The sequence below is a fragment of the Drosophila biarmipes genome, chromosome X, assembly GCF_025231255.1.
Source record: "Drosophila biarmipes strain raj3 chromosome X, RU_DBia_V1.1, whole genome shotgun sequence".
NCBI lineage: Eukaryota > Metazoa > Arthropoda > Insecta > Diptera > Drosophilidae > Drosophila > Drosophila biarmipes.
Window position 1 is genome coordinate 13,060,047 of NC_066611.1, and position 144,179 is coordinate 13,204,225.

General features: G+C 38.8%; 6 protein-coding genes and 1 long non-coding RNA gene across 7 annotated transcripts; 3 read left to right on the forward strand and 4 right to left on the reverse strand.

Annotated features, from left to right (window-relative positions):
• Window positions 1-9,330: 9,330 nt before the first annotated feature.
• Window positions 9,331-11,346, reverse strand: LOC108025604 (thioredoxin domain-containing protein 17). The gene is made up of 2 exons (XM_017096139.3): window positions 10,893-11,346; window positions 9,331-9,622 (listed from the first exon to the last, which is right to left on the reverse strand). Exons 1-2 carry the CDS (start codon window positions 11,035-11,037, stop codon window positions 9,366-9,368), a joined length of 402 nt encoding a protein of 133 aa, XP_016951628.1. The 5' UTR covers window positions 11,038-11,346; the 3' UTR covers window positions 9,331-9,365.
• Window positions 11,347-12,492: 1,146 nt separating this feature from the next.
• Window positions 12,493-13,253, reverse strand: LOC127012507 (uncharacterized). The gene is made up of 3 exons (XR_007766003.1): window positions 13,159-13,253; window positions 12,673-12,844; window positions 12,493-12,615 (listed from the first exon to the last, which is right to left on the reverse strand). It is a non-coding gene; the product is annotated as an uncharacterized LOC127012507 (long non-coding RNA).
• Window positions 13,254-14,222: 969 nt separating this feature from the next.
• On the forward strand, window positions 14,223-15,771 carry LOC108025678 (follicle cell protein 3C-1). The gene is made up of 3 exons (XM_017096215.3): window positions 14,223-14,267; window positions 14,373-14,983; window positions 15,547-15,771. Exons 1-3 carry the CDS (start codon window positions 14,264-14,266, stop codon window positions 15,730-15,732), a joined length of 801 nt encoding a protein of 266 aa, XP_016951704.3. The 5' UTR covers window positions 14,223-14,263; the 3' UTR covers window positions 15,733-15,771.
• A 403-nt stretch (window positions 15,772-16,174) lies between these two features.
• Window positions 16,175-17,146, forward strand: LOC108025737 (UPF0729 protein CG18508). The gene is made up of 2 exons (XM_017096325.3): window positions 16,175-16,300; window positions 16,362-17,146. The coding sequence occupies exon 2, from the start codon at window positions 16,385-16,387 to the stop codon at window positions 16,676-16,678; it is 294 nt and encodes a 97-aa protein (XP_016951814.1). The 5' UTR covers window positions 16,175-16,300; window positions 16,362-16,384; the 3' UTR covers window positions 16,679-17,146.
• A 274-nt stretch (window positions 17,147-17,420) lies between these two features.
• On the reverse strand, window positions 17,421-59,579 carry LOC108025736 (neurogenic locus Notch protein). The gene is made up of 9 exons (XM_017096324.3): window positions 58,813-59,579; window positions 44,505-44,595; window positions 34,912-35,174; window positions 34,632-34,836; window positions 31,883-32,013; window positions 20,491-26,642; window positions 19,374-19,683; window positions 18,837-19,301; window positions 17,421-18,707 (listed from the first exon to the last, which is right to left on the reverse strand). The coding sequence occupies exons 1-9, from the start codon at window positions 58,970-58,972 to the stop codon at window positions 18,361-18,363; spliced, it is 8,124 nt and encodes a 2,707-aa protein (XP_016951813.2). The 5' UTR covers window positions 58,973-59,579; the 3' UTR covers window positions 17,421-18,360.
• A 2,387-nt stretch (window positions 59,580-61,966) lies between these two features.
• Window positions 61,967-108,118, reverse strand: LOC108025854 (irregular chiasm C-roughest protein). The gene is made up of 6 exons (XM_017096522.2): window positions 107,317-108,118; window positions 67,348-68,380; window positions 67,184-67,286; window positions 66,981-67,108; window positions 65,165-66,272; window positions 61,967-64,393 (listed from the first exon to the last, which is right to left on the reverse strand). Exons 2-6 carry the CDS (start codon window positions 68,353-68,355, stop codon window positions 63,906-63,908), a joined length of 2,835 nt encoding a protein of 944 aa, XP_016952011.2. The 5' UTR covers window positions 68,356-68,380; window positions 107,317-108,118; the 3' UTR covers window positions 61,967-63,905.
• LOC108025579 (uncharacterized) lies at window positions 82,364-83,548 on the forward strand. Its single transcript, XM_017096108.2, has one exon. It carries the CDS (start codon window positions 82,406-82,408, stop codon window positions 83,363-83,365), a length of 960 nt encoding a protein of 319 aa, XP_016951597.1. The 5' UTR covers window positions 82,364-82,405; the 3' UTR covers window positions 83,366-83,548.
• Window positions 108,119-144,179: the final 36,061 nt, after the last annotated feature.

The following is a 144,179-nucleotide window of genomic DNA, read 5'->3' on the forward strand; positions in this document are numbered from 1 at the left end:
AGCCGATGGTTAAGTAACCAGGAGAGGCGAAATGTGGGTGGGAGCCGCTTTTTCCCACTTTTCGAATCCGCCAGATACAACACACAAACGTGATACGGCAGGAATGCGGCTAAGAGCGGCCGAAAACGTCTAAAAAGCGGTCCTGTCCGTGTGTCTGTGTGGTAGGCCACGACCAAAAGTCTGCACAAAAGCGGCTCAAGCCCGGAAAAACGGCTCGGAAAAGCGTCTCCCAATCCCGCTTGGCTCGGTCACTCAGATTTCGGGGAAAACTCAAGCTGAAACGTGCTCGAAAATCACTCAACTCAAGGGTGGCGGGTGGAAAACTGTGACTGAAGCACAACAAAAATACGAAACTATTAATTTAAAAAAGAGTACAAAAAATATTGATTAAAAAACAACATAGATTTCAAAAATATTAATCATCATTTAATAAATTATATACCATTTTTAAATCATGGGTTTATTATTGTTCTAAAAATGCTAAATTTTTTTATAATAAATTAATAATATTAAACTAATTATATTTCTTTAAGATTTTCTTTTTTGTTTTTTATACACATTTACTCAAATTTATACCATTTACAAAAATATTTGCAAATTAAAATCCTGAATATCACAAAAATATCATAGCTCAAAAATGTTTAACTATTTCGAAAAATATAGTTTAAATTTATATTTTTCTAATTCAGCACAAGAAAATAATTCGAGAATAATTACTTAAAAGAACTTTGTTAACCACATACTTACAAAATCACTTTAAAAAATATTCATTCTATTGAAAAATGTGTCATAACAAGTTTTAGTACAACTTATTTGCTTAGTCAGTGTCAGAGAAATAATATAGTATATATTTAATAAATAAAACCCTATTAATGCCAATTCCCAAAAAATCAGAGTCACTTAATAATGTAAGTTCTCCTAAAAAGTGACTGATAAGTGAGCGAAATTCCGCCAGTTCTCCGGGTTAAAAACTCAGAGAAAGAGAGCAGCGTTGAATTCCTCTCCCGCGAGAGCATTCTCCCTCGGCTCCCGATGACCGGCTCAATGTTGAGTAATGGCCAAGGGAAATCTCTCTCGCAGTTTTCCCAACGCAGGCGCCTTTTTCTCCAGCGGCAGAACAATAAAATTCAATAAAAAATAAGGCAGGAAAATGTTTGCCGACAGCGGCCAGCCTCTGGCCTTTATTTGGCCCAGGAAAATTCAACGCCCACAAAAAAAAAAACACACAAAAAAAAAAACACAAAATACCACCTCCCATTTTTCCGCCTCCTCGAAAGAAGGCAATTTTTTATGGCATTTTCATATATTTTTTTACTCGCTCTCCAAACGGCAACGAGCTGAGAATTTTTAATTGCTTTGAATTCGGGAGTTTGTTGTTTTTCTCCAGGGGGAGGGGCGGGCGAAAGTGGGTGGTGGTGGGTGGCGGGTAGTGTGGGTGTTGTGGGTGGTGCAAGAGAAGGTCACTTACCTTTTGTCTCCTCGGATTCTGCTCTGCTTCTTCCTGCTCTGTGCCAAACGCCGCCTATGATATTTTGTTGTTTATTTTTGTTTGCCAGCGATTTTCCTCGTTTTAAGTGTATATTTAAATTTATTCACGACACTTTATTCATTTATATTTGGTTTTTCGACACTTTGTTAATTTATTTGCTTGGTTTTGGTTTTCTTTTTTTTATAGGTAACTTTTGGCACTTAATGTTTTAGAATTTGTAACTTCACAGCTTGTGGCTTATTTTGGCTTTGTTGATTTATCTGAGCACACACACACTTTAGGCACTCGAAAAAAAAAACAGGATTTAACAAATTGTGGCAGCCTATTTATAGGGATTTTCCAGATATTGCTCTTGATTATTGCTCTGCGCGGTGAGTTTTCCATTAAATCATATTTATTCTGCGGTCTTGCGGATGATTTTTCCGCATGCTGCTGCTGCTGCGGCCAAGGAAAACTGCCTTTTCCGCGTTACATTTGTTGTTGTTTGGGCTGGCGCTTTTGGTTGTTGTCGCTTTCTATTTTCCTGCCACATTTTCCCTCGTCGGTTTCTTGTTCTACTGCATTTGTTGTTGTTTCGTCTCTTTTCCGCCTTTTTGCTCATTTGACAGTATTTTTGCAGCAGCAGCAGCAGCACGACCCCCCTTTGGTGCGGGAAAAGCCCGCGATGAAAAGTGCGCAGCCGCCGCTCTTTCACTCGACTTTCACACTCAAAGACTCACCTCAGACCCTCGAGCTATATTATCTTCCAGATGCCGCCGCTTCTTGGTTGTTTATCAGCTGCCGTGGGCTTATCGCCGCAGAAATTTTGGATTTTCGATTTTTGATTTCTGATTAGCACAGTAACCGAAAAAAAAATGTAACAAAAAATTCGAATTTTACCTTATGTTCAACGTGTTATTTTTACTATACTTTTTTACTATTAAATCTGATTTATTTTTCAGCACGCGCGTAATTTTCAATCAGCGTCTTTATCAACCGCAGACTGTAAACAAATATAATGATTGTATATATTACATATATGGCCTGTATATATGCAGAATCACACACGACCGCACAGATAAGTGGGCTTATCGGCTGCCTGGAACCCAGTTTTACTATTATTATTTTCTGTATATTTTTTTCTACTATTTTTTTGTAATCTGTTTAGCATTTGTTTTGCCTTTTTATTCGCTTTTTTATTCGTTTTCCAGACCAAAATCGGGGATCGCGCTTCGCGTCGCTTGCGGGCTGATCGCTCAAGCACAACGCGCCAAAATCAACTGAAAGCCAAGTGAAATTGAATAAAGCGAACAGCCTCTGAATTGGAAATAGAAAAAATAAAAAGAAAAGTGGAAAAAAGCTGGGAAAAAATGGAAATGTAGAAAATAGAATGTGGAGGAGGAGGACGGGCGATTTTAATCGCGCACGCAAAAGAGTCATAATAAAATTGAAAATGGAAATGAAAATGGAAAAATAGAAAAATAAAAATGGAAAGCCAGAACCTCATCAAACGTGAGAGAAAATTAAGCGGAGGAAATGGGAAATCACGAAGCGGAGAAATCTAAATTAGAATTGAAACAAATCAAAAAGATCACGAAGCGAATTTCAAATTAACCCTTTAAAACCGCCCCTATATCATTTCTATCGCTTTAAAGATTAAATAAATGATGAATTTTAAATCCCCGCCTATTACACCTATATATTTTTAAGCTATCTATTTTATATTTAGACTATTTTTCAAGTAAAACATTTTTTATATAAGCCCATAAAGGGTATAACTACTACAAATAAATTCCATTAAATTCTGGGTAGTGCCTATGATCAATAAACAAATAGGTCAATAAATATATCTATTAAGAAAACAAACCATATCAAAAAAGTCTTTAGATCAAAGGAGATCTCTTGGTAAATCAACAGATCGCAGGAAGTAAAAGATCACGATGCGAGAACATCATCATCAAAGGCTGTGCGAGATCTCTGGACCAAAAATTTTCCCAATCAATTTGAAGAGTCAACGAATAAAACTTAAATATTGACACAATCCAAGTTCACCGATCAATCAAAAAGCTCCAACTACTTAAGCAAACACACTTCATAAGTGATTGATTTCCTAGAGAGTGGAGCTACGCAAGTGAAGTGGGTGGAAAGTATGAATGATACCCAATCTCAAAGATCATTAATGATGCTTGGGAAATATCATTAACCTAGCAGTTCCATTAGGAAGATAAGTGCTCATCTAATGATCATTACAGAACATTATAAAACTTGTTTAGATAACTTTATCACAGCTGCTGGAAAGATAAGATACATGCAGAGCAAGATCCTCAAGATACTTTTTTGCATCTATACATCTATACATATTGGAAAATGTTCTGGAATTTGGAACAAACTTTCCTAGCTGCTATAAATTATTTTATAATATTTTAGGATATTAAATAGATCTATGAAAAATCTATAATATATTTTTTGGAATTTTTGCTACACAACTAGCTGCAAAATCAATTGATCATCTAATCGAGAGAGTCACATGCAGAAGTAGGGCAACCACTTGACTGTCGTCTGCCGTTGCGGATGTTCAATGATGATCACAGCACAATCACACTCTCAATCACACTCTCAATCACGATCACGATCACGAGCTTCTTTCTTATTTGATTTTATACTGCTGTGACAAAATAAATTCGTTTATGGCCGCTGTCGCCGTCGTTATTGTTATTTTTATTATTTTTGTTATGGTTATTGCCCCTGCTATTGGCATTACTTATTATAATTGCAATTGAAGAGGCACGAAATCTAATTGGAATCGCCACCGAAATCGACTTGGAATCTACTTGGAATCGAGTTCGAATTCCGAATTCCGAGTTCCGAGCAGAACGAGCAGCGTAGCCCGACTGAATCTGAGTCTCGACCGCCGTTGCCTTCGAACCGCATCGGAAAAAGGTCGCCAAGTGTTAAGCGAACGTCACCAAAAATCGGCTGGGGGGCGGTGTGGGGTTAACAGGGGGTGCCAAGAGCCCAAAGAAATTATAGATAATAGCAGGAAACGGAAGCTAGCTAGAGTAAATAAAAACCAAAATGGCGCCTAATGATTAAAATATTAGCTGTATAAATATATCCACCAAAATGATATAAAAATGCCGAGCTGATCAATAAAATAAACAAGTATTAAATAATATTCCAGAGGCATCCCTTTACACGAAAAAAATTCCATTGACATTTTTTTCAATTCATTAGTAGGGACTTAATTGATATAAAAGAAATAAATTACCTACCATATCTTATCAACTTTCTAAAGCACTTGCTATCGCCCTGTTATTAAGTGGTATTAACTGAAAAGCTATAAAGTGATAAATAAATAAATTAAAGTAATTATTTTCGCCCTTGTTTGCCTAGGACTTCTCTAGGTAAAATATAAAAATAACTTGATTAACCAAAAATAATAACAAGATATTCTAAAAAAAAAATTAAATAAATAAAAGGAAAAGCCTTGGTGGTTTTACCACTTTTCCCCCGCGTGCAGCCGGGAAAATGTGCTGCACTTTTGTTGCCATTGACGTTGTTAACGATTTTCAAATAGCGCGCGGCAGTTGACACCCCTGGCGACCCCTCTCGACCCGCGCCCCTGGCCACAGCCCCCCCTTTTTCAGTGTCGTCATTAGCAACGTTGCCGGCAAAAAATTGTTATTTCTGTTGTTTGTTTGACTTTCGCCTCGTTCGGTTTTCGTTTTGGTTTTTGTTTGCCCCAACGCCCTATCAGTTGGAACTTCTGCACATTCTGATAAGAGTGCCACCCCCACCCCCACCCCCTTTTAGGGTTTTTTGTTTTAGGTAGTACACGTTAATTTATCGCAATCGTTTTGGGGAAATCGGTCAGTTAATGGCCGGGGGCTGACCACATGGCTCATTACCAAATTGGAGCAAGTGCTGCCGGCCCGGGGGCACTATACGGCTAAAATGGGGGCGGGTAGGGGGCCTTGATAAGTAATAATATGGGTAATATGCTAGGAATTTCCACGTCTCGCATTCCAATGGAAGGGTCAGGTTTTTGGTTTTTTACTGCAGTAATCAAGTCATTATTCATAAGTACTTTGATCTACTTTTTGGTCTGAAATCTATTAAATAAAATAAAAAATCTCTAAAAAGGCTTACGAAAAAAGATCATTAATTTTTAAGAAAAAAGAAGTAATTAAGGTATTCAAGTTACTATTAATAAAATATAGGATACATATATTTATTTACTTAATGGTCTTGAATTCATTAATTACATTTATTTTTTGATACAAAAATAAAAAATACCATAAATATGCGCAATAAATGGTTATATTTAATAAAACTTAAGATATTTTTATTTACTTTATGGCCTGGAATTTATTAAATACATTTACTTGTTTAATGAAAAATTAAAGATCCCAAAAAAAGGTAGAGGACAAAAAAGTCTTTAATTTTTAAGTTATTTTTGAATGGTCTACACATATTTGTTGATATAAAATTAAAGGTCCCCAAAAAAGGTATAAAATTTTTACAAAGAAAAAGTGATTTTCTCCTACTGTAATATTTTTTAAAAAATTGTAAGCACTATTTTTCCAATTGGAACCAAGATTTTGAACTGAATTTCCCAATTTCTAGCCCAATTTCCCCCATATCCACCCCCACCTTCCCCCAAACACACTTCAGCCCCATCAGATCCAAGCGAGTGTGACATTTGATTTGATTTCTGCGTCCATTTCACTGGGTTGTTGTTATTTTCGATTTCGATTCGCTTATAAGAATTCAATACATACAGGCATGTGGGGCTATATGCCTATATGCAAAGCTCTGCGCCGCAGATATAAAGTATGTGCACCGTGTGTATCCGTGGCTGTAGATATAATTTCCACATATCGATGATATATGCGCTACACGTTCGTTGTTGCTGTTCCTATGGACTAAATGCGTCAATTAAATCTAAAGAGTAATAATAAATAAAATCCACAAAGCGGCGTGAGCGATACAGATCGCCAGAATCTCATCTCCGGCACCGGGAATTATAAATAAATTATGATACCCAATGACACTAGAAATCGAAATACCTGCAGGTGCATACGGAAGGCGAAAGCAAAATAAATACGAGGAATGGCAGCGTTAAAAGATTTAGGGCCCAAAGAAAAACTCAGTGCTTGGAAAAGAATTTTCGCATCTTTAATCCACCGATCTTAGGGGGAAGGTATCTACACAATCCACAGAGATACATATGCATTTTTATTTATTTGCAATTTGGCTTTCGGATTTTTACGAGCTTCTTTAATGACATTTGCCTGAATTCGGTCGATCGGTGGATCAGGGGACTCTCAGCTGTCTGGCTTGTTACGTGCCTCATTAAGAATTTTCTGGCTTTAATTGACAGAACAACGAAATCCGCACAGAAATAAGACATAAAATCTGAATTTGATTTCGCGCATTATGAGCTTTCAATGCTTTTTGACTGCTCATTAAATTAGATTTTTCGCCACAGCAAATATGCCAGGGTCAGGCCGTGGGGAAATATATTTTATTCGAGAATTTTATGGAGGAATTAGCGGCATGGTTGCAAACAAGCTTGTGAAATATGTGGGAACTTTATTTTCAGGATCTGGGAAGAGTCATTTTTGTATCCTTTAGATATTAAAAACTATTAGTCAATATGTGGGAACTTTATTTTCGGGATCTGGGAAGAGTCATTTTCGTATCCTTTAGATATTAAAAAATATTCTGAAATATGTGGGAACTTTATTTTCAGGATCCGGGAAGAGTCATTTTCGTATCCTTTAGATATTAAAAAATATTGTGCAATATGTGGGAACTTTATTTTTGGGATCTGGGAAGAGTCATTTTCGTATCCTTTAGATATTAAAAAATATTCTGAAATATGTGGGAACTTTATTTTCAGGATCCGGGAAGAGTCATTTTTGTATCCTTTAGATATTAAAAACTATTAGTCAATATGTGGGAACTTTATTTTCGGGATCTGGGAAGAGTCATTTTCGTATCCTTTAGATATTAAAAAATATTCTGAAATATGTGGGAACTTTATTTTCAGGATCCGGGAAGAGTCATTTTTGTATCCTTTAGATATTAAAAAATATTAGGCAATATGTGGGAAGTTTATTTTTGGGATCTGGGAAGAGTCATTTTCGTATCCTTTAGATATTAAAAAATATTGTGAAATATGTGGGATTTGATTTTTTTAGATAATAGAAAAATTTTTTTGCTTTATTATATTTAAAATATATTTTAAGAAATTAAAACTTATAAAAAAAAAATTGCTACAATTCAACAAAAACAATATACTATAAACTATATAATGATCTTTTTGTAAAATCCATTAAAATGAAAGCAAAATTTTTACTTGCTAGATATACTTTTCAAAACCAATTAGCAACAAGTAAATGCATATTTTTAGGCTTCATCTTTTAAACAAATTTCTGGTATTAAAAAAAAATTAATTTTTGGAATTCCAAAAGAACTATTTATTTATTATATAAAAATAAAAATAAAATAAAACATTAAACGCTCGCGAACAAAATTTAGTTGAGCCTCAAAGAACTAATACCATAAAATAGTATACCAACCTTCACTAAATATATGTTCTTTTCGTTTTCTCCCCGTTCGATCGCTGCCAATTTAATTTAATTTATTTGTTTTTTTACTTTTCCATTTACCCATTCGCTGCGAGTTGTTCAAATAATTTTGTTGTCATCTTGGCTTTTTTATTAGCACCATTACGCCAAGTGGCCGTGCCGCCTCTCTTTCTATCCCGCCTTTGCCGTCTCTCTCTGTCTTTGGTTGCTTCGTTTTTATTTATTCATTTATTTATCAATGATTTAACATAGAATTTGCCAAACAAATCGGCCAAGAAGTAGCAGTCTTGTCACAAAAAAATGAGGCAGCCGAAGCAACAGGGTTTTTTAGTTAAGAAGTTAAAAATTTGATTTATTTTCTTTAATTTTTTCATTGTGCAAATCTAAAATATATTTGCATTATATTTCCTTTATTTCTATATTTGATCAGTAATTCTGTTTTGAAATGGGGAAAAGCAACAGGGCTTATAAAGCTATTTTTTAAGTTTTAAAGGCCTACAAAATTCACTTCTTTTACTTTTGGCCTAATTTTTTTATACATTTACTAAGTTTGTAAATTTTTAAATTCTGTTATTTTTTATACATTTTTTTAACTTATTTAATAAGTTTATTTTGGATATTTTTTTTTGCCTTTTCAACATCGAAAAACTGAAGTAAAAAACCCAGAAAACTCTTTAGATATTTAACCTTTTTTAGGGCCGTTGTAAACCAAAATTTTACGTTTTTTGATTTACCTAATTCGTTTTTAAGTTATATTGATAATTATTTGTGCGGTCGTGTGTTATATACATTTTGGCATATTTTCAGTTAGTTTTAACTTGTATTTTTACCTATTTTTTAGGCGCGGTTACAGGTTTTTGTTTGTATTTTATTTCTTGTTAGTACACTGGCAAAAAAAGAATAAAACCAAAACCGCGGCATTGGCGCGTGCGAGCGAGATGGCGCGTGGGCGCGCGTGTTTACCGTTAGACGCGTGTGCCGCTAGTACCGTTACTGCTGCGCTTCCGTTTCCCCTAGCTTCAGCCGCGTGCTGCCAAACGACTCGTCCTGGTCGACGACATGCGTGCAAATAAACGAGAAAACGCCGAGCGATGCGCTGCGGGCTCCGGCTCACTCGACTCACTCGGCTCACTCGACTCACTCTGGTGTCCCCATGCCCAGCCCCACGTGCCCCCACGTGCCCCCACCAGTGCCCCGCATTTCACTCGTGCTTTTCTCCGAGCGAGCGCTCGTCCTCTCTCTCTCTGGGGGGAGAAACAGAGTGGCTGAGTTTCGGCTCAAATCGCATTTTATTGAGTGTGCTACACGGTGCTCTTTTTCGTCGTGTCCGTCTCCTCGAAGAAGAGCTCCAGCAGGTTCTTCTTCAGCAGCTGATCGCCGTCCAGGCGCTCGGGCCCCTTCCAGTGCAGCAGCGCCGGAATGCCGTCCACCGAGTAGGGCGGACTGCGGAACGGGTTGTCCTTGGCCATCCAGAACTCCCGGTTGCCCACGTCCACCACCAGGATGATGCTGTCCGCCGGGGCGTTGGAGCGGAAGGCGGTCATTATCGTGTCCTCGGCTGGAAGGCGGGATTACATATTGGGTTTTTTAGTATTTTAGAACATTTTAATAGCTATAAGAAGTACTCGTCACCTGGATAATTGGGTCTATGCAAGTTATAGATTTAAACAAAAATACTCCAATAACACGGCAGGAAAGTCCATGTTCTTTTGGGTAAATAACAACATTTAAAAAAAAAATATACATAGGATAAACTATACTCTGAACACTCGTTACCTATATAAAGTAGCTTTGCAGAGGAGTTCGTCACCTAGCCGTCTTAAGAAAAAGGAGTTTTAAAAATATACATTTAATTTCTTTGGTCTGGTACCTTTGGGAATCCACATCATCCCATGTTTAAGAAACACATTTTAAAACATGCTGTTATTTTAAAGAAATCTTTACATAAAATTATACATTATTATATTACATACTCAATGGAATTCGTCACCTAACAAAAATGTATACAAAAATTATGTACAGTCTAGTGGGAACTCGTCTCCCATAGGAACTAGCAGTGCAGGGGACTTCGTCACCAATATGTCACCTACTTATTAACAAAAATTTGTATCACATAAGATGTAGGGGAATTTGTCACTAAAAGAAGCTAGGAATGGGTCACAATTATACATTTATAAAATAACCTTCTAAGGAAATGGTCACCTATGGAAACTACACTGCAGGGGAATAAGTAACCTATACAAGTTGAATTACAGGGGAATTCGTCACTGCAGGGGAGTTCGTAACCTAGTTTTTAACAAAAAATGCATATAAAAATTCGGCATCTACATAAATGAGCTGAAAGTTCGTTCGACTGTAACCCTAAGGGACCTTCGTCACTTATATAAACTATCACTGCAGGGGAGTTCGTCACCAATTAACAATAATACTCTCTACATAAATGAGCTGAAAGTGCAGGGGAGTTCGTTACCTTTCGTCTGTAACCCTAAGGGACCTTCGTCACTTATATAAACTATCACTGCAGGCGAGTTCGTCACCCATTAACAATAATTTATGTAAAGTAACCCATGCTCTGGACCCTAAGGTGAGTTCGGCACCTACATAAATGAGCTGGAAGAGCGGGGAAGTCCGTCACATTTCGACTGTAACCCTAAGGGACCTTCGTCACTTATATAAACTATCACTGCATGGGAGTTCGCCACCAATTAACAATAATACTCTCTACATAAATGAGCTGGCAGTGCAGGAGAGTTCGTCACCTAAAGACCGTCACCCTAAGGGGCATTCGTCACCTATAGACTACCACTGCTGGGCAATTCGGCACGTACCCGCCACGCAGTCCGGGCACCAGCTGCGGCCCTGCTTGTCCTTCTCGCCGTAGAAGTAGATGTAGATGGGGCAGCGCTTGCTGTCGTAGAGCTTGAGGAGGTTCTCCATCTCCTTGAAGCCGCGTGCCGGCACGTATTCGGGCATTTCGATGCTGTGTCCCTGGGTCTAGGTCCTACTTCCGGAGTCTCGGGCGGCGGAGTGGCCGGTGTGCGCGTGAGTGGAGCTCCGGGAGATGGCGATTCGTGGCCACTGCGATTCCAATCTCCGATTGCGATTCCAATCTTATCTGGATCTTATCGCCGGCTCTTGTGCGTTGCTTAGCCGCCGCTTATCGGCCACCGGCGGGTATATCGGGCAATTGGGGCGCACAAAATCGCTGTTTTCAGTCTTTTTATGTTTTTTGTTGTTCTCTTTGTTTGCGGCTATCTCCGGCAGTGGCGGCATCCGGTTGTTTCAAAAATACCAAAGGAAACTCCGCAAGCGGTCACGCTGAACTATCAGGTGGGTGTCTCCGCTAATCCAGAAAATACCATGCCCTATATTACCTCGAAAAAATACCAGATTACACCGCTAGTGGTTTAACCTACTACACAGCGCTCTGAAAACAAGGTGAGTTCCCCATTTAAACGTCTCCTTGCAATCACTGAATCCCAAAAAATTCTGATGCACCCCCTTGCAAAAAATGAAAATTTTTTTCAAAGATTTAATTTTCCCCAAAGTGATGGGGATCGATAGCAGAGGTCGCCAGCTGCTCAAAACAGCAAGTCTTTTTGCTGTACGCCTTGATTTGGATAAAAAACCACTAAAAAATTACCATTTTTCGACAAACTCTGAATTTCAAAAAATTCTGATGCACCCCCTTGCAAAAAATGAAAAAATTTTTCAAAAATTAAATTTTCTCCAAAGTGATGGGGATCGATAGCAGAGGTCGCCAGCTGCTCAAAACAGTTTTTAGCTGTGCGCCTTATTTGGCTAAACTACGACTGAAAAACCGGAAGAAAAATCGTATTTTTGACAAAAATCTGGATATTGTATTTTTCGAAAAACTCTGAAAATTGCTTACATTTCAAATTTTTTGCCCTAACAAAAAATTGTACCCCTTTTTTGGAAATGGCATTTTTAAATGTTTCACAAGGAGGAAAGCTTATTTCGGCAAGCCGAAAATTTCACGCTCTGGTTCCCACTTTTCCAAATCCTCAGTTCTTAATACAACTATAACATATAACTTACCAATACTAAATATTAAATTATGTTACCAATACACATCCTAAGCTAAATGTATTATATATAACTTATATACTATTTAAAATATAAAGAAAATTGTTGTGAATGCTGACAGATTAGTTTGTTTTTATTGGCTCGCAAGGGAAGATGATCTACAATATATACTTGTGTACATATATGCATTGCATAATCAATTAAGAGAGGATTAAACAATGCTTTTAATTGTCCGATAAGTACGCAAAAAACAACATGATTAGAAGATAAAACATTTCTTTATTTTACTAAATTAAATTGTTATTATATCATCCTTATAAAACGATATAACAAAAAATTAGTAAACGAAAGAGAAGGTCAAGATCCTCCTGGTGAATTTCTATAAAATTTTTGAATGGTGGTGTGTTTGCATCAGTTTACAGAAATATATGCACATAAGGATATCGGAAAACATTGCCAACAGTACATAAAAAGAAATTAGCCAATTTACATTTCACCGTTCCACTAGAGACACTAAACTTAAGGGGTAACTAAAAATATTTAATTCACTAGGGTACTTACCTGAATAAGTTTTCGATGCTCTGAAGTCTTGAACGATGATCTCCGTATATACATCCTCCATATCTATCCATACATATCCTGTGATCTGTCCAAAAGCACCAACACACTCACAAACACTCGCTGGAACTTCCGGTCAACTGGTTTTTCGAGTGACCATAGCATACATTTTTATCTAGAAGTAGAAGAAGAAATCAATTTGTTATTAGCATTAGCAATGACGTGGCCAACTGTAAACTTTATAAATTTGCATAACAATCACGTGTTCAAGGTTATTTATACAACATAAAACATATCTTGTATGTTGTATGTTGAATGTTTTATGTTGAATGTTACATGTTGAATGTTACATGTTGAATGTTGTATGTTACATGTTGATTGTTACATGTTGATTGTTACATGTTGATTGTTACATGTTGAATGTTACACGTTGATTTATATATTGTGGCGACTTTAAATATTCAACTAACACCTAAATAAGGTTCCTACCTGGTCAGGATCACGATGCACTGCATCCTGGAGTCCAGTGCCACCTCCATATTGTCCATTGGTCTGTCCAAGAGCACTAACACACACACAAACACTCGTCGGAACTTCCGGTCAACTGACTTTTGGAGTGCCCATAGCCCACAGGTCATGCATTTTCGAGCTAGAACTAGTTGGGAATTATAAGCACCCACAGAAGAAATTAATTTGTAATTAATATTTTCGATGACGTGGCCATTGTAAAATTTTAATATTTCTCAATAATTGCTTATTTAAGGTTTTTTTACAACATCAGGCACTTAACATGTCTTAAGTTGTTAGTTGAATGTTTTATGTTGAATGTTGCATGTTACATAATAAATATAAATAGTTTAATTTTGCATATAAATATTACTTAATTGCATAATTTAATGTTATTTTTACAAGATCAATCATTTAACATTTCTTACTCTGTTAGTTGTATGTTTCATGTTGAATGTTCCATGTTAAATATACCTTAGTGGTGAAATACAAATATTCAATTGAACTCAAATAAGGTACAGTCCTGGAGAGGTTATCGATGCTCTGCATTCTGAAGACCAGTTCCTTCTCCGTATATATTCTTGATTTGGCTTAACTACCATGGAAAAGTCACTAAAACAAAAGTGAATTTTTCGTTAAAATCGAAATAAAAAAAATACTATGTACCCCCTTTCAAAAAATGAAATAATATCTCAAAAAATAAATTTTTCTTAAAGTAATTTTTGCCAAAATCGGAATCCTAAAAAGTTTTGGTTAATCCCCCAACAATAAAATGTGAGTTTTAAAAACCAAAAACAAAAGCCTAAAACTTCCAATAATATTTTTTCATTTCGGAAGTAGTCTGTTTTTCTTGTAGTTCTCTTTTGTCTCCAAGTGAATGAATTGCAATGGTGGGGTGAAAATTCTGCCTAATCAGAACTTACCCTGACACAATTTGCCGGTTCTCACAACTTGAACTTCGTTGGGGGTCGCTTTAGAGTTTGAGCGTAAAAAATGAGATCTTGAAAAAGTGCAAGTCAAGTGAAAAGTGGCCTATAAAATGGATGGTGCAAAAAGCGAAAGTATTCAGTGTGTTGGAGATAACAAGATGGGTAAGATCTGGGGTTTTACAATTTTGTTTTTCAAAAAGTGAAAAAAAAACAAACTTAATAAACATATTTTTTAATATTTTTCATAATATTACCTGTATATTTAAGCTACCTTTAAGTATTCCCTGCTGCTTTTCACGCTTCTGCTGGCCATCCATTTGGAGGCCTCGAAAATAGTCTACAAGAAGCCGCTCTACGGAAACGGAAATGCCATCAAGGATAAGCGTGTGAAAAGTAAGGCCATTAAACCGGAAACCACCACCATGAGCAGCACCAACACAACCACTCAGGAGAACATGCCCACCGCCGTGGAGTTCGTGATCATAACCACGCCCAAAAGCGAGTTGGAAACCCCTTCGGAACTGATGAGTAATGGTAGCAGTGGTATGACCACCACAGAATCGGGTGTCTTGGAGGTGGCCTACCCGGGGTCCGTGGAGGAATCCACGAGAGCCGGAGAATCATCCACCACACCGCCGATCACAACCACTACGAGCGGCAGTCTGGTCAGCACAATTCCCTCGCCGCCGATTCCAGGATCCTCGGCGGTGCCTTTCCAGCAGGACAATCAGCCGGTTCCCTGCACTTGTGGCGTCTTCCTCTCCTCGCAGATCCTCAATGGACTGCCCACGAAACCGCTGATCCACCAGGAACTGGATCGCGTGTTCCCCTGCAATGCCATCGGTAGCAAGCAGTGCCAGACTAAGTGTCTGGAGGCGGTGAGTACTGTTCAGTAAACAACTCCGAAAAAAGGTTGAAAAAATTTTAATTAATGTAGAATTATTTAATTAATTTGTCTTATAACTTAATTTTAAATTCTTGAAAACGTTTAATAATCAAGTAGAGCTTAAAAATCAACCAAAAACAGGTTCTTCAAATATTTTCCGAAACATTTATCTACTCCGAAAAATCTTTCGATATTTTAAACAGTCTCTAGTCCCAATTCTTTGTGTCAAAAAACGTTGGAAAGTCAATTAGGCGATTTAAAATCAACCAAAGAAGAGCATCTTAAATTCACTCCGAACACACATATTTACTCCTAAAAAAAATATAAATTCTTTGTGTCAAAAAACGTTAGGGAGTCAATTAGGCTATTTAAAATCAACCAAAGAAGAGTTCCTAAAATTTACTCCGAAACATATATTTACTCCTAAAAAATTATAAGCTTTGTGACACCGAAAAATGCATTATAGCAGTTCCTAAGCGATTTTCGTATCACGAATGCTGGTATACATTTTTTCTTATACAGTAAACACTCCCTAAACCTACCTATCACTTCCAGATCGTCCAGCATCTGCCCAACTCCGCAAATATCGTTTGCTCCGCCTTGGGTCACGACTGCCACAAGGAGCGCGCCTATTTGTTCATCAAGAACTGTCACAACCAGTGGGTTAACACCAACCTGCAGGCGGGCAGGGAGTACTGCTGTCGCGCTGGAGTGCCCTACCGGTGTCCTTTGATAGGTTAATGCTGTGGGTTTTCAATAAATGATTGATATGAAAAAAAAACATTATAATTTTTAAAAAAAGCGGCTGGGAAATGGTTGCACTACTAGTTATTTAAGTCAACATGTTACTTTTATTTAAAAAAAATCCCTTTTTTCTATGGGTGTCCTTCAATGGGTTAATTCTAGGGAGAGATAATAAATTATTGTTATTAAAAGTTAGAAGGTAAATTGGGAAATATTTTCAAGGCCAGCTATGAAGGGGTTTGGAAGGGCACAATTTAATTTTTTACATATATTTTTAAAAAAAATTTAGGATAACTTAATAAAAATATTTCCATATTTTTTGTTTTTGGTAAATGGTTTGGTTCCATGCTGAATTCTACTGTAAAGTATTTGTCCTGGCTAACCTGCACAAAAGTATTTTTATTCTGGTATTTTTTGAAGATAACAGTTCATTGGTGTTCTTTAGGGTATGCGTAATCAAAAAACCTGGTAACTCTGCGCACTCCAAAATAAATTATTTTATTAAATTGATAAAAATTAAGGAAACAAAGCCCCCCTTGGAAGACAACTCAGCCCCAGCAAGCAGGTAAGACACACAACCGACAGTGCGAAAATCCTTAAATCTAAATCAAATCCAAAATCGGCAGGTTTCTCCCCCAAAACTACCACTATGGTGTGCGTACCTTGCTTTATCATTCCACTGCTGCTGTACATCTGGCACAAGTTCATCCAGCCCATCGTGCTGCGCTACTGGAATCCCTGGGAGAAGAAGGACGCCGAGGGCAATGTGATCAAGAAGGGTCCCGACTTCCCCTTCGAGTGCAAGGGCGGCGTGTGTCCCTTCGTGCCGGGCTCCAAGAAGACCCCAGCCGCCGACAGTGATGCCAAGCAACCAGACGATCCTCACTCGACAACGAGTACAGTCGCAGCATCGGAGGCTGAAGAAACCAAAAAGGAAATCTAGTCGAAATTCCAGAAACACAAAACAATATCCTAATATGTAGTCTTTTTTTTTTGCTTGTCTGTAAGGAAAACCACGCACACAGCACACAAAAACCAATTCAACATCATGCGATGTGTGGTGGGCGGCGATGGGCTGGGGGGCGTGGCCCCGAGGGAACACTAAAAGCACTCAACGAGTAATTATCTTTAATTAAATGTACACCTTGACCACGCGAAAATGATGTTCTTTCCTTTGGGTTTACGTAGAGGTCAAAGGTTAACTTCACAGAGTTCCACTAGTTGAATTAGAAATATTTTATTTAACTCTATAAAATAGTATATTTTGTGTACTGCTTGGAGACCAACAGGTAAATCAATAAATTCTAAGGAATCTAAAGAATTCGCTGCTATTTCTGTTTAACCTCTAAGTATCTTTTGTAAACCAATCCCAAATGATTGTGCAAATAAAAACACCTTGTTTTTAAAATAATTATTTAATATTTATTGTTTATCTCAAAAAAGTTGGATTTTTGTTTTGCTGTCTTGCTGTTTAAGTTAGGAAAACAAATAATTTTACAATTTACACATTAAAAACTTACACGAAATATAGACGAAAGAAAGCATACCGTTCGAACTATAAATAGGGCAATCGCACAGGAAAGCCGCATCTGCGGACTTCCCAGTGTCCTTTTCTGTTGCATATTTTTTGAAAATATCTATTTATCAACTTAGATCTTAAGCGGGGCCTTATATATATAGAAAACTTGGCTGGTTACTGTCCTTTTTATTGTTTTTTCTTGTTTTTTTTTTTTATTTAGCATTATACTTTTCGTTGATTTTTGCATAATTTTTGCAATTTCTTTTGTTTTTGTCAACTTAATTCAAACAGTTATGAGAATCTTTTTACAGTTTAGCTTAGTCAATATGTAATAATACATAATAGTCATAATAATAATAATAAAAAAAAAAATGTTGGTGTAAAAAAAAGGTTTGATGCGGTGTACGTCTAACAATTTTGTTTATATAAGCACTTCAGTTTCGAAACCTACAGAACTACGAAATATATATATATTTGTATAGCATGTCGATAAAAACTTAGCCTGGACTTAGGGCCTAGTGATATAATGGTCGCTTACAACTACAAACTACAAATGTCCCACCAACGTTTGATCGATCGATCAGAATTTGCGCTAAGTTTAGTTTCTCGTCTCTCTGATTATGTTATATTATTTGTTGCGATTTTTGTTTTCTTTCTCTCTTTTCTTTTTTACTGGAAGCTCCGATGACGTTACGACAATAAAATAAAATGCGCCACAAAACGAGCTCTTAACTGGTATATCTATGAGTAGATATATATATATCTATAATATATATATGCGATCGGCGCACTGTACAACAAGCATTAAAATAATTTAAGTTACTACAATTTATGACGCTTCTTCCGCTAGAATTGCGTGCTTCGAACTAACATCTAAAACTTATAGACACACAAAAAAAATGTATAATAATAAGGTAAAAGTCGCGTGGAAAAATACATAATCGTAGGGATTAGAGAATTACATAATATAGCATTTTAGATAGAACGTAGCCGCGGACTCTTTAAGAGTCCCTCTGCTCCCATCCTTGGCAAACCATCCACAGTGTATACCCACTATCCACTATCCATTATCCACTATATGTCCAGACTCCGATCTAGGCCTATGGTCAAATGTAGATGGCCTCGGATCCCTTGTTGGCCTGATGGCCACCGGAGATGTAGAGATTGTTGGCCGCCGGCGACTGGACGCCCTCGCTCCAATCGGAATTCGATCGTGGCGAGGAGGAGGACCAGTGGCCGGGCGACTCCGGCGAAGGCGTCGGGTAGCTGTCCAGCGTCTGGACCAAATGCTGCGGCGTATGGCCGCCGGAATGCTGGCTCGGTGGCGTTAGGTACTGGTAGAAGGCCTGCTGGTTGTGCTGCGACGACGGCGACAGCATGTTGGTCGACGGCGACGAGCCGGACATCGAACTTTGTATCGAGGGCGGATTCATTTGACCCGAGTGAAATGAGTCTGTGGGCGGGAAAAGCAAAGGGGATTAGTATTTATACAGAGAGCAAGGGGAATTTCAAATCAATATCATCAAAATAGTTATAATGTTCTTTAAGATGAGCATTATATCAGTATTGCCTGGTTACCCACCCGGAGATCCACAAAATCCATTCAGGTCCAAGCCCGCTGAACCGAACTCCAGGCCTCCGAGCTGCTGCTGTTGCTGCTGCTGTTGCTGTTGCTGATGTTGCTGCTGCTGCTGTTGCTGCTGTTGCTGCTGCTGCTGCTGCTGCTGCTGGGGGGATAGCGTCTGCATTATTGCACTGCCTTTCGAGGATTGCGGCGGGGCGAGCATGATGCCCATGTCGCTGCCCGTCGGCGAGATGATGCCCAGGCTCACGGGCGAGTTCTGTGGCCCCTGGCCACCACCACCACCGCCGCCGCCGCCTCCTCCTCCTCCTGCGCCGCCGACGACGCCCCCTCCGTTGGCGCCGCCCAGCAGGCTGTTGAGATTGCTGCCACCGAACTGCTTCTGCTGGGTGGCATGCCTCATCGCCTGGATGTGGGTGGGCGAGGTGGGCAAACTGGGTCGCGACTTGGCAGGCGATGGAGAGCCTGAAATGGGGGAATACAAATAGAAATATTAATTAACAAAGAAACGGTATGGACATCTGATGGCAAACTCACCCAGGTAGGCGTGGGGCGAAAGCGCCAGGCTGCTCTGCACCGAGTGCGGCGGCGATTGGTTCGAGTACGGCGGACTGAGTCCCTGCTCGTGGCTGTTTCCGTTGCCGGCTCCGGTCAGTCCGCCCATTCCGCAGAGGCCGCCGGGCAGGACGCCGGGCCCGACTCCGTTCCGCTGGCCATTCCCATTCATCCCGAGTCCTTGGCCGTTGAGCAGCTCCTGCTGAAATGGCGAGCCCATCGAGTAGCCGTAGTTGTCCAGCTTGATCATGTCCAGGCCGTTGCCCTGCAGCGATTGCAGCGACTGCGCATTCTGGAATTTGAATAATAAAACATATTGTTAGTCACTAATGGTAATGGTACACAAAAATATGGAATATGATGTATGCATGTTGTACAAAGAACGCTTTAATCCCTGCAAATAAAATAAACCTGAAGAATTCGCGGTTTGCAGAAATAAAATATTTAAGTATATATAATAGAAAAAAATATTTTAATATATACAATATAAAAGAAAATATTGAAATATACATAAAAATATTTAAATACATATCAAAATGTAAAAAAAGTCATAATAATCCGAAAAAAACCTTCAGTCCCTGCAGCTACTTAGGTACAAGAAAATCTCAAGAATTCGCGGTTAGAATAAATAAAATAAAATAAATATATATAATATAAAAAAATATACATTTAAATTTATTTAATAAAATATAAAATATGTAAAAAAAAAACGTATTATACTAAAAGGCTTTAAAGTATTGTAAAAAAATTTCTTTCAGTCCCTGCAGTTACTTAGGTACAAGAAAATCTCAAGAAATCGCGGTTCGAATGGAAAGCAAAGGTTGTATTATCGTTTAGATATGAAAGTAAATAAAAAATATATATTATACATGTATATAAGAAATATTATGCTCTATAAAAATTGGGTCAGTTCTAATAGTACGAGAAAACCCCAAGAATTCGCGTTTAGAAGGAAAATCAAAATAGGTAACCTCTGGGTTTTCAAAACAAATCCCTCATATAATAAGCTTAACCTAACCCTTACTCAACATGCTTATTTCGTAAAAAACTAAAAAATGATGCTGAAGAATTCGCGTTTTACGTAATCACAGCCGCTTACCTTGATGCAATCCTCATAGCTCGGCGGCTGCTTGGCGCCCGTGTTCGGATTGCCGTTCGCCAGCGGGGCGGCCATCGCGTTCGAGTACATGGAGCTGGTGTCGTACGGACTGGGCAGACTGCCGCCCATGCCCACGCCCACCGGCGAGCCCTCCAGCTCGTGGGACATGGCCGCCACGGCTGCCGCTGCTGCCGCCGCCGCCGCGGCCGCTTGGGCCGCCGCATTCGATGGCGGCACTCCGGGCACTCCGGGCACACCCTGGACTCCCGTCAGCTGGCCGGGATTGAGGCCATTCAGATTGGCGGCCTTTTTTGAGGCCGCACTTGTCTTTTTTGAACTGGCCTTGCGTCGCAGACTGCCCGTGGCGTCGAGCCCGTTGTCGGGACTGCCCTCGATCAGCTTGGCCTTCTTGGCCGCCTTCTGCTTGGCCGTCTGGCTGCTCTGCTTGGCGCCGGGATTGCTGTTACCGTTGCCATTGCCCGCGGAGATTACGGTGGGCTGGGTGATCAGCTGCGGCTGCTGCTGGCCCGGCGGCGGGGATCCGATCATGGCCTGCGGCGTCATGCTCAGCATTTGCGGCGAGCGCGGCACATGCTCGTCCAGGAGGCGCACGATGTCGTGATGCAGTCGCTCGCTGGCCACGTCGCGTGGCAGTCGGTCCATGTGGTCGGTGATCTCGCGATTGGCAAAGTTGTCCAGCAGCGCCTTGCAGGCCTCGTAGCTGCCCTCGCGGGCGGCCAGGAACAGGGGCGTCTCATCCTTGTCGTCCTGGGCATCCCGATTGGCATGGTGCATCAGCAGGATGTTCACCGCCTCCGTGTTGTTCACGGCCGCTGCCCAGTGCAAAGCCGTCTTGCCCGAGTTGTCAGCCGCATTGATGTCCGCATCGGCGGTTATCAGGTCCTCCACCATGCCCTCGATGGCCAGACGAGCGGCCAGGATCAGTGGGGTGGTGCCGTCGTGCATCCTGGCATTCAGATTGGTGGCCCTGTTCCTCAGGAGAATCTGGAACACGCCCATGGCATCGGCCGCCACGGCGGCGTGCAGTGGTGTCCTGCCCGTGTTGTCCTGGCAATTGGCATCCGCTCCGGCATCCAGTAACCTCTTGGCCGCATCCGCTCGAGCGAAGCGCGCCGCCAGATGCAGCGATGTCTCGCCCGTCTTGTCCATGGTGGCATTCAGCTCGGCTCCCTGGGCCAGCAGATCCGAGATCACCTGCGCCGTGCTGTCCTCATTGTTCTCGATGTCCTCGCCGGTGTCCAGGCCGCCACCGCGCACGGCGGCAATCATGAGGGGCGTCAGGCCACAGGGTCCGCGGGCATCCACGTCGTGCTTGCCGCCATCCTGGTGAGCCGGCGGCGTCATAATTGCCCTCACATCGGCCACATCCAGATGGGCCTGCGACCACACCCGCTGATCCGCCTCCTCGTACTCGCTGACCATGGTGTGATCACTGGCATAGCCACCGTTGTTGCCCAGGCCCACCACCGAGACGGGATCACTGCGCTGCCGCTTGGGCAGCGGCATGTCCGACTCGTCATCCGACCAATGGGCACCGGGCTGACCCACGCCCTGCGACTGCAGGGCCACCTGCTTGTTGAGGTTCCTCATCTCCTGGCCGTGGGGGTCTCGCCTCCTGCGCGACATCACCGCCGCCGGTGCTCGGAATCCCTCGGGGAACCAGGTCACGCCATGGGCCCGCTTCCGCTGCGTGCTCAGCACCATGCCCAGGAAGGCCAGTGCCAGGATGACCAGTATGATGCCGGTGATGACGTACTTCACATTCGCCGGCGGCTCACCCGTATCGCCGGGATTCTCCACGGCCCGCACACTGTGTATCTGGAAGTCGTTCCGCAGCTGATGCTTGGCCGCCGTGGCAGCCAGGAATTCGGCCGCCTCCACGGCATGGGTGAAGCACTCCGTGCACTTCCGGTTGTCGATCTCCAGATGCACTTGGATGCCCGTCTGGTAGGCCTGCGTGGTGTAGATGATCTTGTTCTTGCGCGCAAAGTCCGTGTCCTCGATCTCCGGCACCGGCTGGTTGTCCTTCCACTTGAAGATCATGTCATTGCCCAGGGCGTCCTTCTTCAGCCGGACCGTCGTCCGCAGCATGTGGCTCATGTTGCGCAGAAACTGCGCCTGAATCTCACGGAACGCCTCCACGTTCATCAGCATCACCACGGACATGGCACCCTCGGCCAGCACCGGCGACTGGGTCTTGTTCTCGCAGTCCAGGCCATCCCAGCTGCACTCGGCGTTGTTGCAGCCGTAGTCGCAGTAGCCATCGCCGTAGTGCTTCTGGCAGTAGGCGTCGAAGAGGCTGTCGCAGCTCTTCAGCTTCCGCTCGCAGTCGTGGCCATCGTAGTGGCAGGCGGCGTTGTTGCACTCCTCGTTGCACTTGCCGTTCTTGAACTTGTTCCAGCACTCGTTGGCCGTGCAGTTGGCCCACGGATTGATGCCCAGGGAGCAGTCGTTGCCATCGAAGTTGCACGCATAGGTGTTGCAGTCCGCATCGCAGATGCCATTGCCCTGCTTCTCGGTGCAGCCGCGCTTGTCGCACATGGCCCTCTGCTGCTCCAGGTCGACGGCATAGCGATCGTTGCCCGCCCCCGAGCCACCGTTCCAGCCCGGGTAGCTGGCATCGTAGATGTCGCATCGCTTGCCCTTCCACTTGCTCGGGCAGAGGCACTCGTAGTCGCCCAGCAGATCCTCACAGGCGGCGCCCTGGGCACAGGGATTGGGGGAGCACTCGTCCAGGGTATCGATCTCGCAGTGCTCGCCTAGGGTGCCCCGGGGGCACTCGCACCTGTAGCCGAAGCCCTCGTCGGCCACCACACAGTTGCCCACCCGGCAGGGATTCGAGTCGCAGTCCTGGCCGCTCAGCTCACAGTTCTTGCCGTAGAAGCCATTGTTGCAGATGCAGTGGTGGCCGCTCTGGCGGATGTTGCAGTTGCCGCCGTTCTGGCACGGGCTCTGGGCGCAAAAGTCCACTTTGTGCTCGCAGTGGCGTCCCATGTGGCCGGGCCGGCAGTTGCAGTGATAGTTGTTGACCAACTGGACGCAGTCCAGGGTGCCGGCATTGGAGCACGGGTTGCTCAGGCACTCGTTGATGTCACCCTCGCAGCGGGCACCCACGAAACCAGGCTGGCAGACGCACTCGAAGCCCCCAACGCGATCGATGCAACTGCCATTGTTGTGGCAGGCTCCGGGCTTGCAGTCGTCCTTGTTGATCTCACAGATGATGCCCACCGTGCCGGGGGGACAGCTGCAGCTGAAGTTCATCACGCGGTCGTGGCAGGTGCCGCCGTTCTGGCAGGGATTCGGGGCACAATCGTCGATGTTCAGTTCGCAGTTCTGGCCCTGGAAGCCCTGGCGACAGATGCACTCGTAGGCGCCGATCAGATCCCGGCAGGTGCCGCCATTCTGACACGGTTGCGACTGGCACTCGTCGATCTCCTTCTGGCAGTAGCTGCCCGCATATCCCTGCGAGCAGTAGCACACATGGCTGTTGCCGTAGTCCTTGCACGTACCATTGTTGCACAGCTGCCGCAGGCTCAGACCCTTCCGATCAGCCGCATCCTGGCAGGAGATGGTCTGCACATCGCACAGCTTGCCCGTCCATCCGGCGGAGCACTTGCAGCTGAACTGATGCTTCATCTGGCTGCAGGTGGCTCCGTTCTCGCAGGGCGATTGGCCGCACCAGTCCACGTACTCGGAGCACTGCTTGCCCGTGAAGCCGCTGGGACAGTGGCAGGTGTACTCATCCCGCTGCTCATGGCAGGTGGCCCCATTCAGGCAGGGATTCGAGTCGCACTTATTCAACTTGTACTGGCAATTGGCGCCGGAGAAGCCGGCCAGGCAGCTACAGTTGTAGCCATTGATGCCGTCAATGCAACTGCCGCCGTTCAGGCAGGAGCTCTCCGTGCAGTCCTCGTCGTTCGTCTGGCAATTGATGCCGGAGAAGCCCAGCGGGCAGGTGCAGGTGTAGCTGTTCACATACTGGCTGCACGTGGCCCCATTCTGGCAGGGCTGGCTGAGGCACTCGTTGATGTCCGTCTCGCAGTGCTTGCCATCGAATCCGTCCACGCACAGGCAGCTGTAGTCACCGATCCCGTCCAGGCAGGTGCCGCCATTCTGGCACGGAAAGGAGGCGCAGTCGTCCGTGTTGATGGCACAGTCCCTGCCCTCGTAGCCCTTGGTGCAGAGGCACCTGTACGAGCCGGGCACATTCAGGCAGCTGGCCCCGTTGCGGCAGGGCGAGCTCAGGGAGCACTCGTCGATGTCCTCGTCGCAGTAGCGACCCGTGTAGCCCAGCTTGCAGGTGCACGAGAAGTCCAGGAAGTTGGAGCTGGGCGTGCACTTGGCCTCGTTCTTGCACCGATTGCTGGCGCAGGGATCCATTTTGCTCTCGCAATCGCGTCCCGTGAAGGGCACCTTGCAGACGCACTTGTAGCCGTTGACCTTGTCGATGCAGGTGCCACCGTTGCCGCAGGGATTGGTCACACAATCGTCGATATTGGTCTCGCATTTCTGGCCCGTATAGCCGGGCATGCATTGGCAACTGAAGGCGTTGAGCTTGTCGTAGCAGGTGCCGCCGTGCTGGCAGGGATTGCTGCTGCACTCGTCGATGTCCAGTTCGCAGCGCTTGCCCGTGTAGCCGGGCGGGCAGTGGCAGATGAACTCGTTGATGCCGTCCTCGCAGCGGCCCTCGTTCACGCACGGATTGGAGGCGCACTCGTCCACATCGCTGAGGCAGTGGGCGTCGTAGAAGCCGCGTGGGCACTCGCACTTGTAGCCGTTCACCTGGTCGATGCAGACCCCGTTGTTGGCACACGGACTGCTGATGCACTCGTCCACGTTCTTCTCACAGTGCTGGCCGGTGAAGCCGGGCACACACTGGCACTTGTACGAGTTGATGCCATCGATGCAGGTGGCCCCGTTGTTGCAGGGATTGCTGTGGCACTCGTTGACATTCACCTCGCAGTTCTTGCCGCTGGTGCCCGCCTGGCACTGGCAGTAGTAGCTGCCCACCCGGTCCTGGCAATGGCCATCGAACTGGCAGGGATTCGATTCGCACTCGTTGATCTGCTTCTGGCATATGTAGCCCTCGTAGCCGGGATCGCAGAGGCACTTGAAGCTGTTCACGTCGTCGATGCACTTGCCCCGATGGCAGGGATTCGAGTCGCAGTCGTTGATGTTGATCTCGCAGCTGGTGCCCGTGTAGCCCGGCGGACACTCGCAGCTGTAGCCGGCAATGGAGTCATGGCAGATGCCGCGATTCCGGCACGGCTGCGACTGGCAGTCATCGATGTTGATCTGACACCGGGCGCCGGTGAAGCCCAGGGCACAGCTGCACTTAAACCCGTTGATCTTGTCGTGGCAGGTGCCGTCGTTCAGGCAGGGATTCGACTGGCACTCGTCGATGTCGATCTCGCACTGGGTGCCCGTGAAGCCGGGCATGCAGACGCAGCGGAAGGTGCCCGGATCGTCCAGGCAGGAGCCCTCGTTCTGGCACGGATGTGACTCGCACTCGTTGATGTTCGTCTCGCAGCGCGGACCGGTGAATCCCTGCGAGCAATTGCAGCGATAGCTGCCGGGCGTATTCACGCATATGCCATTGTGTTCACAGGGCGATCCCTGGTCGCATTCGTCAATGTCCTCGGAGCAGTCGACGCCCTTGTAGCCGGTGGCACAGGAGCAGGCGTAGGACCCATTGATCGGACTCGTGTCGCATATGGCGTCCGCATGGCAGGGATTCGAGGTGCAGGCATCGTCCAGGTGGCACAGCAGCCCCGTCTTTCCCTTGGTGCACTGGCAGTAGAAGCTGCCGACGCCATCGATGCACGTGGCCCCGTAGAAGCAGGCCGCCTGCTTGCAGTCATCCGTGTTGTTGCTGCAGTCCAATCCCGCCCAGCCGTTCACGCAGATGCAGCTGTAGGAGCCGTGGGTGTTCGTGCAGGTGGCTCCGTTCTGGCACACCGGATGATCCCGCTGGGCGCACTCGTCCACGTCGTCCTGGCAGAACTTGCCCGTGAAGTTCGGCGGACAGCGGCAGGTGTAGTCCGAGATGCCGTCGATGCAGGTGCCTCCGTTCTGGCAGAGATGCCCCAGGCAGTCGTCGAAGTTCTGCTCGCAGTTCTTGCCCTCGAAGCCTGCAAGATGGGGCACACCATTAGTTGGGGTAATTTAGGGGTAGGTGCTATAATAATATATTACTAAAATATTACTAAAATAATTCATCTATAGTTTTGTATTTCCTTCAGGAAACCTCAAAAAATATTAAAATTATTTAACCAATTCTGAGTGAGTTCTATTACCATCCAACTAATTTATGTATTCTTAAAAAATACTAAAAAATTGGAACCAATTCTGAATGAGTTCTATTACCATCCAACCAAATTTCATATTCGTACCTTGTTGGAAAATAGGTGTAAGCTCACAAAAATTTAAATATAATTTAAAAAATGCTCTTATATTAAACACATTGTCATTGTCATCAAAGATGTGGTCGATATGATCTGGAATGTTAGTATAGTAGGTCTGATACCATAATTTTAAAAGTCATATTAAAAGCCAAAAAACGGTATTGAAAACTCTAATATCAAATACAATATCCATTATAAGTCATATTCTTCTTCAACTAATTTATTTAATTAAAAAATGACCATTAGAAATCGAATTTTAAAATCTATATCATGACATCATTAATTTTTAGTATATCGTATTTTTTAAATGTTTTCTTACAACAAAAAAAAAATCTCATTCAAGAAAATAAGAGAAAATTATTGATCAGCTACTAGATTCCAGTTCGATCCTTTTGATCCTGGACGAACGGTATTCAAGAAGAGAGAGAAAATAATTGAGCTAGCTACTAGTTTCCAGTTCGATCCTTTTGATCCTGGACGAACGGTCACACTTGAGCGCATCTGTTCTATTTTCTCCCTCCCCTCGCGCACTCTAGCCCCGTCCCGCTCTCACCCACTGTGCAGTGGAGTGCATAAACAGATTTATGGCAACATCATAAAAATGCTTCAATAATAAACGTTTACACAGCAACAACACAAAAAGTGGTTGAGGGACCAACAACAACACCAAGAAGAGGAAGAGCGAGTGTGCGAAGGAGACGAACAAAAGGAATAGGCCGCTTAGAGTTGTTGTTGCTCTGCAGCTGTGCTGCACATGTTTGTTTCTCAGGGAGCGGAAGAGAGAGAGGGAGAGAGCGAGCAGAAGGAGAGCAGATCTCTCTACACCGTTGCGCATGCGCTTCTAGGCTTAGTGTTGCGGTTTCGGCCATTTTCCCGCCAAACCGGGCTACCTTATTTTGTCACGCTTATGTTGAGCTTAAGATGGCTATTTTCTCCAAGCACTCAAAGCTGGCCAGCTGGCAGCACTGGTGCGCATGCGAAGCGAATGGGCAAACAAAGTGTAACGTGGAAACAGACAAGGCAAGGCAAAAAGCGCGCAGACGCACACACACAGCACTTACACAAGCAAACAACAAACAAACACACAAACAGCAGGGGCAAATGTTAATAATATTGAATACTTTATAATAATTGTAATAAGAATTTTTGGAAAATTGTTTCTTAATTATTTCTGTGCGTTAAAAATAGTAACAGGAATATTTTGAAAATTGTTTTTTAATTATTTCTGTGCTTTAAACATTTATAATAAAAAAGAGGAATCTATAACTTTCAAAAACATTTGTTTTAAATTTATAATCTATTTATAATAAGTGAAGTATTTCAATTAAAAATCAGCTCTTCAAAAATGCATTATTTCAATTTGGTTATATTTTATAGTTAAGTGACTTGCTCCATTTGTGCGCCCCTGGGTGTGCCAGCATACATGTGGCCACTCACACACACACAGCAACAACATGTCTTTCGTTGTTCTTTCCCACGGTCTCATATCTTGCCCCAAGCCTCTGCCTCTGCCGCGGCCGGCGTCTCTGCCGCAGTCGGCGTCGCTGTCGCGGTCAAACTATCTCGAATGCGCGCCAAGCCATCGCCCCTCTCGCTCGCACGCGCCGTGCCACGCCACACTCAGCCGCCGTCCCTGTCGCACAACAATGGAAAAATGCCGTTTATGCTTCATTTTTTCGCTCTCTTCTGGCTCTCCCGATCGAGTTTTTGGACTTCGTTCATTGCGCTTTACTTTTCTTGGTCTGTGTGTGAGTTGGAGGAATTAAATCGCATTTTATGTGCCTGCAATGGTATTTTTTTTTATTTTTTAGAAAGAGCGCTCTCTCACTCTCTCGCTCGCGCCCACGAGATTTGCGTTTTTTTAATGGATTTTCTTGCTTGGTCGGTTTTTTTTTTATTCCATGCCACAAAAGAAGGGCCACACATACAAATGCACAAAAATATGCATGCGTGTGCGGTAGTTATTATTATTTTATTTATTATTTGCAACTGCAACTTGTTGCAGGAAAACAAACAAAAAGGAAAAAAATTAAAAAAAAAAAAATTTCCTTGAAAGTGACATTTTAAGTGTACCCGAACCCATACGCCTTTTGTCTTACAATTAAAAATAAACCAAGCCCAATGAGATGGAGCATATGCAACATAACAACCACATATGTTTTATGTTCGTTGCACTTTTTCCAAGTCACCCAGTCACTTAGTGACCGCACTTTGAACTCTAATCCTGGAAGAACTATTCGAATCCCAATATCCAAGCCAACCAACTATTACCATACTTCAGAATTCTAAAAAAATATGAAATATGATCTGTTTTTATGTTATATTCTCTTTTTATCTTTATATCTATATTATCTTTTGTTATTTACCGAATTCCTATAACTTTTTTTCTTTTTATAAAAAAAAAATTTTCAAATATGTTTAATATTTCGTGTTAGATATTACGGGCTTTCATTATATATATATTGTTCTCATAGCTTCATCGTTTATCGATCCCTAATTCCCACTTTTGGGCTTTCCACATAAAAATTCCAAAGTAGGATCCTATCAAATCCACTGGATAATGCAGAAATTTTTTTCCTCCCATTTTTTACTTTATCCCTCCGTTTCTACATCAGCTTTTTAACCTTCTGTCGCCAATTGTCGCCCATTCAGTGGTTTTTCTTATTGTAATTTTGTATTCATCATGTAAACTGCTTGCGTTGCATTTAAGCCCACATGTGCCAGTGTGTGTGTGCAATTTTCAATTAATTCATTTCAATTGATGCGAATTGCACACGACAATTTGCAAGCTGCACAAACTGCAGCGAGGGGAGCTAAAACAATTTGATAAGCCTTGCACTGTGTGTCTGGCCTTTTAATTGCGCCCAATCAAAAATTCTAATGAGGCAGCAAACCCAAATGGAGCCTTCGAAATAGATCGGATCAACTAGGGATCGTGTGAAAAGGGGATTAAGACAGGAGCTTACAACATTTATTGCTCTGGGAAATGTGAACTTTCGGAAAGAGCAAACGGGTGTTGGGGTATCTGGAGGTAAAGTACAGACCTTGCTTAGAAATCCCATTAGAAATCTAGCTGTTGACCTATGCTAACTTGGGTTGTACTGCTTGTACTGCTACGATTTTTGGTACTTAGTATGATTACGGATAGTTCGTTCGGTTAAAATAAAAACCATCTATTGGAACTACAAAAAATAAAAAATTTTAAAGAACCCTAGTAAAAAAAATCTATAACATAAAAAATGACATAATTGGTAGTTTCGAGTACCCTCATATCACAACTAGAATTATTTTCAAGCTTCATTTGCTTTTCGGAATGCTTTTAAAGATCGTGTGAAAGTGTGACCAAAGCAGGCATTTGCAATATTTATTGCACTGGGAAATGTTATAACGCCTTTTTCGCACTCTGTGGTTGTTGTTTTTTCGAACCTAAGTTTTTGGCTAATGTTGAGCAATTCCAACCGAATTACAACAGCCAGCGAACAACGAAGCCGACACGACACGAATCGCCCTGTGGACATCACGTTGCAATGAGTGCAAAAAAACAACAAGAAACACAATATGGGAGGGGTAAAAAGGGGGAGGGGCAGGTCGGAGTTGCACTCATTATGCAAAATAAAGAAAGAAGTAAAAAAAAAATAAAAACACCACAACGACGGGCTGGGAAAACAAGTTGAAGGCACCGAAAAAATAACAAGGAAACATCCGTCAAAAAAGGCAAAATTAAGATGCAATTAAAAGTAGACATGAAATATTATCCTTAAACACTGTATAGAAAATATAATTATTCAAAGCTGAAACTTAATAACTCGCTAGCAACCTATCAGAACTCTGATTGTATCAAGAGTTCGGCTTTTAAATTTGGTACCCAACATATTTATATCGAAACTAATGAAACTCGCTAGTAACCTATCGTAACTCTGATTGTATTGAGGGTTCGGCTTTTAAATTTGGTACCCAACATATTTGCATCACAACTATTGAAACTGCAAGAGTTGGGTGAACAAAGCTGCGAAAATTGCGCCAATTCCGGGGGCTATCATTTCCCGCTCCTCCTAACCATACCCCCATCCATCCCATACTTTTGCCAATGATCCGCGGGGTGGACTGGATGCTTAAGCACAGTTACGCCCTAAGGAGGTCATGCAGCACAATCGGCCAAGGAAGCCGAAGAAACCGCCAGAAGAGAGGAAGCTGCAGAAGACACAGAAGAAAGACGCGCTGATGGGGCCACGATCTTTAAATTTGTAATGCGCCCGGAACGGTGGAATGGAATGAAATGCACTGGGAATGGGCTGCAATGTAAAAGTTGCAGTCAAAAAACTGATGAATGATGCTGGGCTGGTCAAAAAAAAAAGACGAGGAGGCACAGGGGGTTTGAGCTGACAAACGAGTTTGCCCCTTGTGGCAGCTACTTCAGATACTTCGGCGTGGGCGACTATTTCCATTTGGCTCGTGGCCAGTCATGAGTCATGATTCACCAGCATCGATAACTGGTTATCGATAGGCGCTGGGGAGCATTCTCATCGGAAAGCGTCGAAACCTTTTTCCTCTGATTGCTGAGAACCCAAAGCCTCGGGTTGGGTTTGCTCAAAACGAAAATTGATCTCCAAGTGGGAGTATGAAATTACATTTCGGAACTTGGGGGTACCATTTCTTATAGTAAACTAGTGTCTGAAATTCTAGGATATAAAGTAAAAAATTAGCTAATAATGCAGTCTTGTCATTATAATTTATGGTGATAAATATAAAACTAATGTTTTTACAGTTTCTACAGATGGTTCGCCTATTATTTTTGGTACTCAACATACATGTACCATCAACTTTCTATAAAATGTAACTTGGTTGAGATACTCGTTAAATATTTCAAAAAACTCCCTAGGCAACCTTAAGTAACTCGGGTTCTACTGAAGCTATAGATATGAAACTTGGTACTAGGGATATTTATGTAGTAATAAAACAGAACTCACCTTTGGGGCACGTGCAGTTGTAGGACAGACCGTTCGAATGGCAAACTCCGCCGTTCTGGCAGGGCGACGGTGAGCAGGGCTTGTACTTGGTGTCGCAATCCTTTCCCGTATAGCCCGTGGGACAGATGCATCTAGAACAGAAGCGAGAACAGCAATTAAACGCGGGTTAACAGCAATTAAATTCGGCCCGGCTACCACACCACCGGGGAAACCATAAAATCTGTCCCTGGCCTGAACTTCCGTTTTGCAGTTCGAATTCGGATTCGGATCTGGATTTGTATCTCAATCCCATGGGGGGGAGGGGGGCTTAATTCGAGCCAGCCTGTGTGTGAGTGTGAGCATTGCTTAGAGGAGTTTCGACCGGTTTTTCGGCTGCCACAAAACCAAGAAAAAAACAAAGATATATAATAAAAAAAAAAAAAGAAAAGAAGTAGAAAAACTCCAGTGGAGTATCTCTCGCTGGGACTCTCTTTTATGGCCCGGGTTTTTGTTCACTTTGATTTTGTGCTGCCGCTTCTTCTTTCATTCTTATACTTTATACTTTAATGTGATTTAAACTTAATTTGCTTGTGCCTTGTAAACCGAGCCGAAACTCCAACTGCACTGGGATTCTTGAGAAATGTGCTTCTTTTTTTCCTCTCGTTTCTTCGGCCATTAAAACGGGTTTGGTTTTTGTGTTTTGGCCGCGTCGCGGGAGCACCTTAAAAGGCCAATGGACAAGACCACGCCCCTCCCGGCGCTAATTAAGACCATTAAAGAGCATTTAATTAAATTAAACAATTAAAAGGCACCAGCAAGCAACTCTTTAAATAGCCAGCCTGGCCAAAACCGAACTCTTTGGGGATCCGAATTCTTTCCCCCCACTAGAAGTTCCCATCTCCCCGAAGGCTTTCGAGTAAATTACATTGAATTGAAAATTGCCGGTGCCTAACAATGAAAACAAACCGGAGAAACATTCCGTAAAAAAATTGATTTTTGATTGACATGTGAAATCCAGCAGGCCAATAGCCCTAGGGCCTCTCGGTTTTGTATCTCTCAAATGAAGATTGGATATTGGATTTTGGATTTGGGCTTTGGGGTTCGTTGAATTCTTTGGCTCTTTATTGTTGCATGGGTGTGGGGCTCTTAATGAGCAAGTGAAATCCAGGCAGATTTCAATTATTTATAGCAGCAAATAAATTTCTTTCTTTAGATAAATAATAAAAATTGTACTTTCTTAAGCTGCTTGGAATGTTTTGGTAACTGCACTCAGAAAAATAAAATGCAGTTGACCTTTAACCCGCTCTGGTGGAGAGTTATTCACCCATTAAACCACTCAATATTCAATGGGCCCATTGCGATTGCCATGAATAACGAATCACGAATACCTATTCACTTAATTATTCGTTTGTGTTCGACAGTTTGTTTCCATTAATAAATTCCCACCAACTGACAGTTGACAAATAAAATCGCTGTCTTTGCCAAAATGAAACGAAACAGAAAACCTAAAACCTCATAAACTAAAGCATGACTAAGCTTTGGCCGCAGGTTTTAGCATAGAAACATCATAAAATCCACAAATCGAATATGAAATTTATGCAAATTGCCCGGCCAGCCATTCAACGGTGGCAGAAGATCATTTAGGCCCCCCATTCACTTCCCGATCTTAGCGATTTATCATGGGGATTTAGTGTTATCTTTTGAAGACCCACACAAAAGGACTCGAGTTTGGCGTGTCTCAATTTGATAGCAATTTATGGGATTGAACGTACTTTTATTTTAGGCCTCCTCACCATAATATTTCAGAAAATTCCAAAATAAATACTTTTTTATAGTTATTTCAAAAACCCTTTTAAATGGATTTATTTCAAGTGTATGCTAATTGCTTTGGAAGCAGCCACAGTCAAACTAAACTAAAACAAACAGCAAACACATGTTCACATCGCACTTTTCTGCTCAAATGGCTTTTGGTGAAGATATATATAAGACCCACACACACCCTCTGCCCCGCTCCCTTTGGATAATTTGTGTGTTTCAAATTAAAAATGCAAATGATTCCAAACTGACACAAAAAATAAAATAAAGAAAGAGAAAAAAACAAAGAAAACGAAGTAATTTAATTTACGTGGCTGAACCAGTTCCCAAAAAGAGTAAAAAGCCGTGTGTTTCTAGACAAAAGATCGCCGGAAATTTGAGATCTTTTGTTCGACGACTCATTTTCTATAGGTCGATCGCGTTTTGTGTGTTTTAATTAGAGTGGAAATGTTGTTCGGGCCAATTGGCAATTTGTTGTTGGCCTAAACGAAAATCAATAAGCTATGCAAATCGCAACGAAATAAAATGGGATTTCATAAATTATTACTCTTAAATTGCCATTAATTAAAGGAAGCCAGCGAGCGGCCGAGCTTTAGATAAATATGCAAATCGTTTCGCAACGATGATTTGTTATCGATTTTTGGGGTTTTGAGGTTTTTGTTTTTTTTTTTTTGGTGCAAAATCAGACGTGTTCGATCTTTTGTCGAACAGAGAAAACAATTTGCACTTGTCAGCTGGAAGTTGAGTTATCACATCCGTTGACAATTCGATTTATTGACAATCGGCGCTTCGATTGATATTCAACAGGGTGGCATTTCGATGTTCATCGATTGGTTTGCCTGACGTTTTCAAATGCCTAATCGAGGGGTTTGACAAGAGTATGCAAATTAAGTGGTCTAATGAGGGATTTGTTTAATTTTTTCTTAGTTCATAGATAATAGATATGATCACTTACTGGTAGGATCCGTGGGTGTTGACGCAGGTGCCGCCGTACTTGCAGGGATTCGACTGGCACTCCTCGATGTCGTAGGAGCAGGTGTCACCGGTGAATCCTGGCGGACAGGAGCAGGTGAAGCTGCTGCTTCCGGCCAGGGCGGTGCAGGTGGCTCCATTCCGGCAGGGCGAACTGGCGCACAGGTTCTTCGTCTCGCAGCGATCACCTGGGCAGGGAGGCATGGATATGATATTGGTTGCTCTAATATGGACTTGGGCACTTTCCCCGTTAGAAACCTCACCTGTATAGCCATTGGCACACGCGCACGTGTACTCCTGCAGGGTCTTCAGCTGGCAGGTGCCTCCGTTGTGGCAAGTGACATGGTCGCAGGCATTCGGCACCGCTATTTCGCACAAGGACTCGTCGAAGCCCAGGGGACACTTGCAGGAGATGCCCGGCCGGCCGTTGCGAAAGGTCACCTGACAGGTGCCGCCGTTCTGGCAACGCATCGAGTTGCACGGATTCCGGTGCTCACAGTAGTTGCCGACATAGTGTGAATCGCAACTGGAATGGAGATACAGATAGATACGGATTAGCGGGTTGCCATTAAAATGGGTTGCAGGTGGCGATTTGAATGAGTGCATTGGGGCACACAATCTTCTGTGCACTCGGAGAAAACCAAATACTAAGGTAACAGAAAATGTTTATCCTAAATGAATCTATTATAATCTACAATCAACCTTTATAAACTCTTTATTAAGCTTGAAAAATAAATCCTAAAAATAAAAACTGGCGCCCAAGCAGGGACCGTAAAATGCACTGGTTTACAAATTTCGCCGCAGTGATTTCACACATATCGTTTGCTGGCTACTTTATCGACTTGTCGGCTTAGTTGACCAAAGTCAGGAGCCAGATCTGCGCCGCCTGATAAATCCCAGGCTCCAGCGACTCCGAAGTGTTAAAGCTGACAAAGTAGCCTCATTTCCGCCCCAAGCTCGGCTCCTTGGACCACTTTCACGAGGCTGGATTTGGACAAGTTGGAGCTCCAGATGAACGACAGATGGGTTATCGCATCGAATTCGATCTCTTAAGCTGGCCAGAGACTACTTGTCTTTCCATCTGAATACTTTGTTAATGATCCTTTGATTTTGCATAAAATAATTTTAAAAAATATATATACCTTCTACTTTATATAAAATATTAGTTTCATTAGGCATCCAAAATAGTTTTCCCTTCCACAGAGGTATCGCACAGTTTTCCCAAATCGAGGCCAAAGGAAAATCAGTCCAATAAGTTTCCCATAAACAATATTTTATGGTGCACACAGAAAAAAATACTACAAATTGGTTGAGTAATGACAATGATGGAACAATATCGGCTCTTAGCATTGAAGACTCTCTTTTTCCGATTCTCCACTCCCAACTTCAACGACGACATTATGCCTTGTTGTTGTTACTTTTCCCTTGAGAAAACAATTTTTATGTACGGTAATTTGTGCGCGATCTTGATTGCATATTAAATTTTTTTGCCTCCGCTGATGCTGATGCTGCTTCTTCATCGGCTGCTGGATGCAATGAGAAAATTACACGCATTGCTGATGCAGTGGCAACAGCAACAGCAGCAGCAGCATGCAGCAGCAACATCAAGCAGCACGGCAGCAACATACCGAACAACCAGCAACAAGCAATGAATAATCATTAAGGCGGCTGCTGACCAACCTGAAAAGCGCTGGATCCGATGGGATGTTGCTGGTCCAGCCGAGGAAAAACCGCTTTTCTTTTTTCGTTTTATTTCTGCATTTTTTTTTTCCTTCTTCTGCTGTTTTTTTTTGTCCGATGCTGCTACTTCCCGTTACAAGTGTGTGAAAATGCTTTAGATTTAGCATTAATTTGTAGCAATCCCCTATAGAGGCCCTGCCTAACCTCAAAGTCTGTCGATCGTAATCGAAGACAGCTTGCTAATTTTAGAGAGAGAATTTAGAGAGTTGACAAGCTTAAAAAAGGTGAGGAGCATACACTAAAAAAATGTAAAAGAAAGGGTCTTTAACCACAAACGTATTTATAAAACAAGTTATCGTCATCGATGTTTTAATCGATCGTTTCTTAATAAGAATGTCAAATTTATCGTAGTAATTGGTAGCAGTATTGTGCCATTTTGCCTCCTACTTAAATATTTGTATTCCACATTGATTTATTCTGCCTCCGGAGAATATAAATTAAAATCGATATTTTCGATTTTTTAAATAAAAAAAATCGATTAATTTTTTTCTTCTTAATATAGGGTTCTTGTTAAGGTATTTTGTCGATATGACCCCACTGATAAGACCAGGCCAAAGAGATGTAATAAAATCAGCTAAAGCGTAGAGAAGGCAAAGAAGTGGCAAGGGGAAGCCCCATTCAAATGAGGTGTCAGGCTTTTTGCTGCTACCCAAATGAGAGGAAAATGTTGGATGGAAAAATTAATGTAATATAAATTATACTCAGGCCAAGCAGAGTTTTTCAGCTCGGGTTCGAAGTAGTCGGTAACTTGTTTTGAGAGAAAGAAAGAGAGGGCTGGCAGAAAACGTGACTCGCATTGGCAAATAAACCAAGGCAGCCACTGGGTGTGTTAGTGTGTGTTGGTGGCTTTATCTCCTTCTCCGCATTCTACTCCTCTAAGGCCCCCCACCTCCTGATCTGCTTTAAAGCCTCCTTTATAAAGTTGGCCAAAAAGGGAATGAGTCACCTTTTGTCACGTGAAGGAAACGGAGTGGCTAAACGGGTAAGAAATTGTTTTAAAAAATGGTATATGAAATTATAAAGGTGGCATTAGAACGATAAATGGCTCGATAAATTCGATAGTATATCGGTAATGTAAAAAAAAAAAATTTCTCAAAATTATCCAAAATCTATTTACTGAAATTGCTCGTGAGAAAAGCCAGCGTAAATCTATCTCAGATCGGATCAAACGATTGTATCTGTATCTGCATCTACATCTCTGCATCCGTATCTCCGCTTCCAACTCAATTTGCGGTCGGCGATCGGGGACAGAAATTGTTCACAATCATAACTGCATGAAGTGAATATGAAATGCACATAGATATGCATATATATATTTATATTCGCTTCTCACGATCGTTCGATTGAATGGGTAACCACAGCAGCTCGTATCGAATGGATTATGGATTTCTGGGCTAGCTGAGGGGCTAGACTCATGGTTTACAGGCAAATGATTTAATGTCATCGCCCGATGATCATTCATCTTTTTTCGACCACTCCGCCTGACTGTAGCTATATATGGCTTCCAGAGATCCAAAGGCAACTCCTCTCGGCTCTGCGAGTGTCTAATTTCCCTAGTGCAATTCACACGCCTCGTGCACAGCTAGAAAAATATTATTCAAATACTTTAAATATTAATCAACTACCATTAGAAATTTATATAAATTATTTGATATATTTATTTATATGAAGATCAGGTTTAAAGGTGCTTCTGGCACCTGTAAGAAGTACTTCAAGCCTTAAACATTTTCTGTGTGTACAGTAAACACCAAACAGAGGTATTATATTCATATAAATATGCAGCTTTCCGCTGATCTCAGCACATTATCACAGGATCGGTGGGGAGGCGAGTGTGGGGTACCACAAATAAACTGCTTATCGCCTCACAAACACTCCCCAGACACTCTGCCAAGATTCTAGAAGTCATTCGCTGTGTGATCCCATTTGTTTAATGACCTGATAAGGCGCCAATTAGCTGGACTTGATCAATTTGTCTGAATGGGTTGGCGCTGTCGATGGGGATTTGGAAGGGATTACTTTGTAAGGGTTCTTATCAAACTTGATTTTTTCCCACCTAATTAAGCTTTGATCTCATTCAATCTGCTTGGCTAATCTTCGCTTTCATGGGGAACTCCCAAATTTTGTTTTGATGATTTCCCAAGGTTTCTGATCTGTGACTCTACGAGTATCAGCAGATAGGAAATGATCTCTAATCTCTAATTTATCTTATTTTAATGTATTTAAGTAAACAGATTTTTTTCTGGACTTCAAACCAACTTTCATAACTTTACCCAAAACTGAGAAATGAGTAGAACAATGAAGATGATCTGTGGCCAGAAGAGGGGGAAACAAATATATGGAGGTACCGAGAGCACACTCCTCGCATTACAAGCACTCGGGTTTTCTGCTTTTCGGTGTTTCGGCTTTTGCTGAGACGTGTTTTTCACGTGAAAATGTGCTCGTTTTTCCAGGCGCAGGTGCAACACGCCCAAATACTCGTTCCACACACTCCTCGCTGCCCGATTCTCCCTATCCCCGGGGCCTTTATCTATCGCTTCCTTTCACCCAGACATTTCGTGTGGTATTTGCCTAGCTGTCCCAGAACAATGGCAAAAGGGAGGACAGAGTGGAAAACCAACTGAAATGAAGTGAAGTGAAATGCGTGACCCCGGCTCACTAACAAATTTTACACCCAACAAATTTCCTTTCCGTTCTGTTTCCATCCATATAGCACCTATGCACATAGATCTATCTATCCAACCATCCCAGCCATCCATCCATCCATCCATCCATCCATCCATTTCCAGCTGTTGTTTGCGGAGAGATTGAAGGTCTTCTTCGGTTCTGTTTTTGTTTGATTTCCCATTGTCCGTTGAGCAGGTAAAAAATAAAATGCATTTTCTGACACTGGTCCGTCAAATGATTTCCACAGGTTCCAGTTTCCAGGTAACGAAACACATACCTGATACCATTCCCGAAATTCGTTGTACAGAACTCCCGACTTTATAAGCTTTTATGGGTTTAATAAAGCGGAAAACCTTCTTATCAAGAGGAGCCATAAAAACGGCTTTTACGATGGGCTGTTTCACTTTGTCGAACTTGTTTGTCTTATGCAAATGACGATCAATCTAAACTATGGCCAATAAAAACTATCTTTAGGCAGTCAAATTTTAAAAATGTAACTGTTCCGATAATAGCAGAAAAACACCATGGAGCATTATCATATAGGAGACCATCCGAACTCGAGTAAGCGAGTGATTTGACGGGCAGTTTTTGGTATGTGGTTTACTTATGAACCAAGCTTTTATAATAAGGGAAATGCTTAAGATATTTTGGGAATTTTTTAGAAAGGGTTTTTAAAAATGTTTTACAGTATTTTCTCATGGAAAATCGGAACCAAGTGGCTATCGAAAATATATTTTATTTTAAATAGAACTGTTATACCGTAAATCTATATAAGTAACATTCATCTCTGTTCCGATAATAGCAGAAAAACACCATGGAGCATTATCATACAGGAGACCATCCGAACTCGAGTAAGCGAGTGATTTGACGGGAAGTTTTTGGTATGTGGTTTACTTATGAACCAAGCTTTTATAATAAGGGAAATGCTTAAGATATTTTGGGAATTTTTTAGAAAGGGTTTTTAAACATGTTTTACAGTATTTTCTCATGGAAAATCGGAACTAAGTGGTTATTGAAAAGATATTTTATTTTAAATAGAACTGTTATACCGTAAATCTATATAAGTAACATCCATCTCTGGAATTTTTGGGATGTGTCTGTCTTACATCAAAGGCGCACATTGTAACAGCTAATAACACTAATCAGCAGAAAAAGAGTTCCCCAAAAAGAGGTGAAGCTTCGATGGGCGATTGCCCGACTTGTGTGATGAAATGATTTGTCGTCGGGCGTAGAAGAAAAACCAAAGGTATTTCCATATATGCATAATTAAGAGACGTAAGCCTGGGAAAATCTTTCGTTTCAGTTATGAGAAGACAAAGCTCGGATTTATGTAATGCATCATTCCACATTCGAATAATTAACATTATGCCTTCTACGCTGCTTCTCTGCACCCATCAACCGACCGACCGACCGACCGACCGACCGACCGACCGACCATCCATCCATCCATCCGAGGAACCATCATCATCAACTTGGTCTACCATCTTCAGCGTTTCGTGAGAATGCGCAACTTAATTGAGTTTCAATAAAACGTTTTAATTTGACCAAAGCGAGAGAGGCACGGAGACCTGGCCAAAGGAATTTTGTACGCCAACGCCTTGGCTGCAAAAATAAAAAAGGTGTATGAAAACAGAGCACACAAAAGGGGAGCAAGGGTCTGCGTCTCCTCGGGAAAAATGTAAAATGCAGGCCGGAATGCACAATAAATATTCGCTACGCTTTTCGGGTAGCCAAGATCTCATGGGATGGGCCCCGGCTCCGGCTCCGGCGAGACCCTTGCTTCCTCGCAGCTTGTGTAACACAGAAAAGCAATCAGAGCAGGTTGCAAACGAGTTTCATATATTTCCCCTCCTCGGCCGAAGGATGTTCACACATATATATCCACAGGGAGATATATATATATATATATATATGAGAAAAATGGCCGCCGCAAGTTAAATGTGTCATCGCAGCACAGATGAAAAGCTGGCTTTTCCATTGTCATTTCCAGGCCGCAGAGCATAGAGCCCCATGGCCAATGTGCTTAATGATCAGTTAATTAAAGTAATTGCAGCCTGGAAATGCTTTTCCCCCTTTTTCACTTTTCGAGAAGAAAAGAAAAGAAATGAAAAGACGAGAGGAGAGGAGAACAAGAACGCGAAGGAGGAAAGGTAGAAAGCCGAGAACACTTCAAGTGCAAAGCGTGTGAGCCAAGAGTTCAAATAAAAACGTAAATTATTCTCCTGCGGTGAGTGTTCGTGTCCGTGTGTGTGTGCGAGGGCATTTAGAAACACGCACACACACGCACACACACACACACACACACACACACACACACTCACGTGCGGTGCCAAGAAAACAAAAGACTTAGGCAACGAACTTTTCTCACTCGGCGGTTAATTCACTTTCTGGGGATCAAATGCGACGGTTTCAGCTCAAAACTATTTAATTAATCGATTTTACTTGATATTCACCTTTGTTTATCACAAGTTCTTGAAAACAGACTATCAGAACTCAGCTATCCTTGCGTTTCGCAACCAAATATTTGGTATGTGGCTTTCTTTCAACCAAAAAGGCTATAATAACAGGGAAGTGTCCGCCTTCGAATGAATTTTTTTTAATACTAATAATATTTTATTATCTGAAGTTCCCTTCCTCTTGAAATACACTGCCACAATCAATGCAAGCTGATCTCAAATCGATTCAACTCAAAACTATTTAATTAGCTACCAATTTAATAGGTTTTACTGGATATTCACCATGGTTTATCAGAAGTTCTTATAAACAGACCATCAGAACTCAGCTATCCTTGCGTTCCGCAACGAAATATTTGGTATGTGGCTTTCTTTCCACCAAAATGGCCATAATAATAAGAAAGGATCCACCTCTGAGTGAATTTTTTTTTTTAATATTAATTTACGAGAGCTAAAGTTCCCTTCCTCATTAAAGGCACTGCCACAATCAATGCGAGCTGATCTCGTTTGTATTCTAAAACAGTACAACTGTTGCTGTGCCCGATCGGTTGCCTTTTTTGATCGGCCAGATCTTGGCGCTCGTTGTAAACAGGGTTTTCCAGCCATTTCCCCCCCGGGAACGCTGTGCGGCGAGAGACTACTACACATGTCAACCGATCCTGGCCCGCTCTTTCCTCGGCTATCTTTGGGCAATTACATAAAAGCGCTTGGCTCTTAGCCCAAAACTGCGAGATGCCAGTTTAGTCTTTTCTCCTGTTTCGTTTATGTATTTTTGTGGCAACTCGGGGATCCGTGGGTTATTTTATTTTGCTTTTGCTCTTCCCTCGACTGCCTTGCCTTGCCTTGCCTTGGTTTTGGTTTTTGCGATGATCATCAAAGGCACGATCAAGCCAATGGCCATGTGTATATGTGCGCTGGCCCCTCTTTCTTCAAGACATTTTTTTTTTGGCTTGGTTTTGGTTTTGGTTTTTTTGTTTTTTCTTTTTGATTCGGCGATAAGATCGCTTTGAACTTTTGTCTTGAGCTTGAGCTATTAGAGCTGATTTTTTCGGTCTTGCGGTCTTGCGGCCAACTGATCCTCGGATCGTTTTCGGCTGATCCATGCTGATCCATTTACCACATTTTCTTGATTTGGAATTGCTCTGGTTGTCTTGTGTGTCTATCGCTGGCTCTGGCTGGCCAAAAAGCTTGGCTTTTATACGGCTTTTACGATGGCTTTTCCGCCTGCCAGCTTGTTTGTTTAATTGACTCGATTGCCAACAGTTTGGTTTTCTTTTTGACTGACACAACTGTTTTTCCTTCTATTTTTTAAATTTATTTTTTTTCTTCCCCCCCCCCATGTCAAATGTCATGTAGTCTGCGGCTCAATTTTGTCACTGCCATCTCAGAACAATGAGTTTGATTTATATGGTGGCATGGCAAAAGAGCCCACAAAAAAGGCGAGGAAAAAGCGTTTCTTACTAGCGGTTTATGACATGTTAATGAGCAGCATCTCTCGAACGGCCACGCCCCCCGGCGGCCCCCTTTTTTGGCGGAAATTTCTTTTGATGTATAAAACAGCGCTTTTTTTTCCCCCTCCCATCTTTATTTTGATGAGTCAGTGAGCCGAACATCAACAAAGGCCAAAATAATGGTAAATAAAAGTGGATATTTAGCGCGAAAGGTTTCTAGAAAAGTTTTTATTGGCTAATAGATGTTTAACATTTGCCAATTTGGCACAAAGTTTTTAACTTTCGAAAATAAAAACATTTTTTAAGAGCTATACTAGGGCAGTATTTAAAATACCACTTGGGGATGAAGAAATATTAGGTAGACATTTTTTTCTACATTTTTTATTGCTTCCAGCAGTAGTACAAAATGATTTTGAAGTTCCAAATAAGCTGCGTTTTACCAAGCCCGATCATAAAAATAAAGCAAACTTCAAAGCGGATCGCTGGGAATAGTCGAGGCCTGAGTGTACGCCAGGAATGCAATTCGATCTTAACTTTTTGTGGGTTCTTGCAGTGAGTTTTCGTTAATTATGCCATGTAGGTCGGGGCTCGGGCCGCTTCGCAGACTCGTAAAAATTGTTGACGACAGTCTGTCAAAATATATGGATATAGCGATCGTTTCGCCGACCCGAGCCGAGACTCACCGGCCGGACTGGACTCTCTATTTATAATAACTCAAACAGAGTTATGCGTTGCGTACGTGCCGTTTGTTTTGGGCCGCGTTTGATTTATTGCAAAGACAACAGAGGGAAATAGACAAAAAAAAATAAAGAAAAAATCGTGGAAAAAACACAGAAATAAATAAAAGACAACATACGGAGGAGGAAACAAAATACGAACATCGAAGTGCGAGGCGAGTGAAAATCATGCGAACCGGGCTAAAGGCACGAACCAGAGACTCCCAGACTCTCGTTTAGGTTCAAACCGATTTGCCACGAATGTCGCTCGACAACGAGCCCGATTTGATTCGATCCGCAGAAGAGAAGACTGCAGACTGGAGACTGAAGACTGGAGAGCGGAGACTGGAGAGCGGAGAACGGAGAACGGGGACCGAAGACCGTAGACCGTAGACCGCAGACCGAAGACCAAAGACCAAAGATTGTGCGGGCGCTTTTGTCTGGCCAAACAACAACTTCCCTCCTTTTGTCTAGACGAATTTCGAGTTAAATTAAACAGAGTGCACACACAAAAATCCCTTGTCCTTGAAGTTGAGCTCTTGATTGACACATGCAAATGCCGCCACGAACTCTCACCCCAGTTCTGGAGATACAAATAAAAATAAAAATAAATTTTAGATTTAATTTTTTTGAATTTGTGTTAATCTGTTTTACTTGCTCTACTCCTTTCTGAATGCAAAAATGAAAAACCCTATGATATATGGGCTGTAAGCCTAGAACAGACTATTTGAACTCAATAACCGCAGGGTTTATTCCGGAAATTTTTGGTATGTGGCTTTCTGGTAACTAAAAGTTCTGAAATATTTAAAAAAAAAACCCAAACTTTACTTACGCGCAGTAGGTTTTGCCATTGAGTTGTGTGACGCAGGTGCCGCCATTCTGGCAGCCAACACTTGTGCAGGAAGCGGGCCCCAACGCGGTATCTGCAAGGATAAATGGAGAGGATTAATAATTAATAGAGGTTTATAATTAAAAATCATTCAAAAAGTGTCAGAGACAAGTAGCATTAATAATACTAATAGCTAAATAATGATGACCAGTGATTATAGAAGCCTTCCCTTACACATTCCTATAGACACCTTGCCAACCGGCCGTCCATATCTGTAGGATCATACTAACTTGTCGCCCATTTATGTCTACTTAACATGCCACATCGTTGTAAGCCGAAGAAAGAAAGATATACCCGTGGGGAGGGCAGAGGAGAGAATAAAAACATTCTGGTTCTGTTTGCAGAACATCGGGAGATCGTATATGTATCTGCCTTTTAAGGGCAAACAGGCGGCATGTCAAAGTCACCGTCTTCATCATCATTATCATCATTGTTGCCAATCACAGACAAAAAGTTCACTGCACTTGAACTGCCCAGCGCTGCAGAAAATTAGTTGGATAAGAAAACTGAAACTTGTGCAATCAAATCAAATTGTTATTATGCATAAAAAATACAGACACACAAAACAAAAAAAAAACCAAAAAAAAAAACGCATGAAAAAATCAGAAGGCACACAAAAATTATGCTTATTCCATTGAAAAATATCTGGCACACAAAATTAAACAAACGAAGCCGCAAACAAGCAATCCCCCCAATTTCACTTCACCTCTTCAGGTTCGGAGATCCAAAAAAATATACATCAGTTATGAACAGATCGGTCCGGAAGAGTAGTGCACTTCTAGATATGCCTAATGTACTCAACCTTGATTGAGGTTTATTTTTATGTAATTATTTCAAAGATTTTTAAAATTTTGAGAAAAAAAAAATCGTATTTGTTACAACCTTGAAAAATATTTTTTAAAACTCAAGGAAAGCTAAATTTAAAAGACCTGTAGATATATGTAAATTACTCAGGCTTGATTGCAAGTTATTTCCTGCAGTTATTTTAGATATTTGTAAAATTTTGAGAACAAAATAATCTTATTTATTTTAACCTGGAAAAATTCAAGGAGGGATAAATGTAAGACTTTTAGATATATCTGACGTATTTAACCCCGATTGTAAGTAATTTTTTGCAATTAATTAAAATATTTTTAAAATTTTGAGAACAAAAAAATCTTAATTTTGTATAGCCTGGAAAAGTATTTCGAAAACTCAAGAAAGGCTCTATCTAAAAGAATTTTGGGTATACATAATGTACTTCACCTTGATTGTAAGTAATTTTTTGGAATTAATTAAAATATTTTTGAAACTTTGAGAACAAAAAAATCTTATTTATTTTAACTTGAAAAAAATCATTTAAAAAACTCAAGAAGGCTAAATATAAAATCCTAGAAAATACTTAAAGAATCTAAACCTAATTTATAATTTATTGCCTGCTTTTAATAATTTGTACTGCATTTCCCAGAACTTTTCACACCTCCTCTGCTATTTTTCTGCGCCCCACTGTATATATGTTTGCTAATTGGGCGTGTGGCGATTTCCTGCGCTGAAAAAAGCAGAAAAAGATGGAAGAGGGGTTCCTAACTCAGCTGAACTCGGCTCCTCCATGCGGTTCAGTTCATTTCGGTTCGAGGCGACGACAATAAGTTTTGATTGCCCCCGTCAGGCGGAGATAAATAAATCGCTTTGTCTGCCGAAAGGGGCGGTGGGCGGCGGGGCGTGGCACTGGGGTGGGGGTGTGCATATGCGGAGATACACACACAATGAGTGACCACTGTACCGCCGTGCATACACAAGCACAAATCAAATGCAAAAAGGCTTAAGTCAGAGCGCCAACTGAATGCACAAATTGAAAATTTCCAAGAAAAAGTGTGGTAAGCAAATTTATTTATACATTTCAGCTATTAATGGGTGGTGATTTAACTGATAAATATTTGATTAACATCAAAGTTTTCTTTACAAATTGTAATCTAGTTTAATTACTATTTTTAAGCCCAAAATTCATTTCATAAATTATTTAGTATTATACTTTATATTTTATTCACACTACTTTTCGCTCACTGTCTGTCGCCTCCTTTAAACATTGATGATCGATGGCTTGTGGACAAGACGTGGCATAAATCTCAAAGATATACAATATGAACGCATATATGTATGAACATTTGCCTGATTAACTGGCTAATGACAATACATAAATAAGGCGGCGAGGAGGGCAAAAAATAAGAGATAACTTCAAATTGAGTCACATCCATTGGATGTGCGCAATACTGCAGAAATTTATGCAAAAGGAAAAAATTATTGCAGCACGCTCAGCGGTTGCTCTGCATTTGATTGTCTTCGCTTGGCCGCGACTGTGTGTGCGTTTGTTTGTAAACTAATTGACCTCAATTAGTGTAAAAAAAAAAATTAAACAGATGCAAAACATAAAAAAAATCCAGACACAAATCCAAAAGAGCAGCAGACACAAATAAAACGCAGTGTCAGTGCGGTGGGTGCAGCCTCTGAAATCCACAGTAAGTCACTCTAGAGTTCTCATAACATTTTGGAATGCTTTAAAAACAGTTGTAAAGTATTTTAAAAATGTATAAAATATATATAGAAAATGTCTAAAATATCTATTATATTTTTTGTAGCTTTCTTTAATAGTTAGTTATGTTTAGTGCCCCGAATTATTTGTTTTGCCTCCCGTTCTTGGGGAATATGCGACAGAAGTGCGTACATAAAATGGACAAATGTACGAAATTGAATTATACGAATTCCAGGTGAAGATCACTCAAATGGGGACAGAGCTTAAATGGTTTCTTCCCGAGAGGTGTGGCCGGGGGCTTATGAGTCTGGTTAATTAATTTGCCGACTGGCAAGGCGAGAAAGACAGAGAGGGCGCATGGGCACTCAACGCTTCATCGGCAGAGCGTGAAAAGATTTTCAGTTTTTCAGCCAGCTTTTTGTACGATTTTTTTTTATTGCGTGTGATTTGCCGCACACATGTAAAATCAACGTGGCCCCCGGCATTTATGCGGCGTTTAGGCAGATGCCCAAGTGCACACATGCTTTTCCGCTTTTCCACCGCCGACAAATGAGCTGTTAATTGCTTGACTTGGCCCGAACCGAGTTGAGACCTAATTAAGCTTGCCCAACGATATGTGTAATAGAGATTGGCCGCTTTGGTTTGGTTTTCGGCTTGGCGGCCAGATCGGGGGCATCTCTCGGAGTCACGACGTTCCACAATCACCGATGAAAGCAGGCGTGACTGTGACTTGCAAATATCCGTGATATTGATCGATCAAAATGGACTGCAAGCGACAGCCCGCGTTGCAGTTGAGTTATTCATTTTTTCTGAGGGGTAAATTCAATGTATGCCACATGTATTTAACAAAGAAAAAAATTACTAGTTAATTTTTAGAAATAATGAGGTACCTTAGGTTAACTGTCATCTACCATCTCTGACACACATTGTTAGCCATAAAGCGATCGATGAACCACTTGTAATTACCGCGAAAAACAATTTACATACATCAAACAAATAAAAACGACAAAAACGAGGAAGCCAAGACAATAATGAAATATCTCCGCTGGTTTTTTCTTTTTAAATGGCGCTTATCGAATTTAAATTTTTCGCATTACCACATACGAAAAAAAGACACAACAATGAAAAAGTGGCAAACGCTATCAGCATAATAAGCAACAACAGCTGCGACAACTAAAACAAAAAGCAACCACACCAAACTAAAACAAGAAAAACACCAACAATCGCCAGAAAAAAGAAACCAAACCACGGCCAAAAATTTCTCACGCTTTTCTCTAGGCAAGAAAAAAATATAATAAAAACGTATCAACAAGAATGTCAGCAAGTGAAGATATAAAATAAAATGGCAGACAAATTGTAGAGCTTACATTTAATTTTAAACTCCGATTTTTTCTCTACTAGAGGAAAATTGTTACATTTTTTTTATATAAACACGGGATAAATGAAGTAATTTTTTGTGAATCAAATCGTAAGCCGAAAGACCAGAAGCCCTTTTCGACCTTATCGCCTTTCAATTAAATTCATTCCGCTGGGCCCACTTTCTTATCTAAATTCAGTTCATGTTTATTCATGATTTTTATTTGGCGGCAATTTCGCCACAACTTTTAATTTTGAATCCAGTAAGTAAGTCACTGTACTTTAAATAATATATATATTTGTTAAAAAACATCAATGAGCCTTAATTAAAACCAGGAATGCTTACTTCCAAGGGATAAGTTCAATCAAATGTAATGTTCTCTTTTTTAAGACTATAATAAAATTGAAAATCTTTTCAGAGGTACCTACTATGGTTATAATATTTAGATAATCAATTATCCATTTATGCAAATTATTCATATTTAAATTATATCTTTAAAGTGCTTTAAACAATAGATTGGTAAATTACTTCTTTAAAAGGTAATATTTAATTATTTCGATTTTCAATCAAAGAAACCGTTCTTGGGTTCAGCATAACAGTTTTATGAGAGGAACCTTTGAAGATCTGCCGAAATAAATTTGATTCAATTGCTTATTGATCGTTTAACCCCCGCAATACATCTTTTGTTCCCATTTTGGTGTTCGTAATTGTTTCACTTGTCATCGATCTCTTCCTACTCGTACATTCATGCACATTTATTTGCATATATTGTCTGAAGAGTGTGGCGAAATGATAATAGATATTTTCATACAAATTTGCGTCGCAAAAATGAACTGCAAGAGTGATAAGCCGCCAAAGAAAGCGAAGCGATCATCGAACAATCACTATTTCTATGGGAATTGTTCAGAAAATGATCACAAATTGCTGCGGGGGCAGGCAATAAATAAATGCTTTTTCTACATAAATGAGTAATGGCAAATAACAAATTGGTTAGCAAGAAGTACAGCTTGGGGGGAAATAATAGTGGAAAATAGCTCTGATATAATATTTTATTTTAATTAAAAAAGTTACTAAAATAAACAATTTTAAGGACTATCAAGGCTCAAAATATGCTATCGATTTTATCGATAACTTTGTAAAGCAGTTTTCTTTTGTTACTCTCACATCAACAACTTTCATTTCTCATGTTTACAAACTCAAATTGAAGATATTTCTGACAAATAAATATTAAAAATCGAAAATAGCGATTTAATCGATAACTATTTTTCTTGTTTGTAAATATAAAGAAGATGCCCAGGCAGTGGAAAATGAGCGTCATGCAGAGGCGTTGTAACAACAGCAGCAGGCAGCAAAATGCGGAAAGATTGTAAAGTGTTAATGAAAAGTAGCCGAGATCGCTGGGGAAGCGAGTAGCAAGGGGGCTCGAGCCGAAGGAAAAAGGGGGAGTGGCACACAGGGGCGGTGGGGCGTTGGGGGCGTGGAGCGGGGGCAAGTCGTAAAACGTATAAACGAGTGTGGGAACCGACGTCAACGAAACACAACGTCTCGCTCTTTCTTTTGGTCTTTTTGGGTTATGTGGCATGGAATTTTGCCTTGGCTCGCTCTCTCCCTCTCTCTCTTTCTAGCCCACTGCCGGCCGTCTCTTTCGCACCATCTATCGCCATCTCTCTTGCCCCCTGTATCTCTATCTCTGCTAACCCCTTTTGTTTGGTCCGAAGCGTCTGAAGCTTTTGATAGATTAATAGGCCACTGTCGTCGGCGATAGCAAAAACGAAAAAAAAGGAAAAAACTGGAAAAATCTAAACAATATATGTACATATATCTATAGAAAACCAAAACCCAAGACTCCAATGCTCTTCCCTATCATAACCGCCGATGCCCAAGTCACTGGTTTCCCCATTCATACGTATAATTTTGGATCATTGGGGGAGGAAGTTTGTGGTTTTTGCGGTCTACGCAATTGTTATTGCAACATATGTTGAAATAGATTTTGGATTAGACGACTTTTGTGAGGGGAGGAAAGCCTGGGAATGTGGTTTATGGGTTAACTGATTGGTGGCTCAATGAGTGGGTTAGAAGCGGACTTGTACATCGATTTGTAAAGCCAAAGAACCGGGGAAATAATTACTGCAATATTTCTAAGAATAGAACGATTAAATATAATAAAAGTAGATTATTTTGTGAGTATACTTTAAATGATACTAAAAATTAACACCTTCTTTTTTATATCACTCTCGAGATTAACAACCATAATTTCTTACTAACTTGGGTAGGTAAAAACAAACCCCCTTTTCACAGTCGAGCGCTGTTTCCACTTGATGATCATCATCGGTCGTCGTTGTTTTCCCCCGTTTTCCACACCGACTCGCATTTTTTATTTTCCCACATGAGAAGCTCGGATGATTAGCATAATGCTTAGCCAAATGAAAGATAATATTATGAGAATAATTGACCTACCCGACGATGTAATTGAGTGCATGATAAGAGGGGGTGGAAAACGTTCACTGGGAGGGAGGATGAGTGCATTGAACAGCCCTCGGGAAAGGAAGGGAAGGCAAAGGACACACAGCTGCAGTTGTAAGTAATCTATATATCTACGCGTGTATTTTGGTAATTCAAGTGCACTCGAAAACATATGCGACACTTTGACAAATCCGCCCTCGCCGGGGAGGAAGTATATTTTAAATATATCTCCATAGAGAGAGAAAGAGAGAGAGCCAGAGCCAGAGCCAGAGTTCAAGAGGTCGAGGCTGTAGGAAATGCGCGCCAAACTGAAAAAAGGCCGCGCAGGCGCACAAACAAAAAGGGTTGTTGCTTGAAAATCCATAAAAATAATGGCATATGAGTGATATTGTACGGCGTCCCGGCTCTCTTGCACTCCTCTTGTGTACACTCTAAATAAACTGAAGCATTTAACACTTCCGGCAGACAACGAGCCAGCGTGTGAATGTTTAGTTAAAGTTCGGGCAAAGGGAACAAAAATGTGGAAGAAGGAAAAAAGTCAGAGTCTTCGGTTCGATATTTACTTGACGCCTCTGCTAATTTGTCACCGCAGTTTGGAAAATGCCAGCTGCTGGGGCGCCGCCCTGCCCAATGGCCTTATGCAAATGTCGCGCAGGTTGCAACGTGCTAAGGGAAAAGCCAAAGAGAAAGAGTCTGGAAAATGCAGAAGATGCATCCGAGAGATATGCCTAATCAATGCTAAGTGATCGTTCGGCTGAAGTGGAACCGAGACGCTAATGATCATAGGCATTAAAGATACAGAGGTCCCAAAGAGTGGCCTAAAACTCCCCTTAAGCTATCCCTATATCATGGAGATATTGTAAATGTTATACTTAACGCTTTATATTCATGTATTTTTATCAAATTTTTCTAAAAATCTATTAAAAATATTTCTTATATTTTGCTTAAACCTCCAAAAAAACCTTCAGTTTTGTATCTTTGAAGTACACATCCTAATTTCTGCTGGGACTAAGCTCCAGCCATAGCAGAGTACATCCTTTTCGCATTTCCTTGAGTTTCCCAAAAGCATCTTAAGTACTTTAGAGCCAACAACTGTCAGATGCTTGAAATTTGAGATACATTTTCAAGTGGCAGCTTGAAGCATGTGTTTATCTCGGTGTTTGTGTATCCTGCAGTTTATAAGGTATTTTTTTATTTTGTCAAGTATCTGTCTTGGTATCTAGTTACTTTACATGGCATCCACTACTCTTGAGATGTAAACTTAAAGGAACCAAGCCGTGTTCTACATCTTGATGTTAAGGAATTTAATTTAGTTAATCCCACATTTTGGCTTCCTGCATTATTTGTATCTTTCGCCATTCTTCGGATGTATCTTTTAGGCTTCCAAGGCCCTTGGGACCACCATGAATAGTATCATTTGGCCATCTCATCCCGTATCTTTTGGCATTATTGATGATTATTATTATGCAAGCCAGAGTATCTATGCATCTCTCAAAGTCAACCACTCACTTGAGCTTGGACCGATCTCGATTTTCCCCCTACAGATGGTTCTCAAACACGCATATGAGGAGGAAGATGCAGAAGGAGACGGATAAAGAGGAGAAAAGAAGGAACAGCAGGAGGAGGAGGAGGAGATGGAGAAAGAAAGAAGACAAAGTCGGAGCAATTTCAGTTTCAACTCGAGAAGACGACGAGCACACGATCGGCGACTGTCGTCGATCCGCTCAAGTGTATATAATGATGATTGTCATTTTTCATTGCCTCCTCCAAAACAGGATAGAAGACGGGAAAGAGATGGCCATAGACGGGGTGGAAAGAGAGGGCCGACAGCCCAGTCAGCTTGGCCAAGAAGTTTCTAAGCCAACTGATTGCGTTTGCCCAGGAAATCGTAAATTTCTTTAATGGCAAGACGAGAGCAAAGGAAAAAATTTCAAAATTAATTTAACCCAGCATATAAAAGCAATTTTTCAATTATTTTGGGGTTTATTTGAGAATCCCAGAAAAGGTAGCCAATCAATTAAATCAAGAAAAATTATAATCATAGAGTTAGTACTACAGAAATGTAAAAAAAGAAATGACCTCCGCGAATTCTTCAGCATCTTTGAGGTTTCTAATTTAATTCCCGCGAATTCTTCAGGTTCTTTTTAATTTTCAGAATGGTTATTGCTATTAGAAACTCTCAATTTACTCAAGATATAACCATAAAGATGGCACTCCAAAAATTAAAAAAAAATTACCTACGCGAATTCTTGAGGATCTTGGCGGTTTTTAACTAAATTCCCGCGAATTCTTTAGGTTCTTTTTCATTTCCAGCATGGGTAGTGCTATAGAAACCCTCAATTTATGCAAGACAAAGCCATTTCCAGAAGTAAGGGCGTTTTTTAAATGTACGCGAATTCTTCAGATCTCCAATTTTCTACTTTTAAAGGCCAACAGAGAGAGCTGGTTGTATAAGAGTGTCGGGGCTGACATGGCGTGCATTTGCGACGGGGATTTCCGAGGGGGCGTGGCAGGGGCCCAGCCCAAAAGCCCCAAAGCCTGGAAGACCAGAAGAGACCGGGCCAAAAGCGAAGGAGAGAAACCAAACCAAACCAAACAAGACACTTTGGGTAATATCTATAAAAATCGCTCTTGGTGTGTGTTTCTCCAGGGGGAGGGGAAAGGGGCAAGGGGGCAGGTCTGGGTCGAAAGGAGGGGTTCTTCTGAGGTTGTCAGCCTTTTTTCTTCTTTTCCTCGTGTGGTATCTCCCAGATACTTCTGCTTGGCGATCGCGTTCGCGTTCAAGAACAAGCCGCACAAAGGAGAGAAGCCCAAAGAGACCAGCCAAGAAAACCCAAGAAAAGGCAAAGACACGAAAGACAAGAAAGAAAGAAAAAAAAACTAAAAACTTGTTCGGTCAGTGCGTTCGTCGTCTCTGTTGTTGTGTGTATCTTGTATCTTGTATCTGGTGGATGTGTGTGCCCAGTACCTGTATACCGACTGGCAGTGTGCATGTGTTGGCCATAAAGAAAACTCATTAAACTGGCCATGGCAGAAAGAGTAAGTCAGGGCGCACTAATTCGCCTGGCCATCATTAAAAGTCAATAAAAGGCAAGAGGAGAGGCCTCAAGTCGAGATTTAGAATCCATACAGTCCATGGATTTTTGTAAGCCGACTTAATTGCGGCCGCCACATGTGAGGACTGTTTTCATAATTAGTTTGGCCGCTCTAAACACTACACATATCACACATTTATACATATATCTATCTAAGGTATCCATCGAAGAAAACCTCAATTCATTCGCCGGCCATTTGAGGCATTTTCCCAAGACAAAACTGGGAAAGTAGTTGTCAACAGAGAGCCAGAGCCAGAGAGATGGGCTGGGAAAATGATTTTCATGTTTATGCAATGACTATGGGAACAAATAACAAATATCAGCCAAAGACATTGCGAATTTCCGCAGAGGCAAGAGTTGGCCGGGGGCCCGGGCCGAATTCTACCTGAAAAACCTTGCCAATTCTGGTTTCAAAGGTGTGTCCCGAAAAACAGGATCGCCATCGCCATCGCCATCGGGATCGGGATCGGGATCGGGATCGTCTGGAACGGAACTGCTCTGCCGTATATCCAATGCCATATCAAGTGACCGGGCAGGGCAACCAGATTCCTCCGGTCTCCCCGCTTTATCACTTACAGGTTTTTTGTTTTTGGCCAGGCGAAAGAAAGGCTGTAAGGCAGTAACAGCAGATTTAACACTTGAGAAATTAGCCGATTTCATATACCGTTTTTTAATTAAGTCTTCTTAAGTTACTGATGGGAAAGTTATATATATTTTCGGGTTTCTTTTTTTTCGTCGACGGCGTCGATTAATTAATAAATGCGACAGTAAGTGGTCGATAAGTGGCTGTCTCGAATTAATTGAGGCGCCCGAAAAAAAGACAGACTTTCACAATAATCTGGGTCTTTAGGTGCCGCGTCCTTGGGGCAGAGCCTTTGAAGTCGTGAGAATTGGCCTGGTTTTTATTTTCAGTGATTTATTGATTAAAGAGCACTTGGTAATGCAATTTTCACTTGAACAAAACATTTTATTATGCTAATTTTATGCAAGACCTAGGCAAAATTCCCTAATGAGAATTGCATGATCACTTCGATTACTGGAATTTATTAACGATCGCTAGTCGTACCTTAATCGATTGAAGCCTATGCAAAAGGGGTTCGAAAGTAAGTGATTTTGACCTTTTCCATAGTAATTACTTTGGCCAGTAATAAGTCTAGCTGGTCTCCTGCCCGCGGCGATCCTTCGACTTAAGTGCTCCCCCTGCCCCCTTAGTTTTATTTCCATTAAATTTAGTTGCAACTTTATGTGGATGATCCATTCCGATCATAAAATGCGCATTTTACGACCCATAACCCAGGTCATATGGTATTTATATAGTATTTGCCGGCGGTCTAGGCGAGGGCTAATTAAGGCAGCGTCGTGTGCGTGACTTACGAAAGTCAAGAAATGTGTTTTCTGGGTTTTGCTTCCTTCGGTTTTTGGGGTGCGCACAGGATATGCAGGAAATGGCTGGGAGAGCGGGCAAAAGATACAAAAGTATCTGAAGCGATATTCTCTCTCGCAACGTTCGCCCCTCCCTCTCGCTCTACTACTGTGTATATATCGTAATTTGATCTTTGAGCAAACAGCAAACAGCAAAAAGGACGCCAGGACTCAGGGGTTGCTGCTGCCCTTCCTGCTGTTTCGCTCCTGGCTCCAGGAGCCCAGCTGTCGTTTTCGCCTCCTGTAGAGCGTTTAGAGGCCCTTCTGCCCCGAGATATGATGAAATCGAATGCGGTGGTTGTTGGGCCCCGAAACCGTTACGTGCCACATTAAACCTGCAACAAATAATACCCTAAATGGTGGCCCAATGCAGGCGTGCGATCGCACGGAGTTGAATAAACTTGGCTGGGATTGGAGCAAATGGGGCGTAAATGTGCCAGAACCTAATATGCACAAGGAGGGGATAGTAAATCTTAAAGATCTTTTATTAAGGGAATTTCTTTAGCCAGTTTTTGAGTTTATAAACCAAATAAAATTAAAGTATCTCATGGATTCTTATATATTTTTTATAGGAATACCAAATAAAATATAAGTATCTCATAGATACTCTTAAACTTTTATAAAAATTATATATATTTTTTAAAGAAATTTCTTTATCCAGTTTTAGAGTTCATAAACCAAATAAAATTAAAGTATCTCATAGATACTCTTTAATCATATAAGTATTATATATATTCCTTAAAGAAATTTCTTTAGCTAGTTTTTGGGCTTATAAGCCAAATAAAATGAAAGTATCTCACAGATACTTTTACACTCATATAAATATTTTATATGTTTTTTATAGGAATTCCTTTAGTCAGTTTTTGAGTTTATAAGCCAAATAAAATGTAAGTATCTCACAGATACTTTTACAGTCACATAAGTATTTTATGTATTTTCTACATTTTTGTATATTTAAATTTTGATGAACTAAATTTCTACTATTTTTTCTTCCCTGCTTTATATGATAATTAATTATCTAGTTTTTTTTAGCCCATTTATTTACTTTTTGCCACAACTTCCCTTTGCTAATTTCTTGCAGCTGGGAAATGCAAATGCTTTGTCGCCCATGGCTAATAAACCCCAGAAAAAAGAGTTTAGGAGGCGGAAACCCGAGCTCAGGAAGTGCCTAGGTAAAAGTTATAAACATAATAGTTCAATGATCTCCAGTTGCAGCTGTAGAGAAGCAGGGAGAACGAAATGAGACTGAAATTCAGGGTTTCGAATTTTGGTAACGATTATTTAATTGCTGGGAAATGAGCTGCATTGATTGATGGTTCTTAAGACCCAGAAATATAGAACTTTATAGGTTCAAGAATTTTTTCTAGAATTTTTGAAAGTGCTGAACTGGCCATCATTAATAATGTTTTATTTTACAAGAAGCTGAGAATACGTTAATCTATAAACCTACAAATTCCTGCATTTCCAAACCAAATACACTTTTTTTTAAATTAATTTTTTTTTGATTATAATAGTGCTGAACTGGCCATATATATTTTACAAGAAGCTGAGAATACCTTTATCTACAAACCTAAAATACCTGAATTTCAAAACCAAATACACTTATTTTAAAATAATTTTTTTAGGATTATTTTATTTTACAAGAACACCCATATCTACAAGCCTAAAAATTCCTGCATTCCTAAACCAAATACACTTTATTCCGATTATATGAAATATAATATAGGGGTTCCTAAAGTTTTCATATTAGTTTGATACTTTTTTATCATTATCTAAGCCGCCCTTCCAGTTCCGTGGAAAGTTGACATTTCACCGAGGCAATCGACCCTAAGTACACCTACAACCGATCCGACCCGATGCGATCCGGTGTTTGCTCAATGATTAGACAACGGCCGTTCCATATGCAAATAGCAGGCCGAATACCAGTTGTCAAATAAAGCCCTATGGGTCCCTCTACGGCGTTCGTATATCACCCAAGCCTGGAAAGGAAGTTGTCCACTCGAAGAGCAAATAGCGCAGCCAAGACACAAAGGAAAAGTACGGCAAAGAAAAATTCGCCTTTTGCCGACGGTAGAAACAGTCAGTTTTTTATAATTTTACTTGGGTTTGTCGTTTTTTTTCTCGAAAAGGTGGGTTTTCAAATCTGAGAGCGCATGCGCAGTCAGCGCAGAGCGAACGAGTGCCGCAGAGAGAGAGAGAGCGGCAGAGCGAGGAAGCGAGAGAAGCCAGGGAGAGAGGGAAAAAAACGACCACCTGTCCGAAAACCGACAACAAAGCGAAGCGAAGGAAGGCAGCGAAAAGGAAGCGCGGTGAACACAGGCCACACAAAGGAAGGCAACGAAGGAGCAGCCCAAAAGGGAGGCCGATGAAGAGGGGGCGCAGCGCAGAGGGCGCAAATTCAAGAAGTTTTCGAGCCGCTTCCAGATTCGAGTTCCCCTGCAGATCCTCGGAGTGGGGATCATAAATGGGAGGGTTTATAGTATAGGATGTATCGGGTTCTGATTATATATCAAGCGTTTTATACAAAGAAGTTGATAGAAAAACCATATTGTACAGACCACTAGATATTTTAAAAATATTCTTGAAAAATGTAAGGAAAATTTAAGGAAGATTTTTAAATGTTTAAGGAAGAAATTTTTAGGAATTTATAAAGACAGGATATAAGGAGGGCTTGGAAAAAAGGGAAGATATAATATTAGAAGCTGGTAGTTAAAGGTAATACAATTGGAAATAACTTGGTACCCTTTTTAGATTAAAGCTAATGATGGTTAGAAAATGCATTTGAAATTCCCCAAGTTTAAAGTAGATTTTCTTTGGTTGTCAGAATTTTAAATTTATCGATATTTTAAGATCTTTAAATACCCTAACGAAAAATAAGTAAATTGAAAGAGTTTTTAAATAAGTTGTTAGCAGGAGTGCCCAATAAATACTCTCAAAAGTATAGGTATTTTAGGTTCCTTTGTGGTTTTTTTGGGTTCTATATGTTCAAGAAAAAAATCTTATTTGGATATGAAAAGGGCTCTGAACTGGGATCGAGTAAAAACTATAAAAAAAAAACCATATAGTGGTAGAATACCGCCTAAAACTGAGCAGGATCGACTGTTCTCATAGGTATTTCGGATATTAAAAGGACTCTGAACTAGGATCGAGTAAAAACTATAAGAAAAAACCATATAGGGGTAGAACACCAGCTAAAACTGAGCAGGATCGACTGTTTTCATAGGTATTTCGGGTGTAGAATGCCAAGAAAGCCCGTTCATTAATATAACACCTAGTGATACCAAAAGTCGTTCGATTTCCAGAAGTTTTGGGCGTGCGAGACCGCCTTGTAGAGCCCTGGAATTTCGGTTTCTCGCCCCTTCCGCCGTGTCCCCTCGTTCTAAGCGGCGTCTCCGCTTTACTCACCAGTTCCGCGGACGGTGCTTGGCAAATTCGCAAACGCCAGCGCCAGCAGCAGCAGGGGCAGCGACGCCGGCAGCGACGCGGCGGCGTGCATTTTGCTAATCCAACAACAAATCCGAGTGCTTGGTGCGCGACTGCGACGTCGGCTGCGCTGCGATTGCATTGTAATCCAGTTTTCCAGTTAACCACTTTTCCAGTTTTTCACCTCCTCTTGCTCCTTCCTCTTTTCGGCTCTCCTCTAGGTCTCTTTTTTTTTGAGGATGTGTGTTTCGGGGATAATTTTGCGTTTAAATGTTTGATTTTCGCTCGATTCGCTTTTTTCTTTAGTGTTTCAAGCCTTAGAGCTTTATTTGATCAACTAGCAGGAGGCACTCTCCCGACGACGGCGACATCTTCCGCTTTGGAACATAAAAAAAATGGCAAAAAAACGCTTTTCCGAGTATTTCTTGCTTTTTTTTTCCGCGAGGATCGAGCACAAATTCAAATTCAAACCGACGCCGCGCCTGCGTACTGCTCTTCTCGCTTCACTCTCTTCGCACTCACACACGCGCGCCTCGAGGTAGATACACTTTTCGAAAATCCTTGTTTTTCCCGCTTCCTCGGCTATCCCCGCCGCAGAAACTCCTTTTCCAGCCGCTTTTCTCGCTGCGCCATGCTCAGCCGCGCTGTTTTCCTATATCTCTCGGTTTCCCAGCGAGCACTCACTTTCAAAAAAAACTGATTCAGTTCCTCAACGTGCGCTCGTCCGCTTTCACAACCGCTCCGTCCACTCAAAAAAATCGATCTGCTCGAAAGGTTCAAAGCGGGCGCGTAGGCGATCCGGTGTGACCAACGCTCGCTCGGTTTTCGGTAGTTCTCGCTAGTTTTCAGTATTTCTGTGGTATTTTTTCTAGCGATATTTTCGACACACCGATTTTCCATCCCTATTCCCGAGCGGCTGCTCTCTGCTTCTCCCACGCTCTCCGCTGCTGCTCGGAACAGTGCTGTCAGTTCCTGCTGTAAAAAAGCTGTTTTATACTTTAAGGAATAAAACACTTTAAAAAATTCAGGAAAAGTTCATGTTTCTGTTTCGCAAGCCTCAAATTATACCCAATACTAATAATGCTATAAGTCGTCATCAGGAGCAAAAAAGGGAGGGGTATTGTATATTAATATATTTTTCACTTTATAGTTTTATGTTTTCTTATCAAGAAAAAACGTTCTATTGAACCTAAATTTAAAAAGATAACATGGGTGGTCCTGGCCGGCCTTCTAGCGTCCAAAACTTTACATCGTTGTCCTGAAAAGTATCTTTTTTAAAGTCAGTGAACACTGTCCTTTGAAATCTAGTGTACCGAAATTTGGCGCACTTTTTCTGTTACTCAATCCGCAGGTACTGTTATCAATGGTTTTTCTTAATGTTTTTTTCAATTTTTTAATAACTAATATGTTGAATTCGTAGGCTAATATCACGTTTTTCACTCCAAAGTGTTACCAAAAATACATAAATTAAAAAAAACTCCAGATAGTTACCTTTGGAAACATCTTAACTAATTAACAATTTTTCTATTGAAATATGCTGTTCACCGCAAAACCTCTTTTCTTGGAGCTGCAACTATTTATTTTGTCGATAAAAATATGTGAAAATATAGATTATATGTAGTATTTGTATAAAAACTGGTATATGTTTTTTGCAATGATGGCAACATCAAATAAGCGGAAAGAAGGCAAAATAGTTTTATAAAAAACCGCTTCCTCATTTTTTCTCACATATGGATTTCCGAAAAGCCAGATTTGACGGGAAAAAAGCTTAAGATGCAACCTTGTTTCGGAGAGCAGACGGCCACTTACGTTTGCTTACGTTGTTACGCTCAGACACAAAAAAATACTAAAAAAATAATTATGATATTCAAATTAGCGATGCAATGCGCTCCCTGTTAGCTGGATATTTTAAAGTTTTTAGCCTAAAAACATTACATAGAAACAAATACTAAACTAAAACACGATTGGTTAGCGCGTTTCTTGGAATGCCGCCCGATCGGTTGGTGAATAAATAGGCGCTTGCGAGGGTGTGCCCGCTAGGTCGGGATGGTGCCTCGGCTAGTTGGGGGCTGTCCTAGCTATATTGGGAGGGGTCACTCTAAAAATAATGGTTTTTAAAATCTTATATGATGACCCCCTTACAAAAAATGCGAAAATCTGTCAAAAAATAAATTCTCCTGAAATTGATGGGGATCGTTAGGATTTTACGCAAGCTGCTCAAATCAATCGGTCATTTAGCTGTACGATCTGATTTGACGAAACTACGGGTGAAAAACCGGGAAGAAAAATCGTTTTTTTTTTACTAAAATCTGAATATCGTATTTTTGACAAAAATGTGAATCCAATTTTTAAAATAAATAGTCAGTTTTTTGGCTGCCATAAAGAAACTAAACATCAGAATGAGGAGTGTCATACCTCGTTGAGCTCGTTGTTTAATTTCCTATCTATTCAAACCTGAAAATTTTTGACTTTTCAGATTTTTGGCAAAAAATCATGATGCACCTTTACAAAAATGCGAAAATTGGTGAAAAATAAATTAAAATTTGTATTATTGTCCAACAGTTATATGTATTTTAATGATTTTTAGGCATTTTTTTATAATTATATTCCATAGCTCCCGTAGAAATGATCAAAAAAAATATCAATTAGTTGAAAAATTTAGTTTTAAAATTTAAAAAAAAAAAACAGACGAGCATAATATTTAGCTGGCAAAGGAACGATCGGGTATTAATAGAAAAATAAAAGGAAAATAACGATATATCTATTAACACATTTTGTATTAGGTCCAAAATGATTATTTTTTAATATAATACTGTTTCTTCGCTGTTTCTTATTCATGGCGTTTTTTTAACTTAAATGTGAAAATACTTAATTTAAAATTTTAATTTGTTTTATATTTTTTTGTTCAATTTTTTATTGACTTAAATTGTTTAAAAATATTATAAAAATTATGAAATTAAACCATGAGGTTGAAAAAGATTCGTAACTTTTTCAATTAAAATTGTATAAGACATTTTGAATTAAAAATGCGAATATTTATTTTAACTAGTCCAGTTTTTTATCAATGTGCCACCACGGGCTTGGCATCCAGTTATTCTAAATTTTTGACTCCACCACCCAAGTAAAGATATCATAATTAGCATTTTTAAATATTTTATTTCATTTTTTTCTTGCTTTTTCATTTCAACTAATTTGAGTTGTTCTCGACTTAAGTTAAATTTTCGTTTTCTGCTCCCTCCGCTCGCAATACGTTCTTAGTTTTCGATTTTCGAACTGTTTTCTCGGCATTCCCCACTTTACACACACATTTCTTGCAATTATCGTAATTACTTGGCTTAATAGGATTTTCATTTGAATTTTCTTTTTGTCTTGTATCGTTTTCTTTTTTTTTTCTGTAACGTCTATGTAATTGAACTTTTAATTGAATCGTTTGACAATTATCCAAAAAATGTAACACCATCTTTATGTCCGACTCTCGGAACGTTATGCCATTTAAAAAGCTCTGCGCAAATGGGCCAAGGAAAGAATAGAAATAGATTCGAGTGAAAAAATCAGGGCAAACGGAGAACATTTAAAGCGATTTCTGTATTACTTTAGATAAATATGTATATTTGTGTATATGTTAAAAAAAACGTAATTACAGTATTGGCTTAATGAATTAAGAACCCAACAAGGAATCATAAGGCAGCATTTCGTGTTAAAAATTGTACGCTTCACACTTAGTTGCGTTTTTTGGTAGATCGCTCAAATGTTTTACAAATTGTTGCTAAGCTTTTTAGGTTTTACTTTCGGTTTTACGTTTAAAATTGTTTACATGTACCTTTCGTTACGTTTATAAATAGGCTTACACCACTAGGCAGGAAAAAAAAACACAAACACTCTCTCTAATCTTAGCTAGTCGTTTAATTTAAGCGTTGACATACACATTTATGCTCTATACGATATACAGTACTCCACTTGTTTCTTTACATAATTGATTTAATTTCCATTTACTCGCTTAGGGGCTAGGCAAAAAAATATTGAAGTTTTCACATGGATGCTGGGTGCTGTGAGCCTTGCAACCCGATCAGGTTTCAAATTGCTAACTATAGTGGCGGTGTTTTTATTTTCCATGAAAAAACAACATTTCGACAACATTTTTTTAAGTGCTTCTGATTTTTGGGGATTTTTTTTTCAAACTCTGTTAATACTGTATTATCCCGTAAATAATATTTAGTATAAAATATAAAGGTTGGTATTTTTTTCCATTTACTTTTGGCTTTCCTGACCGGGTCACAGGTCAAATGCAGCACTTACTCTCAAAGTTTCTCTCACTGCATTCACTTCGTATCTTCCATATAGATATATTTAAGTCTAAAAATTTGATAAATTTTGGCTTAGAAAATTGTTTTTGCTTGCTGCTTTTGCTTTTGCATTTTATTTTCCTTTTTCTTACTTGAAACTAACTACAGGCATTTTATAATTATGTTTCTATTTAATTGAATTGATTTTCGGGTTCTGTTTAAAATTGTATGCAACTCGCTGTTTAAAATGAACTTTTGAAGTTATGTAGTTGGTTTATGATTTTTACCTTCTCCTCCCTTCGATACGTTTCGTGTTTAATTGATATACGATTTTTTTACTCAATAAGTAGCTTAAGATTTGCACTAGTTGATATAATTTGCTGTTCGAAAACTCATCGAGCTTTGCCATAAAATAATTAACGCTATAAATCACAATACGGTTTTTGTTTTCTTTTCTATTCTTTTTTTTTTTTACATATATTTTCATGGTTACTCAAGGGATGGTTAACTATTTTCCTGGGGTCTGTGTCATACAAATTTACAAAAAAAAAAAATCGATCCTTAGTGCTTAAATTTCAGCCAAGATATTTATAGAAGTTGGTTTTGCTTTGCCAGGCCCTTTCGAGAATAGTTAACACCACTTGAGCCAGAATTACGCTAATATTTTGACAAAAAAAATGATGGTTACACACTAGAAGTTCTGCTTTTTAATACATTCATGGGATATGCTAATGCTTTATGTATAGGTATATCTTTTTCAGATTTCGCCGGGGGTTCGGGCACTTCCCCTACTTAGACGTGTGTGGCCAGAGGCCCCTTCTGCGTGTGTCCCTTGCCATTGTTGGACAGTATAAACTGGCCGGACGGACTCTGGGCACACTGGCCGCCGCTTCCGCCGCCGCCCGCCAGGGGCGTGGCCGCCAGGGTGTTACTGCTGGCGGTTAAATTCGAACTGCTGCCGCTGACGCTGCCCCCCGCGGCCACGCCCCCTCCGCCGCTGGGCGTCGAACCGCCCCCGCCGCCTCCGCCCATGCCGTTCAAATTGCCAACGGGACTCGTGGTAATCACCGCCCCGCCCACAAAGTGCTTGAGACCACCGTTGGCATGGTGGGCGTGGCCGTGGCGGGCGGCATGGTAGGGGGGCGGGGCGGGCGTGGCCGCCGGATTGGCGGTACTGGGCGGTGGGAGGGGTGGCAGCAGCGAGGAGTTCGTCCTTAGGTAGGGATTACCGTAGATGGCGCTGAAGCGGCTGTCGATGCCGTTCTGAAGCAGCGGTTGTCCTGCAAAAATCGAGACATTTCATTAGTTTTTATTTAAACATATTAGATTATTATATTTTGTAATTATTTTCTCTTCACGGAAGAAAGTATCTTAATATATATAAAAAAAAATTAAAATAAATGTGTCTGAAAGTATGCAGTAAAAATATTAAGTTAGCTTTCGGGCTAGAAATATATAAAAAGGCTTTTTAAAACATTTTCTTTACTTGATATGCATTAAAAAACTATTTTTTTTAAAGTACTTTTATAATCAGAGTGCTTTGTAAATCTCCAGAGGTTTGAAACCCCCCAAAAATAGTTCCTGAAAGTATGCTTTAGTATACATAACTACGCCTATTATATTTTATACTTAGAATAATCTGATTTTAAATTTTAAGCCAACTTTAATTAAGATTAAGTATATTTTTTATTTCATAATTGCCTTTTAAATCTCAAGAGGTTTGAACCCCTAAAAAGTGATGCCTACAAGTATGCTTTAGTATAAGTTTCGTCGCCTATTAGATTTTAGCCTGAGATTAAGCCTGATTTTTTAAGAAGGGACTTTTGAAGCTACTTTAATAAAGATTACGTGTTTTTTATCTTAAAGTATTAATCATAAATATTTGCCTTGCCAAGCTTTAGAGATTTGAGAACCCATTAAAAAATGATGTCTAAAAGCATGCTTTAATACGTGTATACCAGATATTTTAGAAAGATATAGTTTGTTGTACCCTTGGAGTGTTAATCACTTTTTCCTTTAACGAAACCCACAAAATGTAGCAATTAACTCACCGAGAAATCCGTTCGCCTGCTGGGACTGCTGAAGTTCGTGCCGCTGGTTGCGTGGCAGGCTGGCGCCGCCCCCCGAGCCGGCGCCGCCCCCATTGACAGAGGCGCCCGAGTGGGGCAGCGTGGCCGAGTTCATGCCACCGTTCTTGACCTTGGCCCCGCCGACAGCACCGCCGCCGCCCACCACCACGGCCGCCCCCTCGCCGGGCGGGCTGTAGTCCAGGGCGTACTCAAAGTAGTGGGCATAGCCATTGGCCTGCGGACTGCCCTTGTAGGCCGTCTCCTGCTGGTTCTTCAGGTTCTTGATGTGGCACTGCCGGTTGTAGCGATCGCCGCCAAAGTCACCCGAGAAACGCTCATCGAACTTCACGGGACCGGCGAGTGGCACCCCCAGGGTGGCGCCCTTCATCTGCACATCCGGCATCGGCGACTGGGTGAGATTGATGGCCAGGCCATCGCCGCCCGCCTCCGAGTACTCCACATCGTAGGCCTTGGATCGCAGCTCGCTCTTCAGCTCGTTCAGCTTGTCGCCGCCGCGCGACGCCTCCGGTATCACATCCGCCGGCATGGGCTTCTTGCTGCTCCGCCGCTTGCGGTACACAATGATGATCATCACGATCATCAGGATGGTGGCCACGCAGAACATGGAGCCCATGACGACCAGTGGCACGGGTATGTTGCCCGGCTCCCGCAGCAGGGTGATCACCAGCGAGTCGCCGCCGTACGAGTTCATCACCGTGCAGTTGTACTTCCCGAAATGCGTGGCCTTGCTGTCGCGGATGATCAGGGCCGCGCGCACGCCCTCCGGCAGGTGGTGCTCCTCGAAGATGTATATGTCCGGATCGGCACTGCTCATGTTGATGATCTTGCCCTCGAACGACCAGAGGATGTGCTCCGCCTTGGGTATGCTGAAGGCCAGGCAGTCGATCTTCACACGGCCGCCGACGCCGCCGAACTGCACCTTGTGCGACGTTATGATCGGGGCCCTCTTCACGTAGACCGTGGCCTCGGCTCCGATCTCGGGAAATCCGTTGACCACCGCCTTGCAGAAGTAGCGCCCGGCCGTTTCGCTACTCACCTTCAGCTTCAGTTCCGCAGCTGTGCCAACAACCTGGAAAATAAGGGGTAATATATGAAAAACTGTTATAAACGCAAATTCTTTAGATCCAAGTGATTTTTTTCTAATAACTGTGTTCTTCTTTATCGTTCTAAATAGTATAAATAATCAGCACTTGTATAAAATTACTATCAAAATTTTCTAAGGATTTGAAGGCGCAGTGGTTGGACTTAGCCGGGAATTCTTTAGGCTCATCAGAATTTTCTCTGATTATTAATGATGATCACTTGTAATTAGTAAATTATATAATTATATAATTAGTAATAAACTAAATGTCCATACTTTATTTAGATATATTAATAATACCAAATTCTTTACCTAAAATAGTAGAGAAAGCAATGCTGCCAATTTTATTGATAGGATTATCAAAATCGAAACATGGGCATCACTGCAAATTCTTTAGGACTTATACGAATTTTCTTGAAGTGAACAATAATGATTATCACTTTTAAATTAGTAAAGCAAGCAAGCGAATATAAACTGGATTTTTAATTTTACTAAGATATTATCCCAAATTTGTAAAACTCTTTTGAGCAATAAATCAATGCTGCCAAGTAACATTGGCATCACTGCGAATTCTTGAGACAAATGTTTTCGAATACAAACTTTTCTAGGAGTATGAAGCGCATTTTTGAATCACAAGATTTACAATTGATTGCAGATTTTTTTTATCTTCAGTTGGACATGATATTGTTGACCTACCCGATCGTTGTTCTCGCTGATCCATTCGATTTCGGGCGTGGGATTGCCGGCCACCTCGCATTTCATGCTCACAGTGGCGCCCAAATCGGCCTCCACACTCACAGGGCGCTGTCGAAAAACTGGACCAACTAGTGGGGGAAAAAGCAAAGAAAAATGTGAGTAAATCTATAAAATACATAGAACATTATTGCGGAAATACTTACAACTTATGTCCAGAGTCTCGCTTTCCTCGCTTTTGCCCACTGCATTGACCACCTCGCATTTGACAATGGCTTCGTGATATTGCCTCGTTACATTATGAATAATCTGGCGGAGAATATTTATATTTTTACAGGTCTTACTACCCGGATATTATCAAATAACTCACCATCTTGGTGGTAAAATCACCAGTCATTAGCTCGTCGTTGATGAACCAGCGGTAGCTGAGCTCATGGGGATTGGCGTCGGCCTGGCAGCTCAGGATGACCTCGGCGCCCTCCGGAATTTTTCCTCCCGCCAGGGCACCGCCCACCACCGAAACGGTGACCTTGGGCGCGTACTTGACCTCCAGTAGGAGTTTGGCCGATCTGTAGGTCCTATCGGCGGTGTTCTGGGCCTGGCACGTGAACGTCGTGTTGTGATGCTCCTTCTTGGGCGCCAGTTTTAGGATCGATCTGGCCGTAATCCTGCGCGAATCGGCCAGAGGTTCCTTGACATACTCAATGCCCTTGGTGAGCACATTGCCCAGGCCATCGATCCAGGTGATTTCGGCGGCGGGCTTGCCGCCCTGCGAAACGCATTCCAGTTCGATTTCGCGGTCCTCGGTGGTCACCAGGTAATCCCCTTGGGTGATCTTTGGCGCCTCCGGTGGCACCAGGACCGTCAGCTTGGCGAAGCGCGATCGGATGCCCTGTTCACCCTGCGGACCCGGACCCACTTGACACTGGTACTTGGCATCGTCGTCCAGCATCAGGGGATAGATGTCCAGGGAGAAGTCGCCCTCCTCATCGCTGCCCACCATGGAGTAGCGTTCGAAGCCGCTGAGATTGCGATGCTGACCAAGGCCGAAGTCATCCTTGGTCCACTGAAGGGCACCGACCTTTTCCATTACCCTGCAGGGCAGTGTCACACGGGAACCCACGACGGCTGTCTGATCCTGCGGTTCCATGGCGAAGTGCTGGCCCCCATTGTCGCCGCCCTTCGGCTTGTTCTCATCATTCGCGGCGGACGACGATCCCGAAGATGAGGCGGAGGATGAGTCGCTGTGGTGTGAGTTCTGGTTGGACTTGTTCTTCTTCGACTTGGCTTGGACGGCAATCGGTTGGAGGAGCAGCGTCAGGATCAGCAGAAGGACCAGCGGCAGCACCAGTAGGCCACTGCTGCGCATTCTCTTCATGTTCACGCGGCAATTGTTAACTCAGCTGGAAGAAAAAGAAAGGAAAATTAGGGTGAGTACTTAAGTATAATAATAATATGTCCAAAAATGTATTTTAAGAGCGAATATACACCATTATATTGAAATCTTTTTAAAAAGTATCCAAAAGTATGCAACAATATTTTTGCTTTTGCTAGGTTTGATTTGTTCGGAAAGATTAATTCTATAAACTAGTTTATTTAGCTTAAATCATTTAGTATGTATAATAAAATTTGGAATATGGTTAGCTTATAAAAAAATAGAGTAAAATGTTTTAAAATACTTTTAATTTAAAAAACATTTTTAAATGGCGCGTAAGCTAAATGAAAATATTTTTTACTCTACACGAATTGGAGACGCCACTGATGAAGACCACTAAAAGATGGCGCCACTTTCGTTAGATTGTCAACGCTAGGTGGCGGCTCAAAAATGACTGTGTAGATGTCAAATGTAAAAACATTAAAAGTTATGTTAAAGAATTTTTAATGAATTTATTTCGGAGGCTAACAAAAAACACAAAGAAATTTCAGTTGCTAAGTAACACTTAAAAAAACTTCTACTAATTATACGAAACCAGAATTGTTTAACCTATCTCCGCATTTTTTTTACAATCCCCCTTTATTTGCCCAAGTTTTTTCGCTATTTTTGTTACTCTCTTATTGAATTACAGCTTTCCGTTTCGCAATGAATAAAATCTGGATGAAAACAGATGCTGTAAAAAATAATTACAAGCCAGGGCGCTGGCAAAGGAGATTCGACTTTTTAAAATCCCCTTTCGCCCTTTTCACCTTTCACTTCTCGAATGGCAAACGAATGCAATAAAATTCGTTTTGTGGGTCAAGTTTAAGCCAAATGAAAGGCCAGAATGTGCATGAAAAAAGGGGGTGGGGAAAAAGGAAAACTCTGGTATTATGGGGCGGCATATGTGGGGTTGTCAGTTGTCTGGATTTGAGCCATCAACTGCAGCAGACTGCAACTGCAACTGCAAGAGCTGCTAAGCTGCAAATGGAACTGCCCCTGGTGTACCCGAAAAAGGTAAACAAAAATCGTAGAAATGGGACTTATACAAATTTAAAAAATATATATACAAAGGTAATTAAAAAAATGTTTACTGAGTACATAATAATAATATTATATAATATATTATATAAAAAATATAAATAATACTGTATTCAATTTGTAAATCACGTGATTTTAAACAGCTAATTAAGTCTATAGTTTATTTTGTCCCTTGGAAGCAGTCAGAAAATGTAAAAGAAATATAAAGAGAATTATATAAATTTGTATCCCCGGCTATAATAATTTATTTCCCTTTTTGAATAACATTTCCAAAAAATTGATTACTTTTTGCCTTCGAATTTCTCCACATGTGGCTAGAATTGAAATGTATTCGTGGTGGACTTCGCACGCACTTCTGCCCTATGCAGTTTTTCCAGTTTTTTTCCAGCGATTTTGTAGCGCGTTTTTTCACACTTTTTGTCGCCTATTTTTTTGTATTTTCCGCTGGGCTTGTGTACACATCCCCACTTCCATTTTCCGACGACTGAATGCGGCCCCCATAAACAAACAGGCCGCCAAACATATGTATGACATATGGGATAGGACGTCTTCCTATTTTTCCCTTCATCCCCTTGTCAGTCGGTGTTTGGCCTTGGCATTTGCGGCTTTTGTTTGTTTTTCGCATTTTTCTTTGCTTGTTTTTTATTCGGAAAAATCGCTTCTGACCCAAGAACATTTAAAGCAGCGGCAAATGCCAAATGAAAGTGCAGGAAAATATTGCAAATATTTAGTAGAATTGAAGAAACTAAAATAAATTATATTTTTTGCATATGGCTGCCAAAGAAACAATCGCTTAATTAATGGGAAATCAATAAAAAAATAATTATCTTAATATTTTTGTAATTATTTTTTAATTGTCTAAAATATCAGGGCACTGCAGTTCTAGCTTTATTTAAAATGTATTAAACAGGAATTATAGTACAAATGACTTGTTTTAAAGCCAAACTAATAACCTCTTATCAAATTGAGTACTTTCCGTTCTTGAAAGTGCTTGAAATAGCAACTGGACTTAAGTTGACCATTTGCAAGCCTGGCGAAACAATTTTTAAGTCCTTATCGAGTGCACACGTGAGAAATTTCCGTGCTTGTTTGGGCTTCACCTTATCCTTGACTCTAACAATGGAAAATCTCCCCGTTTTTCCCCATTTTCCCCCCCGTTTTCGCCCCTTTTCGACAACTAACCAAAGGTAATGCTAACGATTTCATCAAATTGGCGCCACCTTCGGAAGGCCAAAAACAAAACAAGAGGAAAAACAAAAAAAAAAGTAGAGGAAATGACGGAACGGAAAACAAAAAAGCGCGAAAAACACGGAAAAACTGAGCTCAAAAACGCGCTTAAAACGCTAACGAAACGCGCCGAAAGACAGCGTATATATGCCACCAATCCGTATCGCTATCGCTTTAGCTGCGGCTATAGCTATACGGCTATCCCTTTGCTATTCGCCGGGGCTTTTCTTCTTTTTTTGATACCCTCGAAAAAGGAGGGCATGACAATTTTAGGGAATTTTATGTTGCCAATTCAAAGATAGTTCTGATATTGAGAGCATTAAACGCAAAATGTTTTTACGCGATTTTTAAGAACGAATGTTCTCAATTCAAGAACAATAAAATATAATAATTCCCTTTGCGATTTTAATTTTTATAGAAAAAACAATGGATATTTTAATGTGATTGATTCATGACTAGCATTTTATGTGGCTTTCTCAAGAACTGAATTATGTTTTTTCCAGGGTATTTGCGGGTGCCATTCGAAGACCCCCACCATTATTTTCGTCCTGTTTTCTGTGCGGCTCTCTGTTGCTCTGTTGCTTGTTTACCAGCGCCATGATTTACGGCATTTGCACTTTGACTGCGACTACTGTGCTCCACTGTCCGTATCCGTGTCCGTCCGTATTTTGTCCGTCCCCCCAGAAAAGCCCGGGCATATATAGAGCCGGAAATGCCCGGCGTGCGTATATGCCAGGTGATAAAGAGGTGCGGAGCACGGGGAGGTGCTCGGACAAAAGGCAAAGGAAAACTGTGGAAAAACTTTGGAAAGCTCCGGGTTCGCTTCGCTGGCAGCAATATGCTTGCCTAAATTATTAAAAATTATAATAAAATTTTTATGACCATAAAAGGCCACCGACCGAAAGCCGCTTGGCTTGAGGGTTGGTAGTGGGGGGCTGCAGGGGCTAGAGGCACCCCCCTCCCAAAGCCCCCCTTTTTTGCGGCAGGACCCCATGGGTCCTTCGACCAAAAGTTGTACAGGAAATGACTGGACATGATTTTTCGTGCACACATAACTTTTGTTTTTAGTTGCGGTAGATTCTTGTTGGATAGTAAAAACCACTTCCCCAATAGTCTCTGGCCCCCAAAACCCCCTCTCCCACCTGCCTTTAACCCACACACACACACACAAATTTCCCCCATTTTCTTTTGCGTGCCTGGGACACGGAGAATTGGACACTTGTTCTTCCTTTTTTCCCCGACTTCGGCTTTTATGTACTTCCAGGCGAGACATTAAAATTACTTTCGGTCTGCCATCGCTGTGTCACTTGGTTTTTATTGTCCCTAAGATCATGAATTACTATAATCACTACGATTGTCCAGAGTTATGTGAAGTAGAGCAGGGCAAATATAAAGGTTTATTAACCTTTAGCTTGTATTAAAATATTTTGGGTTGGGCACAATGTAAAACGAGATTTGGTCAATAAACATTATGGTTAAAGTATAAAATGGAAAGTATAAAAATAAATTTAAAGGCGCTTAGAAGTATGCGACTAAACCTTAAGTTGGCTTAAGTTTTAGCTATCAACAATTAACTTAACACAGTGTTGGCTAATTTTAATAAAGTGCTCTCCTTGCCTTCAATGCATTAAGTGTTGGTAAATCCTTTCTAATGCATTTGGCTGGTGTTAATCGCCTGCTGACTGTACTTTTTCCGCTTATAACCATAATCAGGGCATTGTACATTTTTCGAGACCCAACCTTTCCGTTTCCTTTGTACGAGTAACCCATTTCCTTTCTGTTGTTGTGTCTTTTCCTCTCACACCTCCTAGTTTTCTCTATTTTCCCCATTTTCCAGAATTCGCTGCGTTTTGTTTTGTTTATTGTAATTGCCGACTGTCAGCGTTGTTGCTGTTGCCTTTGTAGTTACTTTAGTTGGGTTCAGTTTAGCTACTAATGTTGTTATTGTTGGAAACGCACGTGCTGAAAATGCCACCGCAGAAGGAAAGGAGAAAGAGACGGGTATACAGCGGAGCGAAAGAGATGGTTTATAGGCAAAGAAATAATTAAGAATTTTAAATGCTCATTTTTAAAACGGCTTTAAAAAATTTTTAAAATTTTTAATGTTTTATATTAAAGAATGATAAACTGTTTAATAATTAACTATACATAAAAAAGGAAAAATATTTTAAATTATAAAGATTTTAGCCTATGTGGAACTTTTTTTATACAAAAAAAATCTCGCAATTTTTTTTTTTTTTTATAGATTTTTATACGCTTATTTTCTCATGGTGTAAAAAGGCTACACAAACCGGAGACGGGAAAAGCGGAAAAACACATGCCACGAAAACGCTAATGACACACACAAGCAAATACACAGACGCACCTACACTCGCGCAAATGCAGTGTCATATAGATGGCGGAAAAAAAGTGGGGGCGGGGGTGTTCCCAACATTATGTTAATTAGATCCCTCACGAAGGAATTTTCGCTAGAAATATCTTTCATTCCCAGCATTGGGTAAACAAAAGTTTTTCCTCCTCTTTGGAAAACTACGCCACACACACACACACTCACACACCCCCACTCAAGCAAATTAACTAACACACACACACTTTCTGGATTGTCATGTGTTGATTATCCTTTTTTTGTTTTTTTTCTGTTGGCGGAAGTTTACTTTTCACAAAGCGAGTAACTTCAAGATAAAGTGTAAATAAAATCGGAAAAAATGCAGAAGTAGGTAAATACAATTAGACATTTAACAAACTAATTAAAAAGTATTTTAGTAGGAAGAAAACATTTTTATGGTAATAAATTCAAAAATTTATTTGAAGTTGATAAAGACACATAGTTTGGTAGCAATAAAATATTTTTAAATAATTTGTATATATTTTAATATATTTAACAATTAAAAAAATATGTTTTTTAAAATAAATCTAGCTTAAAACTGTTTTAAAAAAATCAAAAACCCAGAATATCCCAAAATTTAACCACTGAGAACAGCTAGTGGCACTTAACTGTTCCCACTGTTAGAAAAAAGCAAAAATCGTAATCAAATTTATGTTGCTCAGCTGGTGCTACTTGCTCCTCTTCTTCCTGCTCATCAGCAGCAGCCATAAATTAGTCAGGGGCGTCCTAAGAAAGGGGGGCAGGGGGCGTGGCAAGGCCAATAAATTCATCAATTTTTTTTTTCGTTCGGGCCCAAAAGATAAATACAGCAAAGAAGGAAAAGGCATCGAGGAGTTAAGCAAAACTTTTCGCGCCGCCTTCGCACTTGCCAACGGCCACACCCCCAAGGCGTTATGCCCCAAAACCGCCCACCTCCACACCCCCTGCTTAGGCCACTCCAGCTGAAGCCTTTTAATTGAATATTAATAACAAAATCCTGCATATTAAACGGAGGCCGGCAACAAAGCAACTTTACCATCAGAAACACAGGCAGCCGCAGAAAGGACGAAAACCTTTTGTTAATATATGCACACATCTGTGTGGGAGCACTGAGAGAAAATACGGTTGCCAAGGGGAATGCGCATCCAAATTTATGGAATAAATTTTACCACAGAGAAGGAGTTTTGTGGTTTGTAACATAGATATTACAAATAAATATTAAATATTTAAAGGATCTAGCGATTTTTTCACAAGTCATTTTATCCCTACAAATCCCCTTTAAAAGCGTCTTGAAAAAAGAGTTTTTGAAATAAATATTGTATTTTTTTAAATTATTATTATTTATTTTTAAAAAGATCAAGGCTTAGTAAGAGCTTAATTCATTTACAAAATGTCTAATTTTTTCAATATTTTTTTCCTTCTAATTCTTGAGTTTGGAATTTAAAAATGTACTCCCCCCCTGTTTCTGCCAGTGCAGGCGAGTGTGTTGTGCCCTTTGTACTGTGGCACGTCTCCGCCATCCATGACCAAAAGTCCTGCGCTCCTGACGATGTCAAATGTTAATGCAATCAAATTGGAACCTCATTCAGTTCGACGGGAGTGGAAGTGGGAATGAGACTGAGTCTGAGCGGTACACTAAATTCAATTATGCATGTAGTGCGGGAAATTCCAGGGGCTGGCCGAGGGGGGTTTTTGGGGATCTAGAGCAGATTACAACGAAGCCGAGACGTGTCCTTCTTTTTGGCGCCTTTGCAGCTTAATTTCCAGAATAATGGGGACAGTGAATCCCCTAAAGTGGCAGCGAGTCTAAATTAAAGTGGCCACTAAAATGAACTACCCAATATTAAACTCACCCAACTACTTAATCTAGCTGAATTAAGTTTTATGTCTCACCTGAAAATAAAAGAAAGGAGAGATATATAGTTAGTTTAAAGTTTTTCACTTGCAAATTATTATTAAGCCTATGAATTATTTTAGTAAAATATTTATTAAATTAAATGAATAAGAAATACATTTTTATTCCAATCCCAGATTAATTTGTATTTGATTTTTAATTTAAAAAATATATTTTTAATAAATATTTTATATTTTATATTTTTAAATAATATTTAATAAATATTTTATTAAATTAAATATATAAGAAATACATTTTATTTTCTTTTTATTCCAATTCCAGATTAATTTGTATTTGATTAATATTTAAGAAAATATATTTTTTAGTTTAAATGTACTTGGTTTTTCTCTGACTCATTAATTGCATGACTGGTATTCAAATTAGTGGAATCATTCATTTACGTCTTTTGAGTCTTTGCGTGTCGCACCCGCTTTTCTTTCAATTCGCCGTGGCTACTTTGTCCACCTCGCAGTGGCTGTTGCCGTTGTTGTTTTTGGACACATCATGCATATATGCTGGGTGCTATCGGGCCCCCTTAACCCCCTAATGGCTCATCTTAACCCCCCTCGGCGAGCGGGCGCAATTAAATCGATATTACGCGAGCCCCAGCCCCAGCCCCAGCCCGAGCCTGAGCCTGAGCCTGAGCCTGAAGCCTGCCTAATTGCGGATGACACGAAATTGTTTGCGCTATAACAATAAAGCAAAGCGCACCACCCCCGCCGCCCGATTTTGACCCCTCTTCACCACGCCCCTTTGGCACCTCTATTACGGAATAAATCAGAGGCGCACGCAGGCTTTGAAGGGGGGTTATGCCAAATGTACATTAAAAAACATTAAGTAATAACAAACAAACGCAGCCTAGTTAAAAAACTCGGAATAAAAAGATCCTAACTATTAAATAGCATACCTTAATAATAATATTAAATATTAATAATCAAAAGCTGCTTAGTTAAAAAACTCCGAATACAAATATAAAGAGATAAATATAATACTTATTAAACTTATTAAATAATAAACAAACGCTGTTTAGTTAAAAAACTCAGAATACAAATATAAAGAGATAAATATTATACTTATTGATTTATTAAAATAAAATAAATTACTTAATAATATTAAGTAAGAATAAACAAACCCTGCTAAGTAAAAAAATTCAGAAAAGCTTATATAAAGAGATATTTTTTTAAATTATTGATTTCTTCAAATAAAATAAGTATTATGATTTGATGTAATAATAATATTTAATAATAGTAAACAAACGCTTGTTAGTGAAAAAATTACGAATACAAATAAAAACAGATAAAGATTTTAATTACTGATATATTTAAATAAAATACGTGTTATAATATAACATAAATATATAAAAATAAAATATGATAATATATATAATATTATAAACCCATTGTATTTCATTGTTAAAGATTTTAATTACTGATATATTCAAATAAAATACGTGTTATAATATAACATAAATATATAATAATAAAATATGATTATATATATAATATTATAAACCCATTGTATTTCATTGTAATATTTACATTTATATTTTTAATTTAAAATTATTTGGGGGTTACTGGGGTTACTTACTATTTAGTAATGATTTATACAAATTAAAAAAAAACCACAACCCCTTTCTACGCCCTGCTAAACGCTTCCGCCCCCCGCCCCCGCGAGCAAAGTTCAAATGTTGGCCTTTCTTGACCCGCAGACCAAGGGCTTAACAATATTTGCACTAGATGGCGCTGCAAAGTGATTGAGCGCTGTGAAGTTCTAATTGGAAATTGATTCAATTGGAATCCGGCGAACTCCTGCGAATGAACGAGTTAACTGAGTAATTAACTCCGGGCGAAGTATTTCATTACTACGGCTTGTTGGTTCAAATGGTTACGCGAATTGCGTAAATTGATTAATAGCTCAGCCGTTTCATTACATTTTAAATTATCAACTCAAACCCTTTTATACGGATTTATTAGCACAAGAACTTTTTAAAGGTTAAATTTAAATGAAATGATTAGCTAACAGCTGATTTCCCGTTCAATTAAGCCCTGAAAAATATTCTAAAATTTATTTTTGTATTAACATTAGTGTATTAAATTAAAAAATTTTGGAGTGTTTTCTTTTACCATTATTCAGGGTGTTCCCTTGAATTTTTATTATTTTATTTTTTATTTTTATTACATTTTAAAAATATTAACTCAAACCCTTTTATACTTTTAAAAGGTTAAAATTTAAAGGTTAAATTTAAGCTAATTAATTTTACGTTTAATTAAAGCCTGAAAAATGTTCTAAAAATTTTTTTGGTATTAACATTAGTGTAATAAATTAAAGAAATTTCGGAGAGTGTTTTGAGCTATAGATCTCCCATTTTCTCATCATTCAGTGTATTCCCTTGCAGAAAATTCGGGGAAAAGGACGAGGTCCTGGGCGATTTACCAAAAGGCTCACAAAATGAGTTTAAATTCCCCAAATGCGCTTAGGTACAAATTTTCTTCCCCCAAAAACAACAACGGGGAAAAAAGGAGAAAAACGGAAAATGGAAAACAATTTAAAGCGTTTAAGCAAAGTACGGAAAAATAAAGGAAAACTTGTGGGGGGGGGGGGGGGTGGTAATTGCATGTGTGTGCGTGTCTATTCATGTGCAACAAGGCGCCGGCTGTCGTGGGAATCTAGAGGGGGCTGAGGGGGCCCGGGGGCGGTTTTAGGGGGAGGGGGGTGGCAAGGCAAGGCGCCCAGGCGGACATGTGTTTATCATTTTTGTACTATTTTTTGCACTTTTTGTGTTATTGTTGCAAGGAGGCGAGTGCAGCGCAGCCCTCCGCCTTCTGCTGTATAATAAACAATTTCTTTTTTCAGCACACACACGCCGCACACAGCGATACGGGCACAAACACACGCACACGGGCCCAAGTGGAGCAACTTTACATGGGAATGGCAGCAACTGCAGCGACTATCGAATGAATCATTCACGCAGTAATGAATACGGCCACACTGGCCAAAATGATCGCTAACTTTTGCTGGGGGACAGAGGTACGTTTTCGGCGAAAGCCCGGTGTAAATTGGTCAAAAATGCTCCGAACCCTAAAAGGAGCGCTGTTCTGGACAGCCAACAAGCTAGACAATTGAAAGCAGTCATTTTCTGGCTGATTTTTATATTTTAAAATTTTTTTAAAATTTTCAAATTTTTACAAGGACAATCACAGCTTTTTTTTTGCGAAAATGGGTCAAAAATAAAATTTTTTAGCTGTGAATGCCAATTGATAGGGAATTTAATGACGAGTTCAGCAAGGTATGACATTCCATTTTTGGACCATTACTTTTTTTGTTTCGACCAAAATACTGATCATTTTTTTGCCGAAAATAGGTATTGAGTTTATGTTGAAAATTCGATTTTTTCGTAATTATTTTTTGCTGTAACTTGGTCAAAATTGCTCCGAACCCTAAAAGGAACGCTGTTCTGGACAGTTAACAAGCTAGTCAATAAAACGCAGTCATTTTCTGGCTGATTCTTATAGCTTTAAAATTTCTCAAATTTTCAATTTTTTTTACAAGGGGTGGCAACGTCTTTTTTTGCGAAAATGGGTCAAAAATAAAATTTTTTAGCTGTGAATACCAATTGATAGGGAATTTAATGACGAGTTCAGCAAGGTATGACATTCCATTTTTGGACCATTAATTTTTTTGTTTCGACCAAAATACTGATAATTTTTGGGCCGAAAATAGGAATCTGTGTTTTTGGCGAAAATTCGATTTTTTCGTAGTCCTCTTTTGCTGTAACTTGGTCAACAATCTAAAAGCCACACTGTTTTGGACAGCTAACAAGCTACATAACTTATCGCAGTCATTTTCTGACTAATTCTAAAAACTTAAAAAATTCGCTAATTTTTCATTTTTTTATAAGGGTATTTTTTTTGAGAAAAATGGTCAAAAATAAAAGTTTTTAGCTGTGAATGCCAGTTGATAGGAAATTTAATGACGAGCTCAACGAGATATGACATTCCATTTTCGGACCATTACTTTTTTTGTTACGACCAAAATACCGATTTTTTAAAGTATTTTTTTGAATATTTATTACTTTAAAGGAATTTTTATTTTGAACTACTTAGGTCGTTGATATATATTAGTTTCATTTGCTTTTTTGAAATACAAAAGTATGATCAACCTATTTACATATACCAATATCTTCACTGCTTTTATTTTTAGATTTATTATGTCATATAATATTTTTTAAATCAAGTAATTCTGATCTAAAACTAATTTTTTTACAGTGTTCTTTGTCGAAATGAAAGAGCTAAGGGTGCACGAACCAGACAAAATAAAAATATCCTAATGAAGGTGCAAAGAAGGTTCTGCTGAGTGCGCATTTAAAATTACAAGAAGTCGAAGGAATTTCGAGGAAGCTACACAAACTTTAAGCAAATGCAAACGAATGCTACGAAGAACCTGTCCGAGATTACTAGAGTGGAAAAGTAAAAATGTTAAGCCGTTCAAAATATTTTTCTTTATTTCTATAATTTATACATTCATATATATATATTTACTATTTTTATAACACATGGCTATCTAAAAAATATGAATGTCAAGAAAATATCTGCACTATGCAAGACTTTAGTTTTGAAATAATTTTTTTTAGTTCAGTATTTATCATCATTTTGGAATATTTTCCCACTCTTTAATGGAAATTAAGTCAAAAAGCACATTCTTTTTCCCCTCCACGGCATTTGATGTTTTCCTATCTCTGCGAGAGTCTATTTGCTCGTATTATTATTATGAATATTAAGTTGTTCTTTACTCCTGCGGTTGTTGTTCCTTCGGCTTCATCCCTTTTGTGTGTGGTGGCAGCACAAAATGGCATTAAATTAAATAAAGACCCGTATTAGGCATGCCCATGAGAGGCGGCGGGGGAACGGGGGGCTAAAAGGGCAGGGGGGTCGAGAGTTGAGCGAGGTTACGCCCCTCGGTTAAGGTGGAATAGTCTCTCCTATATGCCATGGATCAATAATGGGCACAAAGTTCCCCAACCAGTAGCAAAAATAAAAAAAGGGTTAGACCAAGGAGGGATTTTCTAATGCCTTTGTGCACAGCAAAAAAATTAATATATTTTGTTTAACGGGAAAGTTAGTTTTCAACTAACATGTTATCCTTAAAGAAAAATGAACAATATGATTATTTGGCAGTGTGACCTTGCTCGTTGTTGAAATCAAGCAGTGTGACCTTGCTCGTTGTTGAAATCGAGCAGTGTGACCTTGCTCGTTGACAAAAACTAGCAGTGTGACCAAGCACAACTGTACATTTCTGCAGGATGTGATGTTAAATCATACAAATTTGATATAGTCTTTCTATTATGTGACTAATTTTGTGCAGTGTAGACTCAGGGTGACTCAGGGGTAGGGTGCTGCTATTATTGCTGTTGCAGTACAGTTAAGTCAATTTTACAGCAGCAATAACAACAATAAATGGCAACAATGTGCACTAAATTGTGCAAAACTTCGTTGCGTTTTCTGTTTCTGTTTCGGTTTCGGTTTTAGCTTTTGTTTTGCTAAGTTTCGATTTTTCCCCCCGTCGTTGTTATTGGCTCCACTACTTCTTCTTCTTCAGCCATGCTTTTTCCCATGTTTGCCCTGTCATCAATTAGGACATGCATTTGGTTTTTCTATTTTTCTGCACTTCTCCCATTTTGTTTTTGGAACCATTTGTTTATTTTTGTTGCTTTTCTTTGGCAAAATGATTTGCTGCAGTTGAATAACAGAAAATGTTGCATATATTTCAGCGCCCTGCGGTTTAAAAAAATATAAATGAAGAGCATTTATGGTGGAAAATAAAATGTGAGTAAATGTGTGTATAAAATATAAAGATATGTAATAAAGCATGTTGCTACAAAAGAAGAATGCTAGACACTTTTGCCTATTTTTTGTGAAATATTTATATACTTTCCATATTTGTAGAGTAACAAAGTAACTCTGCTTGGCAAAAAAAGAATATTTTATTAAATTTTAAACCTATTTGTTCTGTGTCCGTTTACACATAAAAAATATGATTTCTCCATTTTTGTGCATTGACAAATTCATTTTGGCATAATATTTCAATAATTTATTGATTAGTTATCTAGCTGAAGCGCGCCTTCAATCAATTTGAAAATGCATTTTGTCCTTGCGCATGGTTGGACCACGAGCTGCGGGGCAAGGACGTTCGAGGGGGGTGGTAATGGGTGGCAGTGGGTGTCTTTTGGGTGGTGGTGCAACTGCAGCGACGGCGATATTGGAAATGCAGTAAATAATAAAGTGCAATGGGTGCTGGGCGGGTTATATATTCCATATGACAAATATGCACTGTTGAAAAATCCCATTCAAATTATATAAAATATATAAAAGTATAGATTTATTTTCCTATTTTTTATTTTTTCTACCAGTTTATGTTACCTCAAAATGTTAAGTCCTTAGCCCAATACCTTTTGAAACATTTAATGTGACCATTTTTGATCGCAGCTTTACAGTGTGACCCTTTATTTTTTGCGAATCTTTATAATTCCCAACCTCTGTGTTTTACGATTAATATCTATAGTTCTAGCGTGTAGTTTCATCATAATTTTAAGTCTTTTTGAATTTCCCAGTGCACACTCAACGTGGATAAGCAGGGCGGGGGGCGTGGCTCTATGCGGGCTTATGCAAATGTCGCGCAGCGATATCCACCAGCAAAAAATCGCGAAGAAAACAAAGGAACCCCAGAGCAGAGAGAACAGTGAGGAGACGTGTGGAAAAAGAAATGAAAGAGAATTGTGCACTTGAAAAGCGGCCAAATCGATGTCAGCAGCAGAAATGCAAATAAAAAAAAATCACAAAAAGAAAAGATGAACGGAAAATCGGCTGGATAAAGGCGAAAATAAAGGGAGGAAAATCCCGCTCCTTGCCAGTTTTTGAATGGTTCGCAGAAACTAAAATGGGAACAGCTCAGAAATGGATATGGCGAGTGGCGGCGACTGACGAAGTGCCGCACAAAGATCTTGGTTCCTCGAAGAATGGCAGCGGGAAAGCCAGCGGGAAAATACAGGCAGGCGAAAGCTATGGGAGGTCAGCGAAAGGGAATTTTCCCAGGATCTCTGGTCAGCTATTATCAAAGCAATGCGTGGGGGAAAATTCATAAGGAAAACGGAGAATTGGCTAGTTAGTACAAGGTTAATATTTTTTAAATATCATACATCATTAGGGAAAAAATATTTAACATCATATTTATACAGCACCTAGTATTATACATTTCCCCATATGTTTTACTTAAGATTATTCCTGTTAATCTCCAAAAAATTATAAGAAATGATTAATGAAGCAATCTCTGAAGCAGACATCAAAACATCCGGAGTGATTGAACCTCCTATAATCTTTCTGCGTTCGATTTCGCTGCCTATCAGCAATATTTAAGGTTTCCTCATTTTTAAAGAGGCGGTGGAAAATCAGTATGTTTTTTAGTCCACCTTCCAGAGGTTGTAATAATTTAAAATGCTGAAGCTGTTATATTTTTCGGTAGTGGTTTTAATAATCCTGAATTCCCAGGGAATCTCTGCGACTTTACAGGACAATGGGCGATCTGTTTGCCTCTTGGAGGACGCACCAAGCCAGTGTGGTGACTTCTGTCTTACCAAACTGCAGCCCATAATTGATTTGATTCCCGTGACCAACTCGAAACTGGAAAGGCTCCAGGTTGAGCAGCAGGCTTTAAGGGCCAAGCTCCTGGCAGTTCAGTTCACGTTGGAGGCCCAGCGAATAACAACACAGAATTCCCTGAAAAATATCACCACAAAAGAAGATCTCGGGGCGAGACTCGACGAAACCGAAAGACAACTTAAGGTGGAAAATACCGAATTGAAGAACCAACTTCAGCTGCTCATCGCCAAAGTAGAAAACCAGGAATCAGTCCTGAAAACCCAGATAGATGCCCTTTTCGAACCCTTGAGCAAGGCTCTCACCAAGGAGGATTTTCAGGCGAACCTTAGTCGCATAGAAGCCAAATTAAATACCTTACAGAGCAGTCTCACCAAACTAGAAGACACCAGAAGCGTTCCCCAGGGAGCACCTCCCAAACCCGTTCCCTCGAGGTTCCAGAAAATTGGCGATCGTTATTTCTACATTGAGAACTATCTCAATCAAACTTGGTTCGAGGCTGCAGTCACCTGTCATCGAATGGGCGGCCTTCTAGCGGGGATTAAGGACCAAAAGGAGTTGCTGGCCATCCAGGCAAAGACCAAAGCTCATGTTTGGTACTGGCTGGGGATCAACGATCTGCTGACCGCCGGCCAGTTCCTATCGCTGGCCTCAGGAAAACCCGCCGAGATCTTGACCTGGAGGTCAGATAGCCCCAACAACGAAGGGCGGTGCGTTCAGCTGCAAAACGGAGATATGAGTGATTGGCGGTGCAACGACAAGGTTAAGTTCATCTGCCAGGCTGACAGCGAAATTTAAAAAAATTTATTAACATTAAAATTAATATTCACAATTTAAAAAAATACATAATACACCCAAAAAGGTGCAAAGTGTGTAACAATTGTAATATTCATATCAAAATTTTGTCTATGTCTTTTGTTATAACAATTAAAAACTAAAATTCTTATTACAATATTTAAATAAAAATTGACCATTTTAGAACATGTTTATACAATTTTTATAATATTTCCAAATTAAATATAATAATTCAAAGTTTGTAACAATTGTAATATACATTTTAATATTTTGTCTATGTTTTTTGTTATAACTATTAAAAATTAAAATTGTTTTTACAATATTTAAATAAAAATTGACAATTTTAGAACATGTTTATACAATTTTTATAATATTTACAAATTAAATATAATAATTCAAAGTTTGTAACAATTGTAATATACATTTTAATATTTTGTCTATGTTTTTTGTTATAACTATTAAAAATTAAAATTGTTTTTACAATATTTAAATAAAAATTGACAGTTTTAGAACATGTTTTTACAGTTTTTATAATTTTTACAAATTTAATATAATAAGTTTTATAAAAATATCAATAAGACTCTTTTTTGAAAATGTTTGTTGAATGATATATGTGTGCTTAGTGACCCCTTTAAAGCCAGGAAAGTTATATTCCCACAAAAGTTACATAATACTATTTTAAAGAGCAATCTCTATAGATTTCGCCGCTTTGTTCTGGCATGAAAAAGAAATTCACGAGTGGGTGCTGGCCGCTGGGTGGTGGCGTTGTTGCCAACGTTAATTGCGGCAATTAAGGACTCGTTCCCCTTGGATGTCCTTGCCGGTGTATTGTTCCCCTGCCTCCTACCCCACCCCCCCAGCCGTTCCATTCCATTCCGTTTGTTCTATAAATGTTTTAAACATTTTAATTAGTTTTAATAAACGGCCTCGGGAGGTCGCTGGGCGGGGGAAAACTGTTTGAAGTGGCCCCGACTTCGTCAACAGTGTCGTGTCAGGTGCAGGTCCACTCATTCTCCGACTCGTTGGCACTAAGGCCTCCCCCCGCCTTTCCCCGCCCCACGATTTTCCCTCATTTTCCTCGGCACACACGGCTTGACAATGAATTTTCGTGAAAAGGTCGTCGCCCACTTTTTTCCTTATTTCCTTCCGCTTTGCTTGCTTCTTTTGTGGGAGCTTTTCCAGCTGCCGCTGGTCCGCCGAATGGTCAGACAGCCGCACACTCGCGGTCAAAACAATACTATACAGTTGCAGGATCTTCTACAATAGGAAATATCTTCTTTGATAAGAAATATATTCTATAAAAACACATATCATAAGGCATAGATGGTGATATATCATATAGAATAAAGGGTTTAGGATATGATGATTATTCAAATGGATATTGAGAACCTTGGGTAATATATGTAAGTATTTATAATAAAATAGTCAGACACACAATCGCGGTTAGCACAATAGTATTATTTCAACTCTCTTTACCAATACTAAATATAATAAGTTAATATTTTAGGAAAACAAAGTTTAAGCTATAGATACATATATCCATACCATGCCATTTGTCTAATATATTTTTTATTAAATTGTTCTACAACAGCGGTTAAAATAATAATATTTTTTTTAACTTTTCTTTAAGATTTGATTTAAAAAAATAATTTTTTAAACCTTAAAAAAATATTGAAAATGTTTCGTACTTTATTCTAAAAACTGTAAGATATGGTGAAAAACAGCTTTAAAAAATGTAAGATAAATTAAAATAAAATGTTTATTCCATTTTTTATAATATATATTATTAAAAACCTTTAAAATTAAGATTCCCTTAAAACTTTGGCGTATTTAGTGCTATTATCCCAGCCACAGCTGTGGGTCAAGTGTGTGTCGCTGCGCAGACAACGAGGTGTATGCGTAATGTTTAGTTGGCGGTCGCTCTTAACCCCCTAACGCCCCCGTTAACCCCTCGCCGGCCGCTCGGTTTCGGTTTTGGTTTTCGGTCCTGTTTTCTGGTCGCTGCGGTCGCTGCGAAATTTCCGCCTGTGAACTTTAGTTCACTTTTTGGGTTGCGTGTTGCCAGTGCATTGTTTTCCCGCCCTCCCTCTCTTTCCCACCCGTACGCCCCGTCTCTCTCTGGCTAATGCTCGCCGTCTCTTTCGTGTGTTTGTGATTGGGTCTTGCGGCCGGGCACTAAATAAGTTGACAAGACTGCGGTTCCCGGACATTTTGGCGGGTTAAAGGGCTCGCATGCGGGGGGGTTGAAAGGTCGCCAGGCCTCGAAACGCTTGAATTTCGCAAATATACCAATTTGGAAAAGGTTAGGCTCCCCTTCGGGGTTCATCTCGGGGTTCAATCGGTGTCCCGCCAGTGGGCGTTGCGGTTTAAATCAAAGTCTAGTGTTCTTTGGGGGACATTTCGAGGCTGCCAAATATTTCGCATTGCTTAGGTAAATGGCTTCATTTAAAGTGCCCTGAACTTTAATTTTTAGTAACTTAAATACCTTTAATGTAGGGCCTGCCTTATAAATTTCATTTTCCCCTATTTGCAGGGCAGTTGCCCTGAGAAAAATAAAATAAATAAAAATATCCCCTCCGTAGACCCGGAAAACTCGCAGATAAGAATGTTTCGTGCTGCGGAAAAGAAGTGTAGCGAAAATATACAAGAAATGCTAAATAAATAAATAAATAATGAAAAATAGCGATAAAAAATATACCAAACTTCGAGCTATATTTTTCCAGGTCCCCTTAAAAAAAAAAAAAGGAAAGAAAAGAAAAACCATTTGCTGTCAACGCGGCGGTCGCGACAGGAAGACGATTTGCAGCCATTTGTCATGTTGAGGGCCACCGCGGGGGCGCTGGTTGCAGGGGATTCAGGATGCAGGGGCGTGGAAGGTCGCCGGGGCAGGGGGGGCCTGGCTGCCACGGAAGTGCTGCCGAAAAATAAAATACATATATTGGAGGGGGAAAGGCCGAGGAAATCGCTTGTTGTTGTTATTCGGTTTCATTTCTCGCTGTTGTCGAATTGAGAGGGCGATTTCCAGGGGCGTGGGCCGTTGAGAGGGGGGTGAAAATCCAGGGGCGGCGTTGGGGGCACTTGAATATCCAAGGGAAGCTGTGTCAGTTTGTTTGGGCAGGACGTTTTTGGAACGGGGAGTGTTAAAATATATAAGCAGTAAATAAGCTTAAAAGCCGCGTGGGCGGCTACAGCTTCTGCTTTTTTGGGCTACAGTGAACACTCGCTAAGAGTAACGTTTAAGGCTCTACACATTGTTTTTAAAATAATAAAAATGTTCTATAAAACTGTCCGTATTTTTTGATGAAGCTTCATACTTTCGTTCAATTTACTTTATTAATAAAAATGTTTTTAAAAAAATCTTTAAAAAATATTATTTATATTTTTTAAAGATTTATTTTCTTGAAAAAATCTCCAAAAAATGTATTTTGTTTTAAAAACTATTAAATATAAAAACTATAAATATATTTATAAAACTATTTACTTTTTTTTGGCATCTTAGGTCCCATCTTTGCGAGGAACCACCACCCTTCTTCCCAAGACATTAAAAAAAAAAATATTTTGTAAGCCAGTGTAATATGTTTAAAGCTTTTTATATATTTTTAAAAATATTTATATATTTGCATATCCTGTAATATGGCTAAAAAATAAAAATTCAAATTCAAATTTTTTAATTGAAATTTGTTTTTTTATTTAAATTAATTTTTTTTTGCAGGTCCCTTAATCCGAGTTTTCGCTGTACTCATTGTTCGGCTGCTTTTGAAATTTATGCGCCTTGATTCCTCACACATGCAAAAACCTCTCACATGGCCACCAGTACACTTTACATTTCAAACTGTTGGCAATTGCAGGACAAAAAAGTCCAAAAAAACGAAAAGAAAGGGGGAAAGGGAAGAAAATCAAACAAGAAAATAAAGAAAAGCGGGAAAAAGTACTCTTTTCCATGTTGTAAATTTCATTTTAAAGTCGCAGCGCGAAAAGTTTGGCAGCCTCGATGGACTCGGGGAAAAGAAGAAATCACTGCCCCCATTCGGCACATCCGCTTTTCCCAGGACTCAGGACCCAGGACTTTTCCTTCATCTTACCCCCGATTTTTATGGCTTTGCTCGTGCTGTTTGAGTTTTGTTCGAGTGTAGGTTTTTATTTATTTTTCGGCCTGTGTGGGGGAGAGCAAGACTTGGGCACCCCTTCCTTTTTTTCTGAGTGCATATATGTTTGAGTTTTGTTTCAACAATTTATTCAAATTGAGTTTCGCCGACTGCCGGCCATAACTCAAAGCCAAGTTACCCTGCCTGCGAAATAAATATTTCTCGCTTTGGTCCTTTCACTTTCACTGCGCCCCCAGAGTTTTCCCCCCCGCATTTTCCATTTTCCCGCGCGCTCTAAGCAGGTGTTGATGGCTCCATTTTGATGGAGCAGCAGCTAAGCGGAAGCCGCAAAAGTGCGTGAGTCATAAAAATAAATTCTAGGCTCAAGAAGTCCACAAAAAGCCGAAAAAAAAAATCGGAAAACCGAAAAAATAAACAAGTGAGCATAAAAGCAACGAAATGGCAGGAACAAAAGGGAAAGTTTGTCGGGAACTTTGAATTATTCGCTTTTGGCAGTCAATCAGTGATGTTGGGGAAATTTCGTAGGGGCAAGGAGAATTTCGGCCTTAAGTTGGGTTACTTTTGGGCCAGGCTTTAAAAAAATATTAGGAATATTAAATGAAAAATAGGCCATTCAGTACATTTAATTTATTTTTTAAATAAATTTAAGCTACCTAAAAATTGTAGAAAATGTGTCAGCCAAAATTCCTAGAGCATTATTATTTTTTGACTAAATGCAAGCTACTTAAAAATTGTAGAAAATGTGTAAACTAAAATTCCTAGAGCAGGAATGTGAAATGTCTGCTTTTTTGTTCAAATATTGATACCACAAGTATGAATTTTATAATGCATTTCTTGGCTATTTCTCTTGGCCGCCTCTCCCACAATTTTTCCTACGTTTCCAACTACTTTTTATCTACAAATTTCCTTCTTTTCCGCACTCTTGAATCCTGGCTGCTGGCTCATTTGTCACATGAACTCACATGGAGCCAGAGTCCTGGAAATAACCATGACCCCTGGCCAACTTACCCCGCAGGAAGTTCAGACTTTAGGCATTCACTGGGAAAAACCATGATTAAATGATGATAAAAATTAAGATACATTTTTGAATAAAAATATTTTCTTAATAAAATATCTAATAAAAAAAATATATAATAAATATATAATAAACAAATGAATATATATATTAAATATTTAGTCCATCCATATATATATTTTTCTCTTCACCCAATCATTTATATTTTTCCGGCTAATCGCACCCCCTTTTTTCCCAGTGCCTTGGAGCGTACGTAGACTCCAGCTGAGATCTGAATTGGAGCTGCAGTTGGGAGCTAAGAGCTGGGAATCGTTGGCGGTGCAGAAAGGACACGTCCTGGGCTCAGCTGGGATAGCGATTCTTTCACATCACGTGCAGGTTAAGCAGACTGGGCGGGGCTTTCGTGGGTTAAGAGGGGGCGTGGCCATAAAACGTGGCCAAGACTGCCGCCGAACAAAAGCAAAAATTCCTCACCGTTTTTAGACGTTCTTTTTTTCTTCCCCCCCCCGTATCAATGCGATTTATGCAGGAATTCTAAAACCTCCAACATTTCCCCTTGCCCGAGCACTCTCGTACATGCATAAGTCGCTGCAGCAAAATGTCGCGATAAAAACGAGAAGAAGCCGGGCCAAAAAATAAAAAAAAATATATAGAAAAAATCACACAAGAAATAGTAAAAAAATTGAATGGAAAATACCCTAGGTTGACTTTTCAATTCGTGACAGAAGTCAATTTGTGGAGCCTGATTAAGTGCTTTTAAGTGGGTAATAAAAGTTTGAGACAGTAAGGCATTCATTTTTAATTGAAAACTATATAGTCTTAAAAAAATCATTTCAGCTATAGTGTCCTTTACCAAAAATTATTTTAATATTTTTCCGCACTCTTTGAAAGGGTATGGAAACAGCTCTAAGAAAGTAGATGGATAAAATCACCCAAGAAAATGCAAAATAAATTGGCAGCTACCTTTGGCATGCCCAGGCTTTTCCCCAACCCATTTTCCCCATTTTTTCTGCTTTTCCGCCGCTTTGCTGTTGCATATTTGAATGCCGCAGGGCAGCAGCAGCAGCCAAAAAAAAGGAGGAAAAACAGAATCCAGAAGAAAGAGAAAAATCTGCGACAATTTTGTCTCATTGTCGCTTGTCTCTGGCTGAGCCACAAAAATTCTTGGCAACATTTTGGGCCCTGTTTCTATTTTCTTGGCTACTCCTTTCGCTGCCACTTCTTATTTTACTACAAACGAAAATTCCTGTCAATTGCCGGAGAGCCATTAATCAAAGAGGCGTGATTAAAGGAAAGCACATTTCTGGAATCGCTGCTCGAAGAAGGCATAGCTGTATTCAAATGGGGCAGAAAACCATTTTGAATAATTATGACAACTTGAAAAGTTTTCAGCTCCTGTTGACCTAGCGCAAGTCAATTAATCACTTAATTTGTACTGAATAAACCCAAGCAGAAGTGTTGAAGTGGGCAGCTCAGCTCTAGGCAATAAAAAAATGTGTTAAAGCTCAAGGAAAAAAAGTAGATTAAATTAATTAGCCTCGAAAATATGAAAAATAATATGTGTTTCAAAATTATATAAAACAAAAAATACTGTAGAATCTGTAATAAAAACAGGGAAAAGAGCAAGAAAAAAACGTTGAAAAATTAATAAACGTTGAAAATGTTCCTAAATTATAATAAATACCAATATATTCTAATATTTGTAATAGGTTCTTTTAGATTTTAATACAAGTGCACTAAACAGAATTTTGGAACTGCTGGAGCCTTTCATTAAACAAATGAAAGTGCATAATTTTAAGCTTCTTAACTCGATAAATTAGCCGCCGGCTGATTGACATAATAAATTACTAAAATGCTGCTTTATTTGCCTAATTTGGATTTCTATTTGGCGGTTAATGGAATTATTTAAAGCCTTGGGGCTCTGTTTATTTTCCATTCGACTATTGCCGCATTAATAAGAGGGCGAAATTCGCAATGAATTATTTATGGCCAGAGGAAAAGCTGCTGTACAAAATGGCCGACAAGGTCACGCGCCCTCTGACCTACACCCTTTTATTTATTTATTTATATCCTCCCTTTTTTTTGGCCCCCAATTTGGCAATCAATTTGGATTTGGATTTGGACTTCGATTTTCGTTTTGTTTGTCGTTCGATTTCGGTAGCCGCCGATTATAATCAATTGCCACGCCCACTCAATTAAATGGCCCCGCCGACTAATAGGCATTTGCCAATTGGAATGGGTTAAGTGTCTGGCCGGAGGGTGTCCGGAGGGTTAAGGTGGGCCCCAAGTGGGTGGCGACCTGGCCTGATTGAGAGAACTCGAGCTGGGGCTCGAACTCGATTTCAATGCATTTGTCAGCAGATAAGCCGCTTAGCCTGCCCCAACATTTCGGCGGGCACAGTCAAGGCCAGCGCATTAGTGCCGCTCGACGGCCTCGGGAAATAATTTCTCATGAAATCTCGGTCAAATTGTGATCCCTGGCAAAGACCTTTTCTTCTTTTGAGTCCTTGCATTTGAAAGAAATAAGTTTTCTAGAGTACCTTTGCAATATTTTCTAATTAAAATGAAAGCTACAGGAATACCCTTACTTTTTCTTTAAAAAATCTTTTTATACTTTCATACTTTTAATTGACAGCTTATATAATTTTAAAGAAACTAACAAAAATTGCTCATCCTTTGAAAATAAATATACGATACCATAGAAAGTTCTGCCTTTCGATACTCTCTTTTTAGAATTGTCCCTCACTTTTTCCCATCTTCAGGTGCTACTGCAGGATTTTCCTAGTCAATACCTTGACTGCCCCGGCGCTTTTCCTCCCATTTCCGTACCGCCTTTCCCATTTTCCACTTCTCTTTTCCTCCTTCACTGGGCTTTGTTCTCCGCAGCCGCTTTCCCTACTACTTCTTGTTATTATTTGCGGTTTGCTGGGCAAAAACTTTCTGCCCTCTCTTTCCCTCGGCTTATACCTGTCTCTTTTCGTTTCACCTGTAATTTTTGCAACTTTCAATTAGGAAGGCATTAAGCCAGAAAGTGCTTCATTGGGATGCTGGGAAATGGAAATGGTAAAGGGGTTTTCCATGGCCAAATGAAAAGCTGTCGCAACGGGAAAAAAATGCATAAAAAATGTAGAAGAAAGCAGGGAAAAAATTCAAACAGCTAAAATATTTCTACTCAAAATGAATTTGACTAAAGATGGCAGAAAAAAAGAGGAAGAAAAACGAGGGGTCTGTGGTTTTCTATATAAAACTACATATTCTATCCCTAGTTGTTATATTTCGCTAGCATTTTTTTTTTGCGTGCTTCACTTTTTTTTTGCGGTGGGCGTGGCTTGTTTTTAATTAAAAATGAATTCACCTCTTGCCGCATCTGTCTTCGAAACAAACTACAAAAAATTATTTAGGGGGGCAAAATAAATTGGAAAATAGATGGAAACTTGCGAAAAAAGTGAATAAATTTAATGGAGGAGAATGGAATTTTTTCCCTAGACTTTTGCAGCCTTTCAGAGGTTTATAATTACTTTTTTTTTTTCAAATATAACTACATTCAGGAAAAGTTTGTAAGCGACTAAAGTACTACTGCCAATATAAAATGAACATATTGTTAAGCAAAATTTGATAAAATTCAAATTTGATTAAGTAAATAGCAACTTTCTTGAGCTTATTTATTTTCTGTAAACTATGCTCTCTCCGGTAAAAATAACTTAATTACTAAAGTACACTCACTTATCACGTTTACACAGCCCATTGAATGTACTCGAAATCTCTGTTTGCCAACTCACCTGAAAATAGAGGAAAAAATCTGGTGAACAGGTTGAAAAGCAATGTTTATAACGATTTTGTCAGCAATATTTTTCTTTAGCTTATGTCAATTTTATATATCGTATTTATTTTTATATTTTGTTGTTTGTTTTTCTGTCATTGTATACCAACCGGTTTATTTGCCCAACAGAAAACAGCCGAAAAATGAAATAAAGAACGGCCAAGCAACAACATCAAAGCAATTGACAAGTTGCAATTACAAAAACAAAATTGATTTAATTTGCATTTCTCGCCAATTGCAGAGACACAAAATGGACAAGAGAACATTTTTCGGCAAAACTAAACTATAAAATGCGCAAAAACAGAAGGAAAAATAAATAAACACAGGAGAAATTCTCGGCAAAAATCGTGTGTGGATGTGGGGAGGCGGGGGGAGGGCGCACAAAATTGAGTAAATAAAGTTAACAAAAAAAAAATAAAATAAAATAAAATAGTGTGTGTATATAAAGGTTTTTGGTTTTGGCAAAAGAAGTGCAAATGTTAGTGGCTGATTTTTCGCATAGCCCAATTATCCAATATTCCGGCTCTATGAGTGGATTTCCAGGGGCGTCGAAAAGGGGGGCGGCGCTGGGCGTGTCGTGTCTGATTTGACCTCGTTGTGTGCGGGCAAAGTTAGCGGCAATAAGCGAAAAACTGATTACACTGCCAGCGGCAGTAAACGCAATTGAAATTGATAGGGGCCCCCGGCCATGGGCGTAGCTTTGAGGGGGTGTGCATGCACGTATATCTGTGGCAGGCGGACCGGCAGACGAGGCCACAGAATTCTGGAAACCGTTCAATTGCTGGCCATACATTTTCCCCGTCTACGGGGTATTTAAATGTAGGATAACAGCTAACAAGTGTACTAAATGTACCAGCCCCAAGGTTATTATCTAGTCTTAGCCTCGTAAATAAATATATATAGTTCGAAAATAGCTACATTTTGTTTTGAAAATAATAGGAAATATCAGAAAATTTTCAAAATATATTTTTCTATCGATACCTTATCGATATTAATTTGAATTGATTGTTGGCCTTATAAAATTATTTATCATTAAGACCACCTTTTATGTATACAAATTTAATTGGTTACCAAATACTTTTAATTACATTATTATTGATATAAAATGCAATATATAAATACTTATCGATAATTTAGGTGACAATGCACGTTAATTAAAATGCTTACATGTTTTTTTTAATATAATTAAAAATTATTGTTGTGATACAAATATTTATATTTCGTTTATATATCTAATACCACCAAATACCATAAAGTCAGAATAAATGCGATAAATGATAACTTATCGATAATTTAGATGACATTGACCTTCAATTATTAAACTTGAATCATATAGTTGTGACTGTAATTCAAAATTAGTTGCTCTAAAAACACCACCAAATATGAAAAAGCCAAAATAAATATGATAACCTATCGATTATTTAGACGACATTGACCACCAATTATTACGCTTATCGGTATCCGAATTCTCTTTAATTGGGCCGTGTGTAATAATCGCATTTGTAGAGCGCGACTCGTGATTTAAAAGGACATTCAGGACATTGTGCTTTAATTGCCCCATGACTCATACGCACACACGCACACTTTCACTAATGCCCAACACATTAACAACTCGCCGATGCACACATGTGCGACACTCGTGTGTATGGATGAGCTGTGAATTATTACACGACACCGGGCGCATCTAATTAATAACGAAATTTTAATCGCCCAACGATAGCCGGGCATTAGCTGCCACTCCCCCTTTTCCACAGGGCACCGCCCCCGAAAATCCCCCTCGTAATACCGCTGATTATTATTGTTATTGTTATTAGCGCTTGGAAATTTATGTGCAAAAATTTATTTGCTGCGTCGGCACTCAAATTGAGCATAATTTTTCATTTAAGTGGAAATTAATATTTTTACGCCCCAATGCCACGGGCCACGCCCCCCCCTAATATATATTTATTTATATATATTTTTTTGTTTCGGCCTGAATTTTCCCTCCTTTTGCTAATTATGTCACGTCGTTTCGAAGGACGTAGAAGGAAGAAACAATATTCGTTGGATGGAAAAAACGCGAAAGGAAACGATTTTGATAAATATATTAATGTGCCAAGCAAATGGCTCTCCCCTGTCACTTTCGTTATGAAATATTAATTTTGATAGATAGACATTATATTTATATCTCAGGGGCGGGCCTTAAAGGAAATGGCAAAATTTGTAGCACACTTTTCGGGGCTGATTAGGGGATGTTGAAAAGGAAATTGAATGGGAATTCGTCGTTGGTCAGGTAAATGAATTTAAGAAGGCCCTGAAATAGGGTGATTTTTTTTTTATATTACACTTAAAAAAAAAATGTATTAAAAAGTTCTTATATATTTTTTTTATATCCTCCTTACCACTTAAAGTTGGCTTTAACTCTGCAGATCCAATTTTTCCGCCTTGAGATCTCGAGTGTTAGGCAACATATGGTGGTTCCTGCCACGCCTCCATCGTATCTCCTGATTTTCCCGCCTCCTTGGCCCGCCTCCATGACGATTTTCCCCAAAGCACATTGCTCATTGCCAGGGAGAGGCATAAATTTTCGTAAAAGAGAGGCTTTATGGCCATCCTCCCGCCAGTCCACCCAACAATGTTGCTCTATTTGTCAGCTCGTGAAACAATCATAACACCCCCCTCTTGGGAGCCCCTCTTGGGCCAGCCCCCTGGCCGGCGCCTCTGCTCTTGGGTTGCAATGTTTTTTGGCTTTGCATGTAACAAGCGATCTCCCCTTTCGTCCTTTGGAGCCTCGCTGCTGCCCACTTGCATACATTTGTCATGCTATTTGGCCAGAACCTCGTTACACTGGGAGAAAATATGTCCGGGGACTCGGATTTTGTTTTTGTTAATGTGAGTCTTTTAAAAATATGAAATTTTGGTCGCTAATTTGTATAATTTTTGTACCTCACTTGATAAATAAAAAATATAAAAAACCAAATTTAATATGTAAACCTTTTATAATTTATTAATTTTTTTTAAAAGTTCGAATTTTTTTTCTGATTTAATAGCAAAAATTGCAGTGCTGTGTTCGGTGTTCAGTGCACCGAAATATCCCCTTTCAGCCACACCCCTGGTTGTGTGAAAAATTCATTGAATCATATGACAAGACAGCAAACGCATTGCCTTTCTTGTGGGCCAAAATAGAGGGTAAGGGGATTGGCAAGGGGGCGGTAATGATAACCAGGCCTAAAACAGATGCCAGGGCCAACATTTCAGCTTACCAGACTGGCCACGCCCCCTGCAACCCCGCTTGCCCCCGCCTTGTTTTGTGCATTATTTTGGCAAGGGGTGCCACTGAAATATTGCGTATACGCAGTGGGGTACTGGCTGGGAAAAGCGTTCGGAAAATGGCTAAAAATCATGCAGAATGGAGAACTAACGATGCCCAGGCCACGACTTTAAAACAGCCTTATCAGCTGCAGCTGGAAAAGCGAGCAGAGAAAAGTGGTCACAGAAAAATACAACATTCGGCAAGGTGGGTGGGGGCTAGGAAAATGGGGGCGGGGCTTGGAAAATGGGGGCGGGGCTGGGGAAAATAGAGAAAGGGGTCGGGCGGAGATAGTTTTGAATTTCATAAGTCCTCTGGGAGGCGGAGGCGATGCACTAATGGCTTCAGTCGGCTCTATGTTCGCAAAACTCAATTATTAATGAGCATGCAGATATGTGGGGGCCAAGGAGTGCTTTCCGTTTCCCACAAGGAAAATCAATGGGAAATTAGGAAAACAAGCAGGCCGAATTGCGCCATTTATGTTGGGGAAATTATGAAAAAAATAAAAATAAATATCGAACTATAAACAAGGTCTTCTATAAAGACAGATATTGAATGGAAAGAAAAATAAATATAGGCTGTTTTACCTACTTGACCATCTAGTTTTTGAGCAAGAAATGATTTATCTAAAAAATTCCGTAACTCTGTTGCGACCTTGCAGTGGCTTTAATTTGAATAATCTACAAAAAGCCACAATAGCAGCTCCCACACATGTCAAAATCAAAAGTATCGGCTTGGCGTATTTAACTTTTCCAGCTTGGCAGCTTTTGAAGTGGAATCAACCGCAGACAAAGACGCCCACAGACACACAGATACGCACGCACACAAGTAATCTTTTGATTAGCCAAGTTAAGGCGAGGGCCGCAATGTGAAAAACCGGAGCGATGGAAACTACGGCAACTGCAGGGGCGAAGGCGGAATGCGGAAAAACATCAAACGATGTGCTAGTGGCACCTGCAATATTTTCAAGAACTTATCTAGCTTGAAGGCTTTAAGGTGCTGGAAACTGCAGACAGTTGTCTTCAGAAAAATATAAGAAAAACTGCTTTAAATTAGGGAGCTGTATTGTTTCGTGTAGCTTACAAATAGATAAACACTTACTAACCAACTAAGAAATAGTGCTAAATTTTCAAGAACTGATCTATCTTAAAGGCTTTCGATTGTTCACACTATACCATATACAGTTGTCTTGAGAAAAAATATATAAAAGTATTACAAATTTTTATTACTTATATACAAATAAATAGATTAACACTACGAACCCACTAACTAACTAAGTAATAGTGCCTCCTCCCACATTTTCAAGAACTTACCTATCTTAAAGGCTTTTAGATTGTTCACACTATATACAATTGTCTTCTAAAATATATAACCAAAATGTAAAAAAAAAATAAAATAAATTGTTTTTCAAAACTTTTACTTTATTTTTTATATATTTTATTTTTATATATATTTTTTTATTAGTGAAACTATTTGAACACAGCTGCATAGTAAATAGGTTTTTAGACCATTTCCCTGTTTTTTCTCTGCAGCACTTGCTGCACCACAACCACTTAAAAGTCCAGCAAAGGCAAAAAAATGTCGCACGCATTTTAATATATTTTTTAATGCCGGCAGCAACATGTACAACAGCAACATGTACGGCAGCAACAAAGACGGGCTCGGGCGTCAATAATACGCACTTTGTTTCCACACACCGACTTGCCACCCCCTTTTTTTGTAGCCCACTTTTAGGAGGACAAGCCAAATAAAAAGAAATCCAGCAGTAAAGACACTGAGCGAAACGTAGAGGCAGGAAATGGAACATTCAAACAAATTCAACAAAAAATGTTTACTTATTTTACTTGTATAATTGTATTAATATTAGGGAAAAATCGTATTTTGAATATTATTTGATTGTTATCTTAACATAACATTTTATTGATTGGTTCCTTTACTACTTTTCAAATGAAATATATGTCGCCCAATTTTTGAATAATTTTTCTCGCAGTGCAGAGTAAAAAAATCAACATTTCGCGACATGGTACGCTGATAAAAATGACAATTGATGGGCGTACGTGGGCTCATTGGGGCATGGGCAATTGCTGAGTTATGTTTTATGACGAATGGCATGCTGGGGCGTAGTCCGCAGGGGGTGGTTCCCCAAAACACGCCCACCAATTGCCGCAGCCCCGGAGATTTTGTACCAGGGACAAGAAGTTGCCAGGGTAGACAGCAAAAACAAACTTAAAGGTGGACCCAAGGCAGACCGAAAGAGGCCCCGGAACGTCAAGTAAATTAATTGTAAATACAATATTATACTTTTAATAATTTAACTCTGGTCCTGGCAGCATTTTGTCCTTAAATATTTCGGGTAGCATCATCAGCATATTCGGCCCACTCATTTTATATATATTTTTTTGTCGATGACTTGTGTACTTTGTGCAAAATGTTCGCCTAATTCTGAATCCTGGGTCAAGGGGATTTTCGCCCAATCAGCATTTTTCGCCTTGTGAAAACACTTCCTCTCCCGCCCAATTTTCTTTGGATTTTTTTTTTTGCTTTTTGCCTGAAATTTTAGATTTGCTTACGTTTTTATTTGCCAATTTTTCTGTTGTCTTTTTTCGCGCATTTTGTATTCCGCTTGTCATTCATATTCGAGAGCTTCCTTTTTGCCGCTTGTTGTTGTCACTTTTGCTGCGGTAAGCGTTACGTGTCCTGCTTAACTAATCAGATATAAACATCCATATATAAGGCATTCACACTCGCATTCGCACGCCCTGGGGACAAGGCCGAAAAAAGGAAGAGCCCCGTGAAATGGAATATGATAAAATGAATTTCAGTTACTGCGCACGGTTGAAAAACAATCCATCATCGATTACCTCCTTTTTGAACATGCTTTTTTGATTAAAAAGTTAAATTTAGAACTCTCAATAATCCCGGTATTTTACATTATTTAAAATAATAACTAAATATAACATAAGAAATTATAAATTATAAATAAATATATAGTTAAATAGGTGGATTCCCTAATACTCAAATTTAAATTTAAAGATGAGAATAAATCTCTTTTGTTCTTTCACTTTTTTTCGGAGTGCATTCGGCGGCGGTGCATCTATGCCCAATTGTGCGGATTGTCAATCGCATGCAATTTAAATAAATTGAGTGTTTTATTGGGTTTTCAATTTGATGCCCACCGCACAGCATTGCTCCGCATTTCCCCATTGTTCCTATTAATCATCGTCGATTGTGCGGCGGCGGTTTTTCCAACGATTGCCAAATCCAAATCCCAATAAACCCAAGTTAGAATATTTTTCGGCTCGCAGAAATAATCAGCATGCCATGTACACGTTATGGCGTGCTTGCAATTAATACCCGCCCATTAAAATCAATATTTTTTCTGGCGATTTCCCAAAATTTCCTAAATGTTGCCTGGAATGCAATTAGGGAAAGGTGTTGAGGGATTGCTAATCGATTCAATTGTGGTCGAATGCAATCCGCGTTCGAATCAATTAGTTTTCAACGATAATGAAAGCTTTGCTACTATTTTAGCTCCAACTGGCTTTCTTGTTTACTGGATGTATTTATTGCAAGGAATGAGCAAATGTGATTTTAAAATTTTCAGAAATTATTTCCAGGGACAGTGTGACCATATGCTTGAAGCATGCAAGCATTGGTGTTTTTGTGTGTATTAATTATGGTGTTTTCTACATGTTTTTGGTTTTTAAGTATTTTAACTGTGTGTGTGTGTTTCCTTAAGCTTTTATTATTTGGTATGCACTTTTTTTCGGCAAAATACAGTCAATTTCCTTAAATTGAAAAACTCTTTTTTGCCACTCCCCCTCATTATCATTAGTTGCCCATTTTCGTTACCATTTTTTGTCGTTGCTGCCATTATTTTGTGGCAGTGAAATGTGTTCAACATATAAATATACAAATTCATTAAAACGCAACAGCAGAGCGAATTAAAAGAAAGAGATAGCATTTTGGATGGCGAGTGTTGACACAGTGCGACTGTAAAAATTACATTTGTATTTTATTTTTCACAAAAAAAAATGTGTGCTCGCTTTTTTCTTGTTGCCCATAATACGGAGTAAATAAATGTTTTCGCAAATTTGTTAGTGCGGGCTGCCTTAATATTTTACACGAGTCCAGGCGGCCATAAAAAATTCGCAGTATCATTATAAATTTTTAACAATTGTGACAATTGTTGTTGCCAGGACAACGCACACACCATTGTGTCCTGCATCCTGTTTCACGCCCCTACACAGCTGCAATTTTCACACGCTTGTTTGGGTTTAACAAAAGCAGCGGTGCCACAAAAAAAATAAATAAAATAAAAATAATAATAATAATCATCATCGCCACAGCCAAAGTAGAAAAAAATGCATTTTAAATCTGTTTATCACCAGAATTTAAGTTGACATTTGCTGAGCACATGGTTAAATTAGTAAAGCTCATTATGGGAGGGAAGTAATTTTAAACGTGAAAAGGTGTGGGCAAAAGGATATCAAATTCAAGGGAAAATATACGGAATTAAGAGGGAAAACTTCCCATTCTAGCTGCATAATTTTTATGTGCCAAGTGTTTTTGCTTCTTCGATTTTCCTAGCCCTTCGATGACCCAATGAACTTTTATTTTTCCTTTCGAACGAGAACCCTTGCCAAATGTATACACATCTTTTTACATATTTTCCTGCGAGCTGGGCAAAAATAAATAAAATTCGAGTTATAAACAAAGGCAAAAATGAAAGGGAAAAACGAAGGCAGGAATCCGAATGCAAAGAATTGATGCAGAATTCGAATAATTTTATGGCATATTTAAGTGTCTGCATAATTTGCTCTCGAAATGCCGTGCTACCCATCTCTTTCCCCGCCTGCTTAGCCATCTCTTTCTAGAGATGAGCACGTGATAAGATTACGAAATGCCAATCGCATGTGAATCGACCAAATTTCCATGAATATCTGAGAACTCCCAGTTTCTAAGCATGTCCTTAGAATGTGCTTCGATCCTTTACTCTTTCGTTGTACTCCTTTACTTTTAGCATGATTTCAAAGTTGCATTTCTATTGACTTAATCCTAAAAAATACCACAGACAGTGTGACCATACAGATGTAATATTCAGGCATTTGTATTTCAGTTAGCATTTCGTTGTGTATAACTATATTTCCTTTATTGGCATTATAGTTGTTTAAAACGATTATAAACTATAACTTTTGTAAGATAAATTTAATCATTCAAGGAAGTTTCATATATTTTTGACCATCTCTATTTTTGCGGCCGGCTTTGCTGTGCAGTTTGGCAGCCCCCGTTTGCTTTTCCACCTCCCATTTCCCATTTCATTTTTCCGTTTCTATGCCTGTGGGTTTTCCTCTGTACGAGTAGGTGTGTGTGTGCACATGACATGAAGCACAAAAGGTTCAACTGACTGTAAAACGCTTAAATTGATTTAAATGCAAAGTCGACCCGAGAGTCCGAGTTTGAGTCCAAAATGAATGAATGAGCGAATGAATGAATGAGTGGAGTAAGTGATTGGATAGTCAACGGGTTGCCCCCGCCCACTATTTTTCATTTTCCTGACCATTTTCCAGCTTTTGACTGGCCCTCGAGGCTATTTTCGTTTTCGCCCCTTAGCTTTCTTTAATCAAAAGTGCCAAAGGAGCGCTAAAACGTGGGAAGCCCTATTTTCGACCAGTGTATGCACTCTTAGGGAAAAAATATTAGTATTCATTTATGACACGATATACATTTGACTTCAAATGCCTATAAAACTAGGCCTCAGCTAGTGATAAAAAATATCATTTTTGCAAACCTAAATATTATATATTTAGCACCAGTTTTCTTGTAATGAAAATTATACCTATTAGAAACCATAATTCTGAGCACAACTGCATGTGTGCAAAACTTTGGCCGCACAACATGGCGAAAAAAAAATGAAGAGGGGGAAAAGTTTGTGAAGTTTGTGCGTGAAGCTCAATGAGCTCAAAAATCTCTTTTTAATACTTGGGCATAACTAAATTAACAAAGCATAAGTACAAACTAAGCTGGTCTGGGTGTGTGTGTGTGTGCGAGTGTATCTGTGTGTGTTTGTCTGCGCCTGAAGTTTGGCTTCATTTAACAATTTTAGGCAAATTAAATTTCGGGCAGCCTGCAAGCCAAAGCAATTTCCCAGCTACAAATGAGCAAGAATTTTCCGGGAGAGGGTGGCATTTTCCAGCCGACGTTTGCCCGGCATACAAGCATATGCATAAGTCAGCCAAAAATAAGATTTAAAAGCTTAACGCGTGCTAGAAAAACTTAAGAAGAGATTTTATTTCGAGCTTATAAAACCAAATGTTTTAAGTTTTTAAAATTTTTTTTCTTTAAAAAAATGTTGATTTTAAATAAACTAAAATATATATTTAAAAAAATATATACACATCATTTTATTTTATTTTTTATTTTTATTTTTTGATAGTGTGCTTACATAAATATTTTGTATTTTTAAACCGAAATTAAATTTTCTTCTTTTTTGTTTTGACTATGATATATATATATTAAATAATATTTATTTGATCACATTTATTTTGTACAAATATATTCTATTTTTATATAGAATTTAAATTCGAATTGTGTTTATTATTTTCTTTAAAGCCCGTAATTAAGGAGTCTATTAAAAGCGCGGTTTTCAGGGCAGGTTTGCAACCTACATTTTTAGTTTATTTTTGTGCCAAACTAAAACAAAATGCGTTGCGCAATAAGATGGACAGGAACACGGCCAGGATGTCGGCAAATAAACGCTTGTAGGTTGTATAAAAATTGTATATGCAAATGAAGGCAAACAACAGAAACAGACAGGCGGTGCAGAAAAATAAAATAAAAAAATATATATAATTTTTTTGTTTCCCACTCTGTTGGCCCCTAATGTGGAGGTGAAATGGACAAGGGCAGGAATCCCGGCTTCCTGGACGGTGTCACTCGGTTTAAGGCTGCCAGGACCCTTCTGGGATAACGAAGGATGAGTGGCAAACTTTTTTTTGTGCCGGCCTTTTATTTCTGCTTTATTTTTGTTGGTATTTTTTCCTGCTCAAATGTATATATGTACATATTTTTTGTCCCTTGTTTTGTATTCCGTGACTCCTCCTCGTGACTGAGCCTATGAATTGAATTATTAAGCATGCTCTCTCGCTGCCAGGTCATTCAAATGCAGAAAGCGCCGGCAGCCAGCGACGCGATTTTCTGCTCAAATGGAGGCACAAACTTCAGACAAAAAACAAGAAAAAAAAGCTGAAAGAAAACCCTGCCGGAAAAAAGCAGAGAAACATTTTCGGGACGGCAAAGTGAAATGAAAATGCTACCCGGCAAATAAATGAAAATTAACCAAAGCGAGCCGGACTCAACTCAATCGCAGCTCAACTGAAGCCCCTTTTTTGCCAGGCAACCGGCTTTAAAAATAATTAAGTTAAGTAAGGCCTAATTTTTTAGGCTTTTTTTTAGTTTATTGGAGGCTATTTTAAGAAAAAGATGAACTATCTTAAATAAAAATGTTTAAAATATCTTAATGATTGAGAAAACATCGACAGCTATCGATATTATCGATAATATTGAATATCAGTTAAAAACAAAATATTTGGCTGAGCATTACTATCGATAAGCGCGAACCATCGATGATTGCTACACTTTGATACCTTACTAAACACGATACTATCGATAACCCAAGCTAGGACTGGAAAACTACTATCAAAAGGGGTTTAAAACTGCGAAAATTACATTAAATGACTTTAATTAAAGTTCTGTCCTATGCAATAAAAATTGATCTAGGTCAGAAATATTGGGCAAAGAGAAAACTGCAGTTTTCTTCGATATAAAAGCTCCCGTGATGACCGAAAACTTTGCCCTTTGGTCAACTCGGACTGCATAGGCGTAAAAACAAGAAAAAGAGCAACCTAAATGTATACATAAAATAGGAATAAAAAAAAAAAATTACAAACAAGGACAGAAACTTTTCTAATCTAAAAAAGCACAAAGGCAAACACCAGGCGTCGGTGGGCGGCGGCCAGTGGGCGTGGTGGGGGGGTTGGCCATTGTGGAGTGTAGGCCAAGTGCAAAATAAAATTATGGTATTAAATTTTCATGTCAATTACAAACGGCGACAGCCAACAACAGCTTAAAAAAAAAAAAAAAAAAAAAAAACAACGAAGGGAGCGACCGAGGCGGAGTGGGCCGGAAAACCCAAGAAGCTGGCCATAATAAATGACTCCCCCCCGCGGGGAAAATTCCACACCCCTGGAAAGCCACCCAATGAAAAGCAGGTGTCAAAAGCAAGTGGCGCACTTGCAATTACAACAAAAAGCAGCAGGAGCCGCAAAAAGGCACGCAAAAATTTAAATGAAAACCCAAGAAAATGCAGAAATTATGGCGCACTTTTTGGGGCAGGGGCAGAGGCCAGGAACTGAAGCCATAATTTCCCAGTTTGCCACGGACTAGGTTTTTAGAAATTTCATTTAAAATGAGTTACTTTCTTTTCATAGCAATTAGGGGTTTTTACATAGTTTTTTTTTTACTATACATAAATTAGGTTTTTATATTATCCCCATATCTGTTAAATAAGTTAAAAACTAAACCCATGTAAATAAGCTACTTTAAATACTCAACTTATTTTTGAATTTTAATTGCAAAATATATTTATCATAATTCATTGCCTGAATGCCAGGTGAGCATAATTGATTTGAGTAAAATGAATGTTGAGCTTATTATTTCAGCTTTTTACAGAGGTAACAATCGATTTTCGAATTTTAAAGGGCGATTTCCTTGTTTTTTTCCAATCGTGGAAAAAGTTTTTGCTCTAGTTTCCTGTCTATATGCGTACTTTATAAATACAAATATTTAGGTATTTTTCACTTTTCGCCAAGAGCTTCTTCCCGCTTTCCAAAGTAGGTAAAAAACTTTGCCGTTTCCTCTTCTCCATTTGGCCACCTACTTTTGGCCAAAACCAAGAGCTTCCAGCATTTTTTCGCATTGCCGTTTATTTCCCTTTTATTTTGTTGGCCAATTTCCGGTAATTCAGTTTTATGCAGCAAACTTTTCTATTTTTTCCCGCTTCGCTTTTCGCATCGCATTTATAAATAAATATGTTTTTCTGTTTTTTTTTTTTGTTGCGGGAGTTGGGTGGGTGGTTGGGTGTTTTATTTTTTCTGTTACCCAAGGTCATTGAGATGTGTAAACTTTTGCCCATTTGCAGTTGGGCGAAGCAACAAATGATGATGAACATTTTTATGGGGCAGCACAGTGCGTTTCACGTCGTTAAATCACTGGCTGGGGATCAGAGTTGAGAAGTCTGTAAAGTTGTGTGCATTTTTACGGATTCCATTTGCCATTTGGCGAATGTTCGCTGGATTTATTATTCCACTTTTGAGTTCTGCTCGTGCTTTCTGCTTATCGATTATTAAAGTTTATTTGCCGGCATAAAAATAACTATATTCTTGAAGTTTAAAGTTGATAAAATTTGAAACTGAGCATAACAAATGCTTATTACAATTTAAAAATTATCTGGGCACTTAGAGCTCCTATAGAGTTTAGCACTTGACCTACAATTATGAACTGCACTGTCCACCTAATATCTGCACCCACTTTAAATTGACTTAGATAATTTGCACTTTCACAGCATCACACTGCCACGCCCACCAGCCGCACCGCCCCCCATACCTTTGGCATACTCTTAATTTGATTAGAAAAGTTTCGACTTGGAAAATCTGAAATTTTATGACTTGAGTAACGCTAGAAAAAATTTCGAAACACCAAAAAAAAAAGCGAGAAAGAGAGAAATATTTTTGGTCTGGTTTGCTGAGGTTTTCCACCCACACTTTCCCGAATTTTCCGACCCACCACACCCCGGGCCACCCCTTTGGCTACTCGCTATTACCCGTTCTTCCTCGTCAGTTGCTTTGTTGTGGTCTCAACTTGAAAAATTTGATTGGCAAACAAGACTTTTTTTTGTTGCTGTTGGTTTTTGTCATTTCTGGCAATTGGCTAAAAGTTAATTGAGTGGTAAACTCAGAGGGGGTTTTCCACACAGACTCTCAAGCGAATCGCTCGGAAACTACAATTAAATTGTAGAAGAATTTAAACCAAGCCAAATCCCCTTCTGTCGGAGGTGAAGCCACAGAGTGGAACTGGAATTCATTGGTTCTCATTTTTCCCCGATTTTTATCATGACCTTGGCCAACTGGAATGCAATCCCAGTTTAATAAAAATAATTAAGATATATCGATGTATGATATAGATATTAATTTAGGAGGGAGAGTTATACAAAGGAGAACTTAAAATTAAGAAATTATAATTTATACTGATTGGAACATTTTATTGATGCCTAAAGCCAATTGGTTTATAATTAGCTATGTATATATTTTTTTAATATTCTAAAAATATATTTTAAGTTTGACCTTTTGTGATTTGGAATACCATAAGTAATTAGAGTTTCTCTAATTGGTTTATGGCCTTTGAATGTGTTTTCCCAATTGGAAGTGGGTAACAAGCCTTCCCAATTAAATGTGCCATATCTTATAAGACAATACTTTTTTCTGGCAGAACCAATTGGTATACAAACAATTTTTATTGGGAAGATTTTTTCAATTATGTCATTAAGAAATTTTAAAGTAATAAGTAATAGAGATTTGAAAAGTATTGGTTTCTGCCCTTTTTCCAATTGGAAGTGTGTGATAGGCCTTCCCAATATACGAAACGATATATCATATCTAATAAGACTAAATTTTTTACTAGAACAACTAATTGGAATTAATTTCATTTCGATTGAGATGATTTTTTTACAAATTTTAAATTATATATCAATAAAAAATGTAACCGAGTTAGGTAATAGAGAATAAATAATAGAGATTTAATAGGTATTTTCCATAAAGAACACATTTTTCCAAGACGACTAAGCACTTAGTTATTCAATTGATTTGCCAAAATGTGAATACGCAAAGGCTAATAAAATATTAAAGCACTAAATACATCAAAAAGAATTCCTACAGTTCGCCGTAGCCTGGCACTTCTGGTCATTCCATTAGCAAGGTCCGGAAGCGGAATACGACCTCTGACCCGTGGCAAAAAAAAGATCGCCCACCTACCCACTTTTTTTCGCCCACATTTATGACGTGGGCGCCTCTGCTAATTGACTTGAAACATTTTTACCATGTACCAACGCCACATAAAAAAAGTTCCAAGTCATTTTGCATTGATTGATTGATTGATTGATGGATGGATTGGCTGATTGGCCGGGCTAGGATTTCCCCTGCACTCGCCAGCAACAGCGCCTTAAATGCAAGACAAACAAAGGGAAGAGCTTGGGGGAAAATAAAGCATAGCATACTTAGCTGCATCAAATATGGAGGAGAAACATTTTTGGGTCTCGGGTAAAAGTCCTCGAGCCGGGCTCAGACCTCTTAACCCCTGCCAGACCCTCTGGGCCTCTCTTCGAGTTTACCTTTCGAGCATAAAACCAACTTTGTGAGGGCTGCTTTAAAGGCGAAAGGAGCGAAAAGCTTAATGCTGGGAAATATTAAATATATATATGTATCATATTAAATATGATAATAGAAGAGCTAAGTGTTTAACACATTTCTGACTTGAAAGGGGCAAGAACACTAGGCTTAAATTAGATTTTATAGTATTCTTAAGAAAATTAAAGTTTAAGTACCAAAAATCCGCCAAATTATGGGGATTATTTGGAGTTCCTCCAGCACAAGTGCCTTAAAAGCAACTTACCATAAAGGAAAATGTCCAGGAAAAATGTGGAAAGTCGTTCACTGCTGTATTTTCTTTTTTCACCTTTTTTTTTCTGCGCTCCTGCTGCTGTTGTGGCCAAGTGGAAATCGTGTTTGGCCTTGGCGCCGCTGCCTGGCTCGGCCCCCTTCCAAAAAAACGGGTTTATGTCGCCAGCTTCAACTTCTTTAAATTGCTTTTATTTTTTTAGTTGTATGTGGTTTTTTTTATGTTGCAGGTGCAACTTGTGTCGGATGCTGGATGAATGGGCTGGATCTTTATTTTTTTCCGCAGACCGGTTGCACAGGAAGTTGGCCAACACACACAGAAACACAGGGGCGCACACACAATAACAAAATAAAAGTCGTTTTTTTTTGCGTTATAAAGATATATACTTAGGGGATTTTTGAGAGATTTTTCGAGATTTTTCAAGATTTTTTCGTGATTTTTTCAAAATTTTTTAAAGATTTTTTTTTGAGATTTTTTAAGATTTTTTGTAATATTTTTTATGAACATTTCCTAAGACATTTTCGGTACTTTTATATATATTTTATATGATATTTTTGGTCTTGTTTTTCCTTCGCCTTGCGACTTATTTTTGAGTAATTCTAGGAACAAACACAGATAGCACTCTCAAAAAATTGGCTTTACGGGTTGTTGTGGTGTTTTTTGTTTCATTGAATTTGCCGTTGTTGTTGTGGTTGTTGTGGCTCTTGCTGCTGTTGCTGTTGCTGTAGTTGCTGTGGCTGTGTGTTGTTGTTGCGGCGAGCGTGACGCACCCGAATTACACGACTGTCTGAGGAGACGGCGGCACACGTACTAAAAACTTGTTATAGGAAAATCGCTCTGGGGCCGCCGCCGCTGCGCGCCTCTGCCGGCGTCGGCGCTGGCCGCGCTGCCGGCGCTAACAGCGGCACACGCGCATGCAAAAGCCATGTTACAGCGGGCCCCAAAACTGTTCCCGCTGTTGGGGCCGCCGAGGGAAGTGTTCCCCCCCCCCTGCGTGAGTGTGAGTGTGTGTGGGGGGGGGGGGGGGGGGGGGGGGGGGAGTTCGCGTGCCGCTGCTAAAAATAAAACAGCCGAGCGTTGCTCCCTCTCTCTCGCTCCGCGCGAGGCCCCTCTCTTTCTGCCGGCCGTCAGGCATCTTGTACTAAATCTAAACGAAGCGCCGCGAAGGCAGCTTCGTGTGCCCTCGAAAACCAGGTCGTCGGCTGTCGCTCGGCTCGGCAGCCCTGTTAAGGACAGCTAACAGAGCTCTGTTGTCGCTAACAGCGGCCACCCCCGCGCCCCCTCCCCACACAGACCAAGGTATCGGGGGGCTTAAGTGATATTATAGCCCGGTATAAATTAGCCATCGGGCCCCGGCGCATTAAGATCTTGATTGGTGGCCGGCAGATGCAGTTCCAAAAAAAGTGGCAAGAGCGGAAGTGCCGCACAAAAGTGACAGCGGCAACAGCATGCCCCACATCGAAGCGCGCACGGATATGTGCCGCATCTACAGCCGGGCCCAGCACGATAACCTTCGGGGTTGCCCTTAAAAAACACTCCAGTTTGCCCAAGAAGTTGGGGTTCCCAATAAAAAGTAGTGGGTTTAAAAAAAATATATTTTAAAATTTTGGTTTACTTTTTTTTGGATCACGTCTGGGCTAAAAATCTGAGTCAATAAATGTGTACAAAATTGTGGAATTATTAAAATTATCCTTATTTTCATATTAACTTTGCAAATAATATAAAAATAATTACTTCAACTTAAATATTAAAATTTTTTATTTTTATTAATTTGGCCCACCATATTTTTTGCCATATAAAATGAATAACTATCTGCAAAATATTGAAAGTAATATAATCATCTTAATAGTAAATTACTATTCATTTTATATGGTATTATTTATTTTATTTGAAAAATATTGCAATAAATGAAACTATATTAATTTAAATAGTATGATTTTTTTTAAATTATTTTGTCCAACATATTTTTGAAATTTAAAATACATTATAAAATATCTATTTAATATTAAAAAAAAAAACATAATCATAGTAATAGTAAATTACTCTTCATTTTGTTTGCTTTTATTTGTTTATACTCAACGTTCCATAACCATCAAGTTGGTAGATCAACATTAATAAATATATGTTGTACTAAAAAAATGTATTATTTGCCATATTTCAAAGTACTCCAGTAAATATACCTAAATTAATTTAAATATTACGATTTTTTAAAAAAATTTGCAATAAATCAATAATTATATATATTTATATATTGATTAAAATTTTGTTTGGTATTAATTGCTGTAATTTGATAATTTAAGATAATATTTTAATAATAATATTAATGAAATTATTTTTATTATATTAATATTTTTTTTATATTTTTTGGCTTTACATATTTTTTGGAATATTTGGCATTGTTGTATTTGTAAAAATGTAAAAATATAATTATTTTAATTTTAATATTGTTTTTTTTAGTAGTACATATTTTTTGAAATATTTGTGTATTTCCATATTATTTTAAAAATTGTTTTTTATTTTTGTATTGTTATAATTATTATTACTTCGTAGTTTTTTCAAAATAAGTAAACTAAATTAAACACTTACAAATCCCGTATAAATATCTTGCAGAGGTGCAATACCATTTGCTTGACCTGGGCTGTTAATAGGTGAAGTCATATATCGGCGGAGGCATCCCGCGGGGGAGAAGTGTTATATGGGAAGGCGAACTCTTGACATTGATAAGACAAACTGGCATAAAGAGTCCCACTGCCACTTCCATTTCCACCGGAGAATGGGTCACCCAAATGCTGGGAGAGCACAGTGGGAGTCGGAAAAGTGTTCTTGCCTATCGAATAAATTACTATAGCAAATAATACCCTTTATTAAGGTCTAATACTCTGTACATCTTACTCTTAAAATTTAAAAGTTCTTAGCTATTTTTTATTTTAGGTAACTCTCAGGTTGTTTAATACTATAGATTTTTTAATTTCTGATGGTGAAAATAATTTATTTTTATTTTATTCTCATTTTTGTTACAGTTTTATTTATAGAGCTCTTAAATTGCTGTACCTTTGACAGAGTCTGGCTAGGCGTCACAGTTTTCCCGGCGATATCGTGACCAAGCACTTGAAAGCGATTTTCCCCTTTCGCCAGCTTTCCCAGTTCGAAGAACTATTGACAATTCACGTTGCGCTCTTATTTTTTCCTGCGATTGGGAATGGGGTTAAAAATTTAAATAAAATGCGCATGCAAAAGAAGAGGAGGTAATGTGAAGAATACACAACAGATGTTTACAACAAAGGCCAGGCCCATAATTAAAAGCTGGCCCAGAATGCAACTGAGAACTTTCCATACTCCCAGCCAAGAACCGCCCAGCCAGCCTCAATCCACCCACAACCCACTTCTTCAACAGGCCCATAACAATACCTACTTTTTAATCGCTCTTAAGGTCGATGTCAACCTTTTTTATTTTAATTGGTGCTTTTCACTTTAAATTTTATGCATATAATAATAATTTTATTTAAAATAATATGTAATATTAATATTATTATTTATATATTAATATTTTATATAAGTAGTATTTTTATTTTTATTTTATTATTTTCTTTTCCGTACCTACATACTTAAATAAGATATATTTCATTTATCAATCACAAAACAAATGTTTTCATATGATAACTCAATTTAATTACTCTAACATAAACCAAAAATTATTAAAAAATCAATCATGCTTTATTATTTATATACTACTGCTAAAAATATATTTATATACTATTTTTTAATTTTATAAACTCATTTACCATCAATTTATATTTAATTGCAGTTTAGCAAAATATAAAGTAACTTTGAAGTCCATTTTCTAAATTTGTTAAAATATTAAAAAGCGGTTTTTAAAAACTTAAACATTCATTGATAGTGCAAAATGTTTTTGTTACAAAACTTAGGAGTAACGCCTCCTAAAAAAACTACAAAAAAGAGCTAGGCCTAGAAGCCAAAAACAACAAAAAGGGGCGTCATTTTGAAATTTTTTGGGCCTGGGATCTCGTTTCGCTTTTCATTTTTTTCCGATTTTGATTTCTGGGTTGTGACAGACGAATGTCAATAGAGGGAGACGGGCGAGGTGCCCCGGTCCGTCGCCCCGTCCCACTCGCACGGCTCAGCAGCCGTCGCATGCCCATCAACAACAAATCAATGACGACGACACATGTTGGACATCCCAACTTGAAACCGAAAACTGGAAGTCGGAAGAGATGGCACGGAGTGGGGACGACACCAAGAAATCTGGGTGCACTGCAAAAAATAATTGGACCAAAAAATATGTGCTAGTATTTCCAAGTCTTTTAGTCACTTCCATGGCATTTTTTTTTAATATTTTTTGTAGCTTAATAATTCTTTAAATGTTGGCCAAACACTATTTTGAAATAAAAAAAAACATCCAAAAAAGTAAGAATTTTGATAGATACCTATAAAGAACGAAAAATACCTAGTTTTACCATTAGTATATTTTACATTATCTAATGGGAACGGTATAATATAGAAAGAATAATACATTTTTAAATAGACACCTTTTGATTATAAATTAAATATTTTATTATTTATTTTCAATAAAAAAAATTTTGTACAATAGATAGTATTTTTAGTATTTTTATAGTATTACCCTATATAGCATTTTTCAAGTATATCTACCATTTAATTGAGAATAGGTTGAAGACTAATCAAAAGCATTATTTAAAAAAAAAACAAAGATTTTATTGACATGTAATATAACTTTTTTGGTTTTCGAGTTGGGATTAACTCGAATTTTCTCCCAGTGCCTGGTGTGACAGCAACAATGCAAGCGTTTAAGCATTTGGAAGCAATTACCGCAGCAATGAAGCGTTGAATGAATGGGAATGAATGGCCAGGAACGGCAGATGAGGTAGTCGAGCGGTATGCCGAGGTGCGGACAGAGCGAGAGGGGTGCATGGGGTGCGAGGGGGAGGGCGATGCGGAGCGGGACACACGTGTCCATGTGGATCAGTTTCGGATTCGGCCGCCACCCCCCTTACAAACGAATTTATGTACATTTTTGTGCATATTTCCTGGGATTTTGGATGCTCGTTTCGGTGCTCGGTCGCCTCTTCCTCTTATTTATCGGGATTACTTACTTAGTGGAAACGACAAACGACTTTAGACAGAGAGGGGGCCAACGGCGGCGAAAGAGACGGGCGGCGGAAACACGAGACGCTTCAAATGCCAATGAGCCGCAGATGAATGGTACAGTGAGAACAGGGTACATAAGATATCCTACATATTATTAAGATTTTTTTAAATGTTTATAATTGGTTTTGATATATTATATTGCTTGACTAGGAACTAAAAGGGGGATTTTATTTATTAAACTTTCATTTATTTATCAGTAATCAGTGTGAAGTGGCAACCCTTAATGCTGGAGTGACCATATTTTTAGCAAATTCTTCCCGTATACTGAAGGTTGCTGTTAATACATAACTGGTCACTCTAACATTAAGAGTTACCAGCACAAAAAGAAATAAATTCCTTATAAGATAAATACAAGACCAGTTAATTAATATACATATGTATTCATTTTCAATCCAATTTTTTTACCTTTAATATTTTTTTTAACTCAAATAATTAAAATATTAATAAGGTTTACAGAACAAACATTAAGGGTTACCAGCTTAATAAAAACTTCAAGTTGTTTTCTTAAATAATTGCAATAACCTTATTTAACTGAAAAAAAACACAAAATTTACAAAAAATGATCTTAGTGGATTTTCACTGCAGTTGAGCCTCCAAAGATGTTTCCGCACAATCGAGAGCGGAACAACGGAAGCTGCCCGCAGAAAGAGAGGCATATAGGTGCGGTGAAAGAGACGGCACTATGCGATCACCGCGGGGAAAGGCTTTTTTATGGCTGAAAGGGAAGTTTACTCTAATTGCTGCACTCCAGAAAATCCAAAAACGAGCGTTTTCGACTTTGAATCTTGTGTATCTTTCTTCTCAGAGCTCTCCGCCCCCCAGTTGTGCCTCCTGCTATTAGTTTCGTATTTTCATTTCGGTTGGCCTTTTACGATGTTGCTGCTGCTGTTGTTTGGGTTCTGCCTCCTTAGTGTTGTTATGATTGCAGTTGTTCGAGTCGCTCTTGTTTTTGTTATTTTGTGGCCGATGACAGCTGAATATTGGAAGGAAGCGCCGGCCGAAGTACAGTGGGCACAAGGCCCAGAAAATTAAGGAAATCAAATTATACCAAAAATAATGTACCTAAAAAAAGCATTTAAAGATATTACTTTTGTTTTTTAATCATATTCTATAACTGATTTTTCTTACCAAAAATGCATTTAATTATGTAAACACGTTTCCTATTTAATATCCTATTTAAACCACTGCACTGCAGCCTGGAATTGTGGCCTAGAAAATCTGTAACGCCCGGCACTTCCGCTGGTTTATGTGTATTTTTTACATTTTTTCATTGTGATTTGTTTTTTTTTTACCCCCTGCTCCCCTTTTTTATTTGTAGGCATTTGACTGTTTGCTCGGGCATTTCAATAGAAAATTTTAAATATTAAAGTTTTGTGTGCTTAGCGCCTGATGCCCGTGTTATTGTATTTGCGTTTGATATATTTGTGTATGGCCCGCGCCGCTTGTTGTTGTTTGGAAATTGAGTTTCGGCGTTGATACTTCTATTTAGTCAGGCCGAAAATTCTGTTTTTATTTTCTTGTGTTCGCCCTCAAGTGGGTGCGAGTGAGAGGTGCAAAGCTGCGAGTGCGCGTGGGAGGGGGATGCGTGATGAGCGCTTCCGTTTCCGCCGCTAGTAGGGCAATTATTATGCTACTCAAACCGTTCGAGCGCAAATAATACCAACTAAAGAAGTAAGGAAAAGCACAGAGAATCTCTTGAGACCCCTTGCTATCCATTAAGTTTTCAGTTAAAATCGATAATTATATATTTTAAGTATTTAGTTGTCATTTTAAAGCATATTTCTTTATATATATTCGCTCAAAAAATAAAAAAATTAATATCTACAGCTTACAAAAACACTTCCCTTAAAATTTAATTTTAAATATAAATGTATTTTTATATTGAAAAATGATATAAATCAAATTAATTCTATTATGTATCCTCCTAATATATTTTTAAAGGTTGTTCTATTTCTTTTTATACTTTGTATTATGTATTGTATTTTGTATGGTATCCACTTTAAAACTAAAATAAAGCGGGGTACGCAAACTACTTAAATATCAATAGAGTATCGCAGCATCGTGACTGTTGTAAGTCGCTCATTGTTTCCGTTTTATTTTTTCGAGGGGCACACGTCAATAATTGCGCTCGAAAAGAAGTTAAGGAAAACACAATCAAGCGAGGGGTCCTGCCAAGATCTTAACCCCTGGCTGCCCCTGGCTGCCCCGCCGGTCCCCGTGCCCCGTTCTTAATGTGAAAATCATGCAATGAACCAAATTCGAACGGAAATGATTCACACTCCAGCTGAAATGCGATTCGAGTGGCTCGGGGGGACCAGAACGCAGAGCACCAGAACAGAAAAAAAAGTAAAAACAAGAAATACAAAAATAAGGGGCAGGCCCCGGAGAGGGGCGTCTCGAATCGAAATTGCGTTTTCAACAATTGCTGCAACAACAGGGACGCCATTTGGAACAACAATAGCAAATGTTTTCCTTACCCCTACATGTTTTCGAGATGAGCGACTGCCACCGGTGGAAGCCAGGAAAGGGGGATGCCTACACTGGCAGAAAACCACCGCAAATCAATCAAAAAATAGATTAATCTGAATGATTTGGGAAATGCGAATAAATAAATAGTTATGAAAGAGAATTCCTGATCTTGAAAAAATTAAAAAAAAAATGGAATATGCCTTTGCTTATATAAAAGAAATTATATAAACTCAATGTAAAAATATAAAAAAATATTTAACAATTTTAAAATTGTTACGATATTAATAGCAATTTATTGAAAACGATTTGTGGATGTACTGTGAGAGTTTAAGTCGTTATAAATAGTCATACATTTAGGTTTAATTTCTTTTACCTAAAAAAAAAATACAGAAAAAATTTAAAACATATTATAAACATTTTTATTTATTTATACCTATATAAAGCAGCTGTTTTAATAAAATGTAACAAAATGTAAGAATTTTTACAAAATTAATTAATTATAATTAATTAATTAGCAATTTATTGAAAACGATTTGTGGATGTGCTGCGAGAGTTAAAGTCGTTCTAAATAATTTAATTTCATTTACTTAAAAAAATACATAAAAATTTTAAAACATATTAACATTTTTATTTATTTATAATTATTTGTGAAGCGGGAGTTTTACCCCTTTTATTTGTTATTATTGAAACCCTTATTTTTTTGGTCTATGCTTTATTACAATTTTTAATTTTCGTGCTTAATTTTTCGCTCAGTGCAAGGGCAACATACAAACACTGTCAAAGCAATGTCAACGCAAATATTTCACTTCCTGTTCCTTCGATTTTCCCCCGCTCGCCGCGGCGGTTCTCCAAAGCCAGGCTCCCTGACAAAAGGTTCAAAGGTCAAGGATTTTCACGTTTAATTAGACATGAGACGTTGCCGCAGCAGCGAAGTAGCTACGTGGGCGATTAGGGGGCGTGGCAGCATCGGTGGGCGCAGAGGGCGGCATTTAAATTTCCAATTAGCCACCCACTGGCGGCAAAAGCTCCAGGTTAAATACCGGACTGACACAAAGAAGTGTTTTCGAGGCTTAAGTCGTCGCTCGGACCAGGGAAAAAGGGGGTGGAAAAGCAGATGGAGGGGAGGGGGCGTGCAGGGCTGGGCGGAAAATCCGTGGGCGTGGCATTGCCGGTGCTGACGAGACACCATTGTACTCGCATTTGTTGCTCTTTAATTATGCCCCAATTTATAATTAAATGATCTTGGCCATATTTCGATACTTCATTTTCTAATTTTCCATCCAGTGAAATAATTTCCACTTTGCCCCCCTTTGATTGATGTCTTTTGTGCGGTACTAATAAGCTCTCAAGGAATAATAGATTGAGGGCGGCAAACTACTGGAAAGTATTTGAATTGAATTTCTGAACGCTTAGCAGCTAATAAATAATAAGCAATTAATGCCCATTAGGGCAGTCAATGAATTGAAATGTTTTCCATTGTCGTTTTGTATCGTTTCTAATTGGTTTCAGAAACAAATTACTTCTGTGCGGATTAATTCATAGTCTTGTTCTCGAATGAAAATAATTGAAAGCTTGATTTTTACTTATCAAAAATAAATATTGAATGTGGCAAAGAATATATTTTAATAACTTAAAAAATTATCATTTTAAGAAGAACAATTTTTATTCAATTTCTTATGAAAATGTAAGCTTACTTTTTAATAAAAATAAATATTGAGTATTGCAAAGAAAATATTTGAAAAACTTAAAAAATTGTCACTTAAATGAGAACATTTCTTCGCTCATTTCCCAAACAAAACATATTTGTATACACATTTTAGCTTCACAATTACGCAGAATTTCTTGTGTAAATAAATACATATTAAATATTAAATGGGGCCTCATAGTATAAGATATATTTTCGATCAGAGCAATGAACACTTTCGCATTGTTTGCTTGAGTTTTGCCTGCTTTTCTTTTAATATTTGCGACATCTTTGAATCGAAAGGCGGGGGTTTGTTGCAATTTTCCCCACTTTTTCCACCCATCCGAATTTCAAGTCGTTTCCTCGACAAGCGACGCATGCCATTTGCCATATTTCAATTGCATTTTAATTCATTTGAGTGTGTGCATTTTCAGTTTCTTTGCCATTTCACCCCATCAGGCCAGACGCTTTTCCCGCTTTTCCTGCCACTCCATCTTTCCCTGGCAGAGCCCCGTCCACTGAGTCAGCATCGAAGCCTGGAGGAGGCTGTCACTACTTTAGCATTTAATTATTCTGAAAGAGATATGTGCTGGCACATATATGCGTTCACACTCCATGGGGTTAATGTAAATTTTTGGTGGCAATTTCATGGGGAACTTTGGGTTTTGGCTTAAGGGATTTGCCAACTGGATTTGTACATAGGAGTGCCATAATATGTTAGTCAAATGTCTGACTCTGTTTAATCGGGATTATGCAATTTGAATGTGCATTCACTTTGACAGCCTGAGTGATCGAAGTGAAGTATTTCGAGACAGAAAGTTTGCCAAATAATATTGATTTTCAGTTAAAAAGCAACTAAAAAATATTTTAAATTAATTTTAGCCCATACATTTAATTTTGAAAATATTCAAAATAATTCCAATTAATATTTTCTAGATATATTTTCGTAAGGAAAGTGTAAAGTACTCTTATTTATATTTTCTTATATATCTCTGGAGCTCTTGGATTGGGGCAAGATGTTTATTTATACCAGATTCTTGAAATTAAAATTCCTTTTTTGGGACTTTCCTGTCATCTCATTGTTTTCCCTTTGTCTTTAGCCATTTAATATTGTCACTTGCCAGTTGCCTCTGTTGTTTTTCAGGCTTAAGGCTCGCTTTTTTATGGGTTTTTAATTTTCTTTGATTTGATTTCCATTTCCGCCCTCCATTTTACTTCCCGTCCTGTCCATGCATAAATATGTTTTTCCCCGGCTTCTCCTTCTTGAGGTCCTTGCAGTTTCTTATTTATTTATTCGGTCCCGTTCCTGTTGCTGTTCGCTTTAATAGCTCCATAAAAATTTCTTCATTTGATTTTATGTCAATTTGGCTCCCCTCCCAACGGAATGATCAAATAAAATAATAAAATGCAAGTAAATGAAAATGAAACGCAAATAAAATTTTATTAACATTAAGTGAGGTACATTTTGCGGTTTGGAGTTGGATTTTAGGGTGCGTTAAATGTTAACACGAAATATGGCCGAAGTGAAAGAGTCGTAAAGGGGTTTCCCTGACCACCCACTTTTAATCAACTTGTAATTGAATGTAGTTTATTATTTATTTTGTAAATGTTAATGAACGCAGTTAATAATTTAAATTGATAGATTTCATCCAAAAATATATGAAGGGATATTTAGAATTAAAATACTTAAACTTTTCTTTTGAAAAAAAGGCAAATGTTGAAGAATTTCAGGGGTAAATGTTAATGATAAAGATATTGAACAACGAGCTCAACACCTTACTTTTTGGGAGGAATATGGCACCTAATCATAATTCAGATTTTGTGAAAAGTACGAGTACGTACTGTACGAGTCTTCTTTTCCATTTTTTAATCGTAGTTTAACGAAATCAGGACGTTCAGCTACAACATCAACTGTTTTGGAAAGCTTGCTAAACATGCTAACAATCCCCATCTGCTTGACGAAATGTATTTTTTACCGCATTTTTGTCAAAAATAGAAATCTCGTATTTTTTAAAAAATCGGAATCTAATTTTTTGCCCTAAATGTTCAGTTTTTTGGTTACAGTAACAAAAATAAAAGTGAGTGTTGTACCTCGGTGAGCTCGTTGTTAAACTTCCTATTAACTCGTATTAAAATCTGGACATTTTTTACCTTTGAAATTGAATGCCCTAACAAAAAATGTCAACCTTTTAATGTTGGGAGTGCCATTCTTGAATCTTCTCAAGGAGGGAAGCTTATTTCGGCAAGCCGAAAATTACACATCCTGGTTCCTACATTTCCTGATCCCCAGTTCTTAAAACAACTATAATATTAAGTACTAAAATATACTATTAATACACATCCTTAGCTAAATGTATTATATATAACCTATATACTACTTAAAATAGAAAGATGATTAATGCAAATGTTGACGGATTAGTTTGTTTTTATTGGCTGGCAAGGGAAATGACCTATAATATGCATTGCATAATCAATTTATAGTGGATTCACCAATGCTTTTAATTGTTGAGTCCATTCACAACATGATCAAAAGCCAAACCGTTTGCTTATTTTACCAAATGATGTTATATGGAAAATCCTTATAAAATGATATGTCAAATAAGTAAAAGAAAGAGAAGGCCAAGATCCTCCTGGTGAATTTCAATATAATTTTTGACTGGTGGTGTGTTTCCATCAGTTTACAGAAATATATGCACATAAGGATATCGGAAAACATTGCCAACAGTACATAAAAAGAAATTAGCCAATTTACGTGGCAGCAACTTGGCACCGTTCCACTAGAGACACTAAACTTAAGGGGTAACTAAAAATATTTAATTCACTAGGGTACTTACCTGAATAAGTTTTCGATGCTCTGAAGTCTTGAACGATGATCTCCGTATATACATCCTCCATATCTATCCATACATATCCTGTGATCTGTCCAAAAGCACCAACACACTCACAAACACTCGCTGGAACTTCCGGTCAACTGGTTTTTCGAGTGACCATAGCATACATTTTTATCTAGAAGTAGAAGAAGAAATCAATTTGTTATTAGCATTAGCAATGACGTGGCCAACTGTAAACTTTATAAATTTGCATAACAATCACGTGTTCAAGGTTATTTATACAACATAAAACATTAAACATATCTTGTATGTTGTATGTTGAATGTTTTATGTTGAATGTTACATGTTGAATGTTACATGTTGTATGTTGTATGTTGAATGTTGTATGTTACATGTTGATTGTTACATGTTGAATGTTACATGTTGATTTATATATTGTGGCGACTTTAAATATTCAACTAACACCTAAAGAAGGTTCATACCTGGTCAGGATCACAATGCACTGCATCCTGGAGTCCAGTGCCACCTCCATATTGTCCATTGGTCTGTCCAAGAGCACTAACACACACACACAAACACTCGCCGGAACTTCCGGTCAACTGATCTTGGGGGTGACCATAGCCCACAGGTCATGCATTTTCGAGCTAGAACTAGTTGGGAATTATAAGCACCCACAGAAGAAATTAATTTGATATTAATATTTTCGATGACGTGGCCATTGTAAAATTTAAATATTTCTGTATAACTGCTTAATTTAAGGTTTTTTTTTTGCAACATCACACAGTTAACATGTCTTAAGTTGTTAGTTGTATGTTTTTTGTTGAATGTTACATGTTGAATATAAATTGGTGAACTTTGCATGTAAATAATACTTAATAATTGCATAATTTACGGTTATTTTTACAACATCAAACATTTAACATGTCTTGAGTTGTTAGTTGGATGTTTTATGTTGAATGTTACATGTTGAAAATACATAGTTTTTTTTTTTATTTGGCACATTGAAAGTTCCTAAAGATTACTTAAGTGGTGACTAAAAGTATTCAATTGAACTCAAATAAGGTACAGTCCTGGAGAGGTTTGCGATGCACTGCATTTTAAAAACCAGTTCCTTCTCCGAATATATCCTTAATTTGGCGATCAAAGAATTAATTAAAAGTGAGCATTTTCCTTCATAATATTTATTTTTTTTTTATTTTTTGATTTTTAGGATTCCGATTTTGGCGAAAAATGGTAATTTTTTAGCAGCTGGCGACCTCTGCTATCGATCCCCATCACTTTGGGGAAAATTTATTTTTTGAAAAAAGTTTTCATTTTTTGCAAGGGGGTGCATCAGAATTTTTTGGGACTCAGATTTTGGCGAAAAATGGTAATTTTTTAGTGGTTTTTTGATCGTAGTTTATCCAAATCAAAAAATAAATTTTCCCCAAAGTGATGGGGATCGATAGCAGAGGTCGCCAGCTGCTCAAAACAGCAAGTCTTTTTGCTGTACGCCTTGATTTGGATAAACTACGATCAAAAAACCACTAAAAAATTACCATTTTTCGCCAAAATCTGAGTCCCAAAAAATTCTGATGCACCCCCTTGCAAAAAATGAAAACTTTTTTCAAAAAATAAATTTTCCCCAAAGTGATGGGGATCGATAGCAGAGGTCGCCAGCTGCTCAAAACAGCAAGTCTTTTTGCTGTACGCCTTGATTTGGATAAACTACGATCAAAAAACCACTAAAAAATTACCATTTTTCGCCAAAATCTGAGTCCCAAAAAATTCTGATGCACCCCCTTGCAAAAAATGAAAACTTTTTTCAAAAAATAAATTTTCCCCAAAGTGATGGGGATCGATAGCAGAGGTCGCCAGCTGCTAAAAAATTACCATTTTTCGCCAAAATCGGAATCCTAAAAATCAAAAAATAAAAAAAAAATAAATATTATGAAGGAAAATGCTCACTTTTAATTAATTCTTTGATCGCCAAATTAAGGATATATTCGGAGAAGGAACTGGTTTTTAAAATGCAGTGCATCGCAAACCTCTCCAGGACTGTACCTTATTTGAGTTCAATTGAATACTTTTAGTCACCACTTAAGTAATCTTTAGGAACTTTCAATGTGCCAAATAAAAAAAAAAACTATGTATTTTCAACATGTAACATTCAACATAAAACATCCAACTAACAACTCAAGACATGTTAAATGTTTGATGTTGTAAAAATAACCGTAAATTATGCAATTATTAAGTATTATTTACATGCAAAGTTCACCAATTTATATTCAACATGTAACATTCAACAAAAAACATACAACTAACAACTTAAGACATGTTAACTGTGTGATGTTGCAAAAAAAAAACCTTAAATTAAGCAGTTATACAGAAATATTTAAATTTTACAATGGCCACGTCATCGAAAATATTAATATCAAATTAATTTCTTCTGTGGGTGCTTATAATTCCCAACTAGTTCTAGCTCGAAAATGCATGACCTGTGGGCTATGGTCACCCCCAAGATCAGTTGACCGGAAGTTCCGGCGAGTGTTTGTGTGTGTGTGTTAGTGCTCTTGGACAGACCAATGGACAATATGGAGGTGGCACTGGACTCCAGGATGCAGTGCATTGTGATCCTGACCAGGTATGAACCTTCTTTAGGTGTTAGTTGAATATTTAAAGTCGCCACAATATATAAATCAACATGTAACATTCAACATGTAACAATCAACATGTAACATACAACATTCAACATACAACATACAACATGTAACATTCAACATGTAACATTCAACATAAAACATTCAACATACAACATACAAGATATGTTTAATGTTTTATGTTGTATAAATAACCTTGAACACGTGATTGTTATGCAAATTTATAAAGTTTACAGTTGGCCACGTCATTGCTAATGCTAATAACAAATTGATTTCTTCTTCTACTTCTAGATAAAAATGTATGCTATGGTCACTCGAAAAACCAGTTGACCGGAAGTTCCAGCGAGTGTTTGTGAGTGTGTTGGTGCTTTTGGACAGACCAATGGACAATATGGAGGTGGCACTGGACTCCAGGATGCAGTGCATTGTGATCCTGACCAGGTATGAACCTTCTTTAGGTGTTAGTTGAATATTTAAAGTCGCCACAATATATAAATCAACATGTAACATTCAACATGTAACAATCAACATGTAACATACAACATTCAACATACAACATTCAACATGTAACATTCAACATGTAACATTTAACATGTAACATTCAACATACAACATACAAGATATGTTTAATGTTTTATGTTGTATAAATAACCTTGAACACGTGATTGTTATGCAAATTTATAAAGTTTACAGTTGGCCACGTCATTGCTAATGCTAATAACAAATTGATTTCTTCTTCTACTTCTAGATAAAAATGTATGCTATGGTCACTCGAAAAACCAGTTGACCGGAAGTTCCAGCGAGTGTTTGTGAGTGTGTTGGTGCTTTTGGACAGATCACAGGATATGTATGGATAGATATGGAGGATGTATATACGGAGATCATCGTTCAAGACTTCAGAGCATCGAAAACTTATTCAGGTAAGTACCCTAGTGAATTAAATATTTTTAGTTACCCCTTAAGTTTAGTGTCTCTAGTGGAACGGTGCCAAGTTGCTGCCACGTAAATTGGCTAATTTCTTTTTATGTACTGTTGGCAATGTTTTCCGATATCCTTATGTGCATATATTTCTGTAAACTGATGGAAACACACCACCAGTCAAAAATTATATTGAAATTCACCAGGAGGATCTTGGCCTTCTCTTTCTTTTACTTATTTGACATATCATTTTATAAGGATTTTCCATATAACATCATTTGGTAAAATAAGCAAACGGTTTGGCTTTTGATCATGTTGTGAATGGACTCAACAATTAAAAGCATTGGTGAATCCACTATAAATTGATTATGCAATGCATATTATAGGTCATTTCCCTTGCCAGCCAATAAAAACAAACTAATCCGTCAACATTTGCATTAATCATCTTTCTATTTTAAGTAGTATATAGGTTATATATAATACATTTAGCTAAGGATGTGTATTAATAGTATATTTTAGTACTTAATATTATAGTTGTTTTAAGAACTGGGGATCAGGAAATGTAGGAACCAGGATGTGTAATTTTCGGCTTGCCGAAATAAGCTTCCCTCCTTGAGAAGATTCAAGAATGGCACTCCCAACATTAAAAGGTTGACATTTTTTGTTAGGGCATTCAATTTCAAAGGTAAAAAATGTCCAGATTTTAATACGAGTTAATAGGAAGTTTAACAACGAGCTCACCGAGGTACAACACTCACTTGTATTTATGTTACTGTAGCCAAAATACTAAGTATGTCGAAAAATACGATATCCAGATTTTTGTCAAAAATATGATTTCTTCTTCCGGGTTTTCAGTCGCAGCTTAGCCAAATCAATGCGTACAGCTAAATGACAGACTGTTTTGAGCAGCTTGCGTCCCATGCTAATGCTTCCGTAGAAGTACGTAAGAACTGCTGATGGGTTCAATTATATTTTTGTTTGTTTAATTTGTAGTTGTAAATCACGTTCCCTTTTTAAGCCGCTAATTTCCGCACTAAACGTGCCTGTTCCTAGTAGAGCCCATTAGAATGCGAATTCCGAGTTCGTTGCGATCTCAAGCGTAATTCCAGATTCCGCAGTTCTTTTTTATAGCCGCCACTTAGGGCGAACGTTCTGGGTCCCTTAAAATAGATTCTTGGCTTAGGGAGAAAGAGACCCCCGTGCACTGCATATTTCTTCCCCCATCGCAGGACCTCAGTGAATTTCCGGACTCGGGGATCCCGCGGTTTTCATAGGGCATTGGTTCGTTTAGCTGTACAAAATATTTCCTCCTTTTCCTGGCTGTTTTTTTTAGTTTCGCCAGCTCGGTCGCCGCTTGATAAAATTAAATTTATTCATAATTTTTCCAAACGAAGGGAATTTATTTTGCCTGCCATTCTTCCCCGCTCCCCAGTTTCCCGACATTGCCGCTTTTTTGTGTTTTATTATTTTTTTCCCCGCCTTGAAGTGCAGCTCACTCAATTTCCTGGAACGATTTGCAAGCACATTAAGAGTGGCCACGGGAATGGGGCACTAGGGGGTTAAGGCAGAGCTGGCACCTTGATCAAACGGCTTGACAAATATTGACGAATTGTTTGGCCACCATTCAAATAGAAACGCAAAACAAGCAGCGCACAGAAATGGAGAAATAAAACTAAAAATAAGGAAGGTACAGTACAAGATCAAATAAATATTTTGTGAAATGACTTTAAAATGATTTATTTATAATTATGTACAAAACTAAAGATATCACAAGTAATTTAGAATGCGTTTCAACGCGAAGGGGTGTGAAATCGCCTTTAAATGTTATTTTAAGCGCCTAGAAGTATGCAACTAAAAATGAAATATTTTCTTGTGAAAATGGGACGCCGAAAATAACTGCTCGTCTTTGGCATTGTCTATAACAAGACTGATTTATGTCATTATCTAAAAACTGATTTTAAAATTAATGACATTATTATGAAATTATTATTATGAAATATCTTTAAAGTGGTTTTTGTTATAGTAAATCAATCGTAGTGGTTTTCTTCCTTAAGTTTTCACTACGACGATTCTCTACTGTGAGTGCGAGAAAAGCAAATACCAGTTAGCAGGAAGAAAAAGCAAATGAAAACCAAGGAAAAATAGCGCAAAAACGGACAGAGGGGGAGTGAGGGAGACCGCACAATAATGGGGAAAAAGGAAAGCAAAGTAGGAAATTATGATATCATCTTTATGACGCCATTATGGTTGCTGTCGCTGTCTTGCTTTTCCCCCCCACATTTTCACCCCTTTTCCCGTGTGTGGGAGTGTGTGTGTGTGTGTGCGAGAGTGGGTTCTCTGCCCACCACCCACTCTGTAAACATGCTATGACTAACTGTCATGACCTACCCCCACAAACCACCCCCTTCCCGCCCGTGAAAAGCCACACCCCCACGCCTTCTGTGGGGGGAAAACTGTTGTAAATGTCAAAGACCGGAAAAGCAAGATGGGGGAAATGCAACAGTTTTGCCCTCGGCTGTCTTTGGGCTAAGCCAAAAGTGTTAAGGATGCCCGAAACCCAAAAAAAATAGCAGATCCTTTGTCACCATATCAAAAACTCTGATATGTGGTGGAAAATACAGCGGTTAATTTTGCAAAATTACATTTAAGTCCTTGCCTAATCAAATTTTACTATATTAATGAGGATTTTGAAAGGAATAGTTTTGGGATATTAATTAAGTTTGAAGAGCGACTTTAAAGGCACTAAACTTTAAGCTTTAAATTTAAAATGAATAAGGGTAAATTTAGATGTTACATAAAGATTTCGTTAATAATTCAAGAAATGTAAAAATTAATATTTCAATTTCTTGTAAGTTGTAAAAGTACCATATTAGGCTTTGAAAATTTTAAAAGCTAATTATAATTCTTTAAAGAATATTTTATTACATATTATTACATTCTTGAAGTAGGGTTGCTAAAACAATCTATAGCATTATCGATAAGGATATCGAAGTCATCGATGGTTTGGTCCATTATCGATACTATTGCTTAGAAAAATAATTGTGAATCTAGTTTGTTTTTTTTTTGAGGAATACAAAAATATGTTAGAACCCAACTTAAAAAGCCAGATCTTAGTTGAATATTTCCGGAGAGCCCGTACAAGAGTCATTTAATCTTGAATCGCCTAAAATCACCGCTCAGCACATAAATTTCTTGTCCGTTTCTTGGAAGAGAAAAACTTTCGCTTGCGTAAAATTCTTGAAAACCACTGAAATGTTTAGTTTTGGCCTAAGCCCAACCTGGGATAATTATGCCAAAGTTGTGCTCCCATATCGGTGTATATATCCCCCCCCCCCCTCCCCCCCCCACACACACACACACACCTAAGCTGCTTTGTTTCGAGCTGTTTTACGTGTTTTGTCAGGCCAAAGTCTCTCATAAATTTAATGATGTTTTTGCCTCGGCTTTTCCTTCTTGCTTTCACAATTTCCTTTTTTTTTTGCATTTCGGTTCGTGCGTATTTTTCAGGCTTCAGTTTTTGTTTTTCCATGGGGCCCCTAATGAACGCGCTGATGAGGCGGGCGCATAAAACCCGACTTCCAACTCAGCTTCCAACAAACGCGGTGTCTAACGTTCTAGAAATAACATTTGTAGGTAATAAATTCAAAAGATAATACACCCACAAGGCCTGGTGCTCAGGGGTTCTATTCTGGGTTTCTTTCCAGCCTGCTTTTCTAGGCTGCACATAACTCGCCAGCTCCTCCTTGGGATTGCTGCACTGCGAGAAAAGCACAGATGAATTGGGATAAAATAGCAGAGAAATCATTATTTTTACAGATTTTGTTTTAAGCTCGTGGCTGTCTTTACATAGCTATTATCTGTTATATTTATTTATTACACATTTTTCAAGAAAATAATACAGTATTTTCTCACATTTTATCATTAGACTTTAAGTCGTTATTTAATTTCCTATATATTTTTAGTCAAATTATATGATTTATTTTCTGCATACTTTTAAAGAAAATACAAAATTTCCTATAAAAGCTAGTATTTTTAATGATAATAGTATACAAATGTTAATTTAATTTAATTTTTAGAAATTATTTATATTCTTATAAATATATTAAGGGCAACCCATTGTAAATATAGAAAACATCATGTATAAATAATCATTATAACAGAGGAAAAACTCTACAAATAACGACTTAACTTACCTTTAACAAGGGGTAAAGAGTAGAATTTTTCGCAGTGTATTTATTGCAGCGTAAGGCCGAGCCTGAGTATAAATTTAGCCGAGTGCTGGGGCGGCAGGGGGTTAGGGCCCACGCACATTGAAATATTACACCTGCAATTGGCGATGTTGGGAGGCTTTTTTGTTTTCCCCCAGTGGGTGGGTGTTAATGAGGTTGTGTCTGTGTCTGTTTGGGGATATGGTTTGGAGCTGGCTGGTGGGTTTCAGGCTGAGGTCAGAGGTTACTGCGTATAACGATGCGCTCGCTAATGCCAGTCACCGTCTTCATTAGCCAGATGTGTTGGTTCCTAATTTTATCTCACTTTTAAATTCTGATTTTCCTTAGCCCTATTGTGTTTCAATAGGTTGGCTAGAGGTGCGAAATAAAAATATAAATAAGTAATAATATTAATATATATTATTTCCGAGGCTTAAAAATATATTTTTTTAAATTTGTGCTCCCTTTTTTCTTTTTAGTAATGTAAAGTTTAACATAAAATCCTGCAGTATCCCTCGTATAATAACGCCCCCCCCCCGAAAAAAAAACCACAGCAATGATATACTCCTACCTCGTATCTCCTTGCATTTCCCTCCCAACTTTTGTTGTACAACATTTTCCACTTAAACCACAAGAAAAACCAACAAAAAAAAAGGAAAACAGATTCTTCTGCTTCGAAGGTGGGGAGTGTACATCCGTATGTATGTGGGATATCTGGAGGAGATTGCCGAGTGGGCGGGGTGGGTTAAAGGCAGCGGCGTGTCATTAGGTTACATGCTTGTAATTACAATTCAGAGAGGGAACTCGGCAAAAACAAGAGTCCAAGGCAACCGCCTCTCGTCCTGGATTCAGGTCCTGCCGGGTCATCGAAGTTACGGGGGAGTTTCGGGGCTCGGAGCCCGGGACCCAGGACCCAGGACCCAGGACCCAGGACCCGTAAATCCCCGCTCCCACATATGCAGATTGTCTTCTGGCTCACCTTTTTCGGGTGGCCCCGTGCCATTCCCCTTATTTTTTTCGTGTTTCCTGCTGGTGAACAACACAAAAATTATGTCATAAAAATGTTGCTGCTAATGCTGAGCACATGCACTTGAGAAAATGTACGGCTTAAGAAAGGTTTGAAACAAATGGAGTTTCTATGTTTATTTTTTAAAATCTCGGTGGTAGCAAAATATTCTGAACATAAATTATCCAAAAACATTATTTAGGCGCATGGAAAATTATATTTTATAATAATAGGTAAACAATAAAGTGGAATAATGAGTATGAAAGTGTAGTAAAATATATCACTAAATAAGTATTTTACGTGTTAAATATATAAACTTTAGTTTGACTAGAAATTTTTAAGTACTGTTTATATTTAAAGCAACAAAATATTTTGAACTTAAATATTTAAGAAAACAATGAATTAGGCACATGAAATTTTGGGTTTCATAATAATAGGTAAATATTAAAATAGGTCAATAAATAAAGCCTAGTTAAATGTATTATTTAATGCTTTGTTTTAAAATAACATTTATTTTTAATGCCGTTTTTAACATTTATATATGTATTTTCTCAGTAATGTAAAAAAAGTACCAAAGCACAACCAAATATACTATTAAAATGAAATTGAGCATTAAATCTCCCATCTTCAAGACCCCTCGTTTCGCTGAGTGCACGTGTAAAAAATACACACTTACAGAGGAAGCCGCAGCCACAAAATGCCGCATTAAAATCACAAAATATAAATACAATATGCAGGGCTTTGTGGCAACACCCCTGCCAAATTTTCCCAGCCCCCTTTCGCCGCCCATCTGCTTTGCGGAAGGAAGCAGGAAACTTTTATGTTTATGGAAAATAACGTGAGAGGTTGCCGAGGTCCAGAAGGGAAGGCCTGGCGAGAGCGGCGGCTGAGGTAAGTGACTAACTTTCGAAAGTTTGCCAGCGATAAAAGGCGCTACAACAATTCTTTTTCGATATGGAATATTTCCCGTTATTACTTTACAGCCCCACGAGCGAAAAAAAGATAAAGCAATTTTTAGGGGATGCGTACAAGAGCGGTTAAGATAATAGTGACGAGAATTGTTAAAATATAGTGAGTGTGCACCATGATCCATTGTAAAGTCGATACTTATGACTGTGAAGTTTTAACAATTTGAGTGATATTTTTTTTACACATTTTTTAAATATCTTTTTTTATATGTTTTCTTCAATTTTTAATATGTCAACACACGCTATTTCAAAGGAATTAATACAAAAGAAATGCATCAAAAAACTAAAGCTGAAGTTATAGATTTTCAAACATGTTTTTTAAATTTGTTAACTTTTTTCAGTTTGAAAAAAATATAGCTAAAAAAATATGTATTTTTGTAAAATCCTAATACATGATAGTATACCTTAAAGAGCAAATGATAAATAAATTAATAAACAAAAAAATAAATATAAACGAGTTGTTTCCTGGTATATTCCATAATTGCCCTGAATTTTATTGGGTTTTGTACACATAAACATATATAATTTTTGCAATAAGAAAGTGTTAAATAGTATTTAAAAAATTCCTGCTCGGTGCAATTGTGTGTGATATTTCCAAGCCAAAGTAAGAAGCCTTCACATATCCTTCATAAATCGTAGGATTTCTGAAAATAACTTTCCACCCTAAGCTCCCTTCTTGTCGCGCTTTTCGTTTGAAAATAAAATTATAATAAAATGCAGTTCCCCTTAAGCCGCGCCAATTAAAATTCAATCTCTGGCCCCCATAATTCCACGAACTATGAACTCTGCGCAGTGGCAGTGGCGCAGTTTATGATCTTTTAAGCCTGCAACCAATCCCCATTAAAGTGCCAGATGTGTGTGGGTCGTAAAATCTGAGTGATTCCGTGTATTTTCATATTTCCCGCTGTCCCCGCACACATCGTTCCGTATCTTTGTAGCTTTGCATCTTGCGATTCATTATTCTTTCTCATTGTCATCTTTTTTTCATCCTCCTTTGGCCTTGTTACAGGGACAACGAGGACCCCCTGTTCCTCGCTTGGCTGGTCTTTAATGTGTCACCGTAGACATCTATTAAAACTTCATTCATATTGCGGTTTGCAGGATACACGCGATGAGCAGGATCCATCCGCGAGGAGCGCGTTTGAATCTGATTTCGGAAATGGAATATGCGGCGAAATGGTGGGGGCCGACACAAGGGGGATCTCAGGGGCCGGGGAGCCCCCATTCCCATCTCCAACAGCAGCGGGAACAAATAGCAAAAATTAGATGAGCTCGGCTTCAGCTGGCAAGTCCATCTGTCAAACATTGTGCCCGGTGACAGTTTCTGTGGCTTTTTTATTGTTGCCGGGGTAGCTCAGTGCGGGGGGTGGGCACCCGGCACTTAAAACAATATGTTTTCCTATTTTCCCCAAGCCCCAACTAAGCTTGAGGCAATCTATACCTAGATTTGTTATGGAACTTATCCCTTAGCAAACCTTATAAACCTATAAAAGAAAATCATTACATTTCATGTTGAATTATAATAAATTGTAATTTTAATTATAACAATTTTAAACTAATAAATATAGCAATTTATAATAATATCTTATAGAATAATTTTAAAATATCTATTAGTAATGGCTAAACCACTTAAGTATAACAATATATTTATTTATCTTTCTATCTATCTATCTATCTATCTAATATCAAAAGTAATTCATTATAATTATTATTCACTTAACTTTAATGTCTTTTTATTTTTATTATATTCAGGGCTCTATTAGAATTTGAAAACTTCTAATAGTCCTAGCTTACACACTTTATTAAAACATTTTTTGTGTAACGATTAAAAGCTTAAAGTATTCAGTAAATCTATCTATAAGTCTTTGTAAAAAGTGTATTATATTTATGATTCAATTCTTGTTAAATTGCTTTCAAATCAAAAAATTGCTTGCTCTATAATAATTTTTAAACATCTATTAGTTAGTCAGTCCTACTGACCCACTTTAATAAAACCATTCATTCAAGCCTTAAAAATATTTGAAATATTTTTGTATCTTTCTATTTAATAAGCTTATATAAGAAATCCACTATATTTATTATTCATCGTACTCAATTGGTTTTTCCTAATTAAATTTGCAGACCTATAATATTTTTACAATATCTATCTAAACAATTTATCACTTCAAATTTTTAAAACTTAAAATAATCATAACATCATTATAATAAATTAAAGTGGGAAAACTACCTAGATTTTTATAGGGCTCTTAAATTTTTTTATAAAAAGTGCTTGTATATAAAAAAATAGGGTTTTTAAATGTAAAACCTCTATAAAAATCAAAATTTTCCCCGAGTGCCTTTGGGATGCTGCTTATGATGATGTTGTTGCCTTTTTGATGGTTTGCTCTTCTTTTCCGCTTGGCTTTCGGGGGTGTGGAATGTTAAAATATGAGCACATTTTGCTCGCTTAGAGTGTGTGTGCCCCCTAGATGGCACATGTGGCCACCGCCAGTCATCCCCAGGGCCAGGCCCGATTCCTACCTATCACCAGCCACCCGCCTATCGCTACCTGGCAACCATATGTGGCCTTTTATTACGATTATGATTACGTGTAAGTGCCGGAGTTGGGGCCCAACGACTCTGGATTCTGTCCCCGGGGCTGAGGGCTCCATTAAAGAAATCAGAAACCGGCAACAGCTGACAGAATCAATATGCATATATGTGCCGACCGCCTGACAACCTCATTATGCTAATCACAATGATTAGAGCTGGCGAGACCCTGCGACCGTGGAGCTGAAACCAATCTGGAGCCCGGCTCCCAGCAATTTGTCACGCCGCCTGGGAAGCCCATCGCTTTTATCGGCCGCACCAGATCTCCGGATATCTGCGATCCCAGATCTTAGGAGTCATTGGGGGAGAGCTGGAGAAGAAGCCCAAAAACGAAACTAAGGCAAAAATTAAACGGGCGATGGGATCAGCGGGTTTTGGGGAAGTTATAATACCCTAAATTGGACATTTTCCTATTCCACAATCATAAATTCGACTTTAATGTTTGGGTATTTTTATCCTTTATAATTATTTCAACCATTTTATATTGATAGTTCTGGAAAATTTTAATACTTGTTTTTAACTAGAATGCCTCTGTACGACTCTGTAGTTATATTTAGTTTACCACTTCTCTTCATAATACATTTTCGTTACCAACTTCGGGCAAATGCCAGGGGACTCTCGCTCGGCCCACGATTAATTTGTGAAATAAGTTCAGCGGTCAGTTGAGCAAGTCCAGGTCCAAAGACAAAGCCAAGTTAAAAGCCAAGCAAAGAGCCCTGAGCTCCAGTTCCAGTTCCAGTTCCAGTTTTAAGACAAAGACAAGTTCTTGTGTTGCTTAATGTGGCACGGCGACGGCGTTGGCGATGTGCTCATTGATAATCATAATCAAGCTAATGACGCGGCAGACGATAAGCTACACTGTGACAAAAATGACTATAGAATATGACGAAAACTATGCGCAACATAGGTTCCTTGTAGATCTAAAGAATTCGCGTTACTTACAAAAAATAATGCAATTATATTATATATTCTTTATTTTTGCATGCCTTTAAGTTCTAAAGAATTCGCGTTGCCTACAAAAAATAATACAATTTATTTATATATACTTTGTTTTTGTATAGCTTAAATTCATAATGAATTAGCGTTAAAAAATAATGCTTTTATGTTATATATTCTTTATTTTTGCTGGGTTGTGAAAAACTCGCGTTAGTTACAAAAAATAATGCAATTATATTGAATATTCTTCATTTTTGCTTCTAAAGAAGAATTCTAAAGAATTCGCGTTGCTTACAAAAAATAATTAAATTTATTATTTAACCGTTTTTTTTTTTGTATACTTTAAAGTTCTAAAGAATAAGCGTTACTTACAAGAAATGGTACCAATTTTTTAATGGTTGTAACGCCTTTGCCAAATGATGCTGAAGAATTCGCGTTTTGGATCTAATTTATTTTGCGATCCCATCAATAAATTATTTTGTATGCACTTACACTTACTATTTGCCTCCCACAAAATGAAGCTTAAGACTACGCGTTTTTCTACTACCTTTTTCCCCATCTGAATCTTTTTGCTCAGTGCACTGCGGCGTGTTCCCTGTACCGTTTTCGAGGCCAGGCAGCGGCTTTAATGATGATATAGCTGCCGCATCCCGGGCTGATCGCTCCGCCGGCCAGTGACGATATCTCCGATTGGCCCCGAAAACATTCCTCAATCCTGGCCGCGGCACTGGCCACTGGCCACCGGCCACCGGCTACTTATCCGGGCCAATTATCTCTGGGAGAAAAACCGATTGGCCGGCTCATCGAAGACTGGAGTGCCGACTGCGGGACTACCGGACTATCGGGCTAATGAGTGCAATTTGCTTCTTGTCTTGGCCACTAAATGCTCGCATTAGTTTAGATAAATAGCTTAATTAATACATTTAGTCTGGCTGGCAGCTAGAGAGCCTCCGATGCCTCCGATGGCAATTACAGCAATAACGAGCGGCAATTATTGGCCTAATGGCATTGTTTGATTTCCGCACTGCACTTTTGGGCGCCGCACAGTTCGAGATCCACTAAGTGGCCAGTATTTTGGGGAGGGGCGTGCTAGCGGGTGTACACTGTACCCACGCACAGCACATATGGTATCTTGCATGTGGATGGGGCCTTTGTTTGGCCCGGCCAAATAGATAGATGGCCGTATTCAGTGGCTCGATTAGCACACTCCCGCACGCGGCTCCATTAAACCAATTCGCACAAATGGGTGCGAGTAACTCCCGGACCCTCATCGGGGGGCACTTCCACTGACGGAGGCTCAGTGCTCTCGGCAAGTGTGATGAACTAAACGTTATTAGTATAAAAAATCCGTTTGTCCGTCCGTCCATCCATCCATACGGACGCTGAGATCTCGGAAACTATAAGAGGTAGAATATTCATACTTGGCATGCAGATTCCTGGGCTACCTAACATCTACTGAAATAGCCGGTAGGTGGCGCCCTAAAATATCGATTTTCTTCTTATATATCTTCATTATTCTTTTGCTCCCTTAAGCTGAGTAACGGGTATCTGATAGTCGAGGCAATCGACTAAGCCGTCCTTTCTTGTTTATATATAAGTTGTACAATCTTATTTTATAATATATTTATAATATATTATATACGAACACATTCCAAAGCAATGTATTGGCTCAAGAGTTCAAGCGACCGCGGATCAGACTGCGTTATCATCTGGGTTTTCCAGCAAATTGCTTGCAATTCCATATCTTTGAAACAGGAAATTATAAATATTATTTATTTGAATCTTTGCTTTTCTTTTTTATACTAAAACCAATTTTTGCTTTAATTATTTTCCATGTTAAAATATACTTGTCTTGTTCAAAATAATTTTTTTTTTTACATTTTCAGACTGTTTTTAATAAATATAATATTTATTTGGATTACGCCTAGTGTGGACTGCTCTTCATGACCGTCACTTAAAAGCTCATATATCCCCATAGCAACCCGCATCTGATTGAGGGCCACACCTTAAAGATGGGCTTCCGGCGATTCGCTCGCCGCCAGCATATCGAATCCATTTCTCACGTTTTCGATTTCATCCGGCGGATCGAGTTCAGAGCGATTTCCCTGTGCCTAATGACTGCCGCCAGATCGAAGGTGGAAAATGCGCCACAAAGACAATAGTAAATGCCGATCGAAGAGCTCAAAAAACCCATAGCCCATAACCCATAACCCGTAACCAAGAAAGCCAAGGAACTCCCCCGTTTCGGTCGAAAACAATAAGCGTGACTAATGCAAAATATCCGAAGCCCAAATGCCTGGCCGTGCTCATAAACACCTCATCAGCGATCATTACGATGCCTTCTCCGAACGAAATTAGAAATAAATAAGCTGCGAGACCATGCGGAATATGTCTCAATATGTGCCTAGGTCGTGGCCATAAATCGCGGCTTGGATCGCGGCTCGTTAAAAATTAAATTAATAAAACATAATTTGCTCGCAGGGCGAATGGAGACGGGCGAAACAGACGCCAAAATGACCAAATCAGAGCTCCCAACGAGCTGCCCACCACTTTCCTCAGATCGTTCTCTCTTTTTTTGTATAATCTTTTCGGCAGTGTACCCTGCCACAGGCCATATCGAATCTATCATTCGGAATTTAAAAAATCTGGATTTTTTGTTAATTTTATAAAGGAAAAGTTGTGCTATGATTTTTATCTAATATCTAAATAATAATATTTTTAGACATAAAAAATACAAAGCATTCGCTTTGAATAACATTTTATTTTTATTAGTTGTTTATTTATATTTAGAAATTTTTACAAGTCAAAATCCTAAGAATTCGCGTATTAACAAGTTACTTAACTTTATTGTTTGGTATCAAAAGTATAGTTTATAGTTTATGTGGTAATAAATAATATTATTCTTACTTAGAAAATAATATTCAGCACTAGATTTTATTAATAAATAAAATTTTAAATTATTTATTTATTTATTTTACTTAATCAAAAAACTGGATTTTACGTTCATGGTATTTGTATATCTTTTTTTTTGTGTTAGAAATTTCAAAAGGACAAAACCTGAAGAATTCGCTTTTTAACAAGTCAGTTAATCTTTATAGCTTAGTATAAAAAGTATATAAGTTTATATGGTAATAAATAAAACTTTTCTTACTTAGAAAATATTATAAAACACTGCATTTTAATTTTGTTTTAATAATTAATTTATTTATTATTTTAATTTTTCGTAATTTAAAATTTAAAATTTAAAATTTAAAATTTAGTATATATTAGGGTATATCGGGCTCTTCCTCTCGTGATTTTTTCTGTTTGTTGGGCATAGATACATATATATTTTATACTTCATTTTTTTTTGGGGGCGTTTGCGACGACGGCATTTGCTGATAATGATCGATTTGGCGCTCGAGAAATGTGTCAAAAGCAACACCAAAGTCACTCGAATGAGTCGGCGAATTTGATTGGGCGGATGATTGATGAAACGGATTGGAATCGTGGCTTATATGGGGGCAGTATTATGGTCGAGGGTCCGCCGGAAGGACCCTTATAATGGATTGTTCACCGGCGGCGGGGGGCTGGAATTAACGATAATTGGATTATAATTTGCTGAGGGACTCCTATGTGGAGAGCGATGGCTAATCGAAATTTAGTTGTGCCCCACAAACATTTGTTTTGCTAGTTTTCGCCATCGCAACTAAAAATTCAGAGTTTCTTTAATGGTTTTAAAGGACTTTGTCTTATTTTTATTTTCGTAATTTATACATTTGCTAAACAACCAATAATGTTTTTAAAAAATATTTTAAAATATATTTTTCTATTTAATTATTTTCGTTATCTTAGCTATGTTATATAAGAATTTTAATATTACCTGGGGTTTATAATAATATTTCTTTGTTTGACCTTATAAAATTTGTGTTATTAACCCTTTTTATTTAATCACTAGATCTTTAGTGATATAACAATATTTAATTTGATATTGATACCATATGTATTTATGACTTTTTTTTAATTATTAGAGTTGTTCCATACATTTTTGCCATGGTCTTCCGGCGAATTTTAAACTCTTTCCATTTTGAGATTTTCGCCAGATTTTCCATGATTTGCCCCCCAAATTTACCGCCCGAAAAACACCGAAACCCACCACTCAACCGCTGCAAATCCAATTTGTTTGCTTAGGATGCATGAACCACAAATCAATTACGCGCCCTCTTCAGCAACAACAACCACAGAAACAACAACGGCGGCAATTACAAAAACTACAACATCACCAAAAAAAGCAGCGGGAAGGAAAAACTACACGGCTCAAATTAATGAAAATCCAATGAAAAGCGCCACATGCAGAGCGAGTACACGGGAAAAACTCCACACATTTTGGGCGACCACAGTGGTGGTCAGAAAATTAAAGGCACTTGCAAAAATAGGTACAGGTATTTGTTAGTTAGTTAATAAAAAAAATATATGGCTAAGAAAAGGGGAAATAAATTATTCCAATAAAAGTAAGGTTCTCAAATATATCACTAACAAAATATAGAAAAAAACAAGAAAAAAAGTAAAAAATTCTAAAAGATATATTTTATTATTATTATGCAGCCCAAAAAATTAAAAAAAAAATGTTATTATATATATAAATATTCTAATATTATTATTTTTAATGGCCCTAACTTGCAAGCAGTACCACTATTGTGACCACGAGTGTGTATGACACCAGCACGGTAGTTTTCGTTGCTTTTTTTTTTTTGGTTAAAACAAATTCATTACGCAACTAGAATGAAAATGAATATAGGAATAAAATAGCCCGAAGAGCATGACAAATTGAGGGCCCTTTTCCGGGGGCCCAGCGTGTGTTTCTTTTTTTTTTGTTGAGGCCAATAAAGAGCCGATCGCTTAGCGTGAAAAATGCGTGTGAGCCAAGCCACACAAGTCGACGGATCTCTTTTTGATTGAGTTGCATTTCCTGAGATTCCAAAATTAAAAATAAAAACGAATCCGAAACTTCAGGCGAAACCCAAGACGACTTCCAAAAAAAAAAAAACGAGAAGAGATCCAGAAATGTTGACAAAACAAATAAACACAAGTTTGCGGCACAAATTCAAAGGAAAAACGCTAACAAGAATGGGACGCAGAAGTTGCGTCTCGCATTACAAAGGCTGTCATTATCCTGCGCTGGCAGTCCGAGAGCCTTGTCGAGTTGAGTTCTTCAAGTGCAAGTGCCAGTGCAAGTGCAGGCCCTGGCCGGACACTGATTTATCCGCAGGATAAATCCGGCCAGGACCCGCCCCCAGGCGCCTGCGGCCCGTCATCCAATACTTTCGAGTGGTCAACGGAGAGATATATCATGTATATATCATAGAAATGCAGTGTGTCACGGCCCCTCGAAATTTGATTTCCATGTTTTGGATGTTTGGGTTACGCCCGCACCATCTCTCGGTCTTTCTCCATTATTTACGATGGTCATCTGGAAGTACTTAGGTCCTCGTACTGGCCCGCTGCTAATTGCCATCGGGCCCGCCTGCAGCTGTCAGCCCCGATCGGTCCCCTCAAGTGGGTGTGGACTCTCCAGTGTCCGGGCCCTCGAGTCGAGTTGGCATCCCAAACTTAGTTCGAGTGCTCCGGCAGGGATCCGGGGCTCTCCAAGGGTGCCCTTAAGACGACGGCCTGGATTGCATGCTAATGACCGGCGACGAAAGTTGCCTGCGAGCGGCGGCCTTTTCAGCAGGATCCTTGACTTATCCGAGAAATGATTGCCCTTATCACACTGTCATGTGTCGCCAAGATAGGCCTGAAAGTTCGGTTCTCCTCAGTTCTCAGGGGCAGATGGTTGTTCTAAAAAAATATTTTTTAAATATTATAATAAAAATAATCATAACAGAAATACTTCATTTTTAAAAGCACTTTTAAAAAATTCAAAATAAACATATTTTTATATGATTTTATAAAAATAGTTTTTTATATATTTAAAAAAAGTGCTTTCTTTATAGAGCATTCTAGCAAAAAAAAACCTACTATTTTATTCTTTATTTTCGTTTTACTTAGATTTTAAAAATTTTATAATAATATATACTGAGTTCAAATAGTTGATATACTTAAAATAAATATGTGCTTTCTTTATAGAGCATTCTAGCAAAAAGAAACCCACTATTTTATCCCTATTTTCCGTTTTACTTAGAGCTTAAAAATGTTATAATAGTGTCTACTGAGTATAAATAGCTTACATATTTAAAATAAACATTTTTGTATTTAAACATTTTCTGATTTAATTTTTCTCTATTAAATATTTCTTGTTTTTTTTTGTTACAATAATATTTACTGAGTAGTTTAAGTTTAAACAATGCAAAAAAATTGTTTTTATTTCACAAATGGCTTTAGCTTATTAAATTGACAAGGGTTTTAAGGGGCGTATTTGCCGTTGGCGATAAAACAGAACACCGAAGCAATTAATACTAATTTTATTTTAGAATTTGTGACTCATAGAGATTATATTTGCCGGGTATTTTTTTTTGCAAGTTCTTGGGTCAACGAAGGCCTTAAAAAGTATATAAGTATATTAGCTGCAAGGTAAGCTCTCTTGAAAAGTCATTTTTTGTATGAAATAAAGTGTCATTTCTACATTAAACCACTTTTTCCAAAGGAAAATGGGCCCCCAACTTTCCCCTTCTTTCTCCGAAAGGTACGCTGTCACTGCCCCAAAGACGCGACTTCCCCATCATCGCCACCTCCCCCGGCTCCACCCGATCTTCAAAGCAAATGTGGTCTCCCCAGGCGGGGATCTTCAAAATCAGATTGTCAACATGGCCTCGCACGTGATATCAATGCATTAACGGAAGTGTTTCAATTGTGTATTCCCCGGGTGGCCCGAAATAGCCACGGAAATGTAACAAACTTCTGCCTCTGGCTAAAGATCAATAATTGTCGCGCCCCCTTCGTAAAGGTAGGGCCCTCACCCCTCCCAGAAAAACATTAGGAACATTGAAAAATGTTGCCCCGCGCTGGGTCATAAAAAAAAGGTGTCCAACTTCCCCAGTTCGCTTTGTTTGGTCGCAACCCTCTGGAAAACCGAATACCGAATACCAAATACCAAATACCGAAAATGACAAACAGACGCGGCAAATAAATAACGAGAAATGTTGTTTAGGGGGCGTAATGCGTAGCCGGGGGTTCTACGGATCCCGGGCCTCTCGTTCTCCTAGCCACTTATAGGAAAACCCCCCTGGCAAGCGACAAATTAACACGCCGGGCGAAAAGTCCGGAAAATGCGGCACTACGAGGCAGGGGAAATGGGATGCGGGATGTGGGATGTGGGAGCTTCGGGGGATGGATGTGTAGATCTATTTTGGGACCCGGGGCAGACAACTCGGTCGCCTGATCCAGTCATTCCGTTTCCAGCCCCAGTCGCATCCATGTAGCACCTTTATTAATTGCAGCCGACGAGACGGGACTTTGACATGTTTAATGCGAAAATCTCGGGAGGAGCTGGGAGAAAGCGGTGGGAGGGAGTGCACTGCGAAAAACGTAAGAGTTGGTAGCATTATCCTTTATAGAATGTGCTTTTGAATTTGTTGTAAATTTAATAATATAAATAATTACCTTATAAATATTGAAAACAAAGGATTCAATAAATGAACAAGTGGCTGCGAGTTAGTGAGAAAGTCACCATGAAGTCTTATAAATAATTACTGGAATTTCTAATTTAAATAATAGAATTAAACTAGCAATTAGTTACCTTAAGAATATTAAACAAAAATATATTCTAGTGTGAGTAATTAACGTTTTGAGCTTCATAAATATTTTATATGGTTTTATCCATGAAGTTTTTAAATAATTGTTATAAATTTCTTAATTTCTTATTAATATAATAGCATCAAAGTAGCAATTACTTACCTTAAAAATATTGAACAAAAATATATTTTGTAAATAAACAAGTTAATGAGAGTAGTTAAAATTTTGATATATTTTTTTTCCGATGAAGTTTGTTAAATAATTGTCTATAATTTTTTTTTATCAATATAACAGAATCAAAATAGCACTTACTTACCTTAAAAATATTAAACAATAATATATTTTATAAATAAAGAAGTTAATGAGAGGAGTTCAAGTTTTCAGCTTTATATAATATTTTATATTTTTTGTATCCACGAAATAATTATTAGATTTGTCTTATTAATGTAATAGAATTAAAAATTAATTAATTTTTCAAAATTTCCTTTTAATATAATAAAAAAAATATACATTTTTTACCTTATGAATATCATAGAATATTGAATGAATAAATAGGTTAATGGGTAAAGTTCAAAGTTTGTGTTCTATACTTTTTTTTTATAATGTATCCATGAAGTTTTACTAATAAATCATAGATTATTCACACTACATATATTTCTTAAAATTATTATTATTTAAATTAAATATTTTGTTGGTCAAAAGTACCTATAGATATTATTTAAAATTAAAAACAATTTCTTATCGCGAGTCTTAGAATTTTTTCTCACTGCACAGCGCTCCCAAGTGCCGTTTTCGGATCGGGGAGCATTTGTGGGTCTATTTCGGTGAACAGAATGCCAGAACGTCTCTCCCCATCGCGGGCAACGTTGACATAGGCTGGAAATTCTTCTGACTCCGTCTATTTCGGTTGCCGGCCAGACAGCCCAGCATTATGTGGCACATAGCACATTGCAATCTGCAGACGGCGTATTGCAGACTGAGAACTGAAGACCGAAGACTGCAGACTGCAGACTGCAGACTGCAGACTTGAGACTGAAGAAAAGACAGCTGACGCCAGGCCCGAGGGCAAAGTCGAAGATGTAATGCCATGGGGGGATCTCTGTATCTGGATTTGTATCTGTATCTGGATCTTTATCCCCGGTCCAAAGGGACTCTGTTCGCATGTCTGAGGCGATCTTCTTCCCCCTGTTTCCTTTGCCTGAGGTGTTTTCTTTATGTTTCTTTTGAAGGGGAGAAGAGAAATCCCATTAAAATGGGACCTGAATGAATGACTTTTTTAAATCTTCTGCAACATTTAGGCAAGGAATCTCGGATCTTTTTAAGCCCCTCTTATAATCACAAGCTATATTTAGTTCAAATATATTTATAGTCCCCCTTAAACATATTTTTAAACTGTTTTTTTTTTAGCAGTAATGTTCTTAACATTTTATAAAATATTTTTTAAATATTTAAAACCGGAATCAAATGCAGAGCTGCTCTGTCTCGCTCCTTAAGTGGCCTCTTCGAGATATCCCAGAGTTTGGAATCAATTATGCAACTCTGTGGCCCCCGCCTTCTTTTGCACTTTTCCAAGCCACTAAGTACACCTTTGGCCCCCACCGCCCACTTCTACATTCATTTGCAATTTCCATTAAAATGTCATTGAAATTTCACTTACAAAAATTTGCCTTCAAAAACCAAACCGAAGTGGAGCAAAAATAAAAATTGAGTAGATGGAAAAACGGAACTGAGTTTTGTTTTGTGGTGGAAAAGTCTGGGCAAAAGTGGGTTCCGGGGCTTTTCGGACGGGGGGAAAACTTTGGCTGGCAATTCTATTGCCAAACGCATTTTGCACTTCAATTGCACGTGAAAATGAAAATGGAAGGGGTGGCGTTGTTGGGAAAGTCTGCGAAAAACTGAAAAATTCAAGCCTGTTAATATGCGTAAGTGTGTGTGGGGCAGGTGGGCGAGTGGGTGAGTGGGTGGCTGGGTGGCTGGCTATTGCCTTGCCTGAGTGGGTGGGTGGCATCCTGCCGTGAAGTTGTCTCTTTATTTTTCTTCTCCGGCTTCTGCTGCTGTCATTGATATGGCATTCTGTAGCCCCGCTCAGGCGGTCTGAGTTTTCCCCACCCCCTGAGCTTTTCCCACCCCCCTCCGCCCTCTTGAATTTCCACCCCTCCCCCCATCACCCAGCTCACCTGCCTTCGTTGTCGTTTTGTCGCCTGTTGTTAATTGTCATTGCGTCGCTTTAAGCCGCTCAGTGGCAGGAAAATGGGAAATGGAAGGTGAGGATATGAGTGGGTGGGTGGTGGCAGGCCAGGGGGAGCGGCGGGGCCGGATAAAGTGAATCAAGAGGAAAACCAAGGAGCGGGCACAGTCTATCGGACATACTCTTGCCGAATTTCGCCTCAAATTGCACATATCATTTTTGTTTCTTTCCATTGTACACAGCTTTATTTTAAGATCATCTAGGCACTTTTAAACCATAAAAAAATAAATGTCTGCATATTTAATTCCAAATTGTTTGGTAAATAATTGAATTTAATTGTATATCCTTGGGCTTACTACTTTTGTTTATCAGTAGTTGGAAAAAATTCACAAGGATTCTTAGGATTCTAATTTTTATTCTTTGTAAAGTATTTAATATATTTTTTTAAATTCGTGCCAAGGTGCTAAAATGCTCAGAAGCAAGTTAAAATATATTTATTATAATTTAGATTTAAAAAATTGTATATAGTAATTTAACTTGTTTTAAATAAAACATTTTAATTACGTTTACATGAGTATAATATTAGATAATTTGTTGGAATAAGTGGGCTTAATTTATGAGCATATTTCAAAATTGCTCACTTTTAAAATCTTTTGTTTTAGTTCAACATATAAAATAAATAGACATCTAGAAATAATATATAAACAATATAATAATATATAATAATTGTAAAAAAAATAAACTGCATCCATTTGAAAAATATAAAATTTTATAGAAAAGTGCCTTTGCACTTGCATTTGGAGCTAACTAAATAATGGATTCTCAAGCAATTTCCCTCTATTACTGGCTTCTAAAATATTTATATTTTCCAGGGTTGGTATTAAGAGCATATCCTTAACTTCGGTGTGGATAGTTTTTCCCCTGGCCGTTGTTGTTATTGCCGCTGTTGCTGTTGCTGTTTTCACGCGCGGTTAGCGCCTGTAATTGCATTGCCAAGTAAACGACGAACCGCGAACAGTGAGCGACATTCGTATGTGTCTCTCCGTTCGTGTGACTCCATGTGTGGATGTGCACTGCAAAAAATATTCAATGTATTGCAAAATATTATAAATACATTTTCTTAAAAAAATCTCAATAAATGCAACGCATTTAGCTTACAAAATATGTCGTATTACAAATATAGTTATTTAACACTCAATAAAAAAAAGAGGTATTACTGACCTTTTAAATATTATTTTAAGTAAAACAAAATAACTTTTTCTTTATAATCTTTCTATCTATCCCAATAATTTTAAGGTAGGATAGTAATTAAATAAATATTAAAAAAAAATAATTGTGTCTTATAAAGTTGGCTTGCCAGTCGAATATTGATCTAAGAGGTTGATTTGAAATAGTTCCCAAAAGCTTAGCCTCTTACATTTAAAACTATAAAAGTAGTAATTTTAATTGTAAATGAAATAAAAATTAAATATATTTTATATGTACATAAATTACTACTTTACTTTTAAAATAATAAAAATCAAAAAT

Excerpts from the sequence above, each read along its gene's own strand:
- LOC108025604 (XM_017096139.3), bottom strand. The coding sequence starts at position 11,037 with ATGCCCGAATACGTGCCGGCACGCGGCTTCAAGGAGATGGAGAACCTC. Across the intron at positions 9,623-10,892 it reads GTGCCCGGACTGCGTGGCGG|CCGAGGACACGATAATGACC; the intron begins GTACGTGCCGAA and ends CCCGCCTTCCAG.
- LOC108025678 (XM_017096215.3), top strand. Across the intron at positions 14,984-15,546 it reads AGACTAAGTGTCTGGAGGCG|ATCGTCCAGCATCTGCCCAA; the intron begins GTGAGTACTGTT and ends TATCACTTCCAG.
- LOC108025737 (XM_017096325.3), top strand. The coding sequence starts at position 16,385 with ATGGTGTGCGTACCTTGCTTTATCATTCCACTGCTGCTGTACATCTGG.
- LOC108025736 (XM_017096324.3), bottom strand. The coding sequence starts at position 58,972 with ATGCAATCGCAGCGCAGCCGACGTCGCAGTCGCGCACCAAGCACTCGG. Across the intron at positions 44,596-58,812 it reads AAGCACCGTCCGCGGAACTG|ATACCGCGTTGGGGCCCGCT; the intron begins GTGAGTAAAGCG and ends TTATCCTTGCAG. Across the intron at positions 26,643-31,882 it reads CAACTGCACGTGCCCCAAAG|GCTTCGAGGGCAAGAACTGC; the intron begins GTGAGTTCTGTT and ends CCCATCTTGCAG.
- LOC108025854 (XM_017096522.2), bottom strand. The coding sequence starts at position 68,355 with ATGAAGAGAATGCGCAGCAGTGGCCTACTGGTGCTGCCGCTGGTCCTT. Across the intron at positions 67,287-67,347 it reads GTGATTTTACCACCAAGATG|ATTATTCATAATGTAACGAG; the intron begins GTGAGTTATTTG and ends ATTCTCCGCCAG. Across the intron at positions 64,394-65,164 it reads GCAGGCGAACGGATTTCTCG|GACAACCGCTGCTTCAGAAC; the intron begins GTGAGTTAATTG and ends CGATTTTTGCAG.
- LOC108025579 (XM_017096108.2), top strand. The coding sequence starts at position 82,406 with ATGCTGAAGCTGTTATATTTTTCGGTAGTGGTTTTAATAATCCTGAAT.